This window comes from Pantherophis guttatus, chromosome 2 (genome assembly GCF_059756535.1).
Source record: "Pantherophis guttatus breed Tessera chromosome 2, ASM5975653v1, whole genome shotgun sequence".
Classification (NCBI taxonomy): Eukaryota; Metazoa; Chordata; class Lepidosauria; order Squamata; family Colubridae; genus Pantherophis; species Pantherophis guttatus.
Window position 1 is genome coordinate 265718394 of NC_142064.1, and position 115911 is coordinate 265834304.

General features: G+C 42.3%; 5 protein-coding genes and 1 pseudogene across 13 annotated transcripts; 2 read left to right on the forward strand and 4 right to left on the reverse strand.

Annotated features, from left to right (window-relative positions):
* Positions 1-821: 821 nt before the first annotated feature.
* On the forward strand, positions 822-1886 carry LOC148115775 (endogenous retrovirus group V member 2 Env polyprotein-like; the record flags this gene model as incomplete). Its single annotated transcript, XM_087884474.1, has 1 exon — positions 822-1886. A coding segment is annotated over one exon (747 nt), but the record flags the coding sequence as incomplete, so codon positions are not given.
* Positions 1887-3449: 1563 nt separating this feature from the next.
* Positions 3450-29937, reverse strand: LOC132710066 (uncharacterized). Its single transcript, XM_087884480.1, has 2 exons — positions 25628-29937; positions 3450-7641 (listed from the first exon to the last, which is right to left on the reverse strand). Exons 1-2 carry the CDS (start codon positions 26619-26621, stop codon positions 4229-4231), a joined length of 4407 nt encoding a protein of 1468 aa, XP_087740606.1. The 5' UTR covers positions 26622-29937; the 3' UTR covers positions 3450-4228.
* A 1008-nt stretch (positions 29938-30945) lies between these two features.
* Positions 30946-43106, reverse strand: LOC132710055 (uncharacterized; annotated as a pseudogene). The gene is made up of 2 exons (XR_015731763.1): positions 40971-43106; positions 30946-40407 (listed from the first exon to the last, which is right to left on the reverse strand). The product of XR_015731763.1 is annotated as an uncharacterized LOC132710055 (transcript).
* A 5398-nt stretch (positions 43107-48504) lies between these two features.
* On the reverse strand, positions 48505-85208 carry LOC132710062 (uncharacterized). 4 transcript variants are annotated; one of them, XM_087884323.1, is made up of 5 exons: positions 85085-85197; positions 81828-81962; positions 72404-72688; positions 71397-71555; positions 58693-62027 (listed from the first exon to the last, which is right to left on the reverse strand). In XM_087884323.1, the coding sequence occupies exon 5, from the start codon at positions 61311-61313 to the stop codon at positions 59595-59597; it is 1719 nt and encodes a 572-aa protein (XP_087740449.1). In that variant the 5' UTR covers positions 61314-62027; positions 71397-71555; positions 72404-72688; positions 81828-81962; positions 85085-85197; the 3' UTR covers positions 58693-59594. The 4 variants fall into 4 exon arrangements, 3 of the variants coding, with proteins under 3 accessions (XP_087740451.1, XP_087740449.1, XP_087740450.1); XR_015731753.1 differs by lacking the exon at positions 58693-62027 and adding an exon at positions 68777-69801 and having other exon boundaries at positions 71397-72688; positions 85085-85208; XM_087884325.1 differs by lacking the exons at positions 71397-71555; positions 72404-72688; positions 81828-81962; positions 85085-85197 and adding exons at positions 48505-51137; positions 77590-77654 and having other exon boundaries at positions 59740-62027.
* A 10911-nt stretch (positions 85209-96119) lies between these two features.
* On the reverse strand, positions 96120-99814 carry LOC117659309 (uncharacterized). 5 transcript variants are annotated; one of them, XM_060685379.2, is made up of 4 exons: positions 99673-99814; positions 99451-99527; positions 98553-98686; positions 96120-98430 (listed from the first exon to the last, which is right to left on the reverse strand). In XM_060685379.2, exon 4 carries the CDS (start codon positions 98124-98126, stop codon positions 97323-97325), a length of 804 nt encoding a protein of 267 aa, XP_060541362.2. In that variant the 5' UTR covers positions 98127-98430; positions 98553-98686; positions 99451-99527; positions 99673-99814; the 3' UTR covers positions 96120-97322. The 5 variants fall into 5 exon arrangements, with proteins under 5 accessions (XP_060541362.2, XP_087740580.1, XP_060541360.2 ...); XM_087884454.1 differs by having other exon boundaries at positions 98855-99527; XM_060685377.2 differs by lacking the exon at positions 99451-99527 and having other exon boundaries at positions 99673-99780.
* Positions 99815-103978: 4164 nt separating this feature from the next.
* LOC117657337 (uncharacterized) lies at positions 103979-112053 on the forward strand. The gene is made up of 2 exons (XM_060685482.2): positions 103979-104163; positions 108965-112053. Exon 2 carries the CDS (start codon positions 109661-109663, stop codon positions 110798-110800), a length of 1140 nt encoding a protein of 379 aa, XP_060541465.1. The 5' UTR covers positions 103979-104163; positions 108965-109660; the 3' UTR covers positions 110801-112053.
* Positions 112054-115911: the final 3858 nt, after the last annotated feature.

The window sequence follows — 115911 nt, forward strand, 5'->3', positions numbered from 1 at the left end:
TACTATCTGTTGCTTTGTTTACCTGGAATTATTTAACTCTTGTAGATTCTTTTTCAGATGTTCCTGTTAATGTTCATTTTCGTGCAATAAAACCACTGACAAGCCGTTAGTGAAGTATTGTCTTGCTCCTAATCCTGAGTGGCAACAACCCCCACCAATCACATGGGGGCAAGTGAAGGCCACAACATACCAAGCTCAACAACAGTTGGCTCATGCTGCCCTACCTCAGACTCCTGAAAATCTAGTTGCTGCTGTCTTTGCTATTATTACAGCTAATTCTGTTACAATTCCATTTTGTATTCTCTTGTCTTTTCTTGGTTCTGTTACTGCTTTGCATGACACTCAGCCTATACAATTTAGTCCTAATCTCTGGGTTTGTCATGCTCAATATATGTTTTTGGTTCACGGTACTAATGTCACCCTGTATTATGAGCCTCCTATGGCTTTGGGTCAAGTTGCTTTCATACCTGATTTAATATCTTCTTCCTTTATTGTTTCACAGCTGCAAACCATTCATTATTCTTGGTTGTTTTCTAAGCCGCCAATGCAACTTAATTCTGTTTGTTGGCGTTATCTTCGTACTAATCAATTTACTAAAGGCTTATGTTTTTGCTGTTATGCTCACCATACTTGGCTTAACAATTGGAATGATTATGCTAAGGCTCAACGCATTTTATCGAAAGTAGGGAATTATAGTTATTGTACTGACTATTATTGGCTCTGGGGAACCTTTAATTCTTCTTTATATGGGCCTAATATTGTGCCTGAAATGTATCCTGATAATTTTCCTATTTTTAACGCTTCCCTAACATGTGGTTCTTTTTGACAAATATGCAACCAACGTACACCCTCAAAACTATCAGTGTGCTGCTATTGGCTACTTTTCCCTACCTGTGCAGATTGGCGCTCTCTCCTCTTCTTCACGATGGCGCCGTGCTCCATTAGGTCCTACATGTACTGATGAAGTCATCATTGATACACAACTGTCCTCTCTAAATACCTATGGCCGTGCTGTGGCTGGAGCTATTACTGGGGTGATCACCTTAGGGGCTTACCCTGGAATAATAGCTCAAGAAAATAGACATTCTATCCTGGGCTTAACATGTCGCCTGGAGAAATCAATTAATGCCACTGCTGCTATTGTTCGTGATCTCCAACATGAAATTGAGGACCTGAATCAGGATGTGCTCCAGCAACGTTTTGCTATTGACTATTCATTAGCACGACAAGGAGGTTTTTGTAAACTTGTTGGCCGTCATGGATGTGCTGTTCATTTTCACTCTTTCAACAAAACCATTGAAGATGAACTTGCTAAACTCCAATCATATTTTCAGAATAATGTTCATGCTATTTCCTCTCCTTTTGACTGGTTGACCAATTGGCTTCCTGATTGGTCCTGGCTTAAGCAGTTGTTTTTTTATGCTGTAATTATTATTGTCATGTTAGTCGCTTGCTGTTGTTTCATTCAGTGTATTTCCTCATTAATTACTATGTTTCGTCCTGCTCCTCTCTCTCTGCCTCCTCATCAATTGCGATACATACAAAAATCTTTGTTCCCTCAAAATTAAATAAAAAGAGAGGACATATAGGAGCCTGTAGTCTGCTATGTGTAGGAATGTTTCCTTATCTTGGATGGCAAACCTCAGATAAGGAAGGTTACTCACATGTAGGCGCCAGGAAATGGCATTAGACCCTAACTCTATAAACAAGAGGAACAAGATAGGAAGTGGGATGTGTGTTAACCCTACATTACATTATAAGTAATGGTTCTAGTTACCTAAAAGATTCTGTGAGCCAATGAGATGCTGCCAAGTACTGCTGTAACTTGTAGTAACAAACTATATAATGTCAGTATGTAAGACAATAAAGTTACCACATATATCCTCAACCTTTGTGTGTGTGGTCACTCTACACTCTGGGTAGTCCTTTTGTGCATGTGGACTACTCAGAGGGCTGAAAAAGTTACTTTTGACTGGTCCTCGCACTTTTGACCAGTCCTCAAACTTACGACTGTCCTTACATTTTACATTTTTTGCCCTAACTTATCACCATGGTGTAGAGAAGCAATTGTGAAATGAGTGACATGGTTGTTAAGAATGCTGCATGGGCATAAATGTGAGGATGGTCATAAGTGTGAGGACCAGTCAAAAGTGCGAGGACCTGTCACAAATGACTTTTTTCAGCCCTCTGAGTAGTCCCTATACACATAGCCATGGCCACCCAGTCACATGACCAGCTAGCCACGCCCACCCAGTCATACGACCTCCAAGCCACGCCCGCAGAACCGGTAGTAAAAAAATTTAGAACCCACCCCTGGTATCAATCCCTTGGTTCTGCTCACACCTCCCAGCCATCAAAGACTAACAAGAAGGAACCTCCAAGCGAAGGAGATCACAACAGGAGTTGGGAATGAACCTGGAGATCCTGTACTCAAAAACACAATCCCTTTTCTCAACTCAATATTCCTACAGCTCTTCTCCATGAAGGTCACACGCAAGGCAGAATAGCCTTTGCACCTGAAATTTTACACTGCTTTTGTCACTGCCCCAAACTCCCCCAATATATTTGCTATTCATATGGTTTCTTCCATTTGCGTGCCTCATTCATAATCTGAGCAGACATGCTTGGTGCAATGAATTGTTAGGAAAAGATAAACTATTTCTCTTTCCTCTTGTTTTCTTCTTCCATGAGGATCGACAATCTCTAACTATAGCCTGAGCGCTCTTATCCCGAAGAGATGCTGCCTGGGAAATTCTGGGGTGGAAAATCTCAATGATACCCAGGGAGAAAAAGGCTGAATATGAGACATTAAGGGAGATGTTTCAAAAAGTAAGGGAGGCATTTAAGGGAAATAAAGAAGCAGAGAATTGGTTAGCTTGCAAAAAAAAGAAAGAGAAAAGATGAATGAGAAGCAAGGGAAACGAGATAATATTGAAAAGGAAATAATTGGGAAAAAAAGTTAAAGATGATTACACTGGGTTCAATAGTGATAGAATAAAAATGGATATGGGAAAATACATCTCAAATATGAAGAAAAGAGAAATAAATGGGATAAGATTGAGAATGAAAAGTAATAGAGTTAAAATTAAAGGAAAAAGGCTGAAGGGGAAATATAAGAACAGGAAAAAGAAGAAGGCAAAGAAATGTGAGAAAGGGAGGAAAACATCAAGAAAGAGAACTGTGGAGAGACTAATAGAAAACGGTTAAGAGTCAGTGAAAACGTTAATTTGTTAATAAAGAGAAGGATGCTAGTTGTAGAAATTATATGTGAAAATGCTGTTAAATGAAAAATAGAACAATGTTATCCAAGCTACAACTTAATCCTTTTTACTTTCACCACCATATACCATTAAAGGTATTTCAATTGTTACAGTTTATACTTATTCATATTTCTAAAAAAAAGAAAAAAAGAAAAATTTATCGTCTAGATTTCAAAAATACAAAGACAAATATTCCAATTTTTATTCATTTCATTTTTACAATCATGATTTCCCATTTATTTCTTACTACTATTCATATTTCAATTCTAAATAAGTATAACATCTTTCTCTTTCATTTCTTTTTCTCCCTTCCCATTTTTATTTTTGCCTTTTTCTTTCTCCTGTTTTTCTTTTGTGTTTTAAAATCTTGAACTCTCCTCTTTTGCCCTAAATTTCTCATTGTTTGCACCTACCTGTTTTAGTGAGGAAAAAGAAGAAAAAGAAATCTCCCTCTGCCTCTGCCTCATTTTTCCTTGCAGCAAACAGCAAACAGCCTGCTTTACTTTGTTTTGTTTTCAGCATAGCTTGATTAGCACAAGGGGAAAAAAATCTGCTCCAACTCTTTGAAGCAAGCAGCAGAGCCCTGCGCAAAACAGCTGAGAGAATCGGGAGGCCAATCTAATCAACTTGTGCTAATTAATAATATGCAATTATTAATGCAATTAATATGCAATTAATATGCTGAAGTTGAAAGCAGTTTTTTCTTGCTGTGTGCTTGCGAGGAGGTAACTGCTGCGAGGCACAGGCCAAAAGGTGGGGGCCACCCTCCTTGCCACTTAACGCCCCCCTGCTGCCCCCCATGCCTCTTACTGCCCCCCTAAGTCATCCCACTGCCACCACTTTGGTACCACTAACTTTGGGAACCACTGCTTTAGATCATTACTCATCACTTTGGAAAATCCATGTGCATTTTCTTGTGTGCAATAAGGGTGGAATGTTTCCTGCAGCACCATCCACTCTTGGAGCACTTAAATGGTTTCTCCCGTGCGTATAAGCACATGATTTAAAAGGCTAGTCTTAGTACTGAAATCTTTCCCACAGTCTGGGCACTCGTAAGGTTTCTCACCTGTGTGAGTCCTCTGGTGTCTCACCAGCTCAGAATTCCAAAGGAAACTTTTCCCACAATCAGGACATTCAAATGGTTTCTCTCCGGTGTGAGTCTTCTGGTGTGACACCAGATTGGAATTGTTAATGAACCTTTTCCCACAATCAGGACGTTCAAATGGTTTCTCTCCCGTGTGAGTCCTCTGGTGTGTCACCAGGCTAGAATTGCGACTGAAACTGTTCCCACAATCAGGACATTCAAATGGTTTATCTCCTGTGTGAGTCTTCTGGTGTTTCACCAGGCTGGAATTGTTACTGAACCTTTTCCCACAATCAGGACATTCAAATGGTTTCTCTCCTGTGTGAGTCCTTTGGTGTATCACCAGGCTGGAATTTTTACGGAAACTTTTCCCACAATCAGGACATTCAAATGGTTTCTCTCTTGTGTGAGTCCTCTGGTGTGTCACCAGGCTGGAATTGTTACTGAACCTTTTCCCACAATCAGGACATTCAAATGGTTTCTCTCCTGTGTGAGTCTTCTGGTGTTTCACCAGGCTGGAATTGTTACGGAAACTTTTCCCACAATCAGGACATTCAATTGGTTTCTCTCCTGTGTGAGTCCTCTGGTGTGTCACCAGGCTGGAATTTTTACGGAAACTTTTCCCACAATCAGGACATTCAAATGGTTTCTCTCCTGTGTGAGTCTTCTGGTGTTTCACCAGGCTGGAATTGTTACTGAACCTTTTCCCACAATCAGGACATTCAAATGGTTTCTCTCCTGTGTGAGTCCTCTGGTGTGTCACCAGGCTGGAATTGTTACTGAACCTTTTCCCACAATCAGGACATTCAAATGGTTTCTCTCCTGTGTGAGTCCTTTGGTGTATCACCAGGCTGGAATTGTTACGGAAACTTTTCCCACAATCAGGACATTCAATTGGTTTCTCTCCTGTGTGAGTCCTCTGGTTTGTCACCAGGCTGGAATTGTGACTGAAACTTTTCCCACAATCAGGACATTCAAATGGTTTCTCTCCGGTGTGAGTCTTCTGGTGTGACACCAGATTGGAATTGTTACTGAACCTTTTCCAACAATCAGGACATTCAAATGGATTCTCTCCTGTGTGAGTCCTCTGGTGTATCACCAGGCTGAAATTGCGAGTGAAACTTTTCCCACAATCAGGACATTCAAATGGTTTATCTCCTGTGTGAGTCTTCTGGTGTTTCACCAGGCTGGAATTGTTACTGAACCTTTTCCCACAATCAGGACATTCAAATGGTTTCTCTCCTGTGTGAGTCCTTTGGTGTATCACCAGGCTGGAATTTTTACGGAAACTTTTCCCACAATCAGGACATTCAAATGGTTTCTCTCTTGTGTGAGTCCTCTGGTGTGTCACCAGGCTGGAATTGTTACTGAACCTTTTCCCACAATCAGGACATTCAAATGGTTTCTCTCCTGTGTGAGTCTTCTGGTGTTTCACCAGGCTGGAATTGTTACGGAAACTTTTCCCACAATCAGGACATTCAATTGGTTTCTCTCCTGTGTGAGTCCTCTGGTGTGTCACCAGGCTGGAATTTTTACGGAAACTTTTCCCACAATCAGGACATTCAAATGGTTTCTCTCCTGTGTGAGTCTTCTGGTGTTTCACCAGGCTGGAATTGTTACTGAACCTTTTCCCACAATCAGGACATTCAAATGGTTTCTCTCCTGTGTGAGTCCTCTGGTGTGTCACCAGGCTGGAATTGTTACTGAACCTTTTCCCACAATCAGGACATTCAAATGGTTTCTCTCCTGTGTGAGTCCTTTGGTGTATCACCAGGCTGGAATTGTTACGGAAACTTTTCCCACAATCAGGACATTCAATTGGTTTCTCTCCTGTGTGAGTCCTCTGGTTTGTCACCAGGCTGGAATTGTGACTGAAACTTTTCCCACAATCAGGACATTCAAATGGTTTCTCTCCGGTGTGAGTCTTCTGGTGTGACACCAGATTGGAATTGTTACTGAACCTTTTCCAACAATCAGGACATTCAAATGGATTCTCTCCTGTGTGAGTCCTCTGGTGTATCACCAGGCTGAAATTGCGAGTGAAACTTTTCCCACAATCAGGACATTCAAATGGTTTCTCTCCTGTGTGAGTCCTCTGATGTGTCACCAGGCTGAATTTATGACTGAAACGTTTCCTACAATCAAGACATTCAAATGGTTTCTCTCTTGTGTGAGTCCTCTGGTGTGTCACCAGGCTGGAATTGTTACTGAACCTTTTCCCACAATCAGGACATTCAAATGGTTTCTCTCCTGTGTGAGTCTTCTGGTGTTTCACCAGGCTGGAATTGTTACGGAAACTTTTCCCACAATCAGGACATTCAATTGGTTTCTCTCCTGTGTGAGTCCTCTGGTGTGTCACCAGGCTGGAATTTTTACGGAAACTTTTCCCACAATCAGGACATTCAAATGGTTTCTCTCCTGTGTGAGTCTTCTGGTGTTTCACCAGGCTGGAATTGTTACTGAACCTTTTCCCACAATCAGGACATTCAAATGGTTTCTCTCCTGTGTGAGTCCTCTGGTGTGTCACCAGGCTGGAATTGTTACTGAACCTTTTCCCACAATCAGGACATTCAAATGGTTTCTCTCCTGTGTGAGTCCTTTGGTGTATCACCAGGCTGGAATTGTTACGGAAACTTTTCCCACAATCAGGACATTCAATTGGTTTCTCTCCTGTGTGAGTCCTCTGGTGTGTCACCAGGCTGGAATTTTTACGGAAACTTTTCCCACAATCAGGACATTCAATTGGTTTCTCTCCTGTGTGAGTCCTCTGGTGTGTCACCAGGCTGGAATTGTTACTGAAACTTTTCCCACAATCAGGACATTCAAATGGTTTCTCTCCTGTGTGAGTCTTCTGGTGTTTCACCAGGCTGGAATTGTTACTGAACCTTTTCCCACAATCAGGACATTCAAATGGTTTCTCTCCTGTGTGAGTCCTTTGGTGTATCACCAGGCTGGAATTGTTACAGAAACTTTTCCCACAATCAGGACATTCAATTGGTTTCTCTCCGGTGTGAGTCTTCTGGTGTGACACCAGATTGGAATTGTTACTGAACCTTTTCCAACAATCAGGACATTCAAATGGTTTCTCTCCCGTATGAGTCCGCTGGTGTGACACCAGATTGGAATTGTTAATGAACCTTTTCCCACAATCAGGACGTTCAAATGGTTTCTCTCCCATGTGAGTCCTCTGGTGTATCACCAGGCTGGAATTGCGACTGAAACTTTTCCCACAATCAGGACATTGAAAGGGTTTCTCTCCTGTGTGAGTCCTTTGTTGTCTCATGAGGAGGTAATTTCCAATGAAACTTTCACACAATTTGGGCACTCTTATGTGATGGGTGTCCTGTGATTTATCACCATGTTGCCGTGCTCAGTAAAGTATTCACGTTGGGAGCACTCGTATGGCTTCTCTCCTGTGTGAGTCGTTCCATGAACCACAAGGAAGCTGTTCTGACCAAACTTTTTGGCATATTCGGATAATTTGTATGGCTTTTCTACAGTTGGAATCTTCTTGTTTAATCAGCTATGATTTGCAATCTATGCTTTTTCTACAATAGGCAGATCTATGGAGCTTTTCCACAACTGATATTCTTGAGGTCAAAAATATGTGTGATCTATTGTTTAATGGTGTTTTGATTAAAGCTAAATTGATTTTGAATTTAATAACTGCAGCAAGACTGTTGGTGGCACAATATTGGAAGAAGCAAGGTTTACCTACAATCCAAGAGTGGACAATGAAAGTTATAAATCTAGCGGAAATGGCAAAAATCTCGGCGTACCTGAAGGATCATTCAAATGAAAGATATTTAAGAGACTGGAGAAGGTGGATAGATTATATTCAAAATAAATATCGGAATAAGAAATTGCAGATAGGTTATGAATGATTATATAGATATTTAGTGTGTCTTTAAGTAATAAAGCTAGGCGGGTAATTAGGGAATTGAAGAAACAAGAGATGTGAAATGTCATAATTGTTTAGATTAGGATTGATTATGATTGTTGAAGTTTATACCCTGTAATTTGTTCTGGGAAGGGGAGGGGGGGAGGGGGGAGGTTGAGGTAGGGAAGGGGGGGGAAATATGTAAACTTTTTGTAAAACTTTTCAATAAAAAAAAAAAATATGTGTGATCTATTGTTTAGTGGTGTTTTCATTAAAGCCGTTTGCTTCTTCCCAGAGCAAGGCCTGTATCATTGTCTGTCCTATGTGCCCTGCCCAATAAGACCTTTTCCTTCCCCCTAACTTCCAGATATTTCCATCTTTTTCTGAATGAAAAATAATGTTCTTTGATCTTTCATGCAATGTATCCTTGAGTTTTGTATCCTCTACTTTTTCCAGCTCAAAATCTCATGTTAATTTTCTCTCTGTTGTCTATTAGCTGCTGGAGAAGGAGAATTGTGTGGTTTTCTGAAGGAACTGGAATATATTTTGATTTCTGGCTCAATTTTATTTCCTTTTCAAGGTTGCTTGTTATTCTCAGTTGTCCAGAGTGCTCTTTTTGTCATCCTCTTTGTCTATAAGTTTCAAAGAAAAGTGTAACTTTAATTGTGTATAAAATGGTTACAGAAGATGTGAAAGAAAAATACATTACAACAAAAAAGCAAACATGCCACAATGCTAGAATAATCTCTTACATTAATTATGATTCATGTGACACATGGAAGAGTACCAAGATATCTATTCAACCATGAAATTATGTTATTGACTTGGGTCAATCATAAATTCTTGGCACTGCAAAGGGTTATCCTGTTATAGGTGTTCAAGGATCAAGCCCAATAACTCCATTGCACAGGTACTCTTTGAATCAGCAATCTTTATTCACAGGTATCTCATTCTTTTAGGTACAACTCTGGAACTGAAATTGGACCACATGGCTGGACCTTAAGTACCCCCGGGGCGTGGCTAAGGTAAGGAGGGGTCAAAGGGTTAGGGTGGACCCTGGGGATCGGCTTGCCCAGCCCTCCTACCTCCAGCCCTGGGTCTAAGGTCAGGCATTTATCTGTGACAAAACCCCCTCTAAATGCCTGACCTGGATGCCCTTGGATTGTGTGCACCTGAGAGGTTGTTCTTGGGAGAACGCCCAGTTTGGATGTTAGATACCTGTGTTGTTTGGTATTTTTTTTTTTTTTAATTTGATTTATATGCCGCCCTTCTCCAAAGACTCAGGGCGGCTTACAATGTGCTCAGCAATAGCCTTCATCCTTTTGTATATTTATACAAAGTCAGCTTATTGCCCCCACAAACTGGGTCCTCATTTAACCTACCTTAGAAAGGATGGAAGGCTGAGTCAACCTTGAGCCTTGGAGAGATTCGAACCAGCAGTAAATTGCAGGCAGCTGTGTTAATAACAGGGTGCTTTAAACCACTGTAGTACCAAGGCTCTTACTTTTGTAAGGGTTTTGTTAATATGTCTGCTGTCTGCTCTTCAGTATCACAGTGTATGACCTTTATGAACCCGATGTTTGAAAACTGCCTGACATGGTTGTGTTTTATATCGATATGCCTCGACCTCTGGCCTACTGCTTCAGCCTTCGATATTTCAACTGCAGCCTTATTGTCCTCGTGGATAGTGATTGGGTAGGTGGGTTCAGTCCAAACATTTGTGAGCAGGTCATCAAACCAGACCAGGTTATTGGCGGCTTTGGATAGGCATATGTATTCGGCCTCTGTCGTGGATGTGGCTACCAGGTTCTGTTTGCCTGTGTACCAATGTACTGGGCTGTTGTTTAGGAAGAATATGTAGCCTGAGGTGCTCTTCCTACTTTTCAAATCTCCAGCCCAGTCAGCGTCGGCGTAGCAAATGAGTGTGGGTTTGCGGCTGTTTCGGGTTCTAGGGACAGGCAGGCATCAGCACTATGTTTTAGATATCTTAGTATCCTCTTGATGGCTTCCCAATGGTACACGGTGGGGTTACCTACGTAACAGGATAATAAGTTAACTGGCAGGGCGATGTCGGGCCTTGTCCAGTTTGCAATGTATAATAGTGAGCTTATGGTGGATCTATATAGTGTATTGTCCTTGAATGCCTCAGCCTCCTTATACATGTCCTTTATGAAGTCCGGCTGCATTGGTGTCTCACACGTTTTGGCATTGGCCATGTTGCATTTCTGCAAGAGTTCCAATATTTTGTCCTTTTGTGAGAGATGGAAGCCTTTGTCAGTCTTTGTGATCTGTACCCCTAGGTATTTGTCCATCTTACCTAGTATTTTTAGCGAGAAGTGTCTCCCTAACTCGTTAGCGAAATCATTGCATTTGCTGGTCTGGTCACTGATGTATAATATATCGTCCACATATATCAGAACATATTCAGTGGAGTTGCCTACCTTCTTAATGAAGAAGCAGTTGTCTGCTGAGGTGGCTGAGAACCCCATGGATTTCAAAGTTTTGGACAGGCACTTGTACCAACGTTTTCCTGATTGTTTTAGCCCGTATAGACTTCTGTTTAGGATCCAGGTTTCCCCCTTTTTGGTACTTTGGCTGGGTGGCGCTCTTACATAGATCTCCTTATCGAGTTCAGCATGTAGGTAGGCAGTTTGTACATCGAACTGATGTACTTCTAGGCCAAGCAATGATGCGATCACCAGTGCGCATTTCACACTTTCGGCTCTGACGGTGGGGGAATATGTCTCTGTGTAGTCTTCTGGGTACTTCTGGGTGAACCCTTGTGCCACTAGTCTGGCTTTATAAAGGACTTTGTTTCCCTCTAATGCCTTAATTTTGTAGACCCATCTGGTGCCTATGGGTGTTTTGTCTTTTGGGACTTCGGAGGGGGTGTATACCTTTAGTTCCCTTAGGCTACTCATCTCCTTCTCCATAGCCTGTTCCCATTTTGCCCTCTCTCCCTCCAGTAACCTCAGCACGTCTTCGTATGTGTTGGGGGTTAGTTGGTTAGTGTGTAGAGATAAGACATAATCATCTAACTTTTTGGGTGCCTTACCCCTGTTTGCTCTGACTGGTCTGGCAGGTGACGTTTCGGTGTTATGTAGGTACTTAGCCTCCTTCTCTGTGAGCGAGTCTACCTTAATGCTGGGATGATTCTCCTTCCACTCCTTGGCCTATATCCCCTGTCTCTTGGGTTTGTCCTTCCCCTGCCCTATGATCTCTCCTATGTTGTGTTCCGCCTCCCCCTGGCTGTCTTTTGGTCCATCCTTGTTGAGGAACACCTCATTGAGGTGTATCTTGGACCAGTTGGCGTTCTCGTGGGAGACAGCTGTTCGTGATACTACGAATCTGTTGTTGCTGTCTATGAACCTGAACCCCTTTGTCCCTGGTTCGTATCCCATAAACCTCAATATCCTGGATACTTTGTCTCCCTTATGTCGTAATTGCCTGGGGATGTGTACATCCGCTGTGACTCCAAATATATGTAGGTGTGACACCTGTGGGTTTTTTTGGTACATCAACTCATATGGAGTTTTGTTCAGTACGCTAGACCACAGTCTGTTTAGCGTATAATTTGAATAAATAAGCGCTTCTGACCAGAAGTGTTGTCCTAAGCCTGCATCCTCTAGTGCGCACCTCATCATGGTCTGTAATGTTCCATTTTTTCGTTCTACGACGCCATTCTGGAAGGCGGAGAATAGAGAAGATGTGTAGTGTAGTATCCCGCGTGTTTTCAACCAGTGTGAGAAATCGCTTGATAAGAATTCAGACCCCCGTTCAGTTGAAGGCCCTTTTCACATCCCAAAAGTACAGCACTGCAGAGATCTGTCACTCTCCTCAGGATAATATAAACCAATACTTTGCCGATTATCTTTTCAAATATTCAATCATCTCTTAAATAACTGGCATTACACTGTTGTTTAGTTTAAAAGTTTTTGTTTTTGTGAGACCTGTTTCTTCTTTTCTTGACTTTTTGTGGGTTGGATCTCCACCCTGATTTCCTTTCTATAAATTGTATATCAACTATTTGATTTTCATGCTGATCTATAACTTGATCTTGTTGGTTTTGCTTTTGTGGCTTAAATCTCCATTCTGGTTCTATGAATTGTATATCAACTGATTGATTTTCATGCTGGTTTGTAACTTGATGAGTCATTACATTAGAATCCAATGCCGCTTCTCTTGTATTAAATAGTCCAGTTGAGACCTCTGAGGGAGAATCCAGAAGCGGCTCATCTGCAGAAACCTCTGTAACTTGTTGTTTCTTCATTACTTCCACCTCCTTCTGCTTATCTTGAATTTCTATCTCTTGTTGACTTCGCTTTTTGAGAACCTTGTAGTAGAATTCTTCCGCTTTTTCAACAGTATTTAGCTGATATCTTTCTCCTTGATATCTCAATATTATACCAACTGGAACGTCCCACCTGAATGAGATGTTTTGTTTTTTTAGCTCAGTCACCAAAAGTCCAAATTTCTTTCTTTTAACATCTTAGGTGGCAATTCTTTATATATCCAGATCTTTCTTCCATACAATTGTGGGGTAAAATTAAAGGATTTTTGCACAATATCATTTCTTATTTCTTTATCTGTGAAGTAAATCACCACATCTCTAGGCAGTTGCCTTTGCTTTGCAATCCAAGAATTTACTCTATAGGCCTTGTCAATCTTACAAGATACCTCCTCAGGATGAACCTTTAAAATCCCAGCCAGAACTTGAGCAGATATTTTTCTTAGATCATCTCTATTATTTTCCTGTAACCCTCTCATTCTGACCGCATATTCCGTGAGCCTGTATTGCATCATTACAACTTCTCTTTCAATCCCTTGCTTTATATCTTCTGCATTGTAAGTCTCGTGACCAGCTTCCTTTTTAGACTTTACTTCTAAACTATTATCATGAATATTTATCAAGTCATTTTCAATTCTTTGTATTTTATTGTCCAAATTATAAATCTTATCATCAACTTCCTCCATTTTAGACTCTAATAATTTGATATTTGTATCCATCTTTATAACAACTTCTGAAAAAGCATTAGTCACTGTTACAATCTTTCGTTGCAGATTATCATACTTTAATTGTATCATTTCTTTAATTTCCTGCCTTAATTTTTCAAGTTTCTGGTTCACAGTCTCGTGATATTTTGCCATTTCCTCCTGGAGAAATTCTTTTAAATTAAAACCTTTCTGCTGAGTCTGTAAGCTCAGAACTTGTTCACATAATTGTAAATGGGGGAGCACCCCCCCCCACTGCTTGTTTGTCAGGCTTTATTAGTTTTAACGCCATACTGCCACACAAAAAAGCTCTTTTTTTAAAAGAAAACTTTTCCCCAAACAAGATCAAATACAAATCTCCAAGAAAAAAGAAACTTAAAATGGATATTTTCCTTCTAGATTCTATCCGGCACTGTGTATTCCGCTACTTTGTAGCTTATAACGGAAGGACTTTCACTTTCGGCTTTCTTCTCAAGCCTCAGCAGTCGCCATTTTAAACTTTTTTTCCCCTTCAGTTAGAAACGCTTGTAAAATCATTAAAAATACTTGCGATTTAGGGTCCCAAGTTCAAATCTCGCTCTCTTTAATTAAGCCATCTGTTAGTTTTGTTGATTGATCCAGTCCCGGCGCCTAGCTCTGCAAAAAGGCAGAGTTCTCTCGAAGCCCGGAGCAGCGGCGAGCAGAAATAGGGAGCCACAATCTGCTCGTCCCCAAGAGTAAAGAAAAAGCTCTGGGGACTTCGCAGAGGGCTCTACCTACCCTCGCCTGCTCTGTCTCGCATTTCCATCAGGAAATGGAGTTTTTCGAGCCGCCTTTCAGGTGTAAAGGCGGCTCTTTACAGGCAACGGGGCTGGCGGTCACAAAGGACCGTTTGGTGGCGACAGAAGCCAGACCGACATTTATGCTGAGCCACAAGGCAAGAATGTTATGGGATTGGGGCACGCAGATGATCTGGTTGTTACCCTATTACGGTGGTTGGAATTAATAATTTGGATAAAAGACACCTCTACAGACACTATATGGAATACAAATATAAAGTCACTCGGGTGGTTGTTGTTGTTGTTTTTTTATGAAGATATTTGCTATTGATGGGGGCAGAAGGTAATTGAAGATACCGAACATACTGTTGGAATTAGGATGTGATGTTACCCTAACATGGGTGATGGAGTTTACAATCCACTGAAAGACATTACAGAAGATATTATATGGATTACAAGCTTAAAATCTTTTTAAGAGGATTTTATTTACATAAGGGAATACTTTTTAGTGGAGTGGGCAGAAGAATAAAGATATTAAGAATTATTAAGTATGGTAGTCTTGTAGGAAAGTGGGTGGAGACAGGTTAGTTTATTGATTGTCTAGTCTAAGAAAAGGGATATTATGTTTAGATATGAATATATGTAAAAGATTTGAGTTAAGAGATACAACGATGGGGGTGAAAATGGGTAGACTATGAATTGAATAAATGTTAAATTAGGATTTATTATATAGTTTTATAGCGGAAGGTTGCTTTGAAATGTTATATTAATATACATAAAAGATTTGATTTAAGAGATATATGTATGGGGGGGAGAAAAAGGGTAGAGTATGAGTAGAAATCGCTAAACTGGGAGATATAATAATATTATTATGCTAAATTAGGAGTTATTATATAATGTTATAGTAGAATGTCATTTTGAGATGTATAGTATAAGGGGGATGTGATAATATTATTAGAAAGAAAGGGTCAGCATATGGGGATGGAGTGAGGGGATGGTAAAGTATTTTATAATCTGTTATGAATTTGGGTTTTATTATGAAGAAGCCACAGGGGGAGGGGAGGGGGAGGGGGGGTTAGGGAGGAGGGGGGAAAAAGGGGGGAAAAATTGTATTTGAAAAACTTTTTCAATAAAAAAAAAAAAAGAATTCAGACCCCCGGTCTGTCATTATCTGTTTGATCTTAGTGTTATGCTGTGTTTCTACCCTTGCATAGAATTCTTTAAATTTTTGGAACACCTCATTTTTATGTTTCAGGGTGTATACGAAGCCATAGTGGCTGAAATCATCAACTATGGTTAAGAAAAACCTTTTTCTGTATTTAATGGAGGGCCTTAGTGGTCCCACTAGGTCCATGTGTATGAGTTGAAAAATGGAGTTGGTGGTGCGCACTGATTTTTTTGGCCTGGGCTTGGTTTTTAGTTTAGAACTTTTGCAAACAGAACACTCGAGATAGTTCTCACAGTTTTTTATTTTTACACCTTCGGAGCATTCCATCATTTTTTGTACCACAAGAAAACTGATATGCCCTAATTTCCTATGTAATAGGTGCGCGCAGTTATCATGTACTAACTTTCCTATTGATGGCTTCCCCTTACCGGGTGGCCCTTGGTCCCTTGGTCCATTTGTTGTGTGTGTGTGACTAACCCCCTCTATTTCCTCGCTGTTGCTCTCTTTGTTTCCGCTGTCTGCGGTGTTGAGCTTAGCCCTTAGGTGGGTGTTCACCTTTGGGCGTGTGTCTCTGTCTGGGTGAAAGTATGGCAGACCCCCTCTGACTACTGTCTTCCCTACACTCTTGCCCCTTCTGGTTATGTGTGCTTTCCCTTCTTTGAATGTCACCTCAACGTTGTTGTCCCTGCTCAGCTTTAGGGTGGCAAGAATGTTGTAGGGTATGTTCGGTACTAATAATACCCCCTCTATTACTCCAATCCCTGGCACGTGTGTGTTACCTTTCCCTGTCACCTGGACGTTATTTTGGTTGGCCACCTTTATTATAAAGTTTTCTTTGGTGAATGAGGTTAGCGAGCTCTGATCGTATGTGGTGTGGTTGGTGACTCCTGAGTCTAATAACCACGTGCCCTCTTTCCTGTCCTGGTCGGTGTATTGTTCTTGGTCCCCCAGTCCATACAGTGACCCGGTTTGGCTCTCCCTGGAGCTGTCCCTGTAACCTCTTCTGTCCCTCGGGCTAGGGGAATCCCTACGCCTGTGTCTATCGTCTGGCGAATGCCTATCATTGAATCTCGCCCTTTGCTCTGGCCTGTCCCTCCGGTGTGGCCTATCTCTGCCTTTAATGTTCCTAGGGCAATTCCTCTTGTAATGATTTTTTGAGCCACATGTGTAGCATTCTGTGTTGCTGTGACTCCTACCCTGTGATTCCACCCTCATGCTGGGTCTCTGTTCTCTACGGCTTAGGGAGCGGTCCTTCCTTATACTATCCTCAGCAATGAGTTTGTTAGTCAGTAATTCCAGTGTGAGCTTTTCTGAGCTGAGATTATCTGGGTGATAAATGTGTCCCAGCTGGGGTCTAGGGAATTGACAATAATGCTGATCATGGTTCTCTCACTTATGATCTCCCCCCTCTGTGTCAGTTCAGCCCTGGTGGCATTTAATGACAACAAGTGTTCGCTCATGGGGGCTCCTGCCTTGAGTTTGGTTGAGTAAAACTCCCTGGAGAGCCTGGTGGTGCTTGCTACACTCTGGCTATAGAATAGGCGGTGCATTCTCTGTATTATCTCTGAAGCTGTTAGATGGTGACTAATGCAAGGGTAAATGCTGGGGCTGATACTGGCAATTACTATGTAGTAAGCCTTGTGGTGAGCACAGTCTAATTCAAAAGTCCAGGGTTTTTCTGGGGGATCAGTAACTAGGGACAACAGGTCTTCCCTCAGGAGGATGACTTGGAGCTGTTGGTTCCACTCCAAAAAATTGTCCCCATCTAGTCTCTGTTTAGGAAAGTCATTTGGCAAAGTCCCTGAATTGTAAGTTAAATTACTTACATTGTGTCGCTGTCCATGGTTTTGCACGTATGGATACTCGCAATAAGGCAGAGGGATGACTGTTGCAAGTCTGTACTGACTTGCCTCTATGTTCTTGCGTCGGTCTCTCTCTATGTTCTGTTCCGTTTCTCTCGTAGGTAGTCTCTGCACATGCCTGAAGTTCATTCCAGTCCAGCAGCCGTGGAGTGAGGAGCTCGTTCCTGTAGCTCCCGGGTGGAGGCCCCAATCTTCCGGATGGGCCTTTGGTTCCTCTTTGGCTGGCCTCACTTGGTCGAAGTGGCTTCGGATCGTCGTCTGGATCCCCGGAAAGCGGCGCAGGTCGTCGGCGAAGGTCGGGAGTCCTGTTGGGATCGCGAATGGTCCCGGATGGCCCGGCCTGGCATGGAGGCTGTGTTCTGGTGTCGGGCCGAGTCCTCTGCCCGCTGATAGCCGTCGCCTGCCCGCCGATGGTCCCATGGGTCCTGATCCTGGTCGCCGGTCGGATGAGTAGTTCCATCGCCCTCGGTGCTCTGTCCCCGGTCCCAGTGTTCCCATGGGTGGGCCTTCTGGGAGTCGCGAGTGGTACTGGGCAGATATGACCTCGTATACGACCCTCACTCTGTCAAGGACTTTGGAGTATTTATCTCTAATGATCTAAGTGCCAGAGCTCAGTGTAACAGCATTGCCAAAAAGGCATTTAAAGTTAATGAATTAAAAGTTAATTAAGAGTTAATTAATTCTTAATAATTAATTAAGACAAATTATGTTTAATTAATTAATTAATTAAGCGGTAATTAAAAGTCACTGCAACAGGATTGCCAAAAAGGCATTAAGAGTTGTTAACCTAATCTTACAAAGCTTCTACTCCAGTAATATTGTACTGCAAACTAGGCATACAAAACCTTTGCTAGACCAATTCTTGAATACAGCTCATCTGTCTGGAATCCGCACTGCATATCGGACATTAATACAATTCAGTGAGTCCCAAGATATTTCACGAAAAGAGTCTTCCACTCCTCTGCTCACGACAGAATACCTTATGCTATCAGGCTGGAAATTTTGGGCTTAGACAACTTAGAACTACATCCCCCACCCAAGTAAGACTCCGAGGCCAGCAGTTCCTCAAAATTTCATTTTATTAGAGATGTCATATTGGCACATCTGGGAAAACCCAAATCTGAAAGCCCCCACATTTTCCCCACCCAAGGAAAAGTCAAAATCCCTTCCCCTGCACCCACATGTCAGTCACATGGCCCAATCAATCCACCGTCCTGATGTTCCCCAGGTACACCTCTTCAAGTGCAGGCTGAATGTCCTTGACTCCCAGAGCAAAGAATGTTGTTATGACTATATATCTCCACCAACTCCATGCAACCCCCCCCCCCTCCTGTTTTCCCATAGCACTAAATGTGGCTGCCCTGAAGATCCAAAGAAAAAGATGGGCTCCAGGGCTGACAAAATGATCTCAGCCATTGCTGACAACATGGAGGGCAAAGCGGCCAAGTGGGTGGCCCAACTTGTGGCCCAGCATTCGAAATACTGAAGAAACGGTTCACTGAGGAGCTGCAGATCAGAGCCAAAGTGTACTTGCCAACAAAGTATCTACAACTCAAACTGCCCAGCAGAAAATTAGGTCCTAAGTTCAGAGGGCCTTTCCCGATAGTGATAAATCCTGTTACTGTTCAGCTTAGACTCAAAACGCTTGTTAGGGAAAGTGCACCCGGTGTTCCATAGCAGCTTGCTAAAAACCGCAGCAGGCTCCCAGCTAAGGCCAGTACACTGGGCCGCCCCAAGGCCTATTTTAGTACAAGGGGAAACTCATTATATGAGGTAAAAAAGATCTTAGACTCATTTGCAGCAGGGTCACTTGCAATACCTAGTCCACTGGAAGGGATACCCCTTATCTGAAGCTACCTGGGTTAAGACCTGGGATGTAAAAGCAGACAGGTTGATTAAACAGTTTCATGACAAATATCCTAGTTAAGCCCAAGGGGCCACCTGGGGGGGGGTGTTGAAGGTGAGACTGGTTAACCTCTGATTTCTCTCTTTCAAGAGTTCCTTCTCAGCTGAGTGGGGGCAGCCTGTCAGCCCTGAAACCATTTTGGAAATCTTCAGGACCACCACAGCAAGGCTGGTTGCTGCTGTGAGAATGAGAGGGGGAGGTAGAGATAACTGAGGGAAATTGTAGCCATAACAACATTCTTTTCCATGGGAAACAAGGACGTGGACCAAAGACAGCCAAAGGAGGACTGTGACCTGATTGGACCATATGATTTGATGTGTGACCTGAGAGCAAGAACTTTGGGTTTTGATTTGGGTGGGGAAAACCTCGTGTCCTTCAGAATCTGGTTTTCACCAGCTGTGCCAATATGACATTCCTAATAAAAAATTACTTTGAGGAGAGTTCAGGCCTCAACGTTTTGATTTCGTTGGGTCTGTTACCTGAAACCCTGACATGTAGACCATCCCCTCCGATTCTTAGGTTGGCTTTACTTAATTTTGCTTGATATTTTTATATAGCCCTGAGAGAGATTCAGAGGCTTTGGGATCATTGGAAGGGTTTCCAATGTCTAACCATAATAAAATGAGACATGATAAAGATGTGCACTAAAATATGACACCAAGAAAGAGAAAAAGGAAAACAATCAGTTAATATTAAGCATATTGAGCATTTTACTATTTTAAATTTTAGAAATTTTGCACATTTAAATTTGATAGGGTGGGTGACAGTGCTGGGCTAGGAGCAAGGAGATAGTTTGTGTTCTCCACTCATATAGATTGACAGATGATGCTGTTAATAGGGCTCTGCACTACATCCTACAACATCTTAAATCTCCAAAGACCTACGCAAGGGTCCCCTTTATAGACTTTAGTTCAGCATTCAATACCATCATTCCGGATATACTTCTAACTAAACTAAACCAGCTAACCAGTGGTGGGATTCAATTTTTTTAACAACCGGTTCTGTGGGCGTTGCGTAGTTGGGGGCCTGGCTAGCTGGTTATGTGACTGGGTAGGCGTGGCTAGCTGGTTATGTGACTGGGTGGGCGTGGCTAGCTGTTTGTGTGACTGGATGGGCGTGGCTAGCTGATCATGTGACTGGGTGGATGTAGCTATGTGCATAGGGACTACTCAGAGGGCTGAAAAAAGTCATTTCTGACTGGTCCTCACACTTTTGACTGGTCCTCACACTTTTGACCATCCTCACATTTCTGCCCATTGCAGCATTCTTAACAACTGTGTCACTCATTTCACAACTACTTCTCTTCACCACAGTGAAAAGATAGGCGCAAAATGTACAACGTGAGGACAGTCATAAATGCAAGGACCGGTGAAAAGTGCGAGGACTGGTCAAAAATCACTTTTTAAGCCCTCTGAGTAGTCCATATGCACATAGGGACTACCCAGAGGGCTGAAAAAAGTGATTTCTGACAGGTCCTCGTACTTTTGACCGGTCATCATTTATGCCCATTGTAGCATTCTTAATTTAATTAATTAATTAATTAATTAATGTTGTTGTAGAACTGATACATGTGAGATTGCAATATCACACTGGACTGATAGTGGAATTTTTCTTTAGACTAGTGCCTATATAACATTTTAAATTCAGGAGACTGATTTTAAAGCTACAGAGTCAGCTGTGCATTGTCCATGTAGCCTGTTGGGTACTTCCCTAATACCCAACATAAATAATCTAAAATGGCTACTCCACCTAATGATTGTTAATACTGTTACTATATATGTTTACTTGGTTTTGGTCCTGTGCTCATTTTAAACCCACATTGAGCCCAGAAGGGGGAAAAACTGGAATGTACATGATTTCAGAAAATAAGCATTCCTTGTTTGTTGTATAATTAGTGTAAAGAAACTTCCTGACAGTGTGAACCAATAGAGGTGCAGAAATATTTCAGTCATAATTTCACATATAAAATAGCCATTTGTGTAATACAACCTGCATATTGTTCAAAACAGTCATTAGTATTATGGCTGATGTTTGAGTGCTTCTTTCTCTGTATGTATACAAAACATGATGTACAAATAAACACGCACATATTTATGCTCTGGACTATAGTCATTGAATGCATGTAAATCCCTGAAAAATATGTGGTTGCCCTGGGCAAACGAAAGGCAGTAAAATCACTCTAGGTGTAGGGACAGTGTAAAATATTAATACATGATAAATAATGGAACAATTAAAAATAATAGCACAGTTTTTTTTCTCTCTCTCTCTCCCTTCCTTCCTCTTTCTTTCTCTTCTATCTCTCTCTCCTTCCCTCTTTCTTTCTGTCTCTTTCTGTCTCTCTCTCTCTCACTCTCTCTCTCACACACACACACACTCCTGGTCTTGGCACAAATTATCTGCTGTTACAGAAGTTCTCATTTCTCTCTCTAATACACCTCATACTAATCGATACCCTATCTCTCAATGTAAAGCCTATGCATGTTTACTTGGCAGTAAGGCTACTCTCTTTCAGTGGGAATTACTCCTAATAGATACACATGATTGCAGGCAGACAGCTAGCTCCGTTGTTTAATAGGCTGTAAGTAAAATTTCTACATTAACAAAATTTATACCTAAACAACAGAATATAGGAACAAAAAATCATAGCAATAATCTGAGCTATGCTTTTCTTCTTTAAATGGAAGTACTACCCATTTTAACCAGACATTAAGACTCCCCCCCCCTTCTTTTGCTTGAAACTCCTTTCAGGGTGGGAGGGAAAACCAAATAAAACAGGAAGGAGGCAAGGACAGAAAATGGAAACAGGAGGCATTTTTCAGCCACTTTCTGGGACTGGAAAGTTGAGGGGACCCAAGGAAGCAGCATCCAGCCGTGATTAAGAAGACCCCCGCTCCCGCCCCCCCACCATCCCACCTTGCCTTCTTTTTCTCTCCCTGCCCCCGCTCTTCTCTCTCCCGGGCAGAAGGGGACTAACCTTAAAAAAAAAGAAAAAGAAAGCTCTGCTGCTGAGCAGAGAAAGCAGTAGCTGGGAAGGATGTTGCTACCCATGATGTTTACCCATGAGCACCATTGGCCTTTCTCCCTGTCTCTCCCAGTCAATGTTGCTCGCGAGTAAACTGCAGCTAGGATCTCCCGCGTGCTTCCCTCCCTCCCTGCGTGCATCGGTCCACTACCTGCTGCTGGTATGACCCCTCCACCAGCTCTCCCTTCCCCGGCCACCCGTGCCCTTCGGCCTTACCTTTGCCACCAGCGGTGAGCAGAAGTATGGGGCTAGATTCTGCAAGTAGGGGCTGGGCGGAGCGGGCAAGCATCAGGCGGGCGGGGTGAGCGAGCGGGAACCGGTTTGCAGGCATGGCCAGCCAAAAGTCACTAATGGTTCGGAAAAATGTGCCAAGTTTGAACTGACGTTTCTCCCGAACTCGGTGTGTCACTAAGGCAAGCTTTCAACACAGCACACGGGGCGAGGTGAGGGGCGGGCGAGCCAGCAATTTAAAAAACGGTTTGGTGTGCTGCGAGGCCAATAAATTACAAAAAAACACCAAACCGTTTGTTAAATTGCTGGCTCGCTCGCCACACCACTATTTATTGGCAATAAATAGTGGTGCAGAGGGGCAGGGCAAGGGGCGGGGCGAGCAAGCAATTTAACAAACGGTTCGGCCGAACTGCCTAAAACCGGCAGAATCCCACCACTGCAGCTAGCGGTACCTGAACACCCTTGTAAATGGATCATAAGCTTCCTAACAGACAGGAAGCAGCAGGTGAAGCTAAGCAGAATCACATCAGATACCTGTACAATTAGCACAGCCCTCCCCCCCCAAGGATTTGTGATCTCTCCATTTTTCTTCTCTCTATATACCAATGACTGAATATCAAATGATCCATCTCTTAAACTACTGAAGTTTGCAGATGATACAACAGTGATTGGTCTCATTCGAGACAATGATGAATCTGCATAAAGACGGGAGGTTGAACAACTAGCCTCGTGGTGTGACTGGAACAACCTGGAACTGAACACACTCAAAACAGTAGAAATGGTGGTAGACTTTAGGAGAAACCCTTCCATACTTCCACCACTCACAATACTAGACAACACAGTATCAACAGTAGAGACCTTCAAATTTCTAGGTTCTATCATATCTCAAGACCTAAAATGGACACCTATCATCAAAAACATCATCAAAAAAGCACAACAAAGAATGTTCTTTCTGCGCCAACCCAGGAAGCTCCAACAGCTGATACAGTTCTAAAAAGGAATTATTGAGTGTGTCATCTGCATCTCTATAACTGTCTGGTTTGGTTCTGCAACCCAACAAGACAGACACAGACTTCAGAGGATAATTAGAACTGCAGAAAAAAGAATTACTACCAACCTGCCTTCCATTGAGGACCTGTACACTGCATGAGTCAAAAAGAGGGCTGTGAAAATATTTAGAGACCCCTACTCCAGCCTTTACACTCATCACTTTAGGTCAGAGGTTCCCAAACTTTTTCAGTCCACCGCCGCCTTGGTACTACAAACTCATCCTCAGTGCCCCCCACCTAGGGGTGGGTTCTACTTACCTTTACTACCAGTTTGCAGTGGGGCCGTGAACGCTCACTTCGCTCACGCATGCACGCACTCTTCTGCACATGCACAGAAGTGTTTTGGTGATGTCGGGGTCGGTGGGTGGGGCCTCCTGCCGGTTTTACTACCGATTCTATAGAACCGGTGAGAACCGGGGCAACCCACTACTTCCCCCAGCCCGACCCCCTATAAATAGCATTGTTTGGAATAGCGGTTTGCACGACCCACTAAGGAAGATAAGTAACAATAAAATACACAGAATACAGCCATTTTTGGCCTCCTGAAGCCTTGCCCCGCATGTCCTGGTTTTGTGAAAAACGGGCCCGTTTTTTTGCAAAAACAGGGTGCGCAGAGCCTTTGGGAGGTCTGCAGGCTGCTCCAATACAAATTTATCCCTGAAACAAAGATAGCTAACACTATTAGTTAACGCTAGAGAATTCCCCTGAATCAACCAATCTAGAGCAGTGATTCTCAGCTGGGGGTTCCTTTCGAATTTGCTGACCAACAGTGAGTGGGAGAAAGCAATTTCACAGAGGAGGGGATGGAGAGGGCTGTGGGATGAATTCACACCCATTCCCAGACCCCCTTGGGATCAACCTGCAGCCCTCCCTTGCCTCCTCAGGCGGTGGAGCGTGTGTGTGGGGGATTCTTTTCAAGAAGTCACAAGGAGGGCTGAGAGCTGGTTTCTGCCCCACAAGTAAGATTTGGTCCAGAACCAACCCCAACATGAAGGTCTTTTATTTGCTCCTTGTACTCCTTGTCTTTGCATTTTTAACAGGTAATAAATTAAATTTCTGATGATGTAAAAATAGCTCATAACTCACCTTTCTAGGCAGTTATTATCATTTCTAAAAGCAAGATACTCTTCTCCATCTTTTGTCTGGAGTACCATTTAATCCCGAGCCTTTGAATTCCAGAAGTCCAAGTTTAAAGAATGGACTTCTGGAATTAAAGCTCCATTTTTTAGCTAAAACTTAATTCACACCTGTTAGTTTTGCTTGAGCAGTGTGATCCTCCAAAGGTCTGAAAAATATATAATTGAACTAGGATGCTAGTTGTAGAAATTATATGTGAAAATGCTGTTAAATGAAAAATAGAACAATGTTATCCAAGCTACAACTTAATCCTTTTTACTTTCACCGCCATAGACCATTAAAGGTATTTCAATTGTTACAGTTTATACTTATTCGTATTTCTAAAAACAAGGAAAAAAAAGAAAAACTTTTCATTGTCTAGATTACAAAAATACAAAGACAAATATTCCAATTATTATTCATTTCATTTTTACAATCATGATTTCCCATTTATTTCTTACTACTATTCATATTTCAATTCTAAATATATATAACATCTTTCTCTTTCATTTCTTTTTCTCCCTTCCCATTTTTATTTTTGCCTTTTTCTTTCTCCTTTCCCTTTGTGTTTTAAAATCTTGAACTCTCCTCTTTTGCCCTAAATTTCCCATTGTTTGCACCTACCTTTTTTATTGAGGAAAAGGAAGAAAAAGAAATCTCCCTCTGCCTCTGCCTCATTTTTCCTTGCAGCAAACAGCAAACAGCCTGCTTTACTTTCAGTTTCGTTTTCAGCATAGCTCCAACACTCTTTGCAGCAAGCAGCAGAGCCCGGCGCAAAACAACTGAGAAAGTCGGGAGGCCCATCTAATCAACGTCTGTTCTTAGCCTATGCTGAAGCTGAAAGGAGCTGTTTTTTCTTGCTGTTTGCTTGCAAGGAGGTAACTGCTGCGAGGCACAGGCCAAAGGGTGGGGGCCCCCCTCCGCCACCCTCCTTGCAACTTAGCGCCCCCCTGCCACCCGCTTTTGCCTCTAGCACTACCCTGCCGCCCCCCATGCCTCTTACTGCCCCCCTAAGTCATCCCACCGCCCCCCACATTGGTACCGCCCACTTTGGGAACCACTGCTTTAGATCATCACTCATCACTTTGGAAAATCCATGCGCATTTTCTTGTGTGCAATAAGGTTAGAATGTTTCCTGAAGCACCGTCCAGTCTTGGGGCACTTAATTGGTTTCTCCTGTGTGTATAAGCACATGATTTAAAAGGCTAGTCTTAGTACTGAAATCTTTCCCACAGTCTGGGCACTCATATGGTTTCACTCCTGTGTGAGTGTTCCGATGTTTCACCAGGCTGGAATTGTGACTGAAAGTTTTCCCACAATCAGGACATTCAAATGGTTTCTCTCCTGTGTGAGTCCTCTGGTGTGTCACCAGGCTGGAACTGCGACTGAAAGTTTTCCCACAATCAGGACATTCAAACGGTTTCTCTCCTGTGTGAGTCCTCTGGTGTGTCACCAGGCTGGAACTGCGACTGAAACTTTTCCCACAATCAGGACATTTAAACGGTTTCTCTCCTGTGTGAGTCCTCTGGTGTGTGACCAGGCTGGAATTTTGACTGAAACTTTTCCCACAATCAGGACATTCAAATGGTTTCTCTCCTGTGTGAGTCCTCTGGTGTTTCACCAGACTGGAATTGTGACTGAAACTTTTCCCACAATCAGGACATTCAAATGGTTTCTCTCCTGTGTGAGTCCTCTGGTGTATCACCAGACTGGAATTGTGATTGAAACTTTTCTCACAATCAGGACATTCAAATGGTTTCTCTCCTGTGTGAGTCCTCTGGTGTATCACCAGGCTGAAATTTTGACTGAAACTTTTCCCACAATCTGGACATTCAAATGGTTTCTCTCCTGTGTGAGTCTTCTGGTGTATCACCAGGCTGGAATTGTGACTGAAACTTTTCCCACAATCAGGACATTCAAATGGTTTCTCTCCTGTGTGAGTCCTCTGGTGTATCACCAGACTGGAATTGTGATTGAAACTTTTCTCACAATCAGGACATTCAAATGGTTTATCTCCTGTGTGAGTCCTCTGGTGTATCACCAGGCTGGAATTGTAACTGAACCTTTTCCCACAATTAGGACATTCAAACGGTTTCTCTCCTGTGTGAGTCTTCTGGTGTGTCACCAGATTGGAATTGTTACTGAAGCTTTTCCCACAATCAGGACATTCAAAGGGTTTCTCTCCTGTGTGAGTCCTCTGGTGTATCACCAGGCTGGAATTGCGACTGAAACCTTTCCCACAGATAGGGCATTCAAAGGGTTTCTCTCCTGTGTGAGTTCTTTGTTGTCTCATGAGGTGGTAATTTCCAATGAAACTTTCACACAATTTGGACACTCTTATGTGATGGGTGTCCTGTGATGTATCACCATGTTGCCATGCTCACTAAAGTATTCACGTCGGGAGCACTCGTATGGCTTCTCTCCTGTGTGGGTCGTTCCATGAAACACAAGGAAGCTGTTCTGACGAAACTTTTTGGCATATTCAGATAATTTGTATGGCTTTTCTACAGTTGGGATCTTCTTTTTTAATCAGCTATGATTTGCAATCTGTGCTTTTTCTACAATAGGCAGATCTATGGAGCTTTTCCACAACTGATATTCTTGAGGTCAAAAATATGTGTGATCTATTGTTTAGTGGTGTTTATCATTGTCTGTCCTATGTGCCCTGCCCAATAAGACCTTTTCCTTCCCCCTAACTTCCAGATATTTCCATCTTTTTCTGAATGAAAAATAATCTTCCTTGATCTTTCATGCAATGTATCCTTGAGTTTCGTATCCTCTACTTTTTCCAGCTCAAAATCTCATGTTAATTTTCTCTCTTTTGTCTATTAGCTGCTGGAGAAGGAGAATTGTGTGGTTTTCTAAAGGAACTAGAATATATTTTGATTTCTGGCTCAATTTTATTTCCTTTTCAATGTTGCTTGTTATTCCCAGTTGTCCAGAGTGCTCTTATTGCCATCCTCTTTGTCTATAAGTTTCAAAGAAAAGTGTAACTTTAATTGTGTATAAAATGGTTGCAGAAGATGTGAAAAAAAGTATACATTATAATAAAAAAGCAAACATGCCACAATGCTAGAATAATCTGTTACATTAATTATGATTCATTTGACACATGGAAGAGTACCAAGATATCTATTCAACCATGAAATTATGTTGTTGACTTGGATCAATCATAAATTCTTGGCACTGAAAAGGGTTATCCTCAAATATATCTTTATGTACTGAGGATAGATTATATAATTGCAGATATATGCATATAGAAAGAAATACAGATACAAACACCTACAAATGATATATGTGGAAGCTCCATGAGTTTTCAGCCTGACAAAATGTCCCAAAATGGTTAATGTCAAACCTTCTGAGCTAAATTTAGAGATGTGGGGCTTTAACTGAGGAAATGATGCCAAAAGCCTCTGCAAGATTTGAAGCACCAGTTTTGCTCATGAAAGTCCTCAGCTGCAAATAAGAGAAGAAAATGCTGTCTACAACCCCTTCTGGTGGCATCCCAATTCAAGCAATCCTGACTTACTGAGTGCAGTTGGGACTGGCTTCTGTGTCCTTAAGCAGCCGGTCATGAAGCATGATGTCACATGACAGTGCCAACTTGCATCTGTTCCACAAACTGCGACTTGCAATTTCCTGCTGGCATCCCTACTAATTTTGCTTCAGAATCTAGCTGAGAAGATCACAAATGGGGATCCTGAGTTTGGGATGCTGCAGCCATCATAAATGTACAACGGTTGGCAGAACCCAAGTTGGTGTCTCTCCTTTTCCTGCACCTTCATAACCACAGGAACGTTTTTTCAGAAAAATGGGCCAAAAAAAGCCTCAAAAACAAGCCAAAGGAGCCTCAAAAATGGCCCCCCAAAACCTCAAAAATGGCCCCAAAAGCCTCAAAAACAGCCCCCAAAAAGCATCATAAACGGGGGAAAAGCCCCAAAAAGAAGCTGAAAGAAACACCCAAAAATGGGCCAAAAATAGCTCCAGAAAGAGGTCGAAAAAGGACTGGAAAAGGCCCGAAAAACGTAGGCGAAAACCTTTTTTTGTTGTTGTTTTCCTCTTCTAAATTGAACCTGGTTAATACCTGGATGTGGCACCAATAGGAAATACTGTGCTTTTGGCAAGACCTGGAAGTTAAAAAACATAAACCCTAGAAAAAAACTAGTGGCAGAATCACTGCAATTTGGTTGCCAAGAGAATAGCAAGCCCGTAACAGAATAGGTTATGAGTTGGAAGAGACCTTGGAGGTCTTCTAGTCCAATCTCCTTCTCAGGCAGGATACCCTATAACATTCCAGACAAATGGCTGGCCAATCTGTCTTAAAGCACGAGTGTCACACTTGCCATGTCATGTTGCCGTCACGTGACATTTTGTGACATTCTACCCATTTATGGAGCCGCCAGTTTGTCACCCCTGTCTTAAAAGGTTCCAAATGAATCTAGATGACAATTTGTCATCGAAAAGGTAGAAAAGGGAACTATAGTGATCTAAATTTTTACTAGCAGAGAGGAAATTATAAGGGGGGGGGAGGTTTGAAGTTGCAGGTAAATTGGGGGAAGAGTGACCATGTCATACTGGAATTCAATATAACGCAGACACAAGCAATAGAGCAAAATCAAACTAATGTCTTAGACTTTAAAGCAGCTGATTTTAACAAACCAAGAGACAGCTTGGGAAGGATTCCATGTATGAAAATCTTAAACAGGAAAACAACTCAAGAAGCCTGAGAAACTCTGGCTGCCTGAACAGAGGGATAGAATCGAGATCACATGAAGTATTAGTACCAATTGATAATGCTTTGATTAAGATCACACTTGGATTACTGCAACCACTTTTCATCACCACAATATAAAACAGGCGTGGAGACTCTATAAAGAGTGCAGAGAAGAGCAGAAGGGATAATTAGTGGGTTCCAGTAACTGGGAATGAATCGCCTAGTGAAAGGAAGGACTAGGGGTGACATGATAGCAGTGTTCCAATACTTGGAGGGTCAACTTCTTTTCCAAAGCACCAGAAGGACAAGACAAGAAGCAATGCATGGAAACTAATCAAGGAGAGGAAAAAACCTGTAATTAAGGAAAAATCCCATCAGTGAGAACAATTAGCCAGTGGAACGGAATGGCTGCAATTTTCTGCTGCCTGGAAGACTGAAAAAGTCCCTTTTGAGTGAAGGTTGATTCTTCGGGAATGGCTTCCCTCCAGAGGTTGTGGGGGCTCCATTGCTGGTGGCTTTTAAACCGACGGGACAGCCATTTGTCTGAGACGTCATTAAGACCTCCAAGGTTTCTTCCAGCTCTCTTCCAAACCTCCAGTGACGGAGCTCCCTCTGGAGGGAAACCAGCCCCAAAGGCTCAACCTGCATTGGAAGGAGGCTTTTTCAAGCTTCCCACCAGCAGAAATTGCAGCCCCCAGTTTCCCAGCCTGCAGCACCAGTGGGCTTCCATTTGGGGAGGGAAGGAACCTGCAGCAGCCGCAGCTGAGAGGCTTCAGCCCAGTTGCTTCTCCGCTTCCAGCCCAAGTTGCTCCCGGACTCTCCTCCCACCTGCTGCCCTCCACTCACCTGCCAGCTGCTGCTCCGACCATGGAAACAGCACAAAAGCCGCTCTGCACACCACCTTCCTCCCATCAGCCATCCGGAAGAGGAAGTTCCTCTCCTCCCAGTCTTTCTAGCAATGCAGTACTTGATGATTTTAACTCCTTAAACACAACCACAGGCGCCACCTGCTGTACTGTCCGCTTTCTAGCCACCGGTGTTGCCTGTTTGAGCGCCATCTCCAGACAGGCAGAAAAACACGCTTGTCCCCTTTCTTATCTAAGGCGGTTGCAAGAGGTTTTCACTGATTAAATGCTACCGTCATTTATGCTGAGCCCTGAAAGTTCATGACATTTTATTTTTTCATTTATTTTATTTTATTTGTAAAGCATATATAAGAAAACATATAAAAGCATAAACGTAATTGGAATACATGAAAAGAATAAGAGTAAAAAGGGACATGAGGACAGGGAAGATGGTGCGCTTATGCCTTACAGACCCCTTAGGAATGGGGTGAGGTCAACAGTAGACAGTTTAAGGTTAAAGTTTTGGGGATTTGGGGAAGAAACTGTAGGAAGTTAGCACCCACCCCTTTCCTGGAAAAATGAAATATTTTAGGAAATATTAAAAAGGCAGAATATTATATTTCCCTGGATAAGAAATGGAGAAGCCTGTTTTAAAGATGAAGCAGCTCCCATCTTCCTGCTCCCACCCTTTCTCAATGGGCCATTAAGGCCTGGCCAGTCTATTCTACATAACAAAGATCTACTTCCTTCAGGCAGAGCCATAGTAGGAATTGCCAAAGATCCAATAAAGATAGGATTAGCCCTCTACCCATCTAGCAACAGAAGCTCTCCACATGGCACCTGGGAAGATTACATCAGCCAGCAAGGCTAGCTAAGACCCCCACCCCCTGGGAGTGTGACAACCAATCAGGATTCTCTTTCGGGCCCCAGGAAATTCAAAGCCAGAGAGAGCATAAAAAACCGAGGATTCGCTGTATCTGCCCTTTTCTGTTCAGGAACTCAAGCCATGTGATCCTGTCCACCATTAAACCATCTTTCCAAGCAGTCTCCATGTTTCCAGTGTCTTTTTCCCCACTTGGAGCAGAACCCAGAAGGATATTTCTTGCAACAAAACCACAGAGTCAGGTAGTGCATTCCAGGCATTGACCACTCTGTTGCTGAAGTCGTATTTTCTGCAATTGAATTTGGAGCGGTTTACCTTGAGTTTGTATCTCTTATTTGCTCAGGTATTGTTGTGGTTGAAGCTGAAGTACTCATTGACAGAATATTTTTTTGTTTGACAGATGAAAGATCTAAAATTCACATTAAACTATAAAAGAAAAGTTGGATAAGATGATGTACTGTGTGTATCTATCACTGGACAAATTGTCCAGAATGTTTAAAGGAACCTCAACTGAATGTTGGAAATGTAAAGAGCTTTTTATGATTTGTAGAAAGTCAGCACCACTCCCCAGAAGAATGAAATATCTTGGGAAATATTAAAAATGCAGAATATTATATTTCCCTAAATGAGAAATGGAGAAACATGGGTTTTTTTAGAGGTAGGAAGGCAGACTCAGTCTTACTTAATAGCCCCCAGCAGGCATTTTGTGCCCATTAAGAAAGATTGGGCCAGCCTATCTATAAGAGCAGTGGTGGCGCAGTGGTTAGAGTGCAGTACTGCAGGCTTCTGCTGACTGCCAGCTGCCTGCAATTTGGCAGATCGAATCTCACCAGACTCATCCTTCTGAGATGGGTAAAATGAGCCAGATTGTTGGGGACACTATGCTGACTCTGTAAAACCGCTTAGAGAGGGCGGTTAAAGCACTGTGAAGCGGTATATGAGTCTAAGTACTATTGTTATTGCTAAAACAAAATACCTTCACCTCCAGGATGATGGGATTAAGACCATTTAGGACAGTGATGGCTAACCTTTTTACTGTTGCGTGCCAAAAGTGGGGGGAGCGCAGGGAGGTCGCGTTCACGTGCGCCCACACCCATAATTCAATGTCCCCCCGGGCCCCGCGCATGCGCGCACAATCCCCCTGCGCTCCCCCCCCCCCGCTTATGGCATTTGATGCAAAAAGGTTACCGGTGGGTCCATGAGGCCTGTTTTTCTCCCTCCCCAGGCTTCAGAGGCTTTCTTGGACTCTGGACAGGGCGAAAATGGCTTTCCCCATCCCTCCGGAGGCTCTCTGGAGGCTGGAAATGGCCCATTTCCCGACTTCCAGTGGGCCCAGAAGGACTGAAAATCAATCGGTGCTGAGCTAGGGCAACTCTCGCCTGTCCACAGATATTGCTCCGTGTGCCACCTGTGGCACGTGTGTCATAGGTTCACCATCACGGCTTTAGGACATAATAAAGCATTTAGCAGAAGACACATATTTTTATATAGCCCTGAGGGAGATTCAGAGGCTTTGGGATCACTGGAAGGGTTTCCAATGTCTAACCATAATAAAACGAGACATGATAAAGATGTGCACTAAAATATGACACCAAGGAAAGAGAAAAAGGAAAACAATCAGTTAATATTAAGTATATTGAGCATTTTACTATTTTAAATTTTAGAAATTTGGCACCTATTTGAATTTGATAGGGTGGGTGACACTGCTGGGCTAGGAGCAGGGAGATAGTTTGTGTTCTCTACTCATATAGACTGACAGATGATGCTGTTAATATGGCTCTGCACTACATCCTACAACGTCTTAAATCTCCAAAGGCCTACGCAAGGGTCCCCTTTATAGACTTTAGTTCAGCATTCAATACCATCATTCCGGACATACTTCTAACTAAACCAAACCAGCTAGCGGTACCTGAACACCCTTGTAAGTGGATCAAAAGCTTCCTAACAGACAGGAAGCAGCAGGTGAAGCTAAGCAGAATCACATCAGATACCTGTACAATTAGCACAGGGCCCCCCCAAGGATTTGTGCTCTCCCCATTTCTCTTCTCTCTATATACCAATGACTGCATCTCAAATGATCCATCTCTTAAACTACTGAAGTTTGCAGATGATACAACAGTGATTGGTCTCATTCGAGACAATGATGAATCTGCATAAAGACGGGAGGTTGAACAACTAGCCTCGTGGTGTGACTGGAACAACCTGGAACTGAACACACTCAAAACAGTAGAAATGGTGGTAGACTTTAGGAGAAACCCTTCCATACTTCCACCACTCACAATACTAGACAACACAGTATCAACAGTAGAGACCTTCAAATTTCTAGGTTCTATCATATCTCAAGACCTAAAATGGACACCTATCATCAAAAACATCATCAAAAAAGCACAACAAAGAATGTTCTTTCTGCGCCAACCCAGGAAGCTCCAACAGCTGATACAGTTCTAAAAAGGAATTATTGAGTGTGTCATCTGCATCTCTATAACTGTCTGGTTTGGTTCTGCAACCCAACAAGACAGACACAGACTTCAGAGGATAATTAGAACTGCAGAAAAAGCAATTACTACCAACCTGCCTTCCATTGAGGACCTGCATACTGCACGAGTCAAAAAGAGGCTGTGAAAATATTTACAGACCCCTAAACTGTTTCAACTCCTACCCTCAAAATGAGGCTATAGAGCACTGCACACCAGAACAACTAGACACAAGAACAGTTTTTTACTGAATGCCATCACTCTGCTAAACAAATAATTCCCTCAACACTGTCAAACTATTTACTAAGCCTGAATTACTATTACTATTAATCTTCCCATTGTTCTTACTATCCATATATTTTATTAGTTTTAAAATTATAAAAAAAACATAAAATCTCCATTAACGTCCGAGGTGTCGTGTATATACATATTTGCTAAATATATATCAGGTAAATTCAAAACTTCAATTACTAAAGATAAGCATATCCTGACATCAAGATCTTATCCTATTATTCAACCATTTGTACCACCTTTCCCATACTACATATTTTGAGTTCACATCACTATTAAGATCGCTCGTTAATTTTGACATTTCTGCACATTCTAAGATTTTGTTTATTAGTATTTCCTCTGGAATTCCTACTGATAACAAGTTCAAACAGGTGCCATTAATACAGGTATTGAGTGGAGGACAGAGGAGCCTCTTAAAGAAGTTGTTACAGGTCTGTGAGAGCCAGAAATCTTGCTTGTTTGTAGGTGACCAAATACTTATTTTCCACCATAATTTGCAAATAAATTCTTTCCAAATCAGACAATGTGATTGTTTGGATTTGTTTTCTCGTTTTGTCCCTCATAGTTGAGGTCTACCTATGATGTCAATTACAGGCCTCTCTCATCTTTTTAAGTGGGAGAACTTGCACAATTGGTGGCTGACTAAATACTTTTTTGTCCCACTGTACATGGAATACAGAAATTTTTGGCCTCCTGAAGCCTTGCCCCGCATGTCCCGTTTTTGTGAAAAACTGGCCCGTTTTTGCAAAAACAGGGTGCGCAGAGCCTTTGGGAGGTCTGCAGGCTGCTCCAATACAAATTTATCCCTGTAACAAAGATAGCTAACACTATTAGTTAATGCTAGAGAAATCCCCTGAATCAACCAATCTAGAGCAGTGATTCTCAGCTGGGGGTTCCTTTTGAATTTGCTGACCACCAGCGAGTGGGAGAAAGCAATTTCACAGAGGAGGGGATGGAGAGGGCTGTGGGATGAATTCACACCCATTCCCAGACCCCCTTGGGATCAACCTGCAGCCCTCCCCTGCCTCCTCAGGCGGTGGAGCGTGTGTGGGGGGGGGATTCTTTTCAAGAAGTCACAAGGAGGGCTGAGAGCTGGTTTCCGCCCCACAAGTAAGATTTGGTCCAGAACCAACCCCAACATGAAGGTCTTTTATTTGCTCCTTGTACTCCTTGTCTTTGCATTTTTAACAGGTAATAAATTAAATTTCTGATGTTGTCAAAGTAGCTCGTAACTCACCTTTCTAGACAGCTATTATCATGTCTAAAAGCAAGATACTCTTCTCCATCTTTTGTCTGGAGTACCATTTAATCCAGAGCCTTTGAATTCCAGAAGTCCAAGTTTAAAGAATGTCCAAGTTTAAAGAATGGACTTCTGGAATTAAAGCTCCATTTTTTAGCTAAAACTTAATTCACACCTGTTAGTTTTGCTTGAGCAGTGTGAACAATTGACAGTGTGATCCTCCAAAGATCTGAAAAATATATCATTGATTTTCCTTTGGCATTTAAACTAGATAACCAATGTGAAAAAGTGCATCAAGGAAGGACTGGAAAGCCAATTCATACTGAACTGTATTGGGTTTTCTGTTGTTATTTGAATAAAAGGAAAAGAAATCAAATAGTGGTACCTAGTGCGGAAAAAGAGATGAAATCATGGGTCATTCTCAACACTTGAATTTTCTACACATAAAATATCTAGAAATTATTATTGTTAAGTGAGTTTTGCCCCATTTTATGATTTTTCTTGGCATAGTTCAAATCAGAGCTTAAATCAAAGATTTGATAGTTCAAATCAAAGTTCAAATCAAAGATTTCTGAGACCAATGTTGAATATTTCAGTAGTCACCAATCCCAGTCTTAAAATGAGTTTAAAATCAGTGGGAGTCACTGATAACAATAAACTACTAGCCTTTCTTTTCCTTCTGTCCAAGTTTTGCAAGTACTTTTTCCAGGTATATGTTTTATTCCAAAGTATACAAACCATTATTGTTAGGGAAAAAATGGGTTTTCCAAACAATTTTAAAAGACACTGTCAGAATGACTCTGCTCTCAGCCCCCCTTGTGGCTCCTTGAAAAGCATCCCACCCCCACATATGTAAATGAAAAGAATAAGCTTAAAAATCCTAGCCTTTTAAAATTGAAAATATGGAGAATTGGGAGGATGAATATGAGACACTAAAGGAGATGTTTCAAAAAGTAAGGGAGGCATTTAAGGGAAATAAAGAAGCAGAAAATTGGTTAGCTTGCAAAAAAAAAAAGAGAGAAAAGATGAATGAGAAGCAAGAGAAACAAGGAGATAATATTGAAAAGAAAATAATTGGGAAAAAAGATAAAGATGATGACACTGGGTTCAATAGTGATAGAATACAAATGAATTGAAAGTAGTTAACAAAGTTAAATACCTGGGAATTTGGTTATCTGGCAGATGCTCGAGTATACAAGAAGACAACTATAATAAATTATTAATTCAAATAAGAAAAGATTTAGATAAATGGGGTAAAATTCAACTTTCACTTCTGGGACGAGTAGCAACAGTTAAATCCTATATTCTACCGAAATTTAATTTCTTATTTCAAACAGCTTTAGTGAACCTATCCAAAAAAATTTTTATGGAATTAAATCAGATAATAACTAAATTTGTTTGGCAGGGGAAAAAGCCTCGGATTAAAAGAAAGATGATGCAGGAGATAAAAGAAAGAGGGGGCCTGGGCTTACCCTGTTGGGAGAATTATTATTCAGCAGCTTTGTTAGTATGGGTAAAAGAATGGATTACCTTGGGTAACAATCGTCTTCTCAAATTAGAAGGTTATGATCTACAACAGGGTTGGCACGTGGCCCTCTGGCGAGACAGTAACCCACAAAGTAAATGGTTTACTAGACATTATATAAGAAATATCCTAATTAGAAACTGGGAAAAGATTAGCAAAAAATACTGTATTAAAACACCGTGCTGGATATCACCGGTGGAAGCACTGACATATCCCAAAATCTACAATCCGACAAAGAAATTAATATATAAGGAGTTATTGAATGCACAGGGAAATTTAAAATCTAAACAGGAATTGAATTCTTTAGGAATACAAATGGACTGGTGGACTTACTTACAGATTCAATCTAAATTTAAGAAAGATAGAGATGGGAAAGGCATACATCTGGACTTACAAGAATTAGACAAAATTTTGATGGGACAAGAAAAAGGCATGATTGCAAAAAGTTACAAATTATTAATGAGATTAGAGATAGGAGAGGAAGTAATCAAAGATACAATGATCGCCTGGGCGAAAAATTTTGGTTACCCAATTCATTTAGACAAATGGCAAGGGATTTGGGGTGAGAATATGAAATCAGTGGTATCCACGGCATATAAAGAGAATATCTATAAGATGATATACAGGTGGCACCTCTCCCCCTATAGATTGGCTAAATGTTCACTGGACAATCGGCGGAATGCTGGAAATGTGGGCAGGAGAGAAACAGTTACTATCATCAATGGTGGACAAAGTGAGGTCGGATAGACCTAATTGATGTATGAAGAGAGATAAGTCATTCTGTCTCCTTCGGAATATAATGTACTTGCAGATATGTTTGTTATTTGTTACGTTGTCTTGTATGTTATTTATATGGTGTGTTGTTGTTTTTTTGTGTGTTCTCTTTTTAATGGAAAATGTAAATAAAGACTATTTTTTTAAAAAAAATAATGATAGAATAAAAATGGATATGAGAAAATACATCTGAAATATGAAGAAAAGAGAAATAAATGAGGTAAGATGGAGAATGAAAAGTAATAGAGTTAAAATTAAAGGAAAAAGGCTGAAGGGGAGATATAAGAACAGGAAAAAGAAGAAGGTAAAGAAATGGGAGAAAGGGAGGAAAACATCAAGAAAGAGAACTGTGGAGAGACTAAGAGGAAATGGTTAAGAGTCAGTGAAAACGTTAATTTGTTAATAAAGAGAAGGATGCTAGTTGTAGAAATTATATGTGAAAATGCTGTTAAATGAAAAATAGAACAATGTTACCCAAGCTACAACTTAATCCTTTTTTACTTTCACCAACATATATCATTAAAGATATTTCAATTGTTACAGTTTATACTTATTCATATTTCTAAAAAAAAGAAAAGAAAAACTTATCATTGTCTAGATTTCAAAAATACAAAGACAAATATTCCAATTATTATTCATTTCATTTTTACAATCATGATTTCCCATTTATTTCTTACTACTATTCATATTTCAATTCTAAATATGTATAACATCTCTTTCCTTTCTTTTTCTTTTTCTCTCTTCCCATTTTTATTTTTGTCTTTTTCTTTCTCCTTTTCCTTTGTGTTTTAAAATCTTGAACTCTCCTCTTTTGCCCTAAATTTTCCATTGTTTGCACCTCCTTTTTTAGTGAGGAAAAAGAAGAAAAAGAAATCTCCCTCTGCCTCTGCCTATTTTTCCTTGCAGCAAACAGCAAACAGCCTTCTTTACTTTCAGTTTCGTTTTCAGCATAGCTTGACTAGCACAAGGGGGAAAAAATCTGCTCCAACACTCTTTGCAGCAAGCAGCAGAATCCTGCACAAAACAGCTGGGAGAGTTGGGAGGCCAATCTAATGAACTAATAGGCTAATTAGCCTATGCTGAATCTGAAAGGAGCTGTTTTTTCTTGCTGTTTGCTTGCAAGGAGGTACAGGCAAAAGGGGGGGGCTACCCCCGCCACCCTCCTTGCCACTTAGCGCCCCCCTGCCGCCCCCTTTTGCCTCTAGCGCTCCCCTGCCACCCCCCATGCCTCTTACTGCCCCCCTAAATCATCCCACTGCCCACCACTTTGGTACCGCCCACTTTGGGAACCACTGCTTTAGGTCATCACTCATCACTTTGGAAAATCCATGTGCATTTTCTTGTGTGCAATAAGGTTGGAATGTTTCCTGAAGGACCGTCCACTCTTGGGGCACTTAAATGGATTCTCCCGTATGTATAAGCACATGATTTAAAAGGCTAGTCTTAGTATTGAAATCTTTCCCACAGTCTGGGCACTCATATGGTTTCTCTCCTGTGTGAGTCCTCTGGTGTCTCGCCAGCTCAGAATTCCAAAGGAAACTTTTCACACAATCTGGACATTCAAATGGTTTCTCTCCTGTGTGAGTCTTCTGGTGTTTCAGCAGGCTGGAATTGTGACTGAAACTTTTCCCACAATCAGGACATTCAAATGGTTTCTCTCCTGTGTGAGTCCTCTGGTGTGTCACCAGGCTGGAATTGTGACTGAAATTTTTCCCACAATCAGGACATTCAAATGGTTTCTCTCCTGTGTGAGTCCTCTGGTGTATCACCAGATTGGAATTGTCACTGAAACCTTTCCCACAATCAGGACATTCAAATGGTTTCTCTCCTGTGTGAGTCCTCTGGTGTGTCACCAGGCTGGAATTGTGACTGAAACTTTTCCCACAATCAGGACATTCAAATGGTTTCTCTCCTGTGTGAGTCTTCTGGTGTGACACCAGATTGGAATTGTTACTGAACCTTTTCTCACAATCAGGACATTCAAATGGTTTCTCTCCTGTGTGAGTCCTCTGGTGTATCACCAGGCTGGAATTGTGACTGAAACTTTTCCCACAATCAGGACATTCAAATGGTTTATCTCCTGTATGAGTCCTCTGGTGTGTCACCAGGGTGTAATTGTAACTGAACCTTTTCCCACAATCAGGACATTCAAATGGTTTCTCTCCTGTGTGAGTCTTCTGGTGTGTCACCAGATTGGAATTGTTACTGAATCTTTTCCCACAATCAGGACATTCAAATGGATTCTCTCCTGTGTGAGTCCTCTGGTGTATCACCAGGCTGAAATTGCGAGTGAAACTTTTCCCACAATCAGGACATTCAAATGGTTTCTCTCCTGTGTGAGTCCTCTGATGTGTCACCAGGCTGAATTTATGACTGAAACGTTTCCTACAATCAAGACATTCAAATGGTTTTTCACCTGTGTGAATTCTCTGGTGTTTCACCAGGTTGGAATTTTTATTGAAACTTTTCCCACAATCAGAACATTCAAAGGGTTTCTCTCCTGTGTGAGTCCTCTGGTGTTGAACCAGCTTAGAATTCTGACTGAAACTTTTCCCACAATCAGGACATTCAAAGGGTTTCTCTCCTGTATGAGTCCTTTGTTGTCTCATGAGGTGGTAATTTCCAATGAAACTTTCACACAATTTGGACATTCTTATGTGATGGGTGTCCTGTGATGTATCACCATGTTGCCATGCTCACTAAAGTATTCACATCTGGAGCACTCGTATGTCTTCTCTTCTGTGTGAGTCGTTCCATGAAACACAAGGAAGCTGTTCTGACCAAACTTTTTGGCATATTCAGATAATTTGTATGGCTTTTCTGCAGTTAGGATCTTCTTGTTAAATCAGCTATGATTTGCAATTTGTGCTTTTTCTACAATAGGCAGATCTATGGAGTTTTTCCACAACTGATATTCTTGAGGTCAAAAATATGTGTGATCTATTGTTTAGAGGTGTTTTGATAAAAGCCATTTGCTTCTTCCCAGAGCAAGGTCTGTATCATTGTCTGTCCTATGTGCCCTGCCCAATAAGACCTTTTCCTTTCCCCTAACTTCCAGATATTTCCATCTTTTTCTGAATGAAAAATAATGTTCTTTGATCTTTCATGCAATGTATCCTTGAGTTTCGTATCCTCTACTTTTTCCAGCTCAAAATCTCATGTTAATTTTCTCTCTTTTGTCTATTAGCTGCTGGAGAAGGAGAATTATGTGGTTTTCTGAAGGAAATTGAATATATTTTGATTTCTGGCTCAAAATATATGGCTTTTATTTCCTTTTCAACGTTGCTTGTTTTTCTCAGTTGTCCAAAGTTCTCTTATTGTCATCCTCTTTATCTATAAGTTTCAAACAAAAGTGTAACTTTAATTATGTATAAAATGGTTGCAGAAGATGTGAAAAAAAGTATACATTACAACGAAAAAGCAAACATGCCACAATGCTAGAATAATATCTTATATTAATAATGATTCATTTGACACAAGGAAGAGTACCAAGATATCTATTCAACCATGAAATTGTTGTTGTTGACTTGGGTCAATCATAAATTCTTGGCACTGCAAAGGGTTATCCTGAAATATATCTGGATGTACTGAGGATAGATTATATAATTGCAGATATATGCATATAGAAAGAAATACAGATACAAACACCTACAAATGAATATATGTGGAAGCTCCATGAGTTTTCAGCCTGACAAAATGTCCCAAAATGGTTAATGTCAAACCTTCTGAGCTAAATTTAGAGATGTGGGGCTTTAACTGAGGAAATGATGCCGAAAGCCTCTGCAAGATTTGAAGCACCAGTTTTGCTCATGAAAGTCCTCAGCTGCAGATAAGAGAAGAAAATGCTGTCTACAACCCCTTCTGGTGGCATCCCAATTCAAGCAATCCTGACTTACTGAGTGCAGTTGGGACTGGCTTCTGTGTCCTTAAGCAGCCGGTCATGAAGCATGATGTCACATGACAGTGCCAACTTGCATCTGTTCCACAAACTGCGACTTGCAATTTCCTGCTGGCATCCCTACTAATTTTGCTTCAGAATCTAGCTGAGAAGGTCACAAACGGGGATCCTGAGTTTGGGATGCTGCAGCCATCATAAATGTGCAACGGTTGGCAGAACCCAACTTGGTGTCTCTCCTTTTCCTGCACCTTCATAACCACAGGAACGCTTTTTCGGAAAAACGGGCCAAAAAAAGCCTCGACAATGGCCCCAAAAAACCTCAAAAATGGCCCCAAAAGCCTCAAAAACAGCCCCATAGAAGCCTCATAAATGGGGGAAAAAAGCCTCAAAAATGGACCAAAAAAAGCCTAAAAAATGAGCTGAAAAAAGCACCCAAAATAGCCGAAAACAGCCCCAGAAACAGGCCAAAAAAAGATTGGAAAAGGCCCGAAAAAAGGTAGGCCAAAAACTTTTTTTGGTTGTTTTCCTCTTCTAATTTTAGTTGTGTCATTTAGTCAGGTGCGTCTTGTAGTCCAAAAAATACGGTAAAGCCAGTTGAACCTGGTTAATACCCGGATGCGGCACCAATAGGAAATATCGTGCTTTTGGCAAGACCTGGAAGTTAAAAAACATAAACCCTAGAAAAAAACTAGTGGCAGAATCACTGCAATTTGGTTGCCAAGAGAATAGCAAGCCCGTAACAGAATAGGTTATGAGTTGGAAGAGACCTTGGAGGTCTTCTAGTCCAATCTCCTTCTCAGGCAGGATACCCTATAACATTCCAGACAAATGGCTGGCCAATCTGTCTTAAAGCACGAGTGTCACACTTGCCATGTCATGTTGCCGTCACGTGACATTTTGTGACATTCTACCCATTTATGGAGCTGGGATGGGTGTGGCCTGCATGTAACGCATCCAGCCCATGGGCCGCCAGTTTGTCACCCCTGTCTTAAAAGGTTCCTCATGAATCTAGATGACAACTTGTCATCCAAAAGGTAGAAAAGGGAACTAACGATCTCCTATAGCGATCTAAATTTTTACTAGCAGAGAGGAAATTATAAGGGGGTGGGGGGTGAAGTTGCAGATAAATAGGGGGAAGAGTGACCATGTCATACTGGAATTCAATATAATGCAGACACAAGCAATCGAGCAAAATCAAACTAATGTCTTAGACTTTAAAGCAGCTGATTTTAACAAACCAAGAGACAGCTTGGGAAGGATTCCATGGATGAAAATCTTAAACAGGAAAACAACTCAAGAAGCCTGAGAAACTCTGGCTGCCTAAACAGAGGGATAGAATCGAGATCACATGAAGTATTAGTACCAATTGATAATGCTTTGATTAAGATCACACTTGGATTACTGCAACCACTTTTCATCACCACAATATAAAACAGGCGTGGAGACTCTATAAAGAGCGCAGAGAAGAGCAGAAGGGATAATTAGTGGGTTGCAGTAATTGGGAATGAATCGTCTAGTGAAAGGAAGGACTAGGGGTGACATGATAGCAGTGTTCCAATACTTGAAGGGTCAACTTCTTTTCCAAAGCACCAGAAGGACAAGACAAGAAGCAATGCATGGAAACTAATCAAGGAGAGAGAAACAACCTGGAATTAAGGAAAAATCCCATCAGTGAGAACAATTAGCCAGTGGAAGGGAATGGCTGCAATTTTCTGCTGCCTGGAAGACTGAAAAAGCCTCTTTTGAGTGAAGGTTGATTCTTCGGGAATGGCTTCCCTCCAGAGGTTGTGGGGGCTCCATTGCTGGTGGCTTTTAAACCGACGGGACAGCCATTTGTCTGAGACGTCATTAAGACCTCCAAGGTTTCTTCCAGCTCTCTTCCAAACCTCCAGTGACGGAGCTCCCTCTGGAGGGAAACCAGCCCCAAAGGCTCAACCTGCATTGGAAGGAGGCTTTTTCAAGCTCCCCACCAGCAGAAATTGCAGCCCCCAGTTTCCCAGCCTGCAGCACCAGTGGGCTTCCATTTGGGGAGGGGAGGAACCTGCAGCAGCCGCAGCTGAGAGGCTTCAGCCCAGTTGCTTCTCCGCTTCCAGCCCAAGTTGCTCCCGGACTCTCCTCCCACCTGCTGCCCTCCACTCACCTGCCAGCTGCTGCTTCCGCCATGGAAACAGCACAAAAGACGCTCTGCACACACCACCTTCCTCCCATCAGCCATCCGGAAGAGGAAGTTCCTCTGCGCGTCTCCTCTCCTCCCAGCCTTTCTAGCAATGCAGTACTTGATGATTTTAACTCCTTATACACAATCTCAGGCGCCGCCTGCTGTACCGTCCGCTTTCTAGCCACAGGTGTTGCCTGTTTTAGCGCCATCTCCAGGAGGCAGAAAAACGCGCTTGTCCCCCCTCTTATCTAAGGCGGTTGCAAGAGGTTTTCACTGATTAAATGCTACCGTCATTTTTGACTTCTGGCAACTGACCCAAACAAAAGAGTGAAATGTGATACCACTAAGCTTACGAAGATTAGCTACGTGCTGAGCCCTGAAAGTTCATGACATTTTTTTTTATTTATTTTATTTGTCAAGCATATATAAGAAAACATATAAAAGCATAAAAGTAATTGGAATACATGAAAAGAATAAGAGTAAAAATGAACATTAGGACAGGAGCGATGGTGCGCTTAGGCCTTACAGACCTCTTAGGAATGGGGTGAGGTCAACAGTAGACAGTCTAAGGTTAAAGTTTTGGGGGTTTGGGGAAGAAACCAGAGAGTCAGGTAATGCATTCCAGCCACTGACCACTCTGTTGCTGAAGTTTTATTTTCTGCAATTGAGTTTGGAGTGGTTTTCCTTGAGTTTGTATCTCTTATTTGCTCAGGTATTGTTGTGGTTGAAGCTGAAGTAATCATTGACAGATTTTTATTTTTTTTTTGACAGAATTTGCTATTTTAGGGGTGACTCCCGATAGAGATCAACGCCTCTTTACATCCCAAAAGTTTAAAACTGATTTTCTGTGGCTCCCAAGATTTTAGGACCTGGCAGCCCCATCAAGTCAAGATACTCCAAGGGAGTGCTATTTTTAAGGTTTATAAACTGTAGTGGAACATGGAGGATGACTATGTACAGCATTTTATGATTCAGGGGCAAAGAACTTTGGATGTAAATAATGCTTGAACATTATTCACCTAACATCAAAAACATCATCAAAAAAGCACACCAAAGAATGTTCTTTCGGCGCCAACTCAGGGAGCTCAAACAGCCCAAGGAACTGCTGATACAGTTCTAAAAAGGAATTATTGAGTCTGTCATCTGCACCTCTATAACTGTCTGGTTTGGTTCTGCAACCCAGACAGAGACTTCAGAGGATAATTAGAACTGCGGAATATACAGTTACTACCAACCTGCCTTCCATTGAGGACCTGTATACTGCATGAGTCAAAAAGAGGGCTGTGAAAATATTTAGACACCTAAACTGTTTCAACTCCTACCCTCAAAATGACGCTATAGAGCACTGCACACCAGAACAACTAGACACAAGAACAGTTTTTTACTGAATGCCATCTCTCTGCTAAACAAATAATTCCCTCAACACTGTCAAACTATTTACTAAGTCTGAATTACTATTACTATTAATCTTCCCCTTGTTCCTATCACTCATCTCCTCCCACTTACGACTGTATGACTAGGGTGGATAAAAATCAATGATTTTTAAAAAAAATAAATAAAAAAAATCCGATTTTTTTTATTTAAATCGGATTTTTTTATTTAAATCAGATTTTTTTTATTTTTATTGAATTTATTTTAATAAAAAACTTTTGGGGTAAAAATCTATCGTAACATAGTTTTCTATTTAAGATACATAAATAATTTAGTTTATTCAGCATGAAATGGAGCTTAGTTATGTAGCTCAAGGCTGTATATTCTGCAACAGTGGGACTATCAGTGAGTCAACAGCGGGTCAAAGGAGTAGCAGAGATGACAGTTGCTCTTTAAAAATTATGATTTAAATCGAGTTGATTTAAATCAAGTCTTTTTACTAGTGATTTAAATCATGATATAAATCATGATTTAAATCGACTCGATTTAAATCAAATCCACCGTGTATGACTGTTACTTTGTTGCTTGTATCCTTACAATTTATATTGTATTATATTATATTTATTTATATTATATTTATATTTCCTACTATGATTTACTTATTTGTACCCTATGACTATCATTAAGTGTTGTACCTTATGATTCTTGACAAATGTATCTTGTCTTTTTATGTACAGTGAGAGCATATGCACCAAAGACAAATTCCTTGTGTCCAATCACACTTGGCCAATAAAGAATTCATTTCCATTCAATCCTATCCTATCGTATCCTATTCTCAGTCATGGAAAGTCCCCAGTGATTATCCAGACCGACCATTGAGTTGCATCTTGGTTTCTCCACATGCCAGTCCTGATCTGCTCCTGGTCACCGAGTATCCTTCAAAGGGATCAGATGCAATGTGACCTACTAAAAAACATTGTAACCTGTCTTTTTGAATCTTGTGGGTGAAATGAATGATCTTGGAATTCTTTGGTGTCTTCCAATCCCAGCAAAATCAGGATAATCCATCTGCATAGCTAAAATACCACATTCACTGCTACAAATAATGTTCCTCTTTAATTGAAGGAATTTTTTAAACAAATTAAGGAGTCCTGGGAGAGAAGTGAAAGAACAGGAAAGATCTTCCATGTGTTGGGGAAGAGAGCTTTGCATTACATTGTCCCAATGTTTACAGAACTGCTGACACTTTCCTTTTCCCCCCTCAAAATCTATTCATGAGTCTTATGCAATGCTGTTTTAGAAATGAAACATCTACTGTACAATTTATTTCCTCACATTTCCCTACCAAGGGGGGGAACCACCAAAGTATCAATCCCTTGGTTCTGCTCACACCTCCCAGCCATCAAAGACTAACAAAGGAGGAACCTCCAAGCGAAGGAGATCACAACAGGAGTTGCGAATGAACCTGGAGATCCTGTAGTCAAAAACACAATCCCTTTCCTCAACTCAATATTCCTACAGCTCTTCTCCATGAAGGTCACATGCAAGGCAGAGTAGCCTTTGCGTCTGAAATTTTACACTGCTTTTGTCACTGCCCCAAACTCCCCCAATACATTTGCTAGTCATCTGGTTTCTTCCACTTGCGTGCCTCATTCACCACCTGAGCAGACATGCTTGGTGCAATGAATTGTTAGGAAAAGATAAACTATTTCTCTTTCCTCTTGTTTTCTCCTTCCATGAGGACCCACAATCTCTTAACTACAGCCTGAGCTCTCTTATCCCGAAGAGATGCTGCCTGAGAAATTCTGGGGTGGAAAATCTCGAGGATATCCAGGGAGAAAAAGGCTGGTACTCTGCATGTGGCATTTCTATCATTGATTATGATAAAAATGCAGAGAACACTCCTAAAATGATTTTTGCAGAATTGCACAATTTCTGCAGAAATAAATACCCAGCAACTTCTGCTGCTGATGGTCAGCCAGACAGCCATTATCAAACTAACATGTTCCAATTTTTTCTTTCCTCCTTCCCATCTAATACTATGACATACTTGATGACAAAAACAATCAAGCAAATTCTTTCTGGTCAAATTGAAGAGTCAATTTCTCAGCTGGACTTAAAATTCAAGCCTTTACACTCATCACTTTAGGTCAGAGGTTCCCAAACTTTTTCAGTCCACCGCCCCCTTGGTACTACAAACTCATCCTCAGTGCCCCCCACCCAGGGGTGGATTCTACTTACCTTTACTACCGGTTTGCAGTGGGGCCACGAACGCTCACTTCGCTCACGCATGCACGCACTCTTCTGCACATGCACAGAAGCGTTTTGGTGATGTCGGGGTCGGTGGGCGGGGCCTCCTGCCAGTTTTACTACCAGTTCTATAGAACGGTGAGATGAGGTGAAATGAGGACCCAGTTTGTGGGGGCAATAAGCTGACTTTGTATAAATATACAAAAAGGATGAAGGCTATTGCTGAGCACATTGTAAGCCGCCCTGAGTCTTCGGAGAAGGGCGGCATATAAATCAAATTTAAAAATAAATAAATAAATAAATAAAAAAAGAACTGGGGCAACCCACCACTGCCCCCACCCCCACCCCCTATAAATAGCATTGTTCGGAATAGCAGTTTGCATGACCCGCTAAGGAAGATAGTAACAATAAAATACACGGAATACAGACATTTTTGGCCTCCTGAAGCCTTGCCCCGCATGTCCTATTTTTCTGAATAACTGGCCCGTTTTTTTGCAAAAACAGGGTGCGCAGAGCCTTTGGGAGGTCTGCAGGCTGTTCCAATACAAATTTATCCCTGTAACAAAAATAGCTAACACTATTAGTTAATGCTAGAGAAATCCCCTGAATCAACCAATCTAGAGCAGTGATTCTCAGCTGGGGGTTCCTTTTGAATTTGCTGACCACCAGCGAGTGGGAGAAAGCAATTTCACAGAGGAGGGGATGGAGAGGGCTGTGGGATGAATTCACACCCATTCCCAGACCCCCTTGGGATCAACCTGCAGCCCTCCCCTGCCTCCTCAGGCGGTGGAGCGTGGGGGGGGGGATGCTTTTCAAGAAGTCACAAGGAGGGCTGAGAGCTGGTTTCTGTCCCACAAGTAAGATTTGGTCCAGAACCAACCCCAACATGAAGGTCTTTTATTTGCTCCTTGTACTCCTTGTCTTTGCATTTTTAACAGGGAATAGATTAAATTTCTGATGATGTAAAAATAGCTCATAACTCACCTTTCTAGACAGCTATTATCATGTCTAAAAGCACGATACTCTTCTCCATCTTTTGTCTGGAGTACCATTTAATCCAGAGCCTTTGAATTCCAGAAGTCCAAGTTTAAAGAATGTCCAAGTTTAAAGAATGGACTTCCGGAATTAAAGCTCCATTTTTTAGCTAAAACTTAATTCACACCTGTTAGTTTTGCTTGAGCAGTGTGAACAATTGACAGTGTGATCCTCCAAAGGTCTGAAAAATATATTATTGATTTTCCTTTGGCATTTAAACTAGATAACCAATGTGAAAAAGTGCATCAAGGAAGGACTGGAAAGCCAATTCATACTGAACTGTATTGGGTTTTCTGTTGTTATTTGAATAAAAGGAAAAGAAATCAAATAGTGGTACCTAGTGCGCAAAAAGAGATGAAATGATGGATCATTCTCAACACTTGAATTCTCTACACATAAAATATCTAGAAATTATTATGGTTAAGTGAGTTTAGCCCCATTTTACGATTTTTCTTGGCATAGTTCAAATCAGAGTTCAAATCAAAGATTTGATAGTTCAAATCAAAGTTCAAATCAAAGATTTGATAGTTCAAATCAGAGATTTGATAGTTTAAATCAAAGCTTTCTGAGACCAATGTTGAATATTTCAGTAGTCACCAATCCCAGTCTTAAAATGAGTTTAGAATCAGTGGGAGTCACTGATAACAATGAACTACTAGCTACTGATAATGAGTCCAGTCCTGCCTTTCTTTTCCTTCTGTCCAAGTTTTGCAAGTACTTTTTCCAGGTATATGTTTTATTCCAAAGTATACAAACCATTATTGTTAGGGAAAAATGGGTCTTCCAAGCAATTTTAAAAGACACTGTCAGAATGACTCTACTCTCAGCCCCCCTTGTGGCTCCTTGAAAAGCATCCCCCCCACATATGTAAATGAAAAGAATAAGCTTAAAAATCCTAGCCTTTTAAAATTGAAAATATGGAGAATTAGGAGGATGAATATGAGACACTAAGGGAGATGTTTTAAAAAGTAAGGGAGGCATTTAAGGGAAATAAAGAAGCAGAGAATTGGTTAGCTTGCAAAAAAAAAGAAAGAGAAAAGATGAATGAGAAGCAAGAGAAACAAGGAGATAATATTGAAAAGGAAATAATTGGGGAAAAAAGATAAAGATGATTACACTGGGTCCAATAGTGATAGAATAAAAATGGATATGGGAAAATTCATCTCAAATATGAAGAAAAGAGAAATAAATGGGGTAAGATGGAGAATGAAAAGTAATAGAGTTAAAATTAAAGGAAAAAGGCTGAAAGGGAGATATAAGAACAGGAAAAAGAAGAAGGTAAAGAAATGGGAGAAAGGGAGGAAAACATCAAGAAAGAGAACTGTGGAGAGACTAAGAGAAAATGGTTAAGAGTCAGTGAAAACGTTAATTAGTTAATAAAGAGAAGGATGCTAGTTGTAGAAATTATATGCGAAAATGCTGTTAAATGAAAAAAAGAAAAATGTTATCCAAGCTACAACTTAATCCTTTTTACTTTCAGTACCATATATCATTAAAGGTATTTCGATTGTTACAGTTTATACTTATTCATATTTCTAAAAAAAAAAAAAAGAAAGAAAAACTTATCATTTTCAGCATAGCTTGACTACAACGGGAAAAAAAAATCTGCTCCGACACTCTTTGCAAGCAGCAGAGCCCTGCGCAAAACAGCTGACAGAGTCGGGAGGCCAATCTAATCAACTTGTGCTAATTAGCCTATGCTGAAGCTGAAAGGAGCTGTTTTTTCTTGCTGTTTGCTTGCAAGGAGGTAACTGCTGCAAGGCACAGGCCAAAGGGTGGGGGCCACCTTCCGCCACCCTCCTTGCCACTTAGCGCCCCCCTGCTGCCTCCTTTTGCCTCTAGCACCCCCTGCCGCCCCCCTTGCCTCTTACTGCCCCCCTAAGTCATCCCACCGCCCCCCACTTTGGTACCGCCCACTTTGGGAACCACTGCTTTAGGTCATCACTTATCACTTTGGAAAATCCATCTGCATTTTCTTGTATGCAATAAGGGTGGAATGTTTCCTGAAGCACCGTCCACTCTTGGGGCACTTAAATGGTTTCTCCCGTGTGTATAAGCACATGATTTAAAAGGCTAGTCTTAGTACTGAAATCTTTCCCACAGTCTGGGCATTCATATGGTTTCTCTCCTGTGTGAATCCTCTGGTGTCTCACCAGCGCAGAATTCCAAAGGAAACTTTTCCCACAATCAGGACATTCAAATGGTTTCTCTCCTGTGTGAGTTTTCTGGTGTGTCACCAGACTGGAATTGCGACTGAAACTTTTCCCACAATCAGGACATTCAAATGGTTTCTCTCCTGTGTGAGTCTTCTGGTGTGTCACCAGACTGGAATTGCGACTGAAACTTTTCCCACAATCAGAACATTCAAATGGTTTCTCTCCTGTGTGAGTCCTCTGGTGTCTCACCAGCTCAGAATTCCAAAGGAAGCTTTTCCCACAATCAGGACATTCAAATGGTTTCTCTCCTGTGTGAGTCTTCTGGTGTATCACGAGGCTGGAATTTTGACTGAAACTTTTCCTACAATCACGACATTCAAAGGGTTTTTCTCCTGTGTGAGTCTTCTGGTGTGCCACCAGATTGGAATTGTTACTGAACCTTTTCCCACAATCAGGACATTCAAATGGATTCTCTCCTGTGTGAGTCCTCTGGTGTATCACCAGGCTGGAATTTTGACTGAAACTTTTCCTACAATCAGGACATTCAAATGGTTTCTCTCCTGTGTGAGTCCTCTGGTGTCTCACCAGCTCAGAATTCCAAAGGAAGCTTTTCCCACAATCAGGACATTCAAATGGTTTCTCTCCTGTGTGAGTCTTCTGGTGTGTCACCAGATTGGATTTGTTACTGAACCTTTTTCCACAAGCAGGACATTCAAATGGATTCTCTCCTGTGTGAGTCCTCTGGTGTATCACCAGACTGGAATTGCGACTGAAACTTTTCCCACAATCAGGACATTCAAATGGTTTCTCTCCTGTGTGAGTCCTCTGGTGTCTCACCAGCTCAGAATTCCAAAGGAAGCTTTTCCCACAATCAGGACATTCAAATGGATTCTCTCCTGTGTGAGTTCTCTGGTGTTTCACCAGGTTGGAAGTTTTATTGAAACTTTCCCCACAATCAGAACATTCAAAGGGTTTCTCTCCTGTGTGAGTCCTCTGATGTATCACCAGCTCATAAGGGTGACTGAAACTTTTCCCACAATCTGGACATTGAAAGGGTTTCTCTCCTGTGTGAGTCCTCTGGTGTGGCAGCAGGCTGGAATTGTGACTGAAACCTTTCCCACAGATAGGGCATTCAAAGGGTTTCTCTCCTGTGTGAGTCCTTTGTTGTCTCATGAGGTGGTAATTTCCAATGAAACTTTCACACAATTTGGACACTCTTATGTGATGGGTGTCCTGTGATGTATCACCATGTTGCCGTGCTCACTAAAGTATTCACATCTGGAGCACTCGTATGGCTTCTCTCCTGTGTGAGTCGTTCCATGAACCACAAGGAAGCTGTTCTGACCAAACTTTTTGGCATATTCAGATAATTTGTATGGCTTTTCTACAGTTGGGATCTTCTTGTTTAATCAGCTATGATTTGCAATCTGTGCTTTTTCTACAATAGGCAGATCTATGGAGCTTTTCCACAACTGATATTCTTGAGATCAAAAATATGTGTGATCTATTGTTTAATGGTGTTTTGATTAAAGCCATTTGCTTCTTCCCAGAGCAAGGCCTGTATCATTGTCTGTCCTATGTGCCCTGCTCAGTAAGACCTTTTCCTTCCCACTAACTTCCAGATATTTCCATCTTTTTCTGAATGAAAAATAATCTTCCTTGATCTTTCATGCAATGTATCCTTGAGTTTCGTATCCTCTACTTTTTCCAGCTCAAAATCTCATGTTAATTTTCTCTCTTTTGTCTATTAGCTGCTGGAGAAGGAGAATTGTGTGGTTTTCTGAAGGAACTGGAATATATTTTGATTTCTGGCTCAATTTTATTTACTTTTCAACGTTGCTTGTTATTCTCAGTTGTCCAGAGTGCTCTTTTTGCCATCCTCTTTGTCTGTAAGTTTCAAAGAAAAGTGTAACTTTAATTGTGTATAAAATGGTTGCAGAAGATGTGAAAAAAAGTATACATTACAACAAAAAAGCAAACATTCCACAATGCTACAATAATCTCTTACATTAATTATGATTCATTTCACACATGGAAGAGTACCAAGATTCAACCATGAAATTATGTTGTTGACTTGGGTCAATCATAAATTCTTGGCACTGCAAAGGGTTATCCTCAAATATATCTGGATGTACTGAGGATAGATTATATAATTGCAGATATATGCATATAGAAAGAAATACAGGTACAAACACCTACAAATGAATATATGTGGAAGCTCCATGAGTTTTCAGCCTGACAAAATGCCCCAAAATGGTTAATGTCAAACCTTCTGAGTTAAATTTAGAGATGTGGCGTTTGAACTGAGGAAATGATGCCAAAAGCCTCTGCAAGATTTGAAGCCCCAGTTTTGCTCATGAAAGTCCTCAGCTGCAAATAAGAGAAGAAAATGCTGTCTACAACCCCTTCTGGTGACATCCCAATTCAAGCAATCCTGACTTACTGAGTGCAGTTGGGACTGGCTTCTGTGTCACTAAGCAGCCGGTCATGAAGCATGATGTCACATGACAGTGCCAACTTGCATCTGTTCCACAAACTGCGACTTGCAGTTTCCTGCTGGCATCCCTACTAATTTTGCTTCAGAATCTAGCTGAGAAGGTCACAAACGGGGATCCTGAGTTTGGGATGCTGCAGTCATCATAAATGTAAAACGGTTGGCAGAACCCAAGTTGGTGTCTCTCCTTTTCCTGCACCTTCATAACCACAGGAACGTTTTTTCGGAAAAACGGGCCAAAAAAAGCCTCAAAAACGAGCCAAAGGAGCCTCAAAAATGGCCCCAAAAAGCCTCAAAAATTGACGAAAAAGCCTCAAAAACAGCCCCCCAAAAGCGGGCAAAAAAGCCTCAAAAACAGCCCCCCAAAAACCTCAAAAATGGGCCAAAAAGCCTCAAAAACAGCCCCCCAAAAGCCTCATAAATAGATCTTGTCTTAAAGCTCCAGTGTCAAACTTGCCATGTCATGTTGCCGTCACGTGACATTTTGTGACATTCTACCCATTTGTGGAGCTGGGGTGGGTGTGGCCTGCATGTCACGCATCCAGCCCATGGGCCGCCAGTTTGACACTCCTGTCTTAAAAGGTTCCTAATGAATCTAGATGACAACTTGTCATCCAAAAGGTAGAAAAGGGAACTAAGGATCTCCTATAGTGATGTAAACTTTTACTAGCAGAGAGAAAATTATAGGGGGTGGGTTTTGAAGTTGCAGATAATTTGGGGAAAGAGTGACCATGTCATACTGGAATTCAATATAATGCAGACACAAGCAATCGAGCAAAATCAAACTAATGTCTTAGACTTTAAAGCAGCTGATTTTAACAAACCAAGAGACAGCTTGGGAAGGATTCCATGGATGAAAATCCGATACAAGAGCCTTGGTGGCGCAGCAGACTAAAGTGCTGTTTACTAGCACCAGCTGCCTGCAATTACTGCAAATTAAAATCTCACCAGGCTCAAGGTTGACTCAGCCTTCCATCCTTTCAAGGTAGATAAAATGAGGACCTGGATTGTGGGGGCAATAAGCTAACTTTGTATAAAAAAGAACACCGCTTAGGGGGGGCCGAAAGAATACCAGCACCAGATTTGAAATTCCAACGTCAGTTAGTGCAAAATGACTGCTGGCATAAGCCTGAAGATGGCAGATGGGATTCTGCCGAAACGTCGCTTCTACCCTTTTAGGGATATATCCACAATTACACGGGAAGAAACCCGAAATATTAACTATACACACATACATACCCGTGAAAACTTACATAAACATACATATATACATATACATTATATATATATATATATATATATATATATATATATATATATATATATATATATATATATATATATATATATATATATATATATATAAATATATATAATATATTATATTATATATATATATATAATAGCATGAAGGCTATTGCTTAACGCATTGTAAGCCGCCCTGAGTCTCCGGAGAAGGGCGGCATATAAATCAAATTAAAAAAAAAATAAAATGGGAAAACAACTCAAGAAGCCTGAAAAACTCTGGCTGCCTAAACAGAGGGATAGAATCGAGATCACATGAAGTTTTAGTACCAATTTATAATGCTTTGATCAGGGTGGATTTGATTTAAATTGAATCGATTTAAATCATGATTTAAATCACTAGTAAAGACTTGATTTAAATCAACTCGATTTAAATCATAATTTTTAAAGAGCAACTGTCACCTCTGCTACTGCTTTCACCTGCTATTGACTCACCGATAGTCCCAGTGTTGCAGAATATACAGCCTTGTGCTACATAACTAAGCTCCATTTCATGCTGAATAAACTAAATTATTTACGTATGTTAAATAGAAAACTATCTTACGATAGATTTTTACCCCAAAAGTTTATTAAAATAAATTCAATAAAAATCAAAAAAATCTGATTTAAATCAAAAAAATCCGATTTAAATTAAAAAAATCGATTTTTTTTTATTTTTTAAAAAAAATCATTGATTTTTATCCATCCTGGCTTTGATTAAGATCACACTTGGATTACTGCAACCAGTTTTCATCACCACAATATAAAACAGGCGTCCAGACTCTATAAAGAGCGCAGAGAAGAGCAGAAGGGATAATTAGTGGGTTGCAGTAATTGGGAATGAATCGCCTAGTGAAAGGAAGGACTAGGGGTGACATGATAGCAGTGTTCCAATACTTGGAGGGTCAACTTCTTTTCCAAAGCACCAGAAGGACAAGACAAGAAGCAATGCATGGAAACTAATCAAGGAGAGGAAAAAACCTGGAATTAAGGAAAAATCCCATCAGTGAGAACAATTAGCCAGTGGAAGGGAATGGCTGCAATTTTCTGCTGCCTGGAAGACTGAAAAAGTCCCTTTTGAGTGAAGGTTGATTCTTCGGGAATGGCTTCCCTCCAGAGGTTGTGGGGGCTCCATTGCTGGTGGCTTTTAAACCGACGGGACAGCCATTTGTCTGAGACGTCATTAAGACCTCCAAGGTTTCTTCCAGCTCTCTTCCAAACCTCCAGTGACGGAGCTCCCTCTGGAGGGAAACCAGCCCCAAAGGCTCAACCTGCATTGGAAGGAGGCTTTTTCAAGCTTCCCACCAGCAGAAATTGCAGCCCCCAGTTTCCCAGCCTGCAGCACCAGTGGGCTTCCATTTGGGGAGGGGAGGAACCTGCAGCAGCCGCAGCTGAGAGGCTTCAGCCCAGTTGCTTCTCCGCTTCCAGCCCAAGTTGCTCCCGGACTCTCCTCCCACCTGCTGCCCTCCACTCACCTGCCAGCTGCTGCTTCCGCCATGGAAACAGCACAAAAGCCGCTCTGCACACCAACTTCCTCCCATCAGCCATCCGGAAGAGGAAGTTCCTCTGCGCGTCTCCTCTCCTCCCAGCCTTTCTAGCAATGCAGTACTTGATGATTTTAACTCCTTAAACACAACCACAGGCGCCGCCTACTGTACCCTCCGCTTTCTAGCCACCGGTGTTGCCTGTTTGAGCGCCATCTCCCGACAGGCAGAAAAACACGCTTGTCCCCTCTCTTATCTAAGGCGGTTGCAAGAGGTTTTCACTGATTAAATGCTACCGTCATTTTTGACTTCTGGCAACTGACCCAAACAAAAGAGTGAAATGTGATACCTCTAAGCTTACGAAGATTAGCTACGTGCTGAGCCCTGAAAGTTCATGACATTTTATTTTTTTATTTATTTTATTTTATTTTATTTGTAAAGCATATATAAGAAAACATATAAAAGCATAAAAGTAATTGGAATACATGAAAAGAATAAGAGTAAAAAGGAACATGAGGACAGGGAAGATGGTGCGCTTAGGCCTTACAGACCTCTTAGGAATGGGGTGAGGTCAACAGTAGACAGTCTAAGGTTAAAGTTTTGGGGGTTTGGGGAAGAAACCAGAGAGTCAGGTAGTGCATTCCAGCCACTGACCACTCTGTTGCTGAAGTTTTATTTTCTGCAATTGAGTTTGGAGCAGTTTACTTTGAGTTTGTATCTCTTATTTCCTCAGGTATTGTTGTGGTTGAAGCTGAAGTAATCATTGACAGAATTTTTTTTCTTTTTTTGGCAGAATTTGCTATCTTTGGGGGTGACTCTCGATAGAGATCAAGGCCTCTCTACATCCCAAAAGTTTAAAACTGATTTTCTGTGGCTCCCAAGATTTTAGGACCTGCCAGCCCCATCAAGTCAAGATACTCCAAGGGAGTGCTATTTTTAAGGTTTATAAACTTGTCTTTTTATGTACAGTGAGAGCATATGCACCAAAGACAAATTCCTTGTGTCCAATCACACTTGGCCAATAAAGAATTCATTTCCATTCAATCCTATCCTATCGTATCCTATTCTCAGTCATGGAAAGTCCCCAGGGACTATCCAGACCGACCATTGAGTTACATCTTGGTTTCTCCACATGCCAGTCCTGATCTGCTCCTGGTCACCGAGTATCCTTCAAAGGGATCAGATGCAATGTGACCTACTAAAAACATTGTAACCTGTCTTTTTGAATCTTGTTGGTGAAATGAATGATCTTGGAATTCTTTGGTGTCTTCCAATCCCAGCAAAATCAGGATAATCCATCTGCATAGCTAAAATACCACATTCACTGCTACAAATAATGTTCCTCTTTAATTGAAGGAATTTTTTAAACAAATTAAGGAGTCCTGGGAGAGAAGTGAAAGAACAGGAAAGATCTTCCATGTGTTGGGGAAGAGAGCTTTGCATTACATTGTCCCAATGTTTACAGAACTGCTGACACTTTCCTTTTCCCCCCTCAAAATCTATTCATGAGTCTTATGCAATGCTGTTTTAGAAATGAAACATCTACTGTACAATTTATTTCCTCACATTTCCCTACCAAGGGGGGGAACCACCAAAGTATCAATCCCTTGGTTCTGCTCACACCTCCCAGCCATCAAAGACTAACAAAGGAGGAACCTCCAAGCGAAGGAGATCACAACAGGAGTTGCGAATGAACCTGGAGATCCTGTAGTCAAAAACACAATCCCTTTCCTCAACTCAATATTCCTACAGCTCTTCTCCATGAAGGTCACATGCAAGGCAGAGTAGCCTTTGCGTCTGAAATTTTACACTGCTTTTGTCACTGCCCCAAACTCCCCCAATACATTTGCTAGTCATCTGGTTTCTTCCACTTGCGTGCCTCATTCACCACCTGAGCAGACATGCTTGGTGCAATGAATTGTTAGGAAAAGATAAACTATTTCTCTTTCCTCTTGTTTTCTCCTTCCATGAGGACCCACAATCTCTTAACTACAGCCTGAGCTCTCTTATCCCGAAGAGATGCTGCCTGAGAAATTCTGGGGTGGAAAATCTCGAGGATATCCAGGGAGAAAAAGGCTGGTACTCTGCATGTGGCATTTCTATCATTGATTATGATAAAAATGCAGAGAACACTCCTAAAATGATTTTTGCAGAATTGCACAATTTCTGCAGAAATAAATACCCAGCAACTTCTGCTGCTGATGGTCAGCCAGACAGCCATTATCAAACTAACATGTTCCAATTTTTTCTTTCCTCCTTCCCATCTAATACTATGACATACTTGATGACAAAAACAATCAAGCAAATTCTTTCTGGTCAAATTGAAGAGTCAATTTCTCAGCTGGACTTAAAATTCAAGCCTTTACACTCATCACTTTAGGTCAGAGGTTCCCAAACTTTTTCAGTCCACCGCCCCCTTGGTACTACAAACTCATCCTCAGTGCCCCCCACCCAGGGGTGGATTCTACTTACCTTTACTACCGGTTTGCAGTGGGGCCGGGTGCGCTCACTTCGCTCACGCATGCACGCACTCTTCTGCACATGCACAAAAGCGTTTTGGTTATGTCGGGGAAGGTGGGCGGGACCTCCTGCCAGCTTTACTACCGGTTCTATAGAACCGGGGCAACCCACCACTGCCCCCACCCCCACCCCCTATAAATAGCATTGTTCGGAATAGCGGTTTGCATGACCCACTAAGGAAGACAGTAACAGTAAAATACACGGAATGCAGCCATTTTTGGCCTCCTGAAGCCTTGCCCCACATGTCCCGTTTTTGTGAAAAACTGGCCCATTTTTTGCAAAAACAGGGTGAGCAGAGACTTTGGGAGGTCTGCAGGCTGCTCCAATATAAATTTATCCCTGTAACAAAGATAGCTAACACTATTAGTTAATGCTAGAGAAATCCCCTGAATCAACCAATCTAGAGCAGTGATTCTCAGCTGGGGGTTCCTTTTGAATTTGCTGACCACCAGCGAGTGGGAGAAAGCAATTTCACAGAGGAGGGGATGGAGAGGGCTGTGGGATGAATTCATAACCATTCCCAGACCGCCTTGGGATCAACCTGCAGCCCTCCCCTGCCTCCTCAGGCGGTGGAGCGTGTGTGTGGGGGGATTCTTTTCAAGAAGTCACAAGGAGGGCTGAGAGCTGGTTTCTGTCCCACAAGTAAGATTTGGTCCAGAACCAACCCCAACATGAAGGTCTTTTATTTGCTCCTTGTACTCCTTGTCTTTGCATTTTTAACAGGTAATAAATTAAATTTCTGATGATGAAAAAATACCTCATAACTCACCTTTCTAGACAGCTATTATCATATCTAAAAGCAAGATACTCTTCTCCATCTTTTGTCTGGAGTACCATTTAATTCAGAGCCTTTGAATTCCAGAAGTCCAAGTTTAAAAAATAGACTTCTGGACTTAAAGCTCAATTTTTTAGCTAAAATTATATGTGAAAATGCTGTTAAATGAAAAATAGAACAATGATATCCAAGCTACAACTTAATCCTTTTTACTTTCACCAACATATATCATTAAAGGTATTTCAATTGTTAGTTTATACTTATTCATATTTCTAAAAAAAAGAAAAAAAGAAAAACTTATCATTGTCTAGATTTCAAAAATACAAATAAAATATTCCAATTATTACTCATTTCATTTTTACAATGATTTCCCATTTATTTCTTACTACTATTCATATTTCAATTCTAAATATGTATAACATCTTTCTCTTTCATTCTTTTTCTCCCTTCCCATTTTTATTTTTGCCTTTTTCTTTCTCTTTTTTGTTTTGCGTTTTAAAATCTTGAACTCTCCCCTTTTGCCCAAAATTTCCCATTTTTTGCACCTACCTTGTTTAGTGAGGAAAAGGAAGAAAAAGAAATCTCCCTCTTCCTCTGCCTCATTTTTCCTTGCAGCAAACAGCAAAGCCTGCTTTACTTTCAGTTTCATTTTCAGCATAGCTTGATTAGCACAAGGGGGAAAAAATCAGCTCCAAGACTTTGCAGCAAGCAGCAGAGCCCTGTACAAAACAGCTGGGAGAGTCGGCCAATCTAATCAACTTGTGCTAATTAGCCTATGCTGAAGCTGAAAGCTGTTTTTTCTTGCTTTTTGCTTGCAAGGAGGTAACTGTTGCGAGGCACAGGCCAAAGGGTGGGGGCCACCCTCCTTGCCACTTAGTGCCCTCCTGCCACCCGCTTTTGCCTCTAGCGCCCCCCTGCCATCCCCCTTCCTCTTATTGCCCCCCTAAATCATCCTACTGCCCCCCACTTTGGTACCGCCCACTTTGGGAACCACTGCTTTAGGTCATCACTCATCACTTTGGAAAATCCATCTGCATTTTCTTGTGTGCAATAAGGGTGGAATGTTTCCTGAAGCACCGTCCACTCTTGCGGCACTTAAATGGTTTCTCCCGTGTGTATAAGCACATGATTCAAAAGGCTAGTCTTAGTACAGAAATCTTTCCCACAGTCTGGGCACTCATATGGTTTCTCTCCTGTGTGAGTCCTCTGGTGTCTCACCAGGTGGGAATTATTACTGAACCTTTTCCCACAATCTGGACATTCAAATGGTTTCTCTCCTGTGTGAGTCCTCTGGTGTGTCACCAGGCTGGAATTGTGACTGAAACTTTTCCCACAATCAGGACATTCAAATGGTTTCTCCCCTGTGTGAGTCCTCTGGTGTGTCACCAGATGGGAATTGTGACTGAAACTTTTCCCACAATCAGGACATTCAAATGGTTTCTCTCCTGTGTGAGTCCTCTGGTGTGTCACCAGGCTGGAACTGCGACTGAAACTTTTCCCACAATCAGGACATTCAAATGGTTTCTCTCCTGTGTGAGTCCTCTCGTGTGTCACCAGGCTGGAATTGCAACTGAAACTTTTCCCACAATCAGGACATTCAAATGGTTTCTCTCCTGTGTGAGTCCTCTGGTGTGTCACCAGGCTGGAATTGTGACTGAAACTTTTCCCACAATCAGGACAATCAAATGGTTTCTCTCCTATGTGAGTCCTCTGGTGTGTCACCAGGTGGGAATTCTTACTGAACCTTTTCCCACAATCTGGACATTCAAATGGTTTCTCTCCTGTGTGAGTCCTCTGGTGTGTCACCAGGCTGGAATTGTGACTGAAACTTTTCCCACAATCAGGACATTCAAATGGTTTCTCTCCTGTGTGAGTCCTCTGGTGTGTCAGCAGGTGGGAATTCTGACTGAAACTTTTCCCACAATCAGGACATTCAAACGATTTCTCTCCTGTGTGAGTCCTCTGGTGTGTCACCAGGTGGGAATTGCAACTGAAACTTTTCCCACAATCAGGACATTCAAATGATTTCTCTCCTGTGTGAGTCCTCTGGTGTGTCACCAGGTGGGAATTGCAACTGAAACTTTTCCCACAATCAGGACATTCAAATGGTTTCTCTCCTGTGTGAGTCCTCTGGTGTTTCACCAGGTGGGAATTCTTACTGAACCTTTCCCCACAATCTGGACATTCAAATGGTTTCTGTCCTGTGTGAGTCCTCTGGTGCCTCACCAGGTGGGAATTCTGAATGAACCTTTTCCCACAATCAGGACATTCAAATGGTTTCTCTCCTGTGTGAGTCCTCTGGTGTGTCACAAGGCTGGAATTGTGACTGAAACTTTTCCCACAATCAGGACATTCAAATGGTTTCTCTCCTGTGTGACTCCTCTGGTGTATCACCAGGCTGTAATTCTGACTGAAAGTTTTCCCACAATCAGGACATTCAAATGATTTCTCTCCTGTGTGAGTCCTCTGGTGTGTCACCAGGCTGGAATTGCGACTGAAACTGTTCCCACAATCAGGACATTCAAATGGTTTCTCTCCTGTATGAGTCCTCTGGTGTGTCACCAGGTGGGAATTCTGACTGAAACTTTTCCCACAATCAGGACATTCAAACGGTTTCTCTCCTGTGTGAGTCCTTTGGTGTATCACCAGGCTGGAATTGTTTCTGAAACTTTTCCCACAATCAGGACATTCAAATGGTTTCTCTCCTGTGTGAGTCCTCTCGTGTGCCAACAGATTGGAATTGTTACTGAACCTTTTCCCACAATCAGGACATTGAAAGGGTTTCTCTCCTGTGTGAGTCCTTTGTTGTCTCATGAGGTGGTAATTTCCAATGAAATTTTCACACAATTTGGACACTCTTATGTGATGCGTGTCCTGTGATGTATCACCATGTTGCCATGCTCACTGAAGTGTTCACATTTGGAGCACTCTTATGGCTTCTCTCCTGTGTGGGTCATTCCATGAACCACAAGGAAGCTGTTCTGACCAAACTTTTTGGCGTATTCAGATAATTTGTATGGCTTTTCTACAGTTGGGATCTCCTTGTTTAATCAGCTATGATTTGTAATTTGTGCTTTTTCTACAATAGGCAGATCTATGGAGCTTTTCCACAACTGATATTCTTGAGGTCAAAAATATGTGTGATCTATTGTTTAATGGTGTTTTGATTAAAGCCATTTGCTTCTTCCCAGAGCAAGGCCTGTATCATTGTCTGTCCTATGTGCCCTGCTCAATAAGACCTTTTCCTTCCCACTAACTTCCAGATATTTCCATCTTTTTCTGAATGAAAAATAATCTTCCTTGATCTTTCATGCAATGTATCCTTGAGTTTCGTATCCTCTACTTTTTCCAGCTCAAAATCTCATGTTAATTTTCTCTCTTTTGTCTATTAGCTGCTGGAGAAGGAGAATTCTGTGGTTTTCTGAAGGAACTGGAATATATTTTGATTTCTGGCTCAATTTTATTTCCTTTTCAACAATGCTTATTATTCTCAGTTGTCCAGAGTGCTCTTATTGCCATCCTCTTTGTCTATAAGTTTCAAAGAAAAGTTATAAAGTTTAATTGTGTATAAAATGGTTGCAGAAGATGTGAAAAAAGTATACATAACAACGAAAAAGCAAACATGCCACAATGCTAGAATAATCTCTTACATTAATTATGATTCATTTGACACATGGAAGAGTACCAAGATATCTATTCAATCATGAAATTATGTTGTTGACTTGGGTCAATCATAAATTCTTGGCACTGCAAAGGGTTATCCTCAAATATATCTGGATGTACTGAGGATAGATTATTGATTAATTGATTGATTGATTGATTGGTTCGATTAATATGCTGCCCTTCTCCGGAGACTCAGGGTGCCTTACAATGCGTTAAGCAATAGCCTTCACACTTTTGTATATACCTGCTTAGTAGGGCTTTCGCCCCCCCCCCAAACGGTGTTCTTTTTTATACAAAGTCAGTTTATTGCCCCCACAATCCGGGTCCTCATTTTAAAGTGCTATTAACTAGCACCAGCTGCCTGCAATTACTGCAAATTCAAATCTCACCAGGCTCATGGTTGACTCAGCCTTCCATCCTTTCAAGGTAGATAAAATGAGGACCTGGATTGTGGGGGCAATAAGCTAACTTTGTATAAAAAAGAACACCGCTTAGGGGGGCCCGAAAGTCCTACTAAGCAGGTATATACAAAAGCATGAAGGCTATTGCTTAACGCATTGTAAGCCGCCCTGAGTCTCCGGGGAAGGGCGGCATATTAATCGAACCAATCAATCATTCAATGGGAAAACAACTCAAGAAGCCTGAGAAACTCTGGCTGCCTAAACAGAGAGATAGAATCAAGATCACATGAAGTATTAGTACCAATTGATAATGCTTTAAATTAAGATCACGCTTGGATTACTGCAACCAGTTTTCATCACCACAATATAAAAAAGGCGTCCAGACTCTATAAAGAGCGCAGAGAAGAGCAGAAGGGATAATTAGTGGGTTGCAGTAATTGGGAATGAATCGTCTAGTGAAAGGAAGGACTAGGGGTGACATGATAGCAGTGTTCCAATACTTGGAGGGTCAACTTCTTTTCCAAAGCACCAGAAGGACAAGACAAGAAGCAATGCATGGAAACTAATCAAGGAGAGGAAAAAACCTGGAATTAAGGAAAAATCCCATCAGTGAGAACAATTAGCCAGTGGAAGGGAATGGCTGCAATTTTCTGCTGCCTGGAAGACTGAAAAAGTCTCTTTTGAGTGAAGGTTGATTCTTCGGGAATGGCTTCCCTCCAGAGGTTGTGGGGGCTCCATTGCTGGTGGCTTTTAAACCGACGGGACAGCCATTTGTCTGAGACGTCATTAAGACCTCCAAGGTTTCTTCCAGCTCTCTTCCAAACCTCCAGTGACGGAGCTCCCTCTGGAGGGAAACCAGCCCCAAAGGCTCAACCTGCATTGGAAGGAGGCTTTTTCAAGCTTCCCACCAGCAGAAATTGCAGCCCCCAGTTTCCCAGCCTGCAGCACCAGTGGGCTTCCATTTGGGGAGGGAAGGAACCTGCAGCAGCCGCAGCTGAGAGGCTTCAGCCCAGTTGCTTCTCCGCTTCCAGCCCAAGTTGCTCCCGGACTCTCCTCCCACCTGCTGCCCTCCACTCACCTGCCAGCTGCTGCTTCCGCCATGGAAACAGCACAAAAGCCGCTCTGCACACCAACTTCCTCCCATCAGCCATCCGGAAGAGGAAGTTCCTCTACGCGTCTCGTCTCCTCCCAGCCTTTCTAGCAATGCAGTACTTGATGATTTTAACTCCTTAAACACAACCACAGGCGCCGCCTGCTGTATCGTCCGCTTTCTAGCCACCGGTGTTGCCTGTTTGAGCGCCATCTCCAGACAGGCAGAAAAACGCGCTTGTCCCCTCTCTTATCTAAGGCGGTTGCAAGAGGTTTTCACTGATTAAATGCTACCGTCATTTTTGACTTCTGGCAACTGACCCAAACGAAAGAGTGAAATGTGATACCACTAAGCTTACGAAGATTAGCTACGTGCTGAGCCCTGAAAGTTCATGACATTTTATTTTTTTATTTATTTTATTTGTCAAGCATATATAAGAAAACATATAAAAGCATAAACATATTTGGAATACATGAAAAGAATAAGAGTAAAAAGGGACATGAGGACAGGAACGATGGTGCACTTATGCCTTACAGACCTCTTAGGAATGGGGTGACGTCAACAGGCAATTTAAGGTTAAAATTTTGTGGTTTGGGGAAGAAACCAGAGAGTCTGCTAGTGCACTCCAGGCATTGACCACTCTGTTGCTGAAGTCGTATTTTCTGCAATTGAGTTTGGAGCGGTTTACCTTGAGTTTGTATCTCTTATTTGCTCAGGTATTGTTGTGGTTGAAGCAGAAATAATCATTGACAGAATCTTTTTTTTTTGGACAGAATTTGCTATCTTTGGGGGTGACTCTCGATAGAGATCAAGGCCTCTCTACATCCCAAAAGTTTAAAACTGATTTTCTGTGGCTCCCAAGATTTTAGGACCTGGCAGCCCCATCAAGTCAAGATACTCCAAGGGAGTGCTATTTTTAAGGTTTATAAACTGTAGTGGAACATGGAGGATGACTATGTACAGCATTTTATGATTCAGTGGCAAAGAACTTTGGATGTAAATCATGCTTGAACAATGGAAAAGCTAAAGGAGGTGAGGTGATAGAGGGGGATTGATGAATAGCCAGCTGGTCTCCCCCTTGGATTCACTCCCCCCCCCCCGAGTGAAACGGCCTTCCCCTGTTATTGCCCAGACTCTCTGTTTGTGGTCGGGTCATTTTTTCCATCACCTCTGACTCTGGGACTTTACTACCACCCTCTTTGAACTTAATGTCGTTTGATCTCCGATCTCCTCATTGCTGCTGTTTATTTCAGCCCTGCCTCCCGAGTACTGCCTTCTGGCCTTGGCTCGGGGGAAGGGAGATTGCAGGTTTGGAAGGAGAAACTGAGAGTCCTGGACAATGGCTGCTGCTCCATCTGCAGGAAAAGAGTTGAACTCTGCTGGCCTTATGTCATCCAGCCGCTGTGAGAGAACGGCTGTGGCCATTTGCTTGCACTGCAGCTATCTGACCTGGACGCCCCATCACTGTGAGAGAGTGAGAGGCTCCAGTTTTGTCCAGATCCAACCGTATTGCTATCTCGCACCTCTAGGACCATCGCTGACACACAGAGTTACTCTCCCTTACCTCGTCATACTTATATGGCTTACACCTCGGCGGATCTGCTCGCGCTGCGAGATTTTTATTTTATTTTTATTTTTATTTGATTTATATGCCGCCCTTCTCCGGAGACTCAGGGCGACTTACAATGCGTTAAGCAATAGCCTTCATACTTTTGTATATTTATACAAAGTCAGCTTATTGCCCCCACAAACTGGGTCCTCATTTAACCTACCTTAGAAAGGATGGAAGGCTGAGTCAACCTTGAGCCTGGTAAGATTCGAACCTGCAGAAATTGCAGGCAGCTGTGTTAATTACAGGGTGCATTAAACCACTGTACTACCAAGGCTCCTCTCCACATGCCCCCCTCTCGCGGCGATGGCCTTCCACTATCGAAGGCCTACCTTAAGGACGGGCTTTGGAGCCCCGAGAGGTGGCATGTTTTAAAGCGGGGATTGAGGGGTTTTTTAATTAGGGCTTTTAATAATTTTTTAAGGGGAACTGGGAGGGCGACCAAGGGGGATGGGGGGGGTAATCCACCAAGGTCGGGGCTGAGCCCGGCATGGGGTAACAGTTTGGAGGGTGCAGGACGAGGGATTGGGGAGGGGAAGGCGGGCTATTTTAATGAGGGATTAAAATCAGCACGGTGGATGGGAGGGGCAGATATGGTGGGAGCAGGGGACCATATCATGTGTCAGGGGTGCGCACTCACTACTTGAGAGCAATTGCGTGCCCCGGTCCCCAAGGCTCCTCTTGGATACTAGGTGGCACAGTTACTCAGGACCTGGGCCTCCGGCTGATGCTGTGCAACGCCAGGTCCATGGTAAATAAGGCCCCCCTCATTTACGATCTTATTCAAGAGGGGGGAGCGGACCTGGTGGGTATTACCGAGACCTGGTTGGGCCCGGAGGGAGGGGTCTCTCTGGTTGAGATGTGCCCACCAGGCTTCAGAGCATTCCATCAGCTGAGGGCCCAGGGGAGGGGAGGGGGGTGGCGGTTATTATTAAAGAAGGGCTTGGTCCGAGGGAGACCACTATGTCACAGATTGCCGGATGTGAGTCCCTCTTTGTGAGATGGGGTCATGGGTTTCAGATGGGCTTGCTGCTTACGTACCTGGCTCCCTGCTGCGTGGCAACGGCCCTGCCCGAGCTACTCGACGTGATAGCCACGGTGGCAGTTGATACACCCAGGCTCATGGTCATGGGTGATTTCAACTTGCCGTCCATTGGTGAAACGTCGGAGATGGCTCGGGAGTTCATGGCTTCCATGACAGCCATGGACCTGACCCAGTTAGTTCATGGCCCCACTCACAGGGGGGACACACTCTGGACTTGATTTTTGTCTCTGGCCAGTGGTTGAGTGGTCTTATTATAGGGGATATAGACATGAAACCCTTGTCATGGTCAGATCACTCACTCCTTCGTCTGGACCTTCGAACCGCTACACCCCGCCACAGGGAGGTGGAGCCAATTAGGTGAGTCCGCCCCAGGCGCCTGATGGATCCTGATAGGTTCCAGATGGAGCTTGGGCCATTTCCTGAAGATCTGGCACACGACTCGGCCGAGGACCTGGTGGCTGCCTGGGATCGGGCGGCTGGTGGGGCTTTGGATCGAGTCGTGCCTTTGCGGCCTCTGACCTGGTGTCAATCCCTCGTGGCTCCTTGGTTTACCGAGGAGCTGAGGGAGATGAAACGCTGGAAAAGACGCCTAGAGAGCGGTTGGAGGGGCAGTCTCGCTGAATCTGACCGAACACTGGTAAGGTCGCATATTAAGACCTACTTAGTGGCGATAAAAGCGGCAAAGTTTAATTACTTTTCTGGTCTTATTGCGTCATCAGAGAATCGTCTGGCCACCCTGTTCACGGTGACCCGCTCCCTGCTCCACCCGGGAGCGCAGGAGGACCCCTGGAAGGCAGGGCCGAGGATTTCGGACAATATCTGTAAGACAAAATCGCTCAGATCCGGGGGATTTGGACTCTGACTGGGTAGATTCGGGCAGGGTGGTGAGGAATAGTCTTGAGAACGTTATCTGGGAAGAGTTTGACTCTGTGACCCCTGATGACGCAGACAGGATTCTGGGGAGACTTAGTGCGGCCACATGTTTACTGGATCCGTGTCCCTCCTGGTTAGTACTGGCTTCCCAGGAGGTTACACGAGGCTGGCTCCAGGGAATTATTAACGCTTCGTTGAGTGAGGGTTACTTCCCCACAGCCTTGAAAGAGGCAGTGGTGAGGCCTCTCCTCAAGAAGCCTTCCCTGGACCCGGCAGTATTAGCCAACTATTGTCCTGTCTCCAACCTTCGCTTTGTGGCGAAGGTTGTCAAGAGTGTGGTTGCATGACAGTTTCCACAGTACCTGGAAGAAACGTCTTATCTAGATCCGTTCCAGTCGGGTTTCAGGCCTGGGCACAGCACGGAAACGGCATTGGTCACATTGGTAGATGATCTCTGGAGGGCTCGGGACAGGGGTTGTTCCTCTGTTCTGGCCCTGTTAGACCTCTCAGCAGCTTTTGATACCATCGACCATGGTATCATGCTGCACCGGTTGGAAGAGTTGGGGATGGGGGGCACCGTGTTACGGTGGTTCTCCTCCTTTCTCTCAGACCGGTCGCAGTTCGTGTTGGCAGGGGGGCAGGGGGTTCCTTTTGAATTTGCTGACCACCAGCGAGTGGGAGAAAGCAATTTCAAAGAGGAGGGGATGGAGAGGGCTGTGGGATGAATTCACACCCATTCCCAGACCCCCTTGGGATCAACCTGCAGCCCTCCCTTGCCTCCTCAGGCGGTGGAGCGTGTGTGGGGGGGATTCTTTTCAAGAAGTCACAAGGAGGGCTGAGAGCTGGTTTCTGTCCCACAAGTAACATTTGGTCCAGAACCAACCCCAACATGAAGGTCTTTTATTTGCTCCTTGTACTCCTTGTCTTTGCATTTTTAACAGGGAATAAATTAAATTTCTGATGATGTAAAAATAGCTCATAACTCACCTTTCTAGACAGCTATTATCATGTCTAAAAGCAAGATACTCTTCTCCATCTTTTGTTTGGAGTACCATTTAATTCAGAGCCTTTTAATTCCAGAAGTCCAAGTTTAAAGAATGTCCAAGTTTAAAGAATGGACTTCTGGAATTAAAGCTCCATTTTTTAGCTAAAACTTAATTCACACCCGTTAGTTTTGCTTGAGCAGTGTGAACAATTGACAGTGTGATCCTCCAAAGGTCTGAAAAATATATCATTGATTTTCCTTTGGCATTTAAACTAGATAACCAATGTGAAAAAGTGCATCAAGGAAGGACTGGAAAGCCAATTCATACTGAACTGTATTGGGTTTTCTGTTGTTATTTGAATAAAAGGAAAAGAAATCAAATAGTGGTACCTAATAGTGGTACCAAGGAGCCTTGGTAGTACAGTGGTTTAATGCACCCTGTTATTAACACAGCTGCTTGCAATTACTGCAGGTTCGAATTTTACCAGGCTCAAGGTTGACTCAGCCTTCCATCCTTTCTAAGGTAGGTTAAATGAGGACCCAGTTTGTGGGGGCAATAAGCTGATTTTGTATAAATATACAAAAGTATGAAGGCTATTGCTTAACGCATTGTAAGCCACCCTGAGTCTCCGGACAAGGGCGGCATATAAATCAAATTTAAAATAAAAATAAAATAAATAAAAATAGTGCGGAAAAAGAGATGAAATAATGGGTCATTCTCAACACTTGAATTCTCTACACTTAAAATATCTAGAAATTATTATGGTTAAGTGAGTTTTGCCCCATTTTACGATTTTTCTTGGCATAGTTCAAATCAAAGTTCAAATCAACGATTTGATAGTTCAAATCAGAGATTTGATAATTCAAATCAAAGATTTCTGAGACCAATATTGAATATTGGCCATGGAGGGCTTGATACGATCAACGCTGTTTAGATGCCGCTGTTGTTGCAGTCAGCGATCCGGGACCATTGGGGCGCTGTAAGGCCCTCTGGGGGATCAGCTGAGCGCGTTTTTGACGTCGTTAAACTCCTTTGAGGCCACGTCAATGGCGACCGGCTAAAACAGAAGGCAACGGGACTGTTGCCCAGCTGATCAACTGCTGGGTTTTTACAGCCCCCTCAATGGGGAGAGACCTTGGAAGATCAAGGCAAAATTTGGCCTATGAGATCGGGCTTGATTGAGAGGTGAGTGAATTTTGGAGAAGACCTGGGGGGTGGAATTGGCCGGAGGGGAAGGAGGAATTTTCCATCTTGCTCTCTTCCCTGGGGCCTTTCTCCCCCCCTTCCCCCCCTCATTTGTGAGGGCTTTACTCCCGACTGTTGCCTGACTCTATTTTACTCTAACCCATTCAATCCATCTTAGTCGTCTACAGTTGTTTTTGGGTTTTTTGACATCTTCCTCCTTATTATTTTGCCATTTGATCCTGACTTTTCCTAATTACGATCTTGTCTTATCACATCCTCCTGTTATGGCTCCATCAGACTCGATGTTTCTGGAGAGATGTCGGACTTTAGACTGGTAGGCTGAGAGTCCTGGAAGATTACTGCTGCCTCACTACTGCAGGAACTGATCCATGGCTCCGCTGGCGGTCTTTTCCCGTCTAGCCATCGTGAGAGGGTGGTTGCGGCTGATTCCTGCGGATACATTCGTTCCAGCTTTCTCTTTGACTCTCCCATCGTTGTGAGAGGGCAATGGACTTGCCCGGTTCTGGTTCCATCTCCAGTCTGTATTGTATGTGCCCCTCCCTCCTGTTTTCTACCATCTAGGGTGCTTAATGTCGTCTTTCATCTACCTCATGTTTTAATTCTGGCCTACACTTCAGCAGACCTCCTTGCTCTGCAAGATGCCCCCCTCTCGTGGACGTGGCCTTCTGTTTTACCGAAGGCCTACCTCAAGGACGGGTTTTGGAACCCCGAGTGGTGGCATGCCTCAAAGCGTGGTCTGAGGGGTTTTTTAATTAGGGTTTTTAATCAAATTTTAAGGGGACCCGGGAGGAGGGTGGTGAGAGATGAGCCGGGGGCGGCTCCTGTGGCTCAGCAACCTGGCCCGTCGGACGGTTGTGGGGGAGAGGGGGGAAGGGGGGGGAACGAAGAAGTTCGGTGGAGAGAGGGTTTTTCAATCCCAGTGATGGTGGGGAAGGGCAGGGCTGGTAAGAGGAGGGGGTTTGGAGAGCCCCGCCGCTGTGTTCGAGCGGTGAGGCTCTCCTGTTCCCTTGGCCCATCCTGCCCCCCTGGCGGTGACGGAGTGTGGACCCCTGGACTCCGGCTGGTATACCTGAATGCCAGGTCCGTGGTGAATAAGGCCCTCCTCGTCCGAGATCTTATTGACGAGGAGGAAGCGGACTTAGCTTGTATCACCGAGACCTGGTTAGGGATGGAGGGAGGCATCCCTCTCTCTGATTTGTGTCCCCCAGGCTTCCAGGTATTACATCAACTGTGACTCCAGGGGAGGGGTGGGGGAGTGGCAGTCGTTATTAGGGAAGGTTTTAGACCTAGGGAGGTCACTCTCCCTCAGATTGGCGGGTGTGAATCGCTCCTTTTGAAGTGGGATCCTGTTCAGTCGGGTTTGCTGGTTACGTACCTATCACCCAGCTGCGTAGCCTCAGCCCTGCCTGCACTACTAGATATCTTGGCCGAGTTGGCGGTTGAACTCCCCAACCTTTTGGTTGTCGGAGACTTCAACCTGCCTTCAGTTGGGGAGACATCTGAGTTAGGGTGACCTGCTCCCTCCTTAATCTTGGAGCGAGGGAGGACCCCTTGCAGGGCTGAGCTGAGGATTTTGCAGTTTCTGCAAGATAAAATCGCTCAGATCCGGACCGGGCTGGACTCTGACTGGGCAGAATCCATTGAGGAAACTGGGGCTTGTCTTGGCGGGGACATCTGGGTTGAGTTTGAGCCTGTTTCGTTGGATGAAGTGGACAGGATTATGGGTCAGCTGGGGACCTCCACGTGTTTATTGGACCCGTGTCCCTCCTAGCTTGTTTCGGCAGGGAGGTGACCGGAGACTGGATCCAGGCTGTTGTCAACGCTTCGCTGAGGGAGGGGGTCTTCCCTGCTGCACTCAAAGAGGGAGTGGTTCGCCCTCTCCTCAAGAAGCCTAACCTGGACCCTGACTCCTTTAATAACTACTGTCCAGTCTCCAACCTCCGCTTTTTAGTGAAGGTTGTCGAGTCCGTGGTGGCACAGCAATTCCCTCAATTCTGGAGGAAACTGACTACCTGGATCCTTACCAATCTGGTTTCAGGCGCGGTCACAGCACGGAAACGGCATTGGTCACCCTAGTGAATGATCTCTGGCGGGCCCGTGATGGGGGTTGTTCCTCCATCCTGGTCCTTCTTGATGTCTCAGTGGCTTTCGATACCATCGACCATGGTATCCTACTGCAGCGACTCGGGAGGTTGGGGATAGAAATAAAATTATTATTATTATTATTATTATTATTATTATTATTATTATTATTATTATTGGAGGGACTGTTCTGCAGTGGTTCCCCTCCTATCTCTTGGGCTGCTTGCAGTTTGTATCAGCGGGGGGGTCAGAGATCCTCCCAGAGGCCCCTCACTTGTGGGGTGCCTCAGGGATCGGTTCTCTCCCCCCTGCTCTTTAATATCTATATGAAGCCACTGGGTGAGATCATTCATGGTTTTGGGGTGAGGTATCACCAATATGTGGATGATACCCAGCTTTATATCTCCACCCCGGATCACCCTAGGGATGCCCTTTCCGTGATGTCCCATTGCCTGGAGGCAATGCGGGCTTGGATGGGTAGGAACAGACTCAGACTCAACCCATCCAAGACTGAGTGGCTGTGGATGCCCGCATCTCTGGATCTAGAGGTACCATCTTTAGCGATAGGAGGGGAGACTCTTACCCCCTCCGCTAGGGTTCGCAATCTGGGCATCCTCCTGGATTCTCTGCTGTCCCTGGATGACCATCTGATGGCCGTAACCAGGGGAGCCTTCGCACAAGTACATCTGGTGCACCAGTTGCACCCTTTCCTAGACCGAGATGCCCTCGCCACGGTCACCCACACACTTGTTGCTTCTCGGTTGGATTACTGCAACACCCTCTACATGGGGCTGCCCTTGGGATGCATCCGGAGGCTCCAGCTAGTCCAGAATGTGGCTGCGCGGGTAGTTACCGGAGTTCCTCGTTACTCCCATGCAACACCTCTCCTGCGCGAGCTGCATTGGCTGCCGGTTGCTCTCCGGGTCCGTTTCAAGGTGCTGGTGCTTACCTATAAAGCCCTACATGGCTTAGGCCCGGGGTACTTGCAGGACCATCTTCTGCCTTCGTCCCACCGTTCCGTGCGCTCCCACAGAGAAGGCCTCCTCAGGGTGCCGTTGGCCAAACAGTGTCGACTGGAGGCCCCCAGGGGGAGAGCTTTCTCTGTCGGAGTGCCGACCCTCTGGAATGATTTGCCCACCGAGCTCAGGATAGCCCCGGACCTCCTCTCCTTTCGCCACAAACTGAAGACGTGGCTCTTCCGTCAAATAACTTGATCTGCTAGGGGTTGCACAAACTGTAATAATTTTAAATATGGTTTTTAAGGGGTTTTTAACTTATTTTGTTATTTTGTGATTTGTATTATTGATTGTTGTTGTAAGCCGCCTTGAGTCCTTCGGGAGAATGGCGGCATATAAATTGCAAAAATAAATAATAAATGAATAAATATTTCAATAGTCATCAATCCCAGTCTTAAAATGAGTTTAGAATCAGTGGACGTCACTGATAACAATGAACTACTAGCTACTGATAATGAGTCCAGTCCTGCCTTTCTTTTCCTTCTGTCCAAGTTTTGCAAGTACTTTTTCCAGGTATATGCTTTATTCCAAAACACACTGTCAGAATGACTCTACTCTCAGCCCCCCTTGTGGCTCCTTGAAAAGCATCCCCCCCATATGTAAATGAAAAAAATAAGCTTAAAAATCCTAGCCTTTTAACATTGGAAATATGGAGAATTGGGAGGATGAATATGAGACGCTAAGGGAGATGTTTCAAAAAGTAAGGGAGGCATTTAAGGGAAATAAAGAAGCAGAGAATTGGTTAGCTTGCAAAAAAAAAAGAAAGACAACTGTGAATAGACTAAGAGAAAATGGTTAAGAGTCAGTGAAAACATTAATTTGTTAATAAAGAGAAGGATGCTAGTTGTAGAAATTATATGTGAAAATGCTGTTAAATGAAAAATAGAACAATGTTATCCAAGCTACAACTTAATCCTTTTTACTTTCACCACAATATACCATTAAAGGTATTTCAATTGTTACAGTTTATACTTATTCATATTTCTAAAAAAAAATAAAAAAATAAAAACTTATCATTGTCTAGATATCAAAAATACAAAGACAAATATTCCAATTATTCATTTCATTTTTACAATCATGATTTCCCATTTATTTCTTACTACTGTTCATATTTCAATTCTAAATATGTATAACATCTTTCTATTTCTTTTTCTCCCTTCCCATTTTTATTTTTGCCTTTTTCTTTCTCTTTTTTCTTTTGCGTTTTAAAATCTTGAACTCTCCTCTTTTGCCCTAAATTTCCCATTTTTTGCACCTACCTTTTTTAGTGAGGAAAAGGAAGAAAAAGAAATTTCCCTCTTCCTCTGCCTCATTTTTCCTTGCAGCAAACAGCAAAGCCTGCTTTACTTTCAGTTTCACTTTCAGCATAGCTTGATTAGCACAAGGGGAAAAAAATCTGCTCCAAGACTTTGCAGCAAGCAGCAGAGCCCTGTGCAAAACAGCTGGGAGAGTCCGGAGGCCAATCTAATCAACTTGTGCTAATTAGCCTATGCTGAAGCTGAAAGGAGCTGTTTTTTCTTGCTTTTTGCTTGCAAGGAGGTAACTGTTGCGAGGCACAGGCCAAAGGGTGGGGGCCACCCTCCTTGCCACTTAGTGCCCTCCTGCCACCCGCTTTTGCCTCTAGCGCCCCCCTGCCATCCCCCTTGCTCTTATTGCCCCCCTAAGTCATCCCACCGCCCCCCACTTTGGTACCGCGCACTTTGGGAACCACTGCTTTAGGTCATCACTCATCACTTTGGCAAATCCATGCGCATTTTCTTGTGTGCAATACGGGTGGAATGTTTCCTGAAGCACCCTCCACTCTTGGGGCACTTAAATGGTTTCTCCCGTGTGTATAAGCACATGATTCAAAAGGCTAGTCTTACTACTGAAATCTTTCCCACAGTCTGGGCACTCGTATGGTTTCTCTCCTGTGTGAATCCTCTGGTGTTTCACCAGCTCAGAATTCCAAAGGAAACTTTTCTCACAATCAGGACATTCAAATTGTTTTGACATTTTGACACAGGACTCTCCTGTGTGAGTCCTCTGGTGTATCACCAGGCTGGAAATGTGACTGAAAGTTTTCCCACAATCTGGACATTCAAATGGTTTCTCTCCTGTGTGATTCCTCTGGTGCCTAACAAGGTGGGAATTGTTACTGAAACTTTTCCCACAATCAGGACATTCAAATGGTTTCTCCCCTGTGTGAGTCCTCTGGTGTGTCACCAGGCTGGAATTGTGACTGAAACTTTTCCCACAATCAGGACATTCAAATGGTTTCTCTCCTGTGTGAGTCCTCTGGTGTGTCACCAGGCTGGAATTGCGACTGAAACTTTTCCCACAATCAGGACATTCAAATGGTTTCTCTCCTGTGTGAGTCCTCTGGTGTCTCACCAGCTCAGAATTCCAAAGGAAACTTTTCCCACAATCAGGACATTCACATGGTTTCTCTCCTGTGTGAGTCTTCTGGTGTGCCACCAGATTGGAATTCTGACTGAAACTTTTACCACAATCAGGACATTCAAATGGTTTCTCTCCTGTGTGAGTCCTCTGGTGTGTCACCAGGTTGGAATTGTGACTGAAACTTTTCCCACAATCAGGACATTCAAATGGTTTCTCCCCTGTGTGAGTCCTCTGGTGTGTCACCAGGCTGGAATTGTGACTGAAACTTTTCCCACAATCAGGACATTCAAATGGTTTCTCTCCTGTGTGAGTCCTCTGGTGTATCACCAGGCTGGAATTCTGACTGAACCTTTTCCCACAATCTGGACATTCAAATGGTTTCTCTCCTGTGTGAGTCGACTGGTGTGTCACCAGGCTTGAATTGTTTCTGAAACTTTTCCCACAATCAGGACATTGAAAGGGTTTCTCTCCTGTGTGAGTCCTTTGTTGTCTCATGAGGTGGTAATTTCCAATGATACTTTCACACAATTTGGACACTCTTACGTGATGGGTGTCCTGTGATGTATCACCATGTTGCCATGTTCACTAAAGTATTCACATCGGGAGCACTCATATGGCTTCTCTTCTGTGTGAGTCGTTCCACGAACCACAAGGAAGCTGTTCTGACCAAACTTTTTGGCGTATTCAGATAATTTGTATGGCTTTTCTGCAGTTGGGATCTTCTTGTTAAATCAGCTATGATTTGCAATCTGCGCTTTTTCTACAATAGGTAGATCTATGGAGCTTTTCCACAACTGATATTCTTGAGGTCAAAAATATGTGTGATCTATTGTTTAATGGTGCTTTGATTAAAGCTGTTTGCTTCTTCCCAGAGCAAGGCCTGTATCATTGTCTGTCCTATGTGCCCTGCCCAATAAGACTTTTTCCTTTCACCTAACTTCCAGATATTTCCATCTTTTTCTGAGTGAAAAATAATCTTCCTTGATTTTTCATGCAATGTATCCAAGAGTTTCGTATCCTCTACTTTTTCCAGCTCAAAATCTCATATTAATTTTCTCTCTTTTGTCTATTAGCTGCTGGAGAAGGAGAATTGAGTTGTTTTCTGAAAGAAATGGAATATATTTTGATTTCTGGCTCAATTTTATTTCCTTTTCAACGTTGCTTGTTATTCTCAGTTGTCCAGAATGCTCTTATTGCCATCCTCTTTGTCTGTAAGTTTTAAAGAAAAGTGTAACTTTAATTGTGTATAAAATGGTTGCAGAAGATGTGAAAAAAAGTATACATTACAACAAAAAAGCAAACATTCCACAATGCTAGAATAATCTCTTACATTAACTATGATTCATTTGACACATGGAAGAGTACCAAGATATCTATTCAACCATGAAATTATGTTGTTGACTTGGGTCAATCACAGATTCTTGGCACTGCAAAGTATTATCCTCAAATATATCTGGATGTACTGAGGATAGATTATTTATTTATTATTTATTTATTTATTTATTTATTTATTTATTTATTTATTTATTGGTTCGATTTATATGCCTCCCTTATCTGGAGACTCAGGGCGGCTTACAATGCGTTAAGCAAGAGCCTTCACACTTTTGTATATACCTGCTTAGTAGGCCTTTCAACCCCCCCCCCCCGAGCGGTGTTCTTTTTTATACAGCTTATTGCCCCCACAATCCGGGTCCTCATTTTACCTACCTCAAAAGGATGGAAGGCTGAGTCAACCTTGAGCCTGGTGAGATTTGAACTTGCAGTAATTGCAGGCAGCTGGTGTTACTTAATAGTGCTTTAGTCTGTTTACCGCTCTTGCTTAACGCATTGTAAGCCGCCCCAATCTCCAGAGAAGGCGGCATATGGATCGAATCAATCAATCAATGGGAAAACAACTCAAGAAGCCTGAGAAACTCTGGCTGCCTAAACAGAGGGATAGAATCGAGATCACATGAAGTATTAGTACCAATTTATAATGCTTTGATTAAGATCACACTTGGATTACTGCAACCACTTTTCATCACAATATAAAACAGGCGTGGAGACTCTATAAAGAGCGCAGAGAAGAGCAGAAGGGATAATTAGTGGGTTGCAGTAATTGGGAATGAATCGTCTAGTGAAAGGAAGGACTAGGGGTGACATGATAGCAGTGTTCCAATACTTGGAGGTTCAACTTCTTTTCCAAAGCACCAGAAGGACAAGACAAGAAGCAATGCATGGAAACTAATCAAGGAGGAAAAAACCTGGAATTAAGGAAAAATCCCATCAGTGAGAACAATTAGCCAGTGGAAGGGAATGGCTGCAATTTTCTGCTGCCTGGAAGACTGAAAAAGTCCCTTTTGAGTGAAGGTTGATTCTTCGGGAATGGCTTCCCTCCAGAGGTTGTGGGGGCTCCATTGCTGGTGGCTTTTAAACCGACGGGACAGCCATTTGTCTGAGACGTCATTAAGACCTCCAAGGTTTCTTCCAGCTCTCTTCCAAACCTCCAGTGACGGAGCTCCCTCTGGAGGGAAACCAGCCCCAAAGGCTCAACCTGCATTGGAAGGAGGCTTTTTCAAGCTTCCCACCAGCAGAAATTGCAGCCCCCAGTTTCCCAGCCTGCAGCACCAGTGGGCTTCCATTTGGGGAGGGAAGGAACCTGCAGCAGCCGCAGCTGAGAGGCTTCAGCCCAGTTGCTTCTCCGCTTCCAGCCCAAGTTGCTCCCGGACTCTCCTCCCACCTGCTGCCCTCCACTCACCTGCCAGCTGCTGCTTCCACCATGGAAACAGCACAAAAGCCGCTCTGCACACCACCTTCCTCCCATCAGCCATCCGGAAGAGGAGGTTCCTCTGCGCGTCTCCTCTCCTCCCAGCCTTTCTAGCAATGCAGTACTTGATGATTTTAACTCCTTAAACACAACCACAGGCGCCGCCTGCTGTACTGTCCGCTTTCTAGCCACCGGTGTTGCCTGTTTGAGCGCCATCTCCAGACAGGCAGAAAAACGCGCTTGTCCCCCCTCTTATCTAAGGCGGTTGCAAGAGGTTTTCACTGATTAAATGCTACCGTCATTTTTGACTTCTGGCAACTGACCCAAACAAAAGAGTGAAATGTGATACCACTAAGCTTACGAAATTAGCTACGTGCTGAGCCCTGAAAGTTCATGACATTTTATTTTTTTATTTATTTTATTTGTCAAGCATATATAAGAAAACATATAAAAGCATAAAAATAATTGGAATACATGAAAAGAATAAGAGTAAAAATGAACATTAGGACAGGAGCGATGGTGCGCTTATGCCCTACAGACCTCTTAGGAATGGGGTGAGGTCAACAGGAGACAGTCTAAGGTTAAAGTTTTGGGGGTTTGGGGAAGAAACCACAGAGTCAGGTAGTGCATTCCAGGCATTGACCACTCTGTTGCTGAAGTCGTATTTTCTGCAATTGAGTTTGGAGCGGTTTACCTTGAGTTTGTATCTCTTATTTGCTCAGGTATTGTTGTGGTTGAAGCAGAAACAATCATTGACAGAATCTTTTTTTTTTTGGACAGAATTTGCTATCTTAGGGGGTGACTCTCGATAGAGATCAACGCCTCTCTACATCCCAAAAGTTTAAAACTGATTTTCTGTGTCTCCCAAGATTTTAGGACCTGACAGCCCCATCAAGTCAAGATACTCCAAGGGAGTGCTGTTTTTAAGGTTTATAAACTGTAGTGGAACATGGAGGATGACTATGTACAGCATTTTATGATTCAGTGGGCAAAGAACTTTGCATGTAAATCACGCCTGAACAATGGGAGAATATGTGGATGAAAGATCTAAAATTCAAATTAAACTATAAAAGAAAAGTTTTATAAGATGATGTACTGTGTGTATCTATCACTGGACAAATTGTTCAGAATGTTTAAAGGGACCTCGAATGTTGGAAATGTAAAGAGCTTTTTATGATTTGTAGAAAGTCAGTACCAGAAGAATGAAATATCTTGGGAAATATTAAAAATGCAGAATATTATATTTCCCTAAATGAGAAATGGAGAAACATGGGTTTTTTTAGAGGTAGGAAGGCAGACTCAGTCTTTCTTAATAGCCCCCAGCAGGCATTTTGTGCCCATTAAGAAAGATTGGGCCAGCCTATCTATAAGAGCAGTGGTTAGAGTGCAGTACCGCAGGCTTCTTCTGCTGACTGCCAGTTGCCTGCAATTTGGCAGATCAAATCTCACCAGACTCATTCTTCCGAGGTGGGTAAAATGAGCCAGATTGTTAGGGACAATATGCTGACTCTGTAAAACCGCTTAGAGAGGGCTGTTAAAGCACTGTGAAGTGGTATATAAGTCTAAGTACTATTGCTATTGCTAAAACAAAAGACTTTCAGCTCCAGGATGTTGGGATTAAGACCCTTTAGGACATAAAGCATTTAGCAGAAGACACAGGGCTCACTACATTGCACAATCTCCTAAGGGCATTTCAGACATTGCACAGCCCCCCCCCCAGCTAGCAGCATCTGTGAAACTTATAAAAATCCATGTTAAGCAAATCACCGTGGGTTGTGAAAGGCAATCTCACACGACCTTGGCTTGCAACTTCCTGCTGGCATCCCCACTGGTTTTGCTTCTCAGAAGCTAGCTGGGAAGGTCACAAATGGGGATCAGCAGTGTGGGATGCTGCAACCATCATAAATGTGCACTGCTTGGTGGAACCTTAACTGGTGCAACTCCTTTTCCTGCACCTTCATAACCACAGGAACTGCAGACGTGTGGTCACTGAGCAAGTGCTAAATTTGGGGACCAGCTGTATGTCTGCTTTCACGGTGCCATTGTAACTTTGAAGGCTCAGGAAACAAGATAAGCAAGGACTACATACACAAACTGAACATCACAAAAGGTCCCCAATAGCTTTTTTTAGTTGAAACTGGTTAATACATGGATGGGCACCAATAGGAAAGACTGTGCTTTTTGGCTAGACATGAAAGTAAGAAAAGACAGTTTCAGATCAGTCTGAGATTGTTGCCAAGAAAACAGCAAGTACATAACAGAACCACAGAGCTGGAAGGAACCTTTGAGATCTTCTAGTCCAATCCCTTACTTGAGCAGGAGGCCCTGAAGAACCTGACACCCAAAAGAAAGAAATTGTACAATTTTTTTAAAAATAAAATATCCAGCAACTTTTGCTGCTGATGGCCAAACAGTCCTTATCAAATTAACATGTTCCACTTTTTTTCTTTGATCCTTCCCATCTAAGACCATGACCTATTTGATGACAAAAAATCAGGCAAATTCTTTGTAGTCAAATTAAAGAGTCAATTTCTCATCTGAAATTACAATGGGACATTTGAAATGAAATTCAAGCCTTCTTTACATTCATCACTTTGGGCCTCAGGTGGATTTTCTTGTGTGCGATAAGGTTGGAAGGTTTTCTGAAGCACCGTTCACACTCAGGACACTTAAATGGTTTCTCCCCTGTGTGTATAAGCATATGATTTAGAAGGCTATCCTTAGTACTGAAATCTTTCCCACAGTCTGGGCACTCGTATGGTTTCTCCCCTGTGTGAGTCCTCTGGTGATTCACCAGCCGGGAATTCCAAAGAAAACTTTTCCCACAATCTGGACACATATATGGTTTTTCCCTGGAGTGAGTCCTCTGGTGTGTCACCAGGCGGGAATTGTTACTGAAACTTTTCCCACAATCAGGACATTCAAATAGTTTCTTTCTTGTGTGAGTCCTCTGGTGTTTCACCAGGTCAGAATTCCGACTGAACCTTTTCCCACAATCAGGACATTCAAAGGGTTTCTCTCCGGTGTGAATCCTTTGGTGTGCCACCAGGCTGGAATTGTGATTGAACCTTTTCCCACAATCAGGACATTCAAAGGGTTTTTCTCCCGTGTGAGACCTCTTGTGCATCACTAGCTGGGAAATATGATTGAAACTTTTTCTACAATCCAAACATTCAAATGGTTTTTTTACCATGTGAGTTCTCTGGTGTTTCATCAGGCTGAAATTCTCACTGAAACATTTTCCACAATCAGGACATTCAAAGGGTATCCCTTCTTTATGAATCCTCTGGTGGCTAATGAGATGGGAATTTCTAATGAAACTTTTCCTACAATCAGGACATTCAAAGTGTTTCTCTCCTGTGTGAGTCCTCTGGTGTATTACCAGGTTGGAATTTTGACTGAAACCTTTCCCACAATCAGGACATTCAAAAGGTTTCTCTCCTGTGTGATTCCTCTGGTGCCTAACAAGGTGGGAATTGTTACTGAAACTTTTCCCACAATCCAGACATTCAAATGGTTTCTCTCCTTTGTGAGTCCTCTGATGTGTCACCAGGCTGGAATTTTGACTGAAACCCTTTTCAGAATCGGAGCATTCAAAAGGTTTCTCTTCTGTGTGAGTCCTCTGGTGGTTCATCAGGCTGTAATTGTGACTGAAACCTTTCCCACAGATACGGCATTCAAAGGGTTTCTCTCCTTCAAATGTTTTTTTTTCACTGTGTGTGAGTGTTGTCTCATGAGGTGGGAATTTCCAATGAAATCTTCACACAATCTGGACACTCATACGTCATGTGAGTCCTCTGATGTATCACCATGTTGTCATGCTCACTAAAGCATTTACCACATTAGGAGCACTTTTAAGACTTTTCTCCTATGTGGATCTTGTGCATAATCAGTTGTGATTTGCAATCTGTGCTTTTCCCACAACAGGCGTATCTCTAGAGCTTTTCCAACACGTATATTCTTGAGGTCAAAAATATGTGTTCTCCATTGTTTAGTGGTGTTTTGATTAAAGCTGGGTTTTTTTTCTCTCAGAGTGAGGCCTGCTTCTCTGTCTACCCTATATTGCTCTTCAAGTGAATTTTTCCTCCCCACTGACTTCCAGATATTTCCCTCTTTTTCTGAATAAAAAATAATCTCCCTTGACTATTCATGTAATGTATGCTTGAATTCTGCATAATTTATTTATTCCAGTTTAAATCTTTCTTAATTTTCTGTCCGTTATCTCTCACCTGATCAGGAAAAAGAAGAACTATGTGGTTTTTTTGAAGGAAATGGACAATATTTTTATTTCTGGCTTGATTTTCTTTCATTTTTAAAGTTGCTTGTTATTAACAGTTGTGTGCTCTTATTGCCATCTTCTTTGCCTATAAGATTCAAAGAAAAGTGTAATTGTTTATAAAATTGTTGTAGATGATGTGAAAAAAGAAAAAAAGTATACGTTACAATGAAAAAGCGAACATGCCACATTGCTAGAATAACTTCTTACATTAATCATGATCCATTTGACATATGGAAAACAACCAAGATCCAAGTTCAAATATCCATTCAATCATGAAATTCTCTTGTTGATTTGGGACAATCACAAAATCTTACAGTGCAAAGGCTTATCACCAAATACGTAACTCATTTTGCCCATGGAAATCCTCAGCTCCAAATATGGCAGAAAATGCTGTCCACAACCTCTCTGGTGACATCCCAATTCAAGCAGACCTCATTTACTGACGGCAATTTGGACTAGCATCTGCATCACTAAGCAGCCTGATCATGAGCATGATGTCACATGACAGTGCCAACTTACATGTGATCCTCTGCAGTTGTTAAGCAAATCACTGTGGATTGTTAAAGGGAATTTCAGATTCAAATTCCTGCTGGTATCTCCACTGACTTACTTGTCAGAAGCTAGCTGGGGAGATCATAAATGGGGATCATGCGTATGGGATACAGCAGCAATCGTATATGTGCACCAGTTGGCAGAACCCAAATTGGTCCATCTGTTTTTCCTGCACCTTCATAACCACAGCAACCACTGCTGACATGTGGTCACTGAACATGTGCTACGATGACCACAAATTTGTGGACCAGGTGTGCATCTGCCTTTACAGTGCTATAGTAACTTTGAAGGCTCAGGGAACAAATAAGCAAGTACTACCTATACAACTGAACATCCCAAAAGGTGCTCAATACCTCAATTGAACCTGGTTAATACATGGATGCAGCACCAATAGGAAACACCATGCTTATTAGCAAGACATGGAAGTAAAAAAAAACCAAGCAGAGCAGCTACAGAGGCCAGCAGAGGTGACAGTCTCCAGACCGCCTCTGATTAAGAAGAGCCGCTCGTCCACTCGATCCACAGGGGAGGAGAGCAGACCGGAGGGAGGCACAGAGATCAGCAAGGGTGTTTGAGAGGAAGCAGCTCCACCTCTCCACACAAGGAACAGCTGTGGAAGGGTGATTTTAACCAGATGCTGGGTAAAAGTGTGTTTCTTGGGAACACCTGCTTGTTTTGATGTGCACTTTCCCAGCTTTGCTGGATCCTGTGTTTTGAACTTTGGACTGTGTTTTTGGACTCTGAACCTCAGACTTTCCTTCTTGAACTTTGGACTTGACTCTCGGACCTCCTTTTGTTGTTGGAACTCTGGACTTGTGGGTATCATTACTTCCCTCTTTGCCTCACGGTCAGCTAGGGCCTACTTTTTAGAGCAGGGGAATCCAGACCGGGGGCTGAGGGCTGGGGCGGAACTTCACTGACACCATTGCTGGGTTATTTGATACTTTGATAAGTGAGTAATAAACAGATGCTACTTAAACCCTGCCTTGCCAGCGTGACTTGGTTCAGAACACTAATATAGCTCCCATCTTAAAAAAAGGAAACTTTTCACAAATCTACAAACCAATCAACCTGACATCAATGCTTGAGAAGATCCTGAAAAAGATAACCAAGCAACAGATCTACAAACACCTAGAAGCAAGCAAACTTATAACCAGAAGCCAACATGGGTTTGTCAAAAAAAAGATCATGCCAAACAAACCCTATTTCCTTCTTTGAGAAAATGTCTAAATAAACAAACCAGCAAAATGCTGTGGACATAGTATAATGGAATTTCAGTAAGGCATTTGATAAAGTAGAACACAATCAATGTCTTGGTAAAAAAGAAAATATGGGTTGGATAGCATCACCATTGGCTGACAAACCGCACTGAACAATCAATGGAATTACATCTACATGGAGGAAAGTAAGCAGTGGAGTACCCCAAGGTTCTATCTTAGGCCCAGTATCCTTCAGTATCTTCATAAACAATTTTGATAAGTGAATAGAAGGGGAAATCATCAGATCTGGAGATGACACTAAACTGGCAGGAATAGCCAACACCCCAAAAGACAAACTCAAGATACAGAAGAATCTTGATCGATTTGAACACTGGGCCCTATGCAACAAAATGAAATTCAATGGAGAGGAAAAAAAATAGGCTTTACATTTAACCAAGAAAAACCAAATGGCAATGTAGGAGCAACTTGGCTCAATAGCAGCAATTGTAAAATGGCTTTTGGATGTCCTAGTGGACAATCACCTAAATATGAGCCAACACTGTATTGCAGTGGCCAAAAAAGCCAAAACAATCCTAGGCTGCTTAAACAGAGGGCTAGAATCCAGATCATGTGACCTGTTAGTACCAATTTATAATCCTTTGGTAAAATCACACTTGGATTATTGCAACCAGTTTTGATCGCCACAATATTACAAAAAAAGGTGTTGAGACTCTATAAAGAGCACAGAGAAGAGCAGTAGGGATGATTAGAGGGCGGGAGGCTAAAACATACGAAGAAAGGTGGCAGGAATTGGAAAGGAATTGTCTAGTGAAAGGAAGGACTAGAGGGTCACATGATGGCCGTCTTCCAATACTTGAGGAGTTGCTACAAAGAAGAGGGGTTCAACCTATTCTTCCAAAGCATCTGAAGGCAGCACAAGAAACTGAATGGAAACTAATCAAGGAGAGAAGCAGCCTAGAACTAAGGAGAAATTTCCTGACATTGAGAACAGTTAACCAATTGAATGGTTTTCCTTCAAAAGTTGTGGGAAATCCATCAGTGCAGGCTTTTAAACAGACTGGACAGCCATTTGTCTGAAATGGAGTTGGGTCTCCTGCTTGAGCAGGGCGTAGGAATAGAAGACCTGCAAGGTCCCTTCCAGCTCTGTTACAAACCTCCAGTGATGGAGCAGCCACAACCTCTGGAGGGAAGCCATTCCCAAAGAATCAACCTTCACTTGAAGGAGACTTTTTCAATCTTCCCACAGCAAAAAATTGCAGCCCCCAGTTTCCCAGCCTGCAGCACCAGTGGGCTTCCATTTGGGGAGGGAAGGAACCTGCAGCAGCAGCAGCTGAGAGGCTTCAGCCCAGTTGCTTCTCCGCTTCCAGGCCATGGAGGGAACCGAACAGCCCGACTTGCTCCCGGACTCTCCTCCCACCTGCAGCCCTCAACTCACCTGCTAGCTAATGCTCCGACCCTGGGAAGAGCACAAAAGCCACTCTGCACACCACCTTCCTCCCATGAGTCATCCGGAAGTTCCTCTACGCTTTTCTTCTTCTCCCATCCTTTCTAGCATTACAGTACTCAATGGTTTTAACTCCTTTATTACCTATTTTGCATTTTTCTGGCACAGATGTTGCCTACCTGATCATCATCTCCAGTTAGGAGGTAGAAAAGAAGTTTATCCTAAGCCATTTGCAAGATGTCTTCACTGATTAAATGCTATCAAAGTGTTTTTCACTTCTAGCAATCGACCTTTGTAACTGGGTTAAGTAAAATAGTGAAATGTGATGCTACTTGGGCCCCCCAAGGCTGTATGCTCTCCCCACTTCCCTTCTCTCTATATACCAATGACTGCATCTCTAATGATTCATCTGTAAAACTACTGAAGTTTGCAGATGACACAACAGTGATTGGTCTCATTCGAGACAATAATAAATCCGCATACAGATGGGAGGTTGAACAACTAGCCTCGTGGTGCGACCGGAACAACCTGGAACTGAACACACTCAAAACCATAGAAATGGTGGTAAACTTTAGGAGAAACCCTTCCATACGTCCACCTCTCACAATTCTAAACAACACAGTATCAACAGTAGAGACCTTCAAATTTCTAGGTTCTACCATATCGCAAGATCTAAAATGGACAGCTAACATCAAAAACGTCATCAAAAAAGCATAATAAAGAATGTTCTTTCGGTGCCAACTCAGAAAGCTCAAACAGCCCAAGGAACTGCTGATACAGTTCTACAGAGGAATTATTGAGTCTATCAATAATAGACTGCTCTGCAACCCAACAAGACAGACACAGACTTCAGAGGATAATTAGAACTGCAGAAAAAACAATTGCTACCAACCTGCCTTCCATTGAGGACCTGTATACTGCACGAGTCAAAAAGAGGCTGTGAAAATATTTACAGACCCCTAAACTGTTTCAACTCCTACCCTCAAAATGACGCTGTAGAGCACTGCACACCAGAACAACTAGACACAAGAACAGTTTTTTACTAAATGCCATCACTCTGCTAAACAAATAATTCCCTCAACACGATCAAACTATTTACTAAGTCTGAATTACTATTACTATTAATCTTCCCCTGGTTCCTATCACCCATCTCCTTCCACTTATGACTGTATGACTATAATTTTGTTGCTTGTATCCTTACGATATTGATTGTTTCCTGATTGCTTATTTGTACTCTATGACTATCATCCAGTGTTGTACCTTATGATTCTTGATTAACATATCTTTTATTTTATGTACACTGAGAGCATATGCACCAAGACAAATTCCTTATGTGTCCAATCACACTTGGCCAATAAAAAATTCTATTCTATTCTATTCTATTCTATTCTATTCTATTCTATTCTATTCTATTCTATTCTATTCTATTCTCTTACTAAGATTAGCTATGTGCTGAGCCCTAAAACTTCATGAAGGTTTTACAGAATTACACAATCAGCTTTCTTAGGGGCGACTCTCAGTGGAAATCAAAACCACTTTACATCTCAAAACTTCATGATTGATTTCCTGTGGATTTATTACAGGGGAGCTCCATCAGGCCAGACACTCTAAGGGAGCCAACTTCACTCCTGCTGGCCAGGGCTGCATCCAAGATTCACCCAGCATGCCATATTCATTCCCGAAGGAGGAAATTTTATATCTGCTAAATGCTAAATGCCATGTTCCTCTGTAAATTGGCCTCCATGGAAGTCTCCATTTGGTCACAGAGAGAGAGAAATATACAGCAGGGCCTGGAAAATGGGGTCTAGGAAAGAGGGAGTGATAGTCTATATATGGTAGAAGAAATGTTTCCAAAAGGATTTGTAAAAAACAAAAGGCAAAAATAGAATAGCCCATCAAACCATCCGTGATGAGATCATCCGTAAGATCATCCGTGGCTTCGGGGTGGATTTCCATCAGTACGCTGATGATACTCAACTGTATATTTCTACCCTGCGCCACCCCAATGATGCCCTTGAAGTGATGACCCGGTGCCTGGAAGCCGTACGGATCTGGATGGGGAGGAACAAGCTTAGACTCAATCCTTCCAAGACCGAGTGGCTGTGGTTTCCGGCGTCCCGTCATAGTCAGTTGACTCCATCACTGACTATTGGGGATGAGACCTTGACCCCCTCAGAGAGGGCTCGCAACTTGGGTGTCCTCCTGGACTCGCAGCTGTCCTTAGAAGACCACCTGACGGTTGTGGCCAGGGGGGCTTTTTATCAGGTTCGCCTGATTTACCAGTTGCGTCCCTTTCTGGACCGGGACTCCTTATGCACAGTCACTCACGCCCTCGTCACTTCCCGTCTGGACTATTGTAACACTCTCTACATGAGGCTACCCTTGAAGAGCACCTGGAGGCTCCAACTGGTCCAGAATGTGGCCGCGCAGCTAACTACGGGAGCGACTCGACGCTCCCATGTAACACCGCTGCACTGGCTCCCGGTGGTCTTCCGGGTGTGATTCAAGGTGCTGGTTGCTACCTTTAAAGCGCTCCATGGCTTGGGATCTGGGTATTTATGAGACCGCCTTCTGCCACCAATAGTCTCCCATCAACTGGTACGCTCCCACAGAGAGGGGCTCCTCCGGGTGCCGTCGGCTAGGCAATGTCGGCTGACGACCCCCAGGGGGAGAGCATTCTCTGTAGGGGCCCCTACCCTCTGGAATGAGCTGCCCCCGGAGATTCGTAGGATTCCTGACCTTCGTACCTTTTGTCGCGCCCTAAAAACATTATTATTCCAACAAGCAGGGCTGGCCTAACTATTTTAATGGGTTGTTTTATTAGAGTTTTTGGCCAATTTATTTAATTGTTTTAATTGCTTTAAATTTTATATTGTCATGGTTTTATCTCTGGCTGTACACCGCCCTGAATCTTTCGGGAGAAGGGCGGTATAGAAATTCAATAAAATAAAATTCCCGCCTGGACTACTGCAATGCTCTCTACATGGAGCTTCCCTTGGGGTGCACCCGGAGGCTCCAACTGGTCCAGAATGCGGCTGTGCGGGGGATTATGGGAGCGACAGGGCGCTCCCATGTGACACCCCTCCTGCGCGAACTGCACTGGCTTCCGGTGGTCTTCCGGGTGCGCTTCAAGGTGTTGGTGACTACCTTTAAAGCGCTCCATGGCTTAGGGCCTCAGTATCTATGAGACCGCCTTCTGCCGCCAATAGCCTCCCACCGGCCAGTACGCTCACACAGAGAGGGCCTCTTCAGGGTGCCGTCGGCCAGACAATGTCGGCTGGTGACCCTCAGGGGGAGAGCCTTCTCTGTGGCGGCACCTGCCCTTTGGAACGACCTACCCCCAGAGATACGTACGATCCTGGATCTCCGGACTTTTCGTCGGGCCCTTAAAACTCACTTATTTCATCTAGCCAGGCTGGCTTGATCCCATCTTTCGGTTTTAATTCGTAATTGATTTTATTGGGGTGTTTTAAATTGTGGGCCAAAACTATTTAATATCTTTTTAAATTGTTTTAAATTTTGTATGCTATGTTTTTACCTTGGCTGTTCACTGCCCCGAGTCCTGCTGGAGAAGGGCGGTATAAAAATCAAATAATAAATAAATAAATAAATAAATAAATAAATAAATAAATAAATAAATAAATAAATAAATAAATAAATAAATAAATAAATAAATAAATAAATAAATAAAATAAACCACATGGCTAACTGATCACCAGGCTAACCTTTTTAGAAGGACACCCTACAATGCCATTTTTAATGTAGATATAATAAGGTATGGATGATGATGATGATGATGATGATGATGATGATGATGATGATGATGATGATGATATCAGTATTCCAGTATTTAAATGGTTGTCACAAAGAGGAGGGGGTCAATTTATTTACCAAAGCCCCAGAAAGCAAGACAAGAAACAATGGACGGAAACTAATCAAGGAGAGAATCAATCAGGAAATAAGGAGAAACTTCCTAACAGTGAGGACAATTAACCAGTGGAACCAATTGCCTTCAGACGTTGTGGGTGCTTCATCCCTGGAGATTTTTAAGAAGAGAGTGGACAGTCAGTTCTCTAAAATGGTATAAGGTCTCCTGCTTGAGCAGGAGGTTGGACTAAAAGACCTCCAAGGTCCCTTCCAGTTCTATTCTATTCTGATGATATTGGCTCTGAGCGCTGTAAAATAACCTCAAAATTGTATTGATTTCCTTTTCATTCAGAAACTCATGATGGCATAGAAAGCACTTCCTGGGTAAAACGCTGTAATTCGCAGGGTAAATGTCCCCCTGACAGCCTACCTACCTACTGTGACATTTTACCTCTCAATAGCTCATGGAAGGCGTCTTTATGTCTGATCTAATACTGAATTATAACTCACGGCTTTCCATCGAGCATCCTTGAGCCTTACACCAGATATTTGGTTTTAGTTCCTTTTAAGTCAGTCAAGTCATTTCCTTTGCTGCCTAGGCCTGAAAGGCCTCTCCAAAGTTGCACAGATAGTTTAACACTTTAAGGCGGGACTGGAACTGAGTATTTCCCAGTCTCTAACCTGGTGCCTTCACCATTACACCAACCTGCATCTTCTTACCCACAAAATCTACCCATTGAGCTTCTTCCTGATGTTTCAACAGCAAAATCAAAGCTGCAGCTTTCAAGATCCAGTCCAACATCTTTGCAATCAGCTCGCTCTTACTCTCCAGATAAAGTTGTAAGGTCCGGCTATACGCTTAAGCTCTCAGTGAACCAAAAAGAAAGACTTAAACGGAGGCTTGAATAAGAATCAACATTTAATCTTTGATCAAAGACAAAAGGCTGGGTAAAACCATTCCAAACACATACAAAGAGATATGTATATGGGAGGGTTCACATCTTCAGAGAAGATGTAACCACGTTTTATACCTTTAAAGCATCAGTTAGATCCCCAATTCTGGCCCCTTAATTTATGTTTGTGTATTCTTTGTTGCCCTGCAAAGGAATCTAAACTTCCAATTAGTCTTATCTTTGTTTACTTAATTGGCCACTTAGCACCTGGCTCCTGAAGACCAGATCTTATCCAGATCAGACATAAATTAGGATTGAGATGTAAATTACCCCTTTGTTGATGGCTGGAGTTCCAACAGATACGTACCATGTTTTTAGGTGGCACAGAAAGAGATTGATATGAGCAGGTCAAATGGCAGGGACATACGTTTGACAAATAACAGATACAGTTCAGAGGCCTAATGACAATATGTTTGTAACAGGAGATACAAATAGAAAGGAATAATATATGTGATACAAAAAGCACAATATATATGTTACAGGAACCTAATGATTACAGAATAACAAGCTTTTACTAAATCTAGTATATCAGTATTTTATATTCTATATTATTGTTTCCCTACGAAGTCTTTCATCTGAGCTTCAGACTTTTCTTCTGAGGAAATGGAGAATTCCTCCGATTGTGGATTAGTGGTTTCTGGCCTGGCCCTGCGTCCAGCTCTTTGGCGTTTGGGCTGCCTTTTAATTTGCTCAGTTTTGTTATAGGGTCAGTAAATTTTGGGGGTCTAATTTATCTTTTTATTGTAAAGAGGTTTTTTTTTTGTTATACATTCTATTTCTCTTGTGTTTTAACGTGTCTTCTTTGTGTATTGAAATTAAATTAATTCAATTTCTGCTCTGCACATAAACTATTATTATTTGTTTCTCCTGTTTCCTACCTTCGGGGGCTTTTCTCTCCAAGAGAAAAAATAAGTTACTCTTTGCAATGAACTCTTGTGGTAGTGAACAAAGCCATAAACTCTTCCAAGATCTTATCTTCCCTGTCTTAGTGTCCCACTTTATTCCCCAAAGAAATCAGAAATATAAATATAATTGTCCTCACGGGTGGATTCTAAGCATTGCTTCAGAATGCAAGATTATGCACTACAGTATAGCTCTGTCGAAGATTCAGAGGCTTTGGCCATTTTAAGGCCATTTTAGCTCTTAACCATAATGAGACATGATGAAAGTTATACAAAAAAATAATTTTTTTAAAAAAAAGATCAAAAAGTGAAAGAAAACATTAAATATAATTTAATGTTTTAAAATTTAGAAACGTTCAACATGTTTAAATGTAAAGCTACCTGGAGCTGGAGGCACAGGCCAAAAGAGGTTCTTGGTTCCTCCTCACCCCTGACCTGGTCCTGGTTGTGGGCGTCCTTTTGCAGAGGGATATGCATATGTAAGTGAGCCGCTAGAAAAAAATATATATAACCAGTCCTCTGAATTGTATTAGTGAAATGAACACACCTGCAATTCTTTGGTGTCTTCTAAACTCAGCAAAATCAGCTCATTCATTTGCATAACTAAAATTCCAGTTCTCTGCTGCAAATATTGTTCCTCTCTGTACTTTCAGGGATTATTTGGAAAGTATTAAAAAGAAGCCCTGAGAGAGGAATGAAAGAAATGGAAACATCTTCTGTGTCTTAGGAAGATAGCTTTACATTATCATACTCCAGTGGTGGGATTCAGCCGGTTCACATTGATTTTAGGAGAACCATTTATTAACTCTTTGTGGAGTTCTGCGAACCATCTGACTAGTCAAGGCTGCCTGCCTGCCTAATGATTCCAGTAGCTCACACACACCTCAGATGTTCCTGCTCATTTATAATTAACCAAAGGAAGGGAAAAGAAAAAGAAGAAATAATCACATAGCCATTTCGTCAGCAGAAAAATTCTAGCCGCTTTAAAACCTGGGGGGAGGGGAAATAAAGTGAAAGAGAGGTGTGTTTTTTTTTCTTCTCTCTCTCCCTTCAGTTAATAGCTCCGGGCAGTCAGCCAAGAACCATTTAACAGGCAAATTACTTAGTTGAGATAACAAAACCGCAGGAATGCAATTAGCACAGAAACAATAGAAACTTACAGATCAGATAAACGTAGTTGGAAGGGACCTTGTGTGTCATCTAGTCCAACTCCCCGCCCAAGCAGGAGACCCTACACCAGTGATGGCTAACCTTTTGGCCAATGCGTGCCAAAAGCGGGGGGAGTGTGGGGGGATTGCTAACCTTTTGGCCAATGCGTGCCAAAAGCGGGGGGAGTGTGGGGGGATTTCTCTTGCGCATGCCCACACCCATAATTCTATGCCCCCTGCCCCCCCGTACATGCGCGTGTGACACACACACACATGCTTTTGGCATGTGATGGCACGGTGGGCCTGGTAGGCCCATTTTTCGCCCTCCCCAGGCTCCCATTTCCCAACTTCCAGTGGGTCCAGAAGGTCTGAAAATCAGTTGGTGGAGCTGAGCTCGCGTGCCCACCAATATGGCTCCATGTGCCACCTGTGGCACGCGTGCCATAGGTTCGCCATCACGGCCCTACACCTGCCTTCTGACAAGAATCAAGAGCCTTGATAGTACAGTGGTCTAAGCACCCTGTTATTAACACAGCTGCCTGCAATTTACTGCTGGTTCGAATCTCTCCAAGGCTCAAGGTTGACTCAGCCTTCCATCCTTTCTAAGGTAGGTTAAATGAGGACCCAGTTTGTGGGGGCAATAAGCTGACTTTGTATAAATATACAAAAGTATGAAGGCTATTGCTTAACACATTGTAAGCCGCCCTGAGTCTCCGGAGAAGGGTGGCATATAAATCAAATAAAAAAAAAATGGCAGTCCAGTCTCTTCATGAAAGCCTCCAGTGATGCAGCTCCCACAACTTCTGTTCCATTGGTTGATTGTTCTCACTGTCAGACAATTCCTCATTTCTAGGTTGAATCTCTCCTTGTTCTTGACAGGATTAGGCCAGGGAAGGAGTTTTAAAAATGTTAATACAGAGCAGAAGTTTCTTGTCAGAGTTCTTGTCTTTTTAAATACACGTTCTAATTAGCAGAATTGATTTTATTAATTTGGAATAGGGCTGCAATGCTGTTTCTATGTATTTTGATCCTGCATTTTCAGTATTTAAGAGTTAGCTTATAGTATTAGACTGTAAAGATTTCAAATTGTCTTGTAACTGTGTTGCTTGTGTGTGATGGAGCCCCCACACCTTCTGAAGGCAAGCTATTCCACTGGTTGATTAGTCTCACCCTTAGGAAATTTCTTCTAAGTCCTAGGTTGCTTCTCTCTTTGGTTAGTTTCCATCCATTGTTTCTTGTCATGCCTTTTGGGGCTTTCAAAAATAGATTGACCCCCCTCATTTTTGTAGGAGCCCCTCAAATTTCCTGACAGAACAATTAATCAGTGGAATAACTTGTCTCCAGAAGTTGTAAATGCTCCAACACTGGAACTTTTTAAGAAGAGATTGGATAACCTTTGTCTGAAGTGTAGGGTTTCCTGCCTAAGCAGGGGATTGGATTAGAAGACCTCCAAGGTCCCTTCCAACTCTGTTATCCTATCCTATCTTATCCTATCCTAAATATTTAACAGATTAACAGAGTTGGAAGGGACCTTATAGGTCATCAAGTCCAACACCCATCCTTATCCCACCACCGCTCAAGCAGGAGACCCTACACTATTTCTGACAAATGGCAGTCCAATCTTTTCTTGAAAGTCTCGAGTGATGAAGCTCCCACAACTTCCGAAGGCAACTTCTGTTCCATTGGTTGATTGTTCTCACTGTCAGAAAGTTCCTCCTCATTTCTAGGTTGAATCTCTCCTCGGTCAGTTTCCATCCATTATTCCTTGTCTGGCCTTCAGGTGCTTCGGAAAACAGCTTGACCCCCTCCTCTCTGTGGCAGCCCCTCAAGTATTGAAAGACTATCATGTCTCCCCTGGTCCTTCTCTTCACTAGACTAGCCATGCCCAGTTCCTGCAACTGTTCTTCGTGTTTTAACCTCCAATCCCCTAATCGTCCTGGTTGCTCTCCTCTGCATTTTGTCTCAACATCTTTTTTATAGCATGGTGACCAAAAATGGATGCAGTACTCTAGGTGTGGTCTTACTAGGGTTACTAGTAATACCACTTACTAGTGGTATTAGTACCTCACTTGATCTTTATTGTATCCCTCTGTTAATGCAATTTAAGACTGCATTGGCTTTTTTAGCTGCTGCTGCACACTGCTGGCTCATATTTAGCTGATTGTCCACTGAGACTCTAAGATTCCTCTCACAGTCACTGCTATTAAGCCTGGTTTCCCCCAGTTTATATGTGTGCTTTTGTTTTTTCTTACCCAAGTGTAGGACTTTACTCTCCTGTGTGAGTCTTCTGGTATATCACCAGGTGGCAATTCTGATGATTTTTTCCCCCAGAAACTGGACATCCATATGTTTTCTCTCCTGTGTATGTTGTCTGGTGTATTACCAAATTGGAATTCTGACTGAAACTTTTCCCACAAACAGGAGATTCGTACGGTTTCTCTTCTGTGTGAGTCCTCTGGTGTATCACCAGTTCAAAATTGCAACTGAAACTCTTCCCACAAACTGGACACTTATAAGGTTTCTCTCCTGTGTGAATCTGAAACTGAAATGGAAATTCTAAATTTATAATGAGAAAGGAAGGGAAGCTGAGGAAGACATCATTGAGATGCAGAATGCACAAGAGAGAGATTACGTTAATAATTGTAGTGTGTTAAAAACCCACTGTATGTGTGGAGTCATCATTGAGGAAGAGTTGGGAAATGAGCTTTACATTACCTTTTTATTATTAAATTCATTTATTATTAAAACTTAATTGTTACCCATCTCACAGTTTGAAGTAACTCTCAGTGTCTTGCTTTGCCCTAACGTTCATAACAACCCTGGCAATTCGAATTTTTTACATGTCAAATACTTCTGATCATTCTAACGTAATGCATTTTTTTAAAAAAAGGAACATTTTCTACTGTACATTTGTTTCTCATCTTAAGGTAACAAAACAAAGAAGTTTGTCCCTCTTCTGTGTGACAGTGTACAATATGCAACCATAATTGTAAGGTTATGTATTATGTATAACACATAATAGTTGTGTGTTAAGGACTGCTTTTATGCTGGTTGGGGAATTCTGGGGCTTAAAATCTGAGCGAAACCAAGGTAGAAGATTGAAACTCCACATGTGGGAATTACATAATCAACATACAAAAGCACCATCCAAAATTCCTTTTTGAGGAATTCCATTACTTCTGCAAAAAGAAATATCCAGAAGTTTCTGCTGATAACCAGAAAATGGCACTTAGCCATTTTCCACTTTCCCTTTCTCTCCACCTACAAATTTAATCCTGAGAAACGTTTGAGTAAAAAGAATCAGGCCAGAATTCAAACAGTCAGTTTCACACCTACACTTTATGAATGGGAGATCACAAATGAAATTCAAGACTTCAACTGTTGCCTCATGTTGATTTCCTTGTGCACAATAAGGGATGATTTATGCTTGAAGTAATGTCCACAGACTGGATATTTGAAAGGTTTCTCCACGGTGTGAGTCCTCTGGTGTCTTACCAGGTAGGAATCCCGACTGTAACTTTTCCCACAGTCAGGACATTGAAAATGTTTCTCTCCTGTGTGAGTCATTGTATTACGAGGTAGGAATTGTCACTGAAACTTTTCCCACAATCAGTTTCTCTCCTGTGCGAGTCCTCTTGTGTGTCTATACGCTGGAACGGTGACTGAAACTTTTACCACAAGCAGGACATTCAAAGGGTTTCTCGCCTTATAAATCCTCTGGTGACTTGTGAGCTCGAATTTTGTAATGAAACCTTTCCCACAATCTGGACACTTATATGATTTCTCTCCTGTGTGAGTCCTCTGGAGACCCAGCAGGTAGGCTTTGTGTGTGAAACTTTTCACACAATCAGGACATTCAAAGGGTTTCTCTCCTGTGTGAATGCTCTGATGGTTCACAAGGCTGGCATTCTGACGGAAACTTTTCCCACAAACTGGACACTCATACGGTCTCTCTCCTGTGTGATTTCTGTGGTGTAATACCAGATCATAATTCTGATGGAAACTTTTCCCACAAAGAGCACATTCAAAGGGTTTGTCTCCTGTGTGTTTCCTCTGGTGACTCATGAGGTGAAATTTTGTAAAGAATAGAATAGAATAGAATAGAATAGAATAGAATAGAATAGAATAGAATAGAATAGAATAGAATAGAATAGAATAGAATAGAATAGAATTTTTTATTGGCCAAGTATGATTAGACACACAAGGAATTTGTCTTGGTACATATGCTCTCAGTGTACATAAAATAAAAGATATGTTCATCAAGAATCATAAGGTACAACATTTAATGATAGTCATAGGGTACAAATAAGCAGTCAGGAAACAATATCAATATAAATCGTAAGGATACAAGCAACAAAATTATAGTCATACAGTCATAAGTGGAAGGAGATGGGTAATGGGAACGATGAGAAGATTAATAGTAGTGCAGATTTAGTAAATAGATTGACAGTGTTAAGGGAATTATTTGTTTAGCAGAGTGATGACATTCGGGGAAAAAACTGTTCTTGTGTCTAGTTGTGTGTAGTGCTCTATAGCATCATTTTGAGGGTTGGAGTTGAAACAGTTTACATCCAGGATGTGAGGGGTCTGTAAATATTTTCACAGCCCTCTTTTTGACTCATGCAGTATACAGGTCCTCAATGGAAGGCAGGTTGGTAGTAATTGTTTTTTCTGCAGTTCTAATTATCCTCCGAAGTCTGTGTCTGTCTTGTTGGGTTGCAGAACCAAACCAGACAGTTATAGAGGTGCAGATGACAGACTCAGTAATTCCTCTGTAGAACTGTAGCAGCAGCTCCTTGGGCAGTTTGAGCTTTCTGAGTTGGTAGTAAGGTAGTAACAGAGTAGTTTCTCCCTTTCCTGAAGGTCAATGACCCAGCAACAGCCCTTATTTTGGCCCACACGCAGGTTGCAAAATGGCAGTTGCTTCCACAAATCCACTGCATGGCCCAGGGATGAGTTCCAGGCTGCTCCCACAACACAATCATGTGGCCCAGGAATGCATGCCCTTCTCCTCTTTCCCCAAAATGAGGTTCAGTGATCTTCACAAGGTAAGGAAGAGGAGGCTGTGAGGCCTGCTGGGGTGTGAGTCAGGTCTAAGGACTGCAGTGACCCAGTGGGAGTGGGAAAAAGCCTGTGGGGACCCTGTGGAATAGGGAAAGGACTGGGGCGATCAAAGGGTTGAGGTAGAGGAGGACTTTGGAATGCAAGCCTGGGTCTGGGCTATGCCTCCAACCCTGAGGTAGCCAGTGTTCCACTTAATAACTCACACATTACTTGAACAGCTTTATCAGCTTTATTATTCTACACTTCTGCAAAAGGAAATATCCAGAAAGTTCTACTGATCACCAGAAACAGATAGTTAGCCATTATCAAGGCTGTGTGTCCTCTGGTGTGCCGCCAGGTTGGAATTATTACTGAACCTTTTCCCACACTCTGGACACTCATATGGTTTCTCTCCTGTGTGAATCCTCTGGTGTGTCACAAGGTTGGAATTGTGACTGAAACTTTTCCCACAATCTGGACACTTATATGGTTTGTCTCCTGTATGAGTCCTCTGGTGTGTTTTCAGATTGTAAATATAACTGAAACATTTCTTACATTCTGGACATTCATACGGCTTTTCCCCTGTGTGAGTCCTATGGTGTGTCACAAGGCTGGAAATCTGACTGAAACTTTCCCCACACTCTGGACACTTATACGGTTTCTCTCCTGTATGAGTCCTCTGGTGTGTCACAAGGTGGGAATTCTGACTGAAACATTTCCCACAGTCTGCACACTTATACGGTTTGTCTCCTGTATGAGTCCTCTGATGTTTCACACAGTTGGAATTATGACTGAAACATTTTCCACAATCTGGACACTCATATGGTTTGTCTCCTGTGTGAGTCCTCTCGTGTCTCACAAGATTGGAATTCTGACTGAAACATTTACCACACTCTGGACACTCATATGGTTTGTCTCCTGTGTGAGTCCTCTGGTGTGTTTTCAGATTGCAAATATAACTGAAACATTTCTCACATTCTGGACATTCATACGGTTTTTCTCCTGTGTGAGTCCTCTGGTGTGTCACGAGGCTGGAAATCTGACTGAAACTTTTCTCAGACAGGACATTGATAGGGTTTCTCTCTGGTGTGAGTTCTCTGGTGGCTAATGAGCTGGACATTTCTGATGACACTTTTCCCTCAAACTGAGCTCGTACAATTTCTCACTGGTGTGAGTCCTCTGATGTTGCTATGTTTGTGTCCTTCGCTAAACCACAATTTGTCACATTTTACCCCCCTTTTTCTAGATTGAATCTCCTCTTAATTTTCTCTCCTTTGTCTCTCAACTGCTGGGAAAGGAGAAGAATTTTGTGGTTTTCTGAAGGAAATGGAAAATATTTTGATTTCCATCTGGCTTTACTTTCTTTTCCAATGTTGCTTGTTATTCTCAGTTTTCTAGAGTGCTCTTATTGACAACTTCTTTGTCTGTAAGATTCAAAGAAAAATGTAACTTTAATTGTTTATAAAATGGTTCCAGAAGATGTGAAAAAAAGAAAAAAGTATACATTGCAATAAACAAAAATGCCACAAAAAGAATAACCTCTTACATTAGTTATGATTCATTTGACACATTTGTGTCCAAGTCCAACTATCCATTCAGTCATGAAATTCTCTTTTTCACTTTGATGATTCACAAATTCTTAGCAGTGCAAAGGCTTATCATCAAATATATCTGGAAATGCTGAGGAAAGATTGTACAGTTGTAAATATATGCACACACAGAGAAATACAAATACATATACCTATAACTGAATGCATATGGAAAATCTATGTGTTTTTAGCCTGAAAATTATCCCAAAATGGTTATAGTCAAACCTTCTGAGCTAACTTTAGAGGTGTGGGTTTTTACCTGATGAAATGATACCTAAACCCTCTGCAAGATTTGAAGCACCAGTTTTGCTCATGAAAGTCCTCAGCTGCAAGTAAGAGTAGAAAATGCTGTCTACAACCCCTTCTGGTGACATCCCAATTCAAACAATCCTGACTTACTGAGTGCAATTGTGACTGGCATCTGTGTCAGTAAGCAGCCCAATGGTTAAGCATGATGTTATATGACAATGACAATTTACATACCATGCTTGTTGGTTTTACAGAAAGGGAATGCCATGAAAGCGAAGGTGGAAAGACACAGAGAAATGCTGTGCCTTAAACAGACAGAATTTGGAGAAAAATTGAAAATTGGAAAGGGAAGATGGTAATGGAATAACTAGAGGAAGCAGGACTGGGTGAACAGAATATAAAGAAAAACTCTCCACAGGGCATTTTATTCCAACAACAGAAGCCTCTTTGGAGCTCAACCAACCTGCCTCTTGTGCACACCAGTCTCTCTTCCCCAAAATGCTCTGCAGGCATTTTGGCCAAGACATCCCAGGCCTGTCACTTAACCTGAAATGTTCTTATCTTTCTAAATACAGTGCATTCAGAAAGTATTCAAACCCCCTTTACTTTTGTCAATTTTCTTATGCGGCAGCTTGATTCTACAGCTGTTGAACTTCATTTTTCATAGGCAGCAACTTTAAATCCTGGAGAAAAAGGATAATAAAAGAATTTGGGGGAGAGAAAGAATCTGCAGCAGGAGCAGCCCTCATGTTTCATTCCTGTCCCTTCGCTGCTTCCAGGCCCTGCAGGAACCCAAAAGGCTTCTCCTCCGACCTTCCCTCCACTCACCTCCCAGGAGCCGCTTCCGCCCTCCGAGCAGCACAAGAGGCTCCGCCGATGCCATTATCCTCCTCCCGTGGGTGAACCGGAAGAGGAACTTCTTCTCTCCTCCTCCTCTCTAGCAATCTAATAATCTATCGTTCCCATTCGTTCGAGCTCGGCCTTTCTCCCTGTGGTGTAATGTCAATACTAGCGATGCCGCTGCTGTACTCTATTCACTGCTTTCTAGGGCGAGAGTGTTGCTTCTTTGTAGAGCGCCATCTAGCGACATAACGTTGAAAGTTTGCAAGAGGCTTTCATAGATTCCGTCCTTCCTTCAGTGCCATCAAGTTTTAGTCGACTCCCACGGAGCACAGGAATAGCTTTCGTCCATGACAATCTATGCCAGTGATGGCTAACCTTTTTGCCGTCGTGTGCCAAAAGCGGGGGGAGCACGGGGGAGTTGCTTCCCCCCTGCACATGTGTGTGACCCCCCCACCCCGCGCTCCCCCCGCTTTTGGCACATAATGGCACGATGGGCCTGGTTGGCCCATTTTTCGCCCTCCCCAGGCTCCAGAGGCTTTCTTGGAGCCTGGGGAGGGCCAAAAGGGGTTCCCCACCCCCACAGAGGCCCTTCAGAGGCCAGAAACGGCCCGACTTCCAGTGGGCCCGGAAAGCCCGTTTTCGCCGTCCCCAGACTCCAGAGGCTTTCTAGGAGCCTGGGGAGGGCGAAAATGCTCCCCCCCCCGAGAGGCCCTCAGGAGGCCGGAAACAACTTGTTTCCTGACTTCTGGGTGGGCCCGGAAGGGCGGAAAATCAGGTGGCCAGCGCATGTATGTGTGCTGGAGCTGAGCTAGGGCAACGCTCGTGTGCCCAGATATGGCTCCACGTGCCACCTGTTGCACACGTGCCATAGGTTTGCCATCACGGATCTATGCTATACCTTTTCTTTCATGTCTCCCAAGAGGGCACTTTCATTTCCCTCTTCCATCGCCCCCCCCTCTCTCTGTGTCTCTCTCTCCCTCCCCATCTCCCCCTCTCCCGGTATCTCTTTGTGTCTGTCTGTCTGTTTGTGTGTGTCTCCCCCCCCTCCCCACTTCTCCCCTTCCTGCTCTCTCTGTCTGGAACAGGAGGGTGGGAAGGGAGAAAGAAAGAGGGAGGGAGGGAAGGGAGAAAGAGGAAAGGGAAAGTGAATGAGATATGAAAGGAGGGAGAGAAAAAGGAGAGGAAGGAAGGATCACAAACCCTGGCCATTCCTTCTGGAAAGTGCCTGAATGGGAAGGGAAGGGGTTCCTTTCGTGTGAATAAACAAGCAAAAGGCTTATTTTAATGGGCCTTTTGGATTTCTGTGTAAATGAGCCATTCCACTTGTTCCTCATGTTATTTCTCCTTTAAAGCAATGTTTTGCAGCAGTAAAGTTCCTAAATTACAAACAGAATCCTGAGGGCAGGGAACTACTCCCAAAGCTTTTCTCTGTGACACTCCAAGCTATAAACAGAAGGGAGAGGCTTCAAGGCAGAGTCAATTAGCAACCAAACAGAGGTGCCAACAGTTACAGAGATGAAAATAAGTAACAAAGCCCGGCTGGAGGATTTTGGCATTGCTCTGCGGCACCCCAGTCGCCCCTTCCCCTTATTGGCTTTAGCGAAGGGGTTAAGGGCAGACAGTTTTTGCGCCTAGAGAGGAGGCAGGAAAGGGGGAAAAGTTGGGTGGGAGCCAATCTACGACCCCTCCTTGCCCCCCTTCCTGGTCTCCCGACGCTTCTTAAGGCAGAACTGCAGGGATCCCCTCTCGGGGAGGGGCGTGAACCCTGCCAGGAGGAGCCCAGTGGCATCTCAAGGTGGGTGACGGAGACCAGAGAGCCGGCCTGGTGGTCTTCCTTTGAGATGCAGCACCTGAATCTGCTTCTCTTACCTGCCCAGATTCCCTTTTTGGTGACTGCTGCATCCCCGTTTCTCTCTGCCCATGTAAGAGAACAGCCCTGTCTGCGGACGTTTTCAATTTAGATTTCAGTTCTTTCAGGGATCCTATATCTATCCTGAAAAAGAAGCTCTCTGCTGTTTTGTACAAAGAGATCAAAAGGCTTCTGTGATATATTTAGAAAGATAAAAAAGATTCTCAGGTCAAAGGACAGGCCTGGGAGCTCTAATAACTGCCTGCAGAGCATTTTTGGGAAGTGAGACTGGTGTGCACAAGAGGCAGGTTGGTTGAGCTCCAAAGAGGCTTCAGTTGTTGGAATAAAATGCAGTTTGGACAGTTTTTGTTTATATTCTGCTGAGCGAATGCTGCTTCATCTATTTATTCCGTTACAATCTTCCCTTTCCAATTTGCAGTTTTTCTCCAAATGTCATGACTATATAAGGCACAGAATTTCTGAGTCTCTCCACTTTCACTTTCATAGCTTCTCCTTTCTCTAAAGATTTCTGAAATTATTTTAATATAATGTAAACCTTGGAGCACTTCAGAACTTATTAACTTCATACCTAATTATAGTATTATGATTGGGCTTTTTAAAGGGGAGGGGAGAGGTCCATTTTCCCCAAGTGCTTTGAAAGGATAAATCACTGTCTAGATCAGGGATCCCCAACCCTGACACTAAATGAAGTGGTGTAAATCAAAGAGTACCTGTACATAATTGGATATGATAGGATGGATGGCCTCTCCCAGGGATTTCATGTACAGTAGATGTTAAACCACGTTGCTTACTAAGGGTAATCCAGGCAGTTCCAGCTGCAAGAATGCAGAGACAAAAATAATATCTCCTATCTAGATGGATTTGGAACCAGTGGGATGAGGCAGACAATTGTTTAAGGCTGCACATACGAACAAGACCTTTATCAACTTTTATGATGCAGCACCTGTCTAATCTTGCGAAGCTAAGTAGGGGAAAGCATCACTCCTTGAGCTTCCCTCAGTCGCAGTTGAGGAGTTATCCTGCACCCCAAGAGAAAGAGCTGGATGGAATAGTCTTCACGGATCCTCAAGGGAGGTGCACTTTGTCTCTGCCTGATGGCACATTGTGTTCTCTCCACGGATGATTTCCTTGGTTCAGTTCCTGCAAAAGAAGCTCCTGGCTGAGTTGGAGTGACAATGAGGGCATCCCTACCAGACCCCAAAGGACAGAAGGGCTTGACTCAAGAGCCTTCCATTCAACAGCTTCACTGTTACAGCTTCAAACATTTGCCAAGGCAGCTTTCCAAGACTTACCCTGCACACCCCCAGATCAGTGGTGGGTTTCAACATTTTTTACTACTGGTTCTGTGGGCGTGGCTTGGTGGACATGGTAGGGGAAGGTTACTGCAAAATCCCCATTTCCTCCCGATCAGCTGGGACTTGGGAGACAGAGAATAGATGGGGGCGGGGCCAGTCAGCATTTTTACTACAGGTTCTCTGAACTACTCAAAATTTCCGCTACCGGTTCTCCAGAACTGGTCAGAACCTGCTGAAACCCACCTCTGCCCCAGATGTAAAACTGGCTGGAATAATCTTCGCCAGCCCCCAATGGAGGTGCACTTTCAGGTAGCATATTATAGTCATTCCCCTCCCTAGGACACTTTCCTTTAGTTTAATTGGAGCAAGAGGGAAAATGAGTGTGCCCTCTTGGGAGACCTGAAAGAAAAGGTATAGCATAGATCTGTGAAGGTGAACCTATGGCACGCAGAGCCATATATGTGGGCACGTGAGCATTGCCCTAGCTTAGCTCCAGCGCGCATGTGATTTCCAGGCCTTCTGGGCCCACCGGAAGTCAGGAAACGGGCTGTTTCCGGCCTCCGGAGGGTCTCCGTGGGGTGGGGAAGGCCATTTTCACCCTCCCCAGGCTCCTAGAAAGCCTCTGGAGCCTGGGGAGGGTGAAAAACGGTCCTTCCGATCCCACTGGAAGTCGGGAAACAGGCCATTTCTGGCCTCCGGAGGGCCTCCAGCGGGGTGGAGAAGGCCGTTTTCACATTCCCCAGGCTCCAAGAAAGCCTCTGGAGTCTGGGAAGGGTGAAAAACGGGCCTACTGGGCCCACCGGGCCATCGTATGCCAAAAGTGTGGGGAGCGTGGGGGGCTGGCGTGCGCATGCGCATTGAATTATGGGTGTGGGAATGTGCGAGACCCTCCGCTCCCTCCGCCTGAAAGAAAAGGTACAGATTGTCATGGACGAAAGCTATTCCTGTGCTCGGTGGGAGTCGAATACGACTTGATGGCACCGAAGGAAGGAGGGAATCCATGAAAGCCTCTTTCTTGCAAACACTTCATAGGACGAGGGTGATTTTCAACCTTATGACGCTAGATGGCAGTCTACAAAGAAGCAACCCTCCCGCCTCGAAAGCAGAGAACAGCAGTGACATCGCTAGTATTGACATTACACCGGAGGGAGAGAGGCCGAGCTGGAACAAATTGGAACGATAGAGTATTAGATTGCTAGAGAGGATGTAGAGGACAGAGGACGTTCCTCTTCCGGGTCACCCACGGGAGGAGGACGGAGGCGTCGGCGGAGCCTCTTGTGCTGCTCGGAGGGCGGAAGCGGCTCCTGGGAGGTGAGTGGAGGGAAGGTCGGAGGAGAAGCCTTTTGGGTTCCTGCAGGGCCTGGAAGCAGCGAAGGGACAGGAATGAAACATGAGGGCTGCTCCTGCTGCTGCTGCATATTCTATATTCTTTCTCTCCCCAGATGCATTTATCCAGGATTTAAAGTTGCTGCCTGTGATTTTCTGCTGGCAGATTTGGGAGATTTAAAGAAATCTTGATACAGTTTTCATATTTCTCAACCACCCGCCTCCCTCACCCTCCACCTAACACTTGGATCCTTGTGGTTTTATTGACATGTCGTTTTCCTGGCAAGCGAGGAGTTTCATGGGCAAAAGGGATTTTTTCACCCTTTCCTCTCTCAATGACCCCACCTTTTAAAAAACAGATTAAAACATTTGAGCGAATTCCCTCCTGAGTCCTTTTGCAGACTGAAATACACATAATTGTTCACATGAATAAATTCTTAGGAGTGTATTTCTGTGTCAATAGGAACCCACGTTCAGTGGGTATTCAGACCCCTTTCACTTCTGTCAATTTTGTTATGCAGCAGCCTGATTTTACTCTTGTTGAAATTCATTTTTTCTCATTCATCTAATGACAAAATGAAAACAGAATTTTAGAAATGCCTGTAAATTTATTAAAAACAAAACAAAAAAACAAAAACACCCTGAAATATCACATTGACATAAGTATTCAGATCCTTCACTCAGTACAAACACAAAGATGCTTTGGCAGCGATTACAGCCTCAAGTCTTTTTGGGTGTGCGGCTATAAACTATGCAAATCTGGATTGGGGGGATTTTTCTGCCATTCTTTCTTGCAAGTCCTTTCAAGCTCAGTCAGTTTGGATGGCAACCATTGATGGAGAGCCATTTTTAGGTGCCTCCAGAGATATTCTCTTTTTATATATATAAAAAGTTTTTTGTTTTTTTCTTAAGACAAACAAACATATAATACATTGGTTCTTCCGTGTGTCATCTCGGTGTTTCTTTAGCGATTTCTTCTTTTTGTTACTACTCCTCTTATTTCTTTCTTATTCCATTTCTCTATTTCAATATTTTCCCCAAAGTACATATATTTAATGTAACTTTCTCCTGTTTCCTTATCAAATTCTTTATATCTCTATTCTATCCAATCATAAAATTTCCCCCATATCTTAAAATATTCTGTATCCTCTTTCTCTTTAATCATTAAAGTTAATCTATTCATCTCTGCGCAGTCCAAATTTTTTCTAATTACTTGCCCGTCTAAAGGGATTTTCTCTGCTTTCCATCTTTGTGCAAATACTATTTTTGCTGCAGTTATTATATGTATAATCAAATACAAATTTTCTTTACTAATTTTCTCTGGTAGGATACCCAATAGGAACAACTCAGGTTTTAAATCAATATGTTGTTGAGTCATTTCTTCTATCCATGTCTTAATTCTGTTCCAATAATCTCTAGCTTCTGGGCAAGTCCACTGCATATGATAATAAGATCCTGGTATTTGGTGGCATTTCCAACATTTAGCTGATTTATCTTTAAACATTTTTGCCAATTTTTCAGGAGGCATATGCCATCTGTAAAACATTTTATATTGATTCTCTTTATGTGCAGTCTACATTGTTAGTTTATAGTTCCTTTCCCATAGCTGTTGCCATCTATCAAGCTCAGTTGAATATCCACAATTTTTTGCCCATGCAATCATTGCTTCTTTTGCTTGCTCTTCTTCTAATTCAATACTAAGCAAAAAGTTATAATTTTTAAAAATTATTTTGTCCTCTGTTCCCATGAGTATCCTATCCAGATCTGTCATTTCTAAATAGAAACCATATAATTTTGCATCTTTTTCATATCTTGCTTGTATTTCCATATACATATAACAGTCCATCACAATCCCTTGTTCTATCAATTCTTGTTTCCCTTTCAATTCCTCCTTATCTGTAAGTAAATCTTTATATCTAAAAATATTTTTTAAATTAACCATATTTGGGTGTATTAGTGCTTCCATAATTGATAGCCATATTGGAATTTTCACATATTTATCACTGATCTTCTCCCATACTAATAACAATGCATTTCTTACAGTGTCTATGAAAATACGTATGTATCCTACTTCTACCATACCATAAAAAAGCATGCCAACCCAATTGTAAATCATGTCCTTCCAAAGTTAATAGTCTTTTATTTCTTAATTCTATCCATTCTTTCATCCAAGTCAGAGTTGCTACCTTGTAATATAATCCTCAATTCAGCAGTCCAAATCCTCCCCTTATTCTTACATCTTGTAGCATCTTTATATTAATTCTTGCCTTTTTCCCCTGCCATATAAACTTCCTCATTATTTTATTAAGGTGTTGAAAATAGGTCTTTTCAATTCTTATTAGAATTGTTTGGAATAAAAACAATAGTCTCGGTAATATATTCATCTTGATTCTTGCAATCTTTCCCATAAGTGATAATTGCAAAGTTTTCCATTTTTCCAGATCTTTCTCAATTTGTCTTTTTATGTTGTAATAATTATCCTCTTTTATCATTGCACATCTTGAAGTTAGTTGTATTCCTAGATATCTCACTTTTTTCACAATTTGTATGTCTAATTTCTCCTTTAATTCTTCTTTTTGTTTTTCTGTAGTATTTTTCACCAATATTTTTGTTTTTTGTTTTTTATTCTTAAGCCTGCCACCTCACCATATTCCTCTATTTGCTCTAATAATTTCGGTCCTGTCTTTTGAGGTTCCTCAAGAATAAATACTAAATCATCTGCAAAAGCTTGTAATTTGTCTTCCTCTTTTTTGATTTTCATCCCTTTTATTTGTTCATTCCTTGTTATATTTCTATTTAACACTTCTAAAGTCAATACAAATAGCAATGGGGATAATGGGCATCCTTGTCTTGTTCCTTTTGTTATATTAACTTTTTCTGTCATCTCTCCATTCATCATTATCTTGGCTGATTGTTTATTATATATTGTTTTTATAATGTTCATAAATCTTTCTCCTAAGTCCATTATCTGTAATTGCTTTATCATAAACTGCCAGTTCACGTTGTCAAAAGCTTTCTGTGCATCTAGGAATATCATCGCCATTTGTTTTTCTGAATGTATTTCATAATACTCCAAAGTACAGTATTCAAAATTATCCTCATACTGTCTCTAATTTGCCTTTTAGGTAAAAACCCATTTTGCTCCATATGAATAAACTCATTTAATAGTTTTTTTCAATCTGTTTGCCATTATTGAAGCAAAAATCTTGTAATCCACATTTAATAATGAAATCGGCCTATAATTTTTTTATTAATTGCAGATCTGAATCTTCTTTAGGTATGAGTGTAACATAGGCCTCTATCCACGAGTCTGGCATTTTAGCTTTCAATAAAAGTTCATTAAATAGTTTCAGCATTACATTTCTTAACATCTTGAAATGTCTTATATAGACATATAGTCTTATAGTTCCGCTGGAAGTCCATTAGGTCCTGGTGCTTTCCCATTTTTTTGTTTTTGCCTCCAGAGGTATTCAATAAAGTCCAAGTCAAAGCTCTGGCTAGGCAGTTCCTTTGACCTCATGGCTATTGTTCTGCTACAGTATGCATTGTCAGCTATGAGGCCTTCTATGTGATATTTCAGTTTTTTTCCTTTTACTAAATTTACAGACATTTCTACTTTCTCATTATGGGGTACTCTATGTAGATTAAGGAAGGGAAAAATGAAGTTCAACAGAACTTTGTTAAGCTGCCGCATAACAAAATTGACAAAAGTAAAGGGAGTCTGAATACTTTCTGAATGCACTGTATTTACAAAGATAAGAACATTTCAGGTTAAGTGACAGGCCTGGGATGTCTTGGCCAAAATGCCTGCAGAGCATTTTGGGGAAGAGAGACTGGTGTGCACAAGAGGCAGGTTGGTTGAGCTCCAAAGTGGCTTCTGTTGTTGGAATAAAATGCCCTGTGGAGAGTTTATCTTTATATTCTGTTAACCCAGCTTCCTCTGGTTCCTGCTTCCTCTGGTTATTCCATTACCATCTTCCCTTTCCAGTTTTCAGTTTTTCTCCAAATTCTGTCTGTTTAAGGCACAGAATTTCTCTGTGTCTTTCCACCTTCGCTTTCATGGCATTCCCTTTCTGTAAAACCAACAAGCATGATATGTAAGTTGGCATTGTCATATGACATCATGCTTAACAATTGGGCTCCTTACTGACACAGTTGTCAGTCCCAATTGCAGTCAGTAAGTGAGCACTACTTGAATTAGGATGTCACCAGAGTGGTTGTGGAAAATATTTCCTGTCCTTACTTGGAGCTGAGGAGTTCCATGGGCAAAACTACTACATGAAATCTTGCAGAGGGTTTAGGTATCATTTCATCAGGTAAAAACCCACACCTCTAAAGTTAGCTCAGCAAATTCGACTGTAACCATTTTAGAATAATTTTCAGGCTAAAAACACATGGATTGTCCATATACATTCAGTTATAGGTGTGTGCATTTGTATTTCTCTCTGTGTGCATATATTTACAACTGTACAATCTTTCCCCAGTATTTCCAGATAAATTTGATGATACGTTTTTGCACTGCTAAGAATTTGTGAATCACCAAAGTGAAAAAGAATTTCATGATTGAATGGATATTTGAACTTGGACACAAATGTGTCATATGAATCATAATGTCAGGTTTCGAGGTCAGCTGCATTTACTCTAGTGCTGACACATAACTAATGTAAGAGGTTATTCTTTATTCTGGCATATTTGCTTATTCATTGTAAACGTTTTTCTTTTTTTTCACATCTTCTGCAACCATTTTATAAACAATTAAAGTTACATTTTTCTTTGAATCTTTCAGACAAAGATGTCAATAAGAGCACTTTGGAAAACTGAGAATAATAAGCAACATTGGAAAAGAAAGCGAAGCCACACGGAAATCAAAATATTTTCCATTTCCTTCAGAAAACCACAAATTTCTTCTCCTTTCCCAGCAGTTGAGAGACAAAGGAAAGAAAATTAAGAGGAGATTTCAAGCTAGAAAAAAGCTAGAAAAGATTTCAAGCTGGGAAACTCAAGAATACATTACATGAAAGATCAAGGGAGATTATATTTCATTCAGAAAAAGAGGGGTATCTCTGGAAATGAGTGGGGAGAAAAAGGTCTATAGGACAGCCACACAGGGCTGACAGTGATGCAGGCCTGGCCCTGTGAGGAGGAAAACAGCTGGAATTAAAGCACCAGTAAACAAATGATCACACATATATTTGACCCCAAGAATATCAGTGTTGGAAAAGCTCCTATTGCGGGAAAAGTACAGATTGTAAATCACAACTGATTATGCACGAGAGGATCCAAATTGTAGAAAAGCCAATGGTTTAGTCTGAACAGCTCTCTTGTGGTTCATCAAAGAACACATACAGGACAGATGGCCTGCAAGTGCTTTCAGTGTAGTAAATACTTTAGCAAGCACAGCAACATCAGAGGACTCACAACAGGGAGAAACTATAAGTGCCTAGTTTGAGGGAAAAATTTCATTAGTAGAAATTCCCACCTCATGAGACACCTGAAGAGTCATCCCGGGGACAAACTCTTTGAATGTCCTGACTGTGGGAAAATTTTCAGTCACAATTCCACCCTGGTAATACACCGGAAGACTCACATGGGAGAGACACCCTTTCCATGTCCTGACTGTGGGAAAAGTTTCAGTCAGAATTCCCACCTGGTGGTACACCAGAGGACTCACAAAGGAGAGAAACCATATGAGTGTCCTGAGTGTGGGAAAAGGTTCAGTAATAATGCCAGCCTTGTGACACATCAGAGGACTCACACAGGAGAAAAACCATATGAATGTTCAGAATGTGGGAAATGTTTCAGTAAGAATTCCAACCTGGTGTCACACCAGATGACTCACACAGGAGAGAAACCCTTTACATGTCCTGACTGTGGGAAACATTTCAGTAGAAATTCCCACCTGGTGACACACCAGAGGACTCATACCCTGGAGAAACCATATGAATGTCCTGTGTGTGGAAAAAGTTTCAGATGGAATTCCAACCTGGTATCACATCAAACGACTCACACGGGAGAGAAACCATATGAGTGTCGAGAGTGTGGGAAATGTTTCAGTAATAATTCCGACCAGGTGACACACCAGAGGACTCACACAGGAGAGAAACCGTATGAATGTCCTGAGTGTGGGAAAAGTTTCAGTCATATTTCCAGTCTGATAAGACACCAGAGGATTCACACGGGAGAAAAACCATATGAATGTTCAGAATGTGGGAAATGTTTCAGTAATAATTCCGACCAGGTGACACACCAGAGGACTCACACAGGAGAGAAACCATATGTGTGTCCAGAGTGTGGGAAAAGTTTCAGTCAGAATTCCAACCTGGTGACACACCAGAGGTCTCACACAGGAGGGAAACAGAATGAGTGTCCAAAGTGTGGGAAAAGTTTCAGTCATATTTCCAGTCTGATAAGGCACCAGAGGATTCACACAGGAGAAAAACCGTATGAATGTCCTCAGTGTGGGAAAAGTTTCAGTCACATTTCCAGTCTGAAAAGACACCAGAGGACTCACACAGAGGACAAACTGTATGATTATCCAGATTGTGGCAAAAGTTTCAGTCAGAATTCTGGCCTAATTACACACCAGAGGACTCATTCCGAGGACAAATTGTATGAATGTTGAGAGTGTAAGAAAAGTTTCAGTCATAATTCCAGCCTTGTGAAACACCAGAGGACTCACACAGGAGAGAAACATAGAACATAGAGGTGAAGGGAGACATAAGAAAATTGGATGACAAAATGGAAAAGATTCAGGAATCAATAGCAAACAATGAACAAAAAATAAATGTAATAGAGACTAACGTAGAGAGAACCGAAAAGAAACTAGAAGCTGCAGAAGAGAGATGGGAAATGGAGAAAAAGGAATTGGAGGAGACAGTGACCCGTCTTGAGCTAGAGAGATCCTCTTATTACTTAAGATTTCAAAATGTGGTAGAAAACAGAGAAGAGGATCTATATAAAGTCATAGTGGAATTGCTAGCAGAACCCCTATATATAGATAGACAGGAATTAGGGAACAGTATTGATGAGGCTTACTGAATTTATACAAATTATGTGAAACAACATAGACTACCACGTGAAATTCATGTCAGATTCACAAAGAAATCAATTCGGGATGAAATTTATAGAAAGACAAGGGAAGACAATCTGCGGTTTAAAGGGAAGGAGATCATAATATTAAAACAATTACCCAAAAGAATTCGTGAGCAACAGAGGAATTATCAATTGCTCTCTGCTAAATTGACCAATCATAGAATCATGTTCCGATGGTTAATACCAGAGGGCATGTTAATATCCTGGGAAGACAAAAAAATAAGAATAGATTTGGTAGAAAAGGCGCAGGAATTCAGTGAACAAAACTTTGGAGAAGAATTAGAAAATAGAGAGGAATTAGAATCCAAAAGTCAAGAAGAAAATGAATCAAATCGAGGATCGGAAGAACAGTTAGAGACCGGAAACCAATACAGAGAGGGTGTAAGAACAAGACAGCAGAGGGGAGTAACACAAAAAAGGGAAGCAGGAAGGACAAATAAGTAATTTAATGAAGGAAGAGATGAATCTAATATCAATCAACATAAATGGATTGAATGCACCAATAAAACTAAAGCCTGTTATTAACATTCAGCTGTCTGCAATTACTGTAAGTTCGAATCTCACCAGGCTCAAGGTTGACTCAGCCTTCCATCCTTTCTAAGGTAGGTAAATTGAGGACCCAGTTTGTGGGGGCAATAAGCTGACTTTGTATAAAAAATACAAAAGTATGAAGGCTATTGCTTAACGCATTGTAAGCTGCCCTGAGTCTCCGGAGAAGGGCGACATATAAATCTAATTAAAAAAAAAAAACACCGAAGACAAACAATTACTAGACTCCAAAAATTGAACATGGAAATATTATGCCTACAAGAAGGAAGAAGGGCATACAAGGAATTTGTCTTGGTGCATATGCTCCAAAGAAAAAGAAAGAAAAGATACAGTCGTCAAGAATCATAAGGTACAACACTTAATGATAGTCATAGGGAACAAATAAGCAATTTAATCATATTGTCAATATAAATCTTAAGGATACCAGCAACAAGATTACAGTCATACAGTCATAAGTGGGAGGGGATGGATGATAGGAACAATGAGAAAATTAATAGTAATGCAGACTTAGTAACTAGTTTGACAGGGTTGAGGGAATTATTTAGCAGAGTGATGGCGTTCGGAAAAAAACCTGTTCTTGTGTCTAGTTGTTCTGGTGTGCAGTGCTCTATTGCGTCATTTTGAGGGTAGGAGTTTAATGGACTACTGTAACGCTCTCTACATGGGGCTCCCCTTGAAGAGCACTTGGAGGCTCCAACTGGTCCAGAATGCAGCCGCACGTGTGATTATGGGAGCGACACGGCGCTCCCATGTAACACCTCTCCTGTGCGAGCTGCACTGGCTCCCGGTGGTCTTCCGGGTGCGATTCAAGGTGTTGGTTACCATATTCAAAGCACTTAGGACCCGGATACTTATGAGATCGCCTTCTGCCACCGATGGCCTCCCACCGACCAACACGCTCCCACAGAGAGGGACTCCTCAGGGTGCCGTCGGTCAAACAATGTCGACCGGCGACACCCAGAGGGAGAGCCTTCTCTGTGGGGGCACCTGCCCTCTGGAATGAACTGCCCCCGGGAATATGTATGATTCCTGACCTACGTACCTTTCGCCGTGCCCTTAAGATCTTACTATTCCAACAGGCTGGGCTGGCTAAATAAGGAATTGGAATTGGGTGTTTTAATGTTTGAGTTTTTAATTTGGGGCCAAATTATTTAATTTGTTTTTAATTTGTTTTTAAATTTTGTATTGTATGTTGTTTTATTGTGGCTATACACCGCCTTGAGTCTTTCGGGAGAAGGGTGGTATAAAAATTTAAATAATAAATCAATAAAATAAATAATGTCCAGAGTGTGAGAAAAGTTTCAGTCAGAATTCCAGCCTCATGATACACCAGAGGACTCAAACAGGAGAGGGTTTCTCCTGGTATGTGTGTCCGGAGTATAGGAAATGTTTCAGTCAGAATTAAAGCCTGTGACACACCAGAGGACTCACAGCCTTGATAAAGGCTAACTATCTGTTTCTGGTGATTAGGAGAACTTTCTGGATATTTCCTTTTGCAGAAGTGTGGAGTTTCTCTAGAAGGCTTTTGGGTGGTGTTTTTTTATATTGATTATTGAATTTCCACAATTGGAGTTTCCATTTTCTACCTTGATGTCCTCCAGAGTCTGAGAGTCAGAATTTCCCAACCACCATACAAGTAGTTCTTGAGATATAAGAGTAATGGGTTGTAGGCATAGCCCAGACCCAGGCTTGCATTCCAAAGTCCTCCTCTACCTCAACCCAGTCCTTTCTCTTTTCCACAGGGTCCCTACTGGCTTCTTCCCCCGCAAGGTCTCCAAGGCTTTTTTCCACTCCCACTGGGTCCCTGCAGTCCTTAGACGTGACTCCCACTCCAGCAGGCCTCACAGCCTCCTCTTCCTTACCTTTTGAAGATCACTGAACCTCATTTTGGGGAAAGAGGAGAAGGGCATGCATTCCTGGACCACATGACTGTGTTATGGGAGCAGCCGTCATTGTGCCTGGAATTCATGGTGACAGCAGGGATCAAACATGTCATCAGTAATGAGTCCCTTCATTCTCACAAGAGATTTAAATCCAGCCCACCTTGAATTTCTTTGATTCTTATCTACTTCCAAATTGCTTTTTCCCCCAAATTTCAGCCAGCATATATATTTCTACACATTTATATTAAGTTGCAATCTGTCATTGTTCAGTAATTCCATGTTTTCTCTTATTGCTTTTATTTTATTATATAAAAGTGTATACACTGTTTCCCCTTTCTCTTATTTCTATCTCTTATTCTAACTTAATCATGTCACCCTATATTAAAAGACATTTTCTTTCTGTCCCACCTAGCTTCTAGTCGTGTCACCTACAAAAGAAAAGAGAGAGAAAAAGAAAAGCAAATCAGAACAACAAAAAAGAAAAATCATCTATCCATCGTCTCTTGCCCGCTTCAGTACTTTAATTGCTATGCTTTTTTTTGGGTTGCCTCCCATATTCCTCTCTTGGATCTTTATCACAGTCTGCATCTACTTCTTGGCAGTTCAATCTATGTTTTTCTCCCACCTCTACTCTCTTCCATTGCCTAGTTTTCAAAATTTCTACCCAGGCCCCTTTCTCCCTTTCAAAAGTATCTTCATGTTTCTCCAATTCTCTTCCCAACTCTCTTAATATATTTTCCCCTTGATTTAATTCATTGCTCACTGTTATTTTCATTGTAATCTCCTCCTTCTTTTCTTCTCTGGTTCTTCGGCACAATCATTTCTGTTGCAGTGGTTCTCAACCTGGGGGTCGCGACCCCTTTGAGGGTTGAACGGCCATTTCACACGGGCCGCCAAAGCCCTCTCTCACCCCCCCTCACGCCTTCACTCACCCTCACTCTCTGCCTCTGTTGGATCGCCGGCCATTCGCTTACCCCGCCCACTCCCAATCTATTGCTGCCTCATGAGTCCCAGCTGATGGCTAGAGGGAAAAAAACTGTTTAAATTCTTGCCGCAGGGCTTCAAAGGGCCACCCTACAGCTGATCAGTGTTAAAAGAAAACAAATGAGTAGACCGGTGCCTGCAAAAATAGAAAAAAACAGCCCCTTTCAGCTTCAGGATAGGTTAATTAGCACAAGTTGATTAGATCAGCCTCGGACTCTCAGCTGATTTGCTCTCAGCTGTTTTGCGCAGCGCTCTGTTGCTAGCTGCAAAAAAATCTCGAGCAGATTTTTCCCCCCGGCTATGCTGAAAAAACGAAACTGAAAGTAAAGCAGGGTCTTTGCTGCAAGGTGACAAAATGAGGCAGAGAGAGATTTCTTTTTCTTTTTCCTCACCAAAAAAAGGTAGGTGCAAAACTGCAAACAATGGGAAATTTAGGGCAAAAGAGGAGGTTCAAGATTTTAAAACACAAAAGAAAAAAAGCTCTATTTAACTAGGGAATTGTAATAATTGAGATACTATTAATTGTATATTGTGTTGAAAGCAGAAATGGTTAAGTTGTGGTTTGGAGGAATATATGGGGGAAATTATTTGGTTTATTATTGGTAAATATAATTAATTGATTTGTAAGAAATTGGATTGCATGGAAATAATTGGAATATTCATGTTCATATTGATTAATATACAAAAAAGATAGTTATATAACTAATTGATTTATATTAAAATGTTGAATTTGTATTAAACAACTGTATTACATAATTACATAATTAACCAATGTGAGGATGGATATAAAAATAGATGACAACGGGAAGGGGTATAATATAGAATAGAAGGGAAAAATTGAATTTGATTAAGATTAGAGATGAGGATGAAGGGTAATATTGTTTTTTTAAAAAAATAGATGAGGAATAAATATGGCAAAAAGGAAATATAGAAATTGTAAATTTAATTGAAATGAATAAACACTGTTTAAATTTGTGAACCGGCCAAATATTCTGTTCAAAGAAAATACATTGTATGTTTGTATGTGTGTTTCTAATTATTGCTATTTATTCATATTTGTTCTCTTTTATTCTTTAAAGTTTAACAATTCATTCTTTATCTTAATATCTTCATATTTGTTTGGGGTTGGTTTTCTTCCCTTTCATCTTTTTTATTGTACAGAAATCTTTCTCCTCAAACCTACCACCTCTCTCTTTTCTTTTCTTTTCTTTCCTTCTTACTTTCT

Bases quoted from the DNA above. Each gene is read 5' to 3' on its own strand.
- LOC132710066 (XM_087884480.1), bottom strand. From the start codon at position 26,621: ATGAGACAACAAAGAACTCACACAGGAGAGAAACCCTTTGAATGCCCT. The intron at 7,642-25,627 runs ACAATTCCAGCC...AAAGTTTCATTG, and splicing joins TTGTGGGAAAACTTTCAGTC to GAAATTACCTCCTCATGAGA.
- LOC132710062 (XM_087884325.1), bottom strand. From the start codon at position 61,313: ATGAGACAACAAAGGACTCACACAGGAGAGAAACCCTTTCAATGTCCT. The intron at 51,138-59,739 runs GTTCAGTAATAA...ATTGTGTGAAAG, and splicing joins TGTCCAGATTGTGGGAAAAG to TTTCATTGGAAATTACCACC.
- LOC117659309 (XM_060685379.2), bottom strand. From the start codon at position 98,126: ATGTCCAGCTCATTAGCCACCAGAGAACTCACACCAGAGAGAAACCCT.
- LOC117657337 (XM_060685482.2), top strand. From the start codon at position 109,661: ATGAGACACCTGAAGAGTCATCCCGGGGACAAACTCTTTGAATGTCCT.